Source organism: Lathyrus oleraceus, chromosome 5 (genome assembly GCF_024323335.1).
Source record: "Lathyrus oleraceus cultivar Zhongwan6 chromosome 5, CAAS_Psat_ZW6_1.0, whole genome shotgun sequence".
Lineage (NCBI taxonomy): Eukaryota > Viridiplantae > Streptophyta > Magnoliopsida > Fabales > Fabaceae > Lathyrus > Lathyrus oleraceus.
Window position 1 is genome coordinate 376423206 of NC_066583.1, and position 144179 is coordinate 376567384.

General features: G+C 36.0%; 8 protein-coding genes across 12 annotated transcripts; 4 read left to right on the plus strand and 4 right to left on the minus strand.

Annotated features, from left to right (window-relative positions):
• Positions 1-18315: 18315 nt before the first annotated feature.
• On the minus strand, positions 18316-41491 carry LOC127080809 (guanine nucleotide-binding protein alpha-2 subunit-like). Its single transcript, XM_051021102.1, has 6 exons — positions 41486-41491; positions 40608-40685; positions 40285-40544; positions 39884-39977; positions 39375-39447; positions 18316-18326 (listed from the first exon to the last, which is right to left on the minus strand). The coding sequence occupies exons 1-6, from the start codon at positions 41489-41491 to the stop codon at positions 18316-18318; spliced, it is 522 nt and encodes a 173-aa protein (XP_050877059.1).
• On the minus strand, positions 41485-42871 carry LOC127080810 (zinc finger BED domain-containing protein RICESLEEPER 2-like). Its single transcript, XM_051021104.1, has 2 exons — positions 41653-42871; positions 41485-41570 (listed from the first exon to the last, which is right to left on the minus strand). Exons 1-2 carry the CDS (start codon positions 42869-42871, stop codon positions 41497-41499), a joined length of 1293 nt encoding a protein of 430 aa, XP_050877061.1. The 3' UTR covers positions 41485-41496.
• Positions 42872-48421: 5550 nt separating this feature from the next.
• LOC127084883 (pentatricopeptide repeat-containing protein At3g62890) lies at positions 48422-52718 on the minus strand. Of its 3 annotated transcripts, none has more exons than XM_051025401.1 (5): positions 50081-52718; positions 49843-49908; positions 49339-49452; positions 49039-49257; positions 48422-48833 (listed from the first exon to the last, which is right to left on the minus strand). In XM_051025401.1, the coding sequence occupies exon 1, from the start codon at positions 52577-52579 to the stop codon at positions 50120-50122; it is 2460 nt and encodes an 819-aa protein (XP_050881358.1). In that variant the 5' UTR covers positions 52580-52718; the 3' UTR covers positions 48422-48833; positions 49039-49257; positions 49339-49452; positions 49843-49908; positions 50081-50119. The 3 variants fall into 3 exon arrangements, with proteins under 3 accessions (XP_050881358.1, XP_050881360.1, XP_050881357.1); XM_051025403.1 differs by having other exon boundaries at positions 48422-48665; positions 48785-48833; positions 49843-52717; XM_051025400.1 differs by having other exon boundaries at positions 49843-52717.
• Positions 52663-54524, plus strand: LOC127084887 (uncharacterized). 2 transcript variants are annotated; one of them, XM_051025407.1, is made up of 5 exons: positions 52663-52808; positions 53342-53456; positions 53762-53869; positions 53954-54018; positions 54110-54524. In XM_051025407.1, the coding sequence occupies exons 2-5, from the start codon at positions 53373-53375 to the stop codon at positions 54255-54257; spliced, it is 405 nt and encodes a 134-aa protein (XP_050881364.1). In that variant the 5' UTR covers positions 52663-52808; positions 53342-53372; the 3' UTR covers positions 54258-54524. The 2 variants fall into 2 exon arrangements, with proteins under 2 accessions (XP_050881364.1, XP_050881365.1); XM_051025408.1 differs by having other exon boundaries at positions 52685-52808; positions 53371-53456.
• A 1585-nt stretch (positions 54525-56109) lies between these two features.
• Positions 56110-57093, plus strand: LOC127084885 (small heat shock protein, chloroplastic). The gene is made up of 2 exons (XM_051025405.1): positions 56110-56384; positions 56474-57093. Exons 1-2 carry the CDS (start codon positions 56186-56188, stop codon positions 56962-56964), a joined length of 690 nt encoding a protein of 229 aa, XP_050881362.1. The 5' UTR covers positions 56110-56185; the 3' UTR covers positions 56965-57093.
• Positions 57094-66698: 9605 nt separating this feature from the next.
• LOC127084886 (small heat shock protein, chloroplastic) lies at positions 66699-68343 on the plus strand. The gene is made up of 2 exons (XM_051025406.1): positions 66699-66939; positions 67692-68343. Exons 1-2 carry the CDS (start codon positions 66744-66746, stop codon positions 68174-68176), a joined length of 681 nt encoding a protein of 226 aa, XP_050881363.1. The 5' UTR covers positions 66699-66743; the 3' UTR covers positions 68177-68343.
• Positions 68344-68365: 22 nt separating this feature from the next.
• Positions 68366-71459, minus strand: LOC127084884 (uncharacterized). Its single transcript, XM_051025404.1, has 9 exons — positions 71213-71459; positions 70957-70982; positions 70351-70435; positions 70030-70239; positions 69719-69841; positions 69584-69641; positions 69422-69495; positions 68873-68961; positions 68366-68783 (listed from the first exon to the last, which is right to left on the minus strand). The coding sequence occupies exons 1-9, from the start codon at positions 71303-71305 to the stop codon at positions 68714-68716; spliced, it is 828 nt and encodes a 275-aa protein (XP_050881361.1). The 5' UTR covers positions 71306-71459; the 3' UTR covers positions 68366-68713.
• An 18994-nt stretch (positions 71460-90453) lies between these two features.
• LOC127084888 (uncharacterized) lies at positions 90454-94836 on the plus strand. Of its 2 annotated transcripts, XM_051025410.1 has the most exons (15): positions 90454-90565; positions 90722-90834; positions 90931-90992; positions 91225-91428; positions 91652-91749; positions 91923-92116; positions 92230-92408; positions 92488-92832; positions 92911-92975; positions 93097-93145; positions 93257-93425; positions 93516-93600; positions 93696-93765; positions 94015-94155; positions 94364-94836. In XM_051025410.1, exons 2-15 carry the CDS (start codon positions 90729-90731, stop codon positions 94679-94681), a joined length of 2085 nt encoding a protein of 694 aa, XP_050881367.1. In that variant the 5' UTR covers positions 90454-90565; positions 90722-90728; the 3' UTR covers positions 94682-94836. The 2 variants fall into 2 exon arrangements, with proteins under 2 accessions (XP_050881367.1, XP_050881366.1); XM_051025409.1 differs by lacking the exon at positions 90454-90565 and having other exon boundaries at positions 90566-90834.
• Positions 94837-144179: the final 49343 nt, after the last annotated feature.

Genomic DNA, 144179 nt, shown 5'->3' on the forward strand with positions numbered 1-144179 from the left:
TATGGATTTCTTCCTAACAGGTGGTATCTATAGTCGTGGTTTGATTTGTGTAACGATGGGCACGAACATATCTAGGATGGTGAGTTTGAATGGATCCAACTATAATGTTTAGAAAGGGAAGATAGAGATTGCTTTTTGTTAAAGGCTTTCTGTAACACCCTAATCCCTGATACTTATATATTAAGCTTTACCAACAATATAAGGTGACACCAACGACAAATCCTCTGATAAAGCAAACATTTAGCAAACACGCAGCAGAAAATCAATGTCATATAATACATGTCATCACACACTCACTTTCACTTAGTGTATCATTGCGGTGGTATCAATTTATTTCAAATGATAAAACATTTCAACTTAGACTTTTAGTCTCAATTTTTAAATCATAATAAATTATTTTCAAAATAAAGAGTTATCATGTTCAACTTTTGAACAACTTCAGCATAAACCGAAAAAATAATTAAACTCCATCAAAACATAATAAGTAAACAAACGCCCTTGTCCCCGATGTTACAAGATCAGAGCAAGACTTCTAAAACAACTATAAAACTAAACGAAGTAACTCCAGGAGCTAACTTCCACTTACAACGGCAAACTCTACTCCTGAGTATCTATAAGATGTCCATGGTGGACAATATGAAAGTAATAAAGGTGAGAAACAACAAACCAATATAAACAGTATAAAGAATGTTAAGGTAGAGAATACATAACAACACACACATTAATTACACACCAATCAACAACATGTTCCCACACTCAAATCATGACAATATTTAAATATTCACATCCAATCAGCAACATCATGAACAATCAACTACATATGCAATCATGTATGCAAATGTACTCCACAACTGATTCATTATGCATGTGGTTCCATTGATGAACACTCAACTTCATCTCACTCCCGATCCCCACCATAGGACAAGAAAACACCAAATTGTTACCCTCACCATAGGTAATGCTTCACCTATTCCCACCTGAAACCGGATACTCTCTCCCAATCCATACCACCACACCAGAGCACACCAAAATTGGACCGAAGCATGTACAAAATGATGCATGACTCTCAAGAACATCCATTTTCACCAAAAGAATCATCATACATTTCTCACCTTTTATGCATAACATCATTCATCATACACAACAATTCATCAATTTTACGACATCAATAAACAACAACAAACATCAACAACTCAACAAGTGTAACTTCATAAGCATTTGTTCATGTCACTTCACTAAAACAACAACATATCATTGTATAAACATAAGGATTCGCTAACCGATCATACAAATCATCACAAACATCCCTACAGTATGTAAATCACTACAACTCAAACATTTCACCAAGCACTACCACGAGATATCTTTGCGCATTAGCTTTCTAACGCTTCAAACGGAGCGTCATTTGGACATACGGATCAAAAGATACGGTGAAAATCGTCGAACAACACAACAAAATCAAAATTTTCACTATATGGCATATGACAATCAAACTACCTCATAATGTTCAATTATATATTATGTTTATATTTAACACATATCTATTAATATTTTTTAATAGTTTCTCTTATAGTTTTTCTCTAAGTCTTTCCATTCGTATAGTGATTTGACTATCCTCTAGTGGATAAACTACAATGAAGTCACTGAAATCACTACAATGGATAAACTAGAGAAACGGCTCAGAATAAATACATTTTCTCCCTATGTCTCATAATCATTCTAACATAAAGCTCATCATTCCCTCATGTTACCTCTCTATTAGGCTTGTTCACAATTTGGTTTATAGAAGACAAGTGAACTACAAAAATAATTCAGGAAAACCGAACTGCAAGTGCTTCACCTGAACACTATCTTCCCTTGTCCCCAATGTGTGAAGGTCGTGTGTTTCGGTGCACCAATGTGTCAAAGTACAAACACTAGATGGCGTTAATTCTCCCTTTTCCATTGATTGTTTGGATTCACCACTAAAAAGAGCTTTTAATTTCATGTGGCCGGTTCTATTTAAGAAATTAAGTTCACTTTATCTAGGGATGGCAATTTGGCCCATCCCCAATGGGAATCCGCAAATTTACCTATAAAGGGTAGGATAAAAACCCTAAAAAATGGGTACGGGCATGAGCTCGGGCAATTATCCATAAAAATAAGCGGGTACGGGTGCGAGTATGGTCACCTTGGTACCCACCCTGCCACATACCCGCACACTATATATTTATGTATTTTTATTTATATTTATATATTTTAGTTTATAATATTATATAAAAATGTATGTCTATCAATTATAAAAACGTATATCAATGTCAAACCATTACGTATTTAATATAAGTGTTCGTTTATTTCAATAATAAATTGTTTGAAAACTTTTTAATATTTTTAAAAACTTAAAATTATATGATAATTTATAATTGATCTATTTATTTTTAATAGGAATGCGGGTCACGGGTATGGGTATGGGTACTTACATACCCATAGGGCGCGGGTACGGGTGCTAACTTTGACACCCAAGTGGGTATGGGCTCGGGCACAAAGATTTTTTCAAATCGCGGGTATGGGGATGAGTACTATAGTACCCTACCCATTGTCATCCCTAACTTTATCTTGTTTTAAAACCTAAGCAAAAGATAAAATGGGTAGCTTCTGAAAAGCATAACACTTATACGCTTCACTCCATTTTCCATTCATTATTATTACATGGCGACATCATCAAGCAACAATTGTCCCCTTAAGTGTCTATTAACCATCACATAGTGATTGCATTATTGCATGAGATGGTAAATTCATAAAGGTAAAACCTTAGATGTATAGAAAAAGAAAATTTAATGTCTGACATAAAAATGAAAAGGGTATTCAATATCCACTCAAATGAACAATAAAATTAGAATATATGAATCAACACATGTAATTGATATTTCTTCGTGAAGCTTCTTAAATTCCTTAACAAATAAAGAAGTTATTTATTAAGTGGTTCATGGCAATTTGTCATACAATTAAATCCACAATTTCACGAAGATCACATTCATGATCAAAGTTTCATACATTCATCAATGGTAGAAATTTATATATGTATAAACATGATGATCCAAATATATTTTTCAGTCATAAAATCACATATACAAACACAACCAATCATTAATTTCCAGATTCCTAACACAACAAAATTCATCGAAAACAGAATCATACAACCCCAATGAGATTAAGGACTTCTCATCTCTACCCCATCATGCAATACACCTAGATTAAATGTCCATTCTCCCATCTTACCTTAATTTTCCAACAAAAGTTTCCTAAAGCTCTTCAATGGAGTTCTTCTTTTGCTCTAGCCTTTGCCCCTTCCTCTTCTCACCAAATTATGAGTTTACGTAAAAAAAAACTCTTGAACTCTCTTACTAACCTTTTTATCATTAACCTAATCTCCCTCAATTAGAGACTTCCACCATTCCCCTCACTTATCCTCTTATTTACCACCATACCCCTATTGGCTCTAATTTTTATTTTAATAAAAATAATACTAATAATATTTTCTTTTTCTCCCTACTATTTCTACTCTTCTATTTTAATCCAACCAATTGAGTAAAATAGCTATAGCCTAATCATTAAAATTCTCATTATTCTAATTAAATAAATAAATAATTAAATTCTATTATTTAATTAAAATGCCTATATTCTAATAATTAATTAAAATTCTGGTAACTTCCAAGCAGTTAAGTCAAACTCTTACTTTCTCTATACCTTTATTCCAATTATGCTTACCCCTCACAATCACACAACAAATAATTTAAAAACACCAATTAATCAAATAAAATTCTAAATAATTCAATTAAATTAATTAATCGAATTTGGGGTGTTACAACTCTCCCCCACTTAGAAAAAATTTCGCCCTCGAAAATTACCTAAAGAAAACAGAGTTGGATACAACTCTCTCATCTGAATCTCAAGCTCCCAAGTTATGCTTCCACCAGTTGGTCCTCCCTACACTACCTTCACCAAGGAAATCTTCTTATCACACAACTCTTCGCTTCTCGATCCTCTATCTGCATGGGTGATGTCTCAATAATCAGGTTCTCTCTCAACTGTATATCGTCTACTTGGATTAAATGAGACGGATCTGGAATGAATCTCCTCAACTGAGACACATGAAACACACCATAAAGATTAGCAAGTAACGATGACAAGCCAATCCAATAGGCCACCTCTCATATCCTCTACAAGATCTGGTATGGACCACCAAAATGTGGCGCGAGCTTTCGAGACTTTAAAGCTCGACAGACACCAGTTATTGGAGTAACCCTAAAAAACACATTGTCTCCCTCTTGAAACTCAAGCGATTTTATCCTCTTATTATGGTAACTCTTCTGGAGACTCTATAAAGCTTTCATCTTCTCTTGGATCATCTTGATCTTCTCATAAGTTTGCTACATGATCTCTGGTCCAATCACCTCACTCTTTCCATATTCATACCAACACAGAGGTGTCCTACACCTCCTACCATACAACGCCTCAAACGGGGCCATCCCAATACTTGAATGGAAATTTGTATTATAAGTTAACTCAATCAGTGGCAAGTAATTATCCCAAACACCTCCCTATTTTAGCACACAAGCCCTTAACATATCCTTAAAGGATTGGATAGTCCTTTATGTTTTCCCATCAGTCTGCGGGTGATAAGCAGAACCCAACTTCAACTTAGTACCCAAAGCCTCTTGCAAGCTCTGCAAAAACCTTGACGTGAACCTCAGATCTATATTCTACACAATGCTCGACGAAATACCATACAGACTAACAATCTTCTTAATATACAACTCAACTAACTTCATCAAAGTATACTTGATCCTAATCAATGAGCCGATTTAGTTACCCATCAACAATCACCAAAATATAATCACATCCCTTCATTGTTTTCAACAAAGTTGTCATAAAATCCATGAAAATGCTATCCCACTTCCACTCCAGAATACTCAATGGTTGTATCATACCCAACAACCTATGATGTTCAACCTTCGACTTCTGACAAGTCAAATAAGCATAAACAAACTCAACTACTTCTCTCTTCATTCCTGGACACCAAAACAACTTCTTCAAGTATTTGTACATATTAGTGGTACCGAGATGAATACTCAACCCATTTTTGTGGCCTTCCTTAAGAATACTCTTCTTAAGCTCGGGTACATCTAGTACACAAACCCTATCTTTGAACCTCATCACGCCATTCTCATCAATTCTGAAGTCACCACCATTATCTTGATTGATTAACACAAGTAAGTAAACCAATCCCATATTGGTATTCTGACCCTCTCCGATCTCTTCAAGAATACCACTTATCAGTTTCAACATATTAAGCTTCACACTGTTGAAGTCTCTTCACATACCTAACTCGTGTCTTTGAATTGCTCGGTCAACTCTAACTCTCAAACCATTAACATTGACATATGCAAAGACTTCCTGCTCAATGCGTCAACTAATACATTAGTCTTACCTGGATGGTAACTCAATCCAAAATCATAATCTTTCAGAAACTCGTGCCATCGACACCGAACTAGTACCAGGTACTAAGTCTACATAAAACTCCATTTTGCACTCTGGCAGTAAATCACTAATGCCATCTGGAAACACCTTTGGGAAATCACTTACCACATGTAGCTCGCCCAACATAGCTTTACTCTCCACATCTGAAACATCTTAGAGAAGTAGAAGCTTTCCCCCCACTTATTTTAATCCCGCTTCTGCCAACAAGCGGTTAGAACAAAAAATAAGCACTGACAGTGTTTCACATACCTGTTGTGTACTAGGGAACAAACAATATTACAAAAACCTGGTCAGACGGACCGACCTGCTCTAATACAATTATGTAACACCCTAATCCCTGATACTTGTATATTAAGCTTTACACGACAATCTAAGGTGTCACTAACAAAAAATCCTCTAATAAAAAAAACATTTAACAAACACACGGTAGAAAAATCAATGGCATACAACACATGTCATTGCACACTCACCTTCACTTAGTGTATCATTGCGGTGATATCAATTTATTTCAAATGATAAAACATTTCAACTTATACCTTTAGTCTCAATTTTTAAATAATATTAAATTATTTTCAAAATAAAGAGTTATCATATTCAACTCTTGAACAACTTCAGCATAAACCGAATAAATAATTAAACTTTATTAAAACATAATAAGAAAACAAACATCCTCGTCCTTAATGTTACAAGATCAAAGTAAGACTTATAAAACAACTACGAAACTAAACGAAGTAACTGTAGGAGCTAACTTCCACTTACAACAACAAACTCTACTCTTGAGTATCTGCGAGATGTCCATGGTGGATAACATGAAAGTAAAGGGGGTGAGAAACAACAAACCAATATAAACAGTGTAAAGAATGTTAAGGTATATAATACACAACAAACACACATTTCATTACACACCAATCAACAACATGTTCTCACACCCAAATCATGACAACATTTAAATATTCACATCCAATCAGTAACATCATGAATAATTAACTACATATGCAATCATGTATGCAAATGTACTCGACAACTGACTCATTATGCATGCGGTACCATTGATGAACACTCAAGTTCATCTCGCTCCCGATCCCCATCATAGGACCAGAACACACAAAATCGTTACCATCACCATAGGTAACGCTTCACCTATTCTCACCTGAAACTGGCTACTCTCTCCCAATCCATTCCACTGGACCAGAGAACACCAAAACTGGACCGAAGTCCGTACGAAATGATGCATGACTCTCAACAACATGCATTTTCACCAAAAGAATCATGATACACTTCTCACCATTTATGCAAAACATCATTCATCATACGCAACAATTAACCAATGTTACGACATCAATAAAGAAAAACAAACAATTGCAACTCAACAAATGTAACTTCATAAGCATTTGTTCATGTCACTTCACTAAAACAACAACCTATCATCATATAAACATAAGGATTCGCTAACCGATCATACAAATCATCACAAACATACCTATAACAGGTAAATGACTACAACTCAAACATTTCACCAAGCATTACCACAAGGTAGCTTTGCGTGTTAGCTTTATAACACTTCAAATGACGCGTCATCTAGACATACGGATCAAAAGATAAGGCGAAAATCATTGGACAACACAACAAAAACAAAATCAGAATTTTTCACTATATGGAATATGACAATCAAACTACCTCATAATGTTCAATTATATATTATGTTTATATTCAACGCATTTCTATTAATATTTTTTAATAGTTTCTGTTATAGTTTTTATCTAAGTCTTTCTCTACGTATAGTGATTTGACTACCCTCTAGTGGATAAACTACAATAAAGTCACTGAAAACACTACAATGGATAGACTAGAGAAATGACTCGGAATAAATACATTCTCTCCATATGCCTCATAATCATTCTAACATAAAGCTCATCTTTCCCTCATGTTACCTCTCTATTATGCTTGTTCACAATTTGGTTTATAGAAGACAAGTGAATTACAAAAATAATTCAGGAAAACCGAACTGCAATCGCTTCACCTGAACACTATCTTCCCTTGCACCAAATGTGTGAAGGTCTTTTGGTTCGATGCACCAATGTGTCAAAGTACAAACACTAGATGATGTTAGTTCCCCATTTTCCATTGATTGTTTGGATTCACCAATAAAAAGAGCTTGTAATTTCATGTGGCCAAATCTATTTAAGAAATTAAATTCACTTAATCTCGTTTTAAAACCTAAGTAAAAGATAATTTGGTTAGCTTTTGAAAATCATAACACTTATATGCTTCACTCCACTTTCCATTCATTATTATTACATGGCTACATCAGCAAGCAACACTTGTCCCTTTAAGTGTCTACTAACCATCAAATAGTTATTGCATTATTGCATGAGATGGTAAATTCATAAAGGTAAAACCTTAGATGTATCGAAAAAGAAAATTTAATGTTTGGCATAAAAACAAAAAAGGGTATTCAATATCCACTTAAATGAACAATAAAACTAGGATATATGAATTAACGCATGTAAATGATATTTCTTCGTGAAGCTTCTTAAATTCCTTAACAAAGAAAGAAGCTCTAAATTGAGTGGTTCATGGAAATTTGTCATACAATTAAATCCATAATTTCACCAACATCACATTCATGATCAAAGCTTCATTCATCAATGGTAGAAATTTATATATGTATAAACATGATGATCCAAATATGTTTTTAACTCACAAAATCACATATACAAACACAACCAATCATCAATTTCCAGATTCCTAACACAACAACAATTCATCAAAAACAGAATCATACAACCTCAATGAGATTAAGGACTTCTTATCTCTACCCCATCATGCAATACACCTAAATTGAATGCTCTTTCTCCCCCCTTACCTTAATTTTCCAGCAAAAACTCTTCAATGGAGTTCTTCCTATGCCCTAATTTTTTCCTCTTCCTCTTCTCACCAAATTATGAGTTTACGTAAAAAAAAAAGAACTCTTGAACCCTCTTACTAACCTTTTTATCATTAACCTAATATTCCTCAATTAGAGACTTACACCATTCCCCTCACTTATTCTCTTATTTACCACCATGCCCCTCTTGACTCTAATTTTTATTTCAATAAAAATAATACTAATAACTTTCTCCTTTTCTCCCTACTATTTCTACCCTTCTATTTTAATCCAACCAATTAATTAAAATAGTTAAAGCCTAATAATTAAAATTATCATTATTTTAATTAAATAAATAAAATAACTAAATTATATTATTTAATTAAAATGCTTATATTCTAATAATTAATTAAAATTCTGATAACTTTCTAACAGTTAAACCAAACTCTTACTCTCTTTATACCTTTATTACAATGATGCTTACCCCCACAATCACCCAGCAAATAATTTAAAAATATCAATTAATCAAATAAAAATTTAAATAATTCAATTAAATTGATTAATCGAATTTGGGGTGTTACACTTTCTCTTGCCGGTTTTCTCTAGTGAAAAGCTTGTTGGGAAGAGTGATGAAGAATGAGCTTTGTTGCATAGACAAGTTTGTGGTTACATTTATCAATAGGTGGATGATAATATTTTGAATCATGTGAGCTCAATGACTCATGCTCGCTCTATATGGACTAAACTTGAGGAGTTATATGCAAGAAAGATGGGGAACAATAAGTTGTTATTATTTAAGTAATTAATGCCATTGAGGTATTGTGATGGTTTACCAATGATCGATACTTGAAAATTTTCCAAGGAATTCTAAATCAATTGTCAGAGATGAATCTTACTTTTGATTATGGAATTCAAGGTTTGCGGCTTCTTGGTACTTTGCCTAATTATTTGGAGACTTTTAGGACATCATTGGCTAACTCCGCTCCGAATGGTATCATCTCGACGGACTTGGCTAAAAGTAGTGTGTTGAATGAGGAGTTGAGGCGTAACTCACAAGGTTCTTTTTCATATTCTGAGGTATGGGTTACCGAATCGAGGGGAAGACATCAAAGTAGAGGTTCAAGTAATTGTGGGACATCACGTGGTAAATTATAAGGAGGCTCTAATAGATTCTCTAATATTGAATGGCATCATTGTAGGGGAATATGACACATAAAAAGATATAGTCGAAAGTTGAAAAGGGAAAACAAGAAGAAGAGCTGCAACAAATACACAAAGGAAGGTAACAATAAGGAATATGTTGCTACAGTTGATGATTTCTTTATTGTTTGTGATTGTTGTGTAGAGAATGTCAATCTATCATGTGATGAGATGGATTTGGTGGTTGATAGTGGTGCTTATACTCATGTAACCTCTAGACGTGATCTTTTTTCAACTTACGAGAACACTGACTTTGGGGTTGTTCATATGGGAAATAACGGGCAAGCTAATGTCATCAGAATATGAGATATTCGTGTTGAAACTAGCAATGGGACTTTTTAGTTCTCAAAGGCATGAAACACATTTCAGAACTTCGATATAATCTTTTATCCGTTGGACAGTTGGATAATGAAGGATATGATAATTCTTTTTTGGCCAATGAATGGAAGTTAAAGAAAGGCTCAATGGTGGTTGCTAAAGGAAAAAGGAATTCAAACTTGTATATCGTCCAACTTGGGGTTTCAAAGTGCTAATCAACACTTGTGACAATGATAACTCATCCAAATTATGGCACAAACGTTTGAGTCATATGAGTGAAAAAGGTTTGAACATTTTGGCAAAGAAGAATGTGTTTTATGTTGTTTCCGATGAAAAGTTGAGAACATGTTCACATTATATAGTGGGTAAGCAAATACGAGTTTCCTTTATGTCATCCGAACCAAAGAGGAAATCAGAAGTGTTGGATTTAGTATATTCCAATGTGTGTGATCCAATGAAGACACGGTTACTTGCTGATGCATATTACTTTGTGACATTCATTGATGATTATTCTTGAAAAACATGGGCTTATACCTTGAAGAAAAAATATCAAGTGTTAGATACCTTTAAGTCGTTTCAAGCATTGGTTGAAAGAGAAATAGGGAAAAAGCTCAAGTATATCCGAACCGATAACGAGGAAAAAGCTCAAGTATATGACATCTACACCTCATATTATTTTAAAATATTTCCCTTAGGTCTATTAAAATGTCATCGATGCCCGCTTCTAGTTTTTAGTGACAACCAAAAGTCGTAGGTATAAATGATATTTACCTACAGATTTTAGTAAGTCACTAAAATTTGCAATTTGTATATGTATGCTTAATGGAGATTAGTATATGTTATAAAGGGAATATCAACATCATTTTAACAAACCTCGAGGGAAGTGAATGTAGTTTTCCCTTAAATCATTGATCAATTTGAATTTATATTGAATTTTCAACTTGCCTTTTTTCTAACTATTTTGATCATAAATTAAAAGACAATTTATTTTCGAGTGAAACCAAAGTAATTGTATTCCTAACATCCATATCTATATTTTGCATGAAGAAGACACCAAAATCCAATTTTGCATTGAGCTCGTACATTCGATGAAAATGGATTGTGTGCAATATGAGTTTGAAACAATAATAACCATTCTATCAATCTCATTTAAGTACTTCAAGCATCCAATGACACAATAGTAGTAACCTGAATGTATGAGCCAGATGAAGCATTGTATGAAGATGTACTCTCCATATCTTTTTTTTAATGCATCCTATATGTTTCTTAGGCATCACACTAAAATTCTAAAAAACCTGCCAATTTTCAGAGATGCATCTCCGGACGCAACCAATGCACACTCAACATAGGCCATTCTGAGTGACGCCCTATATGTTGGGTTTTTTGTATTCCGGAGATGCATCTCTGGGATATTTCAAGAAAATATTCATAACTGATCAACTCAGTGGGAATTCCGGAGATGCATCTTCGGAAGTTTGGGCTAGATTTTGAAATATTTTGTCACATTTGCATGTCAGATATTTTCGGAGATGCATCTTCGAAATAATCTGATAAAAACACACAGCTGCATGAACACACAACCCTTGTTGTTTTTCTTTGGAAACCCTCACCAAAAACCCCTTCATTCTCAAATCACCTTTTCACTCAAAATCTCTAATCTCCTGGTTCATCATACCAAAGGGAGAAAAAGAAGTTAGAATTTCAGGTAAAGATCATTTATTTCAAGTTGCATTGCTCATATTAATCATGTTTTTTGTCTGAAAAAATGAGCATTTTTTCCGGAAATGTATCTCTGGAACATGTATGAACTATTTTGGAAATGCATTTCTGGTATTAGTACATGTTCATTTTTCAGCTCTGTTTTCAGCAGTAGCGCTAATTTACTATTTTGTGGTAATTGTTTTCATTAGATATTTGTGTCTCAGAATGTTCAAGTTGTTGTTGTAAAGGCGGTAGATATAGGCAACCAATTTAAAAATGAGCAAGAGTTTGAATCACATGATCAAATACTTCATCGGACTCGTATGGAGGCCTCCGTTAGACTATAGGCCAATATCTAAAAGGGGGTGAATAGATCACAAGTTAAAACTTGAACCAAAATTGGTTTTGAAAAAGTTTATAGCGTGGAACCAAGTTTCAAAGTTTTCCCAGATCAAATAATCGTCTAATCGAACCTACTATCGAAAAGCTTAGATATGCATAGAGGTGTCAATACAATGATAATAATCTACAATTCAATCAACAATAACTAATCACAACTAGTTGAATACAATACAATAGGAAAAGCCTATCTCCAATGAAAAATACACACACAAATTTTAGTCAAGCAATTTGTCAAACACTTAGTGTACGATCAACAATGTTTGGAATTTTATGTGGTGTTTGTTGTTCTAGAAATCTAATCATAACCAAATGGTTTGTGATCTCCACAACAACACAAATTTCAAAAATGAATTCAAAATTATGATCCAAAAATATTGATCAAACGATCAATGCAATCAACAATTTGCAATCAACAATATTGAAGATGATGAGAATGCTTTAGAATCTTTGATTCATGTAGGTTTTACTCACTCTAGAAAACTTACTAGTAAAAGATGCATGTATCATATATATATATATATATATATATATATATATATATATATATATATATATATATATATATATATATATATATATATATATATATATATATATATATATATATATATATATATATATATATATATATATATATATATATATATATATATATATATATATATATATATTATATATATATATATATATATATATATATATATATATATATATATATATATATATATATATATATATGGATTCAAGTGTGAAGCAAAAAGGAATGCAAAAGGAATCGAAAAGAATGCAAAAATTCAAGATTTTAGGTCTATAGGTCGACCTATCAATGCTATGTGTCGACCTAAGACAATCAACACATGGAAAGAGCCTACATGCTTCAATATTGAAGCATGTGTGTCGATCTATGCAATCTATGTGTCGACATATATTGAAGAAAATCTTCTATAGGTCGACCTAAAGTCGTATGTGTCGACCTATATAGTATTTTCCATGCAAAAACTCAATTTTTGATGCATAAAAGTCTTTTCTTGATGCATGAATCTTTTCTAAATTATTTCCAATCATGTTGACATGCTTCCTAATGCTAAAATGCATAATGCACACCTAAAACCAGTTGATACCGTCAAATGTACAAAAATGCTAAAGTTTCTCTTAGTTTTGACATACTTTTGACATCATTCAAAACATATCTAAATGGAAAGATGCATTCACAGCCTCCAAACAGAGATTCAGCGTGGCTATCGAAAGGTACAATAGTGGTTCAGGTAGAAGATGTGTTTTTGTGACAATGACGTACGAAAGAAGCGGAAAATATAGACCTCCACTCCGTAAATTTAAAAGAGACGATATCGGTTTAAGAAAATGCATGTGCCCCTTTAAGGTGCGTGGTTACATGTTAGCAAACAAAAACTGAAGATTTAATATCATATGTGGTTTGTATAACCATGATTTGTGTGATAAGTTAGCCTCCCATCCAATTGTGTGTCGGCTCATGCCGGAAGAGAAGGAATATGTTGTTGACAGGACATTGAATTTGGTTCAACAGAAAAATATACTTGTAACATTGAAGCGGAAAAGACTCGAAAATATACAAATATCAAACTGTCGCATCTCGGAAAATACGATTCCTCGCGATGGTCGCGGAAAAATGTTGTTCGAACAGAGTCGCCACCGAACTTTATTTATACCAATGAAAGGATAGGAAAATATCGATAAAACCTTTAGGAAATGGAATAATGATCGTCGCAACCATATTCGGGTTCAGGAGTGGATTACGAAGAGGAAGGTATTAGCACCCCTCACATCAGTTGTACTCAACGGGAACCTTTTAGTTCTAATTTGTGTTTCGAGTGTTAATTTATGTTTGTTTGTTATCTTTAGGTTATAAAATTATTGAAAATAGAAATTGATGGGAACCTCAGAAAGGGAAAAGGAGAGGTTTTTTATTAGTGTGCTCGCGAAGATACAACAATCTCCTGCCTACGTATCCTTATGACATAATAAGGAAATCAGAGCATTCGTAGTTCGGGGACTACGGTTGGTTGGTGTTTTTTATGAACAACTATGTAGATCGTGTTCTAAAGGCTAAACGCTGGCTTGTCTACTCTTGGCGGAGGCTTAAGCATTGGTTTGTTATGCACATTAGAAAGGATTAAGAACGTTTTTTCTGAAAGAGTTTTGGTCACGCTGAGGGTAACGAGTTGGTTAGATGTGTTTGATGTTTTTTGGTTGGATGACGATTACTCGGATAATCGAGTAAGACAACTCGTATCCTAATAGTCGGAAAAGGGAATAGAAGACTCTAAACCGCTTTCTGTTTCATCTGAGTAATTATGAAAAGGATTGGATAATAATTAAGGTATTTTGAATGGATGACGATTACTCGGATAGTCGAGTAAGATAACTCGTATCCCAATAATTGGGAAAGGGAATAGAAGACTCTAGACCACTTTCTGTTTCATCTGAGCTTTTTTAAGAAAATAAGGTTGTAAATGGCTGACGTATTTTTATAATAAACGACAAGTACTAGCATGACTGAGTAAAACAACTCATATCCAAGCATTTGAGGAGAGGAATCGAAGGCTCAAGACCATCTCCCTTTTGGTATAATTTGTTATGAAAGTGATTTGATTAAGTTTATTGTTTGCGGAGAAATGACAATTGTTCGACTGACCGAGTAAGAGAACTCGTATTCGTCCAATTGAGGAGTGAAGTTGAAAACTCAAAGTCAACTCCTTTTTCATTCAACTTATTGTGAAAATATTTTGTAGAGGAACGACAATTATTTGACTAAACAAGTAAGAGAACTTGTATTCAAATAGTCGAGGAGAAAAAATTGAAGACTCAAAGTTATCTCCCTTTTTGTTCCTTATTGTAAAAGGAACTTGATTCGATTGTGCTTAGGTGGATGGAAATGACGACTATTTGACTAACCGAGTAAAAGAACTCATATTCAAATTATCAAGGAGAGGAATTGAAAACTCAAAGCCATCCCCCTTTTCATTTTCAAATGAAATGGTGTTAACTGTGATTAGGCATCTTAATTTGATTTGAATAGAAAATACTCGACGTTGAATCGAGGCTTGGATGTGTGTTTGTGAATAAATTGGATTATTTTAGTGTATCAATTATCTACTCGATTAATTAATAACCGAATAGGTCTCATTGTAAGAAAGCCCAAGGGTAAGCTATGTGAGGTTGATGGCGATGCTTTAAAAGCGATCGACTTACAAATGGTGTTTGAAAATGGGCTCGACTTTGAATCGAGAGTTGTGTGATTTTTTAAATGGTTTAATCATGGTTTTGTATTAATGATGAAAAGGAGTGGAATCGAGTTTGTATTAATATAATTATTTACATGAGCGAGGGTATAGACATGTGCCACTTAATTATATGGCTAAACATGCTAAAATTGACTAAACAAAAATTAAATAATTCTATTTAAGAAATAAAATAAAATAAAAAAAAAGGTATAGCTTATGCACATCTACCTGTAGTGCCATCGACCTATATCAGGTTCATACAATGTACTTCTTTTGGAATTCCCAATTTTCTCTTAACGATTTAAAAAATCAACTAAAATACATCGTAAGAGGCATGTATCCATTATATATCCTATCCTATTTTGCCTACAAACCAATTGCATGAATGAATATTTGAGACAAAAGTAATAAAATATTATAAATTAATATGCCAGACAACATTATTATTCACATTAATTTATATGGAAAATGATAATGATGATGTTCAAATGGAGTGGTATATTTAAAGTAAAATCTCAATCTTTCAGGAATGACTCTATGTTTAAATTAAATTGGTCATACAATTCACGTGATATGTCAATAGCAGCTTAAATGCATATATACAAATCTATTGTCTGAGAATATACAATTGAAATTAAACTACATTGAATATAATATAGTGAAACAAAAATTTTAAATACAGTAGTAAATGTGTTAATCAAGTTCATTTGACTTTTCAATTTTTAAAGATCAACAAAAAAAATGCAGGAAACTTAACACAAGTAAATAAACACCAAAATCACCCTCTTCTTTCTATCCTCACCGATGTAAACAAACCAACATAACAAAGGCAGTAAAACGTGAGAATCAAAATCTAAACCAACTCCGACTCTCTTTTTGCTAGTTACTCTTTCTTCTTGTTTTCATAAAATGCAACGCAAACTCAGATTTGTAGAAAAAGAAACGAATCGAAGTTGAACTTCAAACTTTCTCAAAAAATGAAAACAAAAATCACAAATCAAAATGCCACAAGGGATGAGGATAGAAATATGAACCTTTGATTTGATGGCGGTGAGTGTAACTAGGTGATCTCTGGTAGATTTCATGATGATCGACGATAGGCGTTGTAGAAGTACGGTCACAACGAGCTTTCCGGCGGCGACGCGACGTTGCTATGAAGCGACTGTTTCGTCGATGATGATAATGGTTCAGCAGTGTCGTTGTTGTTGCGGCGGGTTTCTCATGGTGGCGTTTGCGAGTGAAGAAGAAGACAACTGGGTTTGTTGTCAGTGGTTAAAGGTGGCGAAGCAGAGTGAATGTCGTGTGGTGATGGTGAATGCCACAGTGAGTACGGCAAAGGGTTTCTGGAGGTTGGAGCGGCGTTACGATGACGTAAGGTCGCGGTGGCAGATGGTGGTTGTGTGGATCGCGGAATGTGAGGGGGAAGAAGGAGGTAGGCGTGAGATGTGAGTCACCGGTGGGTGGTTGTGACGAAAACGAAGGGGGAAGGCAACGACTTCCGGCGGTGGGTTTGCGGTGAGGTAGGAGAACGCGACGGGGTGAAGGGTTTGCCAGGGAGTGGCAGTGGAGTAAGGTTACGAAGTGTGGTGGATGGCTGGCATGTGAAAGGGATTACGATGAGATGTGTTGTGAAGATGATGGAGCAATGATTTTGGTGTGTGGAAGAAGAAAAAGATTTTGTGTAGAGAAAAAGAAATTATCTTTTTCCCAGAACTCGTTTTTCTCTTCGTTTCCTTTTTTCAAGAGAGCTCCTCTAAAGAGGTGATGTTGGGTGGCCTTTTTATGAGGTCAACCGAGAGAGTACCTTTGTTCTCTCTTTTTCATTTAAAAATAAATAAAAAATTCTAGTGACCGTTGGGAAAGGACCCTCCTAGGGCTGGACAACGGGCCGGGTTGGGCGGTTTCGGGCCCAAAAGCCTCACCCATCCCAACCCGCGGTTAAGCCATATAAGCCCATTTTCGCCCATTTTTGTAATCGGTTTGGACGGGTTGGGTTAGGACGGGTTGCAGGTTATGCAATCGGTTTAATCGGTTTTATTGGGTTGATATTATTTTGAGCCCAATAATACATTTTGATAATATTTTGAGCTACAAATTACTACAATTTAGATTCAAAATAAATTCAAAGTATTAAAAACTTCAATCCAAAATAACAACTGTTATGCTACTTCCACACAGACCTTAAAAAGAAATTAATAAATTACAACCACTGTATGTCTGTATCATATACAAAAACTCAAAATACATGAGAAACAAGAGAACTTTTGAAAGTATATCAAACAATTGACTGTCCATATTACATCTGCACATGGTTGGTTCATTCAGATGTCTCATTGAAAAAGTAAAAGAGGACGAAGCATCCATTGACACTTGACGAAAGAGTTCTTCAATAGCTCGAGGAATAATCCCTAACTGCTCATTTGTACCATCCTAAAATTAATCATATACAATCAGAAACCACAACATACATTGGATAACATTAATTAGCAGATGAAACCTTAAAAACAAATGTATGTAAATTATTAATAATGTATTACTTTCCTCGACTAGAACGGTTTAAGTTTTGTACCAGTGTTCAAAAGATTATGAAAAGCATAGATGAAATTTTGTGCAAGTGTTCAAAAGATTTTATGAACTTGAAAAAGTTAGAGAAAGTAAGCTAGGTACAAAGCTAACATAAGAATCTTCAAATTAACTACAAGCAAAAACACAGACTCACACACACAATTACATCTGTGAAACCTCATTTATTGGCTCTCAGTGACTATGCTTTCCATTCATAAGATTCAAACTTGAACCTTACTTAAAGACCAACATTGGATACAAAATATGACATATAATTAGTGAGTTTCAATCTGTAAATGTGCATCATAGATTATATCATCTCTGAAAATTTCAGCGCAACTAATTTGCGGTGATCATGAACTCGTAAAGGTCTTTCTCTATCCACCCATTCAACATCATTTACTTGATACAAATCAATAAATTGATTATATACTGTTGTATACCTGGCCTCTAGTATACCCAAAATCTGATTCACATACGTTAAGCGGAACCTGCACAAAGACGTAGAATGAAATGAAATGAACGATAATTCATTCTCCCATCAATGTCGAAGTTTACATATAGGGATGGTGTAACACCCCGATAAAATATGATAATTATTTAATTTAAGTTAATAGAATATTTATTAATTTAATTAAATAATTGGAATATTATTGGATTATTATTATTGGAATAATAAGTTGGAATATATATGTAAGGTCCCATTTGGTAAAAAGGGTTTTTTTTCACGTGAAAACCAGAGAAGCGACAGAAAGTGAGAAAAGGGCAAAGAGGAAGAGCAAGAGAACAAGGGTTGAAGAAGGGAAAAGCTTGAAACTAAAGGATTGCCGGATTAACTCAGGTAAGGGGGGTTTATCGTCGTTTAATGGGTATTATGGGTTAACATGTAATGGGTAGTAATAAGCCATTGATTTGACCCTAATTTGGATGATGAATGTTGCAAATTGTGATGACCAAATTACGTTAAAAACTGTGATTGAATCTATGTTTGGATGAGTTGTGATTTTCTGGACGTGTAGCTTTTTACGGAATCGAAATCGGAGGTCCGGAAGTCCTCCGACGGCGAAAAATGCGGGGGATTCTGCATTCTGTTCGTGTTAGCGCAGGAACAGCTTTCTGTCTTGCGTTAACCGGTTAACCCAGGGTGTTAACCGGTTAACACTGTTATGAATTATGAGAAATTGCTGTCTGTCTTGCGTTAACCGGTTAACCCAGGGCGTTAACCGGTTAGCACTGTTAAAAATTGCCAGAAAGCGTGTTCTGTGTTGCGTTAACCGGTTAACCCAGGGCGTTAACCGGTTAACACTGTTTGAAAAGTGAAAAATTGATATTTAAATAGTGTGTACGTTCTGGAATGGAATTGTGTGTACACATTTGATGATTGGCCTATATGGGTGAATGATATACTGATGTATGATATAGTAGGGATCATTTCCCGTTGTTTTGAGCAGTATAGGTATTAGTAGAGTGTGCTAATACTGTGATTTATTATTTGGAATGATATGAATATGATTCTGTGATACATATGCTGATGATGTGTGATGGTATGCATAATGCTGTGAATGTATCTGTTATGTATGCAATTGTGAATGGACTGTTTATGGCTTAGAGTGTGAGCATATGTCCATTGTGGATTGTTGTTGATGTTGCATGCTAGGTGATTTAGCGTGCATAGTATGGCCTTTATGGTGGTAGCTAATTCCCATGGTGAGGAATTAGTGAGTGAGTTATTGTGGATTGTTGTTGATGTTTGCATGCTAGGTGATTTAGCGTGCATAGCATAGCCCTTGGGGTGGTAGCTAATTCCCATGGTGAGGAATTAGTGAGTGAGTCACTAGGTCTCAAATGAGTGGGACTAGTGAGCTTGGTAGCCGTATCTGGGTTTGATCGGTGAGGTTGAACTATGTGTTCACGAATAGTCGGTACCGCATGCATGGAGTCTCATTGCATAATGTATGTATGGCGTATAATATGAATGGATGTATTCCAATATATACGTGTGTTTTGTGTGAGTATGAGTATGAGTTGATGTTGCCGTTGCTGAATGTGTGATATGATTAGGGTGATGAATGTGTTAATTTACTTAACATTACATGATATTTTATAATGCTTATTATATCGATTGAGGAACTCACCCTTACAACTATGTTTCAGGTAACGAGCAGTGATTGAGTAGAAGCTAGTGCTTGGAGTCTAGTGTAGTTCCTTAGTGAGTCATGCTCTGGTATATGTAACATCGGGACGGGATGTTTTACTTGTTTTCATTTTGGTTGTTGAGCAATTCTACATGTAATGTGTTACATGGTTTGCATATCCGCTGCGAATTGTGCAATATTTTATTTTGATTATTAAATGAGCATGACAAACTATTTTGGTGAATGGTGTGAAGTGTCAAGTGTGACACCCTTGATTGCATATCTACTCTGATTTATATTTTGTTGAATTAATTAATTTGGGGTATTTTAGAAGGGTGTTACATTAGTGGTATCAGAGCATAGTCGGTCGAGTCGAGTCGTAATTATTCTGTTTCCCTATACGTGATAGGTGTTGTGTAACCCTATCAGTACTTATTGTTTTAGCTTGTTGGGTTTTCAGAATAGAGATGGCTGGAAGAGGTAGAGATGATGCTGCGATTGCTGAGGCTCTGGGTATGCTAGCTGGAGTACTTGGAGGAAATCCGAATGTTGTGGGGCTGGGAGCTACTCGTCAACTGAGTGAGTTCCAGAAGAACAATCCTCCAATGTTCAAGGGAGCATACGATCCAGATGGTGCTCAGAAGTGGTTGAAGGAGATCGAGACGATCTTCCGAGTGACTGAGTGTGCCGATAACCAGAAGCTCAGGTTCGGTACGCATATGCTGTCAGAGGAAGCAGATGATTGGTGGGTTGCTGCCCGCACTGAGTTGGAAGCTGCTGGGGGTGCTGAGATCACTTGGGCGGTGTTCAGAGAGAGATTCCTGAGGAAGTACTTTCCGGAGGATGTCAGAGGAAAGAAAGAGATAGAGTTCTTAGAATTGAAGCAGGGCAACCGGTCTGTTACTGAGTATGCTGCTAAGTTCACAGAGCTGTCGAAGTATTACACTCCCTATGATGAGGCTACTGGGGAATTTTCAAAATATGTGAAGTTTGAGAACGGGTTACGTCCCGAGATCAAGCAGGCTATTGGGTATCAGCGGATCAGAGTGTTTTCTGACTTGGTTGTGTAACACCCCGATAAAAATAAGATAATTATTTAAAATAAGTTAATAATATATTTATTAATTTAATTAAATAATTGGATTATTATTATTTGGAATTATTATTATTATTGGAATAATATAAATTGGAATATAAGTTGGAATATATATAAGAGTTCCATTTGGTAAAGAAAGGTTTTTTCACGTAAAAATCAGAGAAGCGACAGAAAGTGAGAAAAGGGCAAAGAGGAAGAGCAAGAGAGCGAGGGTTGAAGAAGGGAAAAGCTTGAAGCTAAAGGATTTGCCGGATTAACTCAGGTAAGGGGGTTTATCGTCGTTTAATGGGTATTATGGGTTAACATGTAATGGGTAGTGATAAGCCATTGATTTGACCCTAATTGGGATGTTGAATGCTGAAAAATTGAGATGAATAAGTTATGTTAAAGTTGTAATTGAATCTGTAATTGGATGAGTCTTGATTTTCCAAAAGTGTAGCTTTTTACGGAATTGGAATCGGAGGTCCAGAAGTCCTCCAACGGCGGAAAATGCGGAGAATTCTGCATTCTGCTTCGTGTTAGCGCAGGAACAGCTTTCTGTCTTGCGTTAACCGGTTAACCCAGGGTGTTAACCGGTTAACACTGTTATGAATTGTGAAATATTGCTTTCTGTCTTGCGTTAACCGGTTAACCCAGGGTGTTAACCGGTTAACACTGTTATGAATTGTGAAATATTGCTGTCTGTCTTGCGTTAACCGGTTAACCCAGGGTGTTAACCGGTTAACACTGTTGTGAATTGCCAGGAAGCGTGTTCTGTGTTGCGTTAACTGGTTAACCCAGGGTGTTAACCGGTTAACACTGTGTGAAAAGTGAAAAATTTATATTTAAATGTGGTGTACATGTTTGATGTTTGGCCTATATTGGCGTGTGATATAATAGGGATCATTTCCCGTTGTTTTGAGTGGTAGGGGTATTAGTAGAGTGTGCTAATACTGTGATTGATTATGCGGCATGATATGATTATGTGATAAATATGTGGATGATGTATGATTGTATGCATAATGTTGTGGATGTATCTATTATGTATGCAATTGTGAATGGACTGTTTATGGCTTAGAGTGTGAGCATATGTCCATTGTGGATGATTGTTGATGTTGCATGACTAAGTGATTTAGCTTGCATATTGTGGCCTTTATGGTGGTAGCTAATCCCCATGGTGAGGAATTAGTGAGTGAGTTATTGTGGATTGTTGTTGATGTTTGCATGCTAGGTGATTAGCGTGCATATCATAGCCCTTGGGGTGGTAGCTAATTCCCATGGTGAGGAATTAGTGAATGAGTCACTAGGACTCAAATGAGTGGGACTAGTGAGCTTTGTAACACCCTTCTAAATACCCCAAAATATTTAATTAAAATAATAACATATCAATCAGAGTAATTATGCCCCGAAGGGTGTCACACAATCATTTCACAACAATTATCAAATATCCTGTCATGCTCATTTATTAAATCAAAATAAGACTCTTTTGCATAATTCGCAGCGGGTACAAAACATCGACATTCAAATCATGTACTACATTACATGTAAAGTTGAATCAACAACTAACTTAAAACATAGTCAAACATTCCCTCCCGATGTTACATCTACCAGAGCATGACCCACTAAGGACGACGCTAGACTCCATAGCACTAACTTCTACTCAACTCACTGCTCGTTACCTGAAAAATAGATGTAAGGGTGAGTTCCTCAATCAATATAATAAGCATTATAGAACAACATGTAATGCTAAGTAAATAACACATCAATTCACCCTAATCAGACTACGCACTCAGCAACGGCAATATCCGTTCAAACATCATATTCAACAGTAACATATAGCATATGTATAATCTCAACCATACTCAACATCAACAACACAACACATAACACACATATAATACTGGAATACATCCATTCATATTATATGCCCTACATTCATTATGAAATGAGACTCCACACATGCGGTACCGACTATTCTTGAACATACAGTTCAAGCTCACCGATCAAATCCAGATACGGCTACTAAGCTCACTAGTCCCACTCATTTGAGATCTAATGACTCACTCACTAATTCCTCACCGTGGGAATTAGCTACAGCCCCGAAGGCTAGACTATGCACACTAATCATCTAGCATGCAAACATCAACAACAAATCCACAATGATTCACTCACTAATTCCTCACCATGGGAATTAGCTACAGCCCCAAAGGCTATGCCATGCATAATATATACATTCACAACGATATGCATATCATCAGACATCCTCAATATTTTATCACATAAGCATATCAGATCATGACAAACAACAACCACAGTATTAGTACACTCTACTAATACCTATACTACTCAAAGCCACGGGAAATGATCCCTAATATGTCATACATCAGCTGAATTACAACACTCAGCCTAAACAACCAAAACTGCACAACAACAGCACAGAAAATACACAATTCTGCCCATACGCGTATTGCCTATGCCCATACGCGTATTGCCCACGCCCGACCATATCCATACGCGTAATGCCCACTCTCATACGCGTATTGCGCATTTCCTCGCCCAACCCATACGCGTATCACCTGTCTCATACGCGTATGCTACGCGTATCACTTCCCCATACGCGTACCACCAGAGACCATTTCACGTTCAAAATTTCATCTTCCTCATCCATACGCGTATTGCCTAGTGCCATACGCGTACCAGCCATCTCATACGCGTAATGCCTAGTGCCATACGCGTATGACCAGAGACCAGAACTCTCAGATCTGCCATGGCTTTCTCTGCTACGAGATCTACCCAATCCAACCTTCCACAGTCCAATTTCTACACAGAAATCATTCATATTTTCAACACAATTCGTATCTTATTCGATTACACAAAATTTGACACTTTTACATCTAATTCCTACGAATTCTTTCTCAATTATACCCCAATTTCGTTCATCCAAAGGGTTCACAATTCATCATGCATCAATCTAATCAGAGGTAAAACAATAGTTTCTTACTACCCAGTACATATCATCCCATAATACCCGTTAATCGATGATAAAACCCCCCTTACCTGAGTTAATCCAGCAATCTCTGAGCTCCAAGCTTTTCCTCTTCTCTTGCTCTGCCTTTTTGCCCTTTTTCCACTTTCAACCGCTTCTCTGTGTTTTCCTTTTCACGTGCAAACCCTTTTTACCAAAAAATGGGACTTTTTATTATTCCAACTTATTTTATTCCAATAAATAATTATCCCAATAATTATTATTCCAAAATAACAATAATAATAATTCAATTATCTAATTAAATTAATAAACATATTATTAACTTAATTTAAATAATTATTATATTATTATCGGGGTGTTACAACTCTCCCCCACTAAAAGAGTTTTCGTCCTCGAAAACATACCTCAAGCGAACAACTCTGGATAAGATTCCTTCATCTGACTCTCAAGTTCCCAAGTCACATTGTCACCTGCTGGTCCTTCCCAAGCTACCTTCACTAAGGCAATCTCTTTACCCCGCAACTGCTTCAACTCTCGATCTTCAATCCTCATAGGTGATGTTTCCACAGTCAGGTTATCTCTCACCTGTACATCATCTATTTGGACTACATGCGACGGATCATGAATGTACCTCCTCAACTGAGACACATGAAAAACCTCATGCAAATTCGCAAGCGACGGCGGTAAAGCGATACGATAGGCTACCTCCCCTATCCTCTCCAAAATCTGATAAGGACCAATAAATCGAGGAGTCAGCTTCTTTGACTTCAAGGCTCGACCAACACCAGTTATCGGAGTAACACGAAGAAACACATGATCTCCCTCTTGGAACTCAAGTGACTTTCTCCTCTTATCATGATAACTCTTCTGACGACTCTGAGCAATTCTCATCTTATCCTGAATCATCTTAATCTTTTCAGTAGTCTGTTGAACAATCTCTGGTCCAACCACAGCACTCTCACCGGACTCATACCAACATAAAGGTGTCTGACATCTCCTACCATACAAAGCTTCAAACGGTGCCATACCAATACTCGAATGAAAACTATTGTTGTAGGTAAACTCAACCAAAGGTAAATAACAATCCCAAGCACCTCCCTTTTCCAAAACACAAGCTCTCAAAAGATCCTCTAATGACTGAATCGTCCTCTCAGTCTGACCATCAGTCTGCGGATGATATGCAGAACTTAATCTCAACTTAGTTCCCAAAGCCTTCTGCAAACCTTCCCAAAACTTCGATGTAAATCTAGGATCTCTGTCCGAAACAATACTCGACGGGATACCATGTAGACTTACAATCTTCTCAATATACAATTCAGCTAACCTCTCCAACGGATAATCCATTCTGATCGGAATGAAATGAGCCGATTTTGTCAATCTATCCACAATCACCCAAATAGCCTCAAAATTCTTAACTGTTCTCGGTAAACCCGAAACAAAATCCATACTGATACTGTCCCACTTCCACTCTGGAATAGCCAACGGTTGCATTAGCCCAGACGGCTTCTGATGCTCAATCTTCGACTTCTGACAAGTCAAACAGGAATAAACAAAACTCGCAATTTCTCTTTTCATTCCCGGCCACCAAAACAACTTCTTCAAATCATGATACATCTTCGTAGCTCCAGGATGAATACTCAAACCACTACGATGTCCTTCTTCAAGAATACTCTTCTTAAGCTCGGCAACATCCGGAATACACACCCGATTACCAAATTTCAAAATACCATTCTCATCAACTCTGAATTCACCACCTTGACCTTGATTCACTAAAGTCAACTTATCAACCAAAAGCACATCAGATTTCTGACCCTCTCTGATCTCATCCAAAATACCACTTGTTAGTTTCAACATTCCCAATTTGACACTATTGTGAGTACTCTCACACACCAAACTCAAGTCTCTAAACTGTTCAATTAAATCCAGTTCTTTAACCATTAACATAGACATATGCAATGATTTCCGACTCAATGCGTCAGCCACTACATTTGCTTTACCCGGATGGTAATTCAAACCAAAATCATAATCCTTCAGAAATTCTAACCATCTCCTCTGTCTCATATTTAGCTCTTTCTGATCAAACAAATACTTCAAACTTTTATGATCACTGAAAACCTCAAATCTTGATCCGTACAAATAATGCCTCCACAACTTCAGAACAAACACCACAGCTGCCAACTCTAAATCGTGTGTCGGATAGTTCCTCTCATGAACCCTCAGCTGTCTCGAAGCATAAGCTATAACCTGCTTATTCTGCATCAACACACCACCCAAACCCAACAATGAAGCATCACAGTAAACCTCGAATAGTTCCGACGAACTCGGTAATATCAGGATAGGAGCAGTAGTCAACCTTCTCTTTAACTCTTGGAAACCTTCTTCACATTTCGAATCCCAAACAAACGCTTGCCCCTTTCTAGTCAACATCGTCAACGGTAACGCCAACTTAGAAAATCCCTCAATGAACTTCCTATAATAACCAGCCAAACCAAGAAAACTTCGAATCTCAGCAACAGACTTCGGAGCTTCCCACTTAGACACCGCTTCTATCTTAGAAGGATCAACAGCAACACCACCTCTTGAAATCACATGACCAAGAAAACTCACCTCTTCTAACCAAAATTCACATTTAGAGAGTTTAGCAAATAACTTCTTTTCTCGGAGAACTTCTAAAACCACTCTCAAATGCTCAACATGCTCTTCTTCAGATTTCGAATACACCAAAATGTCATCAATAAACACCACGACAAACTGATCTAGATACGGATGGAAAATCCTATTCATATACTCCATAAATACTCCAGGCGCATTAGTCACACCAAACGGCATTACAGAATACTCATAATGTCCATACCTTGTTCTGAAAGCAGTCTTCTGAATATCCTCAGTCTTCACACGTATCTGATGATACCCAGATCTCAAATCTATCTTGCTGAACACACTTGCACCAACCAACTGATCCATCAAATCATCAATCCTCGGTAACGGATACCGATTCTTGATCGTCACTTTATTCAGTTGCCTGTAGTCCACACACAATCTCATAGTACCTTCTTTCTTCTTAACCAACAACACTGGTGCACCCCACGGTGACACACTCGGACGAATAAATTTCTTATCCAACAAATCTTCCAACTGACTCTTCAATTCAGTTAACTCAACAGCAGACATACGGTACGGAGCCATCGATATCGGCCTAGTACCAGGTACCAAATCAATCGAGAACTCAACTTCACGCTCTGGTGGTAATTCATTCACTTCTTCCGGAAACACATCAGGAAAATCACACACCACAGCGAGATCGCCAATCACTAGTTTATCTTTAGCTTCCAAAGTCGCTAACAGCATAAACAGCTCTGCCCCATCAGCTACTTCCTCATTCACTTGCCTCGCTGATAGAAACAAACTCTTCCCTTCCTCAATCTCAGGAAAGATCACAGTCTTATCAAAACAATTGATATAAACTCGGTTAAACACCAACCAGTTCATACCCAGGATAACATCAATCTGCACTAGTGGAAGACACACAAGGTCTATCCCAAAGTCTCTACCAAAAATACTTAAAGGACAATTCAAACAAACCGAAGTAGTAGTCACTGAACCCTTCGCAGGAGTATCAATCACCATACTACCCAACATCTCAGATATCTCTAACTTAAGTTTCACAGCACAATCCAAAGATATAAAAGAATGAGTCGCACCTGTGTCAATAATAGCTACAAGAGGAAAGCCATTAATATAACACGTACCTCGGATCAAACGATCATCTGCAGAAGTCTCAGAACCCGATAAAGCAAAAACCTTACTCAACATCAAACATCATATTCAACAGTAACATATAGCATATGTATAATCTCAACCATACTCAACATCAACAACACAACACATAACACACATATAATACTGGAATACATCCATTCATATTATATGCCCTACATTCATTATGAAATGAGACTCCACACATGCGGTACCGACTATTCTTGAACATACAGTTCAAGCTCACCGATCAAATCCAGATACGGCTACTAAGCTCACTAGTCCCACTCATTTGAGATCTAATGACTCACTCACTAATTCCTCACCGTGGGAATTAGCTACAGCCCCGAAGGCTAGACTATGCACACTAATCATCTAGCATGCAAACATCAACAACAAATCCACAATGATTCACTCACTAATTCCTCACCATGGGAATTAGCTTTATCGGGTTCGGAGACTTCTGCAGATGATCGTTTGATCCGAGGTACGTGTTATATTAATGGCTTTCCTCTTGTAGCTATTATTGACACAGGTGCGACTCATTCCTTTATATCTTTGGATTGTGCTGTGAAACTTAAATTAGAGATATCTGAGATGCATGGGAGTATGGTGATTGATACTCCTGCGAAGGGTTCAGTGACTACTACTTCAGTTTGTTTAAATTGCCCATTGAGTATTTTTGGTAGAGACTTTGGGATGGACCTCGTGTGTCTTCCACTAGTGCATATTGATGTTATCTTGGGTATGAACTGGTTGGTGTTTAACCGAGTTTATATCAACTGTTTTGATAAGACTGTGATCTTTCCTGAGATTGAAGAAGGAAAGAGTTTGTTTCTATCAGCAAGGCAGGTGAATGAGGCAGTAGCAGATGGGGCAGAGTTGTTTATGCTGTTAGCGACTTTGGAGGCTAAAGATAAACTGGTGATTTGCGATCTAGCTGTGGTGTGTGATTTTTCTGATGTGTTTCCTGAAGAAGTGAATGAATTACCGCCAGATCGTGAAGTTGAGTTCTCGATTGATTTAGTGCCTGGTACTAGGCCGATGTCGATGGCTCCGTACTGTATGTCTGCTGTTGAGTTAACTGAATTGAAGAGTCAGCTGGAAGATCTGTTGGATAAGAAATTCATTCGTCCGAGTGTGTCACCGTGGGGTGCACCAGTGTTATTGGTTAAGAAGAAAGAAGGTACTATGAGGTTGTGTGTGGACTACAGGCAACTGAATAAAGTGACGATCAAGAATCGGTATCCTTTGCCGAGGATTGATGATTTGATGGATCAGTTGGTTGGTGCGAGTGTGTTCAGCAAAATAGATTTGAGATCAGGGTATCATCAGATACGTGTGAAAACTGAGGATATTCAAAAGACTGCTTTCAGAACAAGGTATGGACATTATGAGTATTCTGTAATGCCTTTTGGTGTGACTAATTCGCCTGGGGTATTTATGGAGTATATGAATAGGATTTTCCATCCGTACCTAGACAAGTTTGTTGTGGTGTTTATTGACGATATTTTGGTGTATTCGAAATCTGAAGAAGAGCATGTTGAACATTTGAGAGTGGTTTTAGGAGTTTTACGAGAAAATAAGTTATTTGCTAAACTGTCTAAGTGTGAATTTTGGTTAGAAGAGGTTAATTTTCTTGGTCATGTGATTTCAAGAGGTGGTATTGCTGTTGATCCTTCTAAGGTAGAAGCGGTATCTAAGTGGGAAGCTCCGAAGTCAGTTTCTGAGATAAGGAGTTTTCTTGGACTTGCTGGTTATTATAGGAAATTCATTGAGGGATTTTCTAAGTTGGCATTACCGTTGACGATGTTGACTAGAAAGGGGCAAGCGTTTGTTTGGGACTCAAAATGTGAAGAAGGTTTCCAAGAGTTAAAGAGAAGGTTAACTACTGCTCCTATTCTGATACTACCAAGTCCATCGGAACCATTTGAGGTTTACTGTGATGCTTCATTGTTGGGTTTGGGTGGTGTTTTGATGCAGAATAAGCAGGTTGTAGCTTATGCTTCGAGACAACTGAAGGTTCATGAGAGGAACTATCCGACACATGATTTAGAGTTGGCAGCTATGGTATTTGTTCTGAAGTTATGGAGGCATTACTTGTACGGGTCAAGATTTGAGGTTTTCAGTGACCATAAAAGTTTAAAGTATTTGTTTGATCAGAAAGAGCTGAATATGAGACAGAGGAGATGGTTAGAGTTTCTGAAGGATTATGACTTTGGTTTGAATTACCATCCGGGTAAAGCAAACGTAGTGGCTGATGCATTGAGTCGGAAATCATTGCATATGTCTATGTTAATGGTTAAGGAATTGGATTTAATTGAGCAGTTTAGAGACTTGAGTTTGGTGTGTGAGAGTACTCACAATAGTGTTAAATTGGGAATGTTAAAGTTAACGAGTGGTATTCTGGATGAGATTAGAGAGGGTCAGAAATCCGATATGCTTTTTGTTGATAAGTTGACTCTAGTGAATCAAGATCAAGGTGGTGAATTCAGAGTCGATGAGAATGGTGTTTTGAAATTTGGTAATCGGGTGTGTATTCCGGATGTTACCGAACTTAAGAAGAGTATTCTTGAGGAAGGACATCGTAGTGGCCTGAGTATTCATCCTGGGGCTACGAAGATGTATCATGATTTGAAAAAGTTATTTTGGTGGCCGGGAATGAAAAGAGAAATTACGAGTTTTGTTTATTCCTGTTTGACTTGTCAGAAGTCAAAGATTGAGCATCAGAAGCCGTCCGGGCTAATGCAACCGTTGGCTATTCCAGAGTGGAAGTGGGATAGTATCAGTATGGATTTTGTTTCTGGTTTACCGAGGACAATTAAGAATTTTGAAGTTATTTGGGTGATTGTTGACAGATTGACAAAATCGGCTCATTTCATTCCGATCAGAATGGATTATCCGTTAGAGAGATTAGCTGAGTTGTATATTGAGAAAATTGTAAGTTTGCATGGTATTCCGTCGAGTATTGTTTCGGACAGAGATCCTAGATTTACATCGAAGTTCTGGGAAGATTTGCAGAGGGCTTTGGGAACTAAGCTGAGATTGAGTTCTGCATATCATCCGCAGACTGATGGTCAGACTGAGAGGACGATTCAGTCACTGGAGGATCTTTTGAGGGCTTGTGTTTTGGAAAAGGGAGGTGCTTGGGATTGTTATTTACCTTTGATTGAGTTTACCTACAACAATAGTTTTCATTCGAGCATTGGTATGGCACCGTTTGAAGCTTTGTATGGTAGGAGATGTCGGACACCTTTATGTTGGTATGAGTCCGGTGAGAGTGCTGTGGTTGGACCGGAGATTGTTCAACAAACTACGGAAAAGATTAAGATGATTCAGGAGAAGATGAGGATTGCTCAGAGTCGTCAGAAGAGTTATCACGACAAGAGGAGGAAGTCACTTGAGTTTCAAGAGGGAGATCATGTGTTTCTTCGTGTTACTCCGATAACTGGGGTTGGTCGAGCTTTGAAGTCGAAGAAGTTGACACCTCGATTTATTGGTCCTTATCAGATTTTGGAGAGGATAGGGGAGGTAGCCTATCGTATCGCTTTACCGCCGTCACTTGCGAATTTGCATGAGGTTATTCATGTGTCTCAGTTGAGGAGGTACATTCCTGATCCGTCGCATGTGGTCCAAGTAGATGATGTACAGGTGAGAGATAACCTGACTGTTGAAACATCACCTATGAGGATCGAGGATCGAGAGTTGAAGCAGTTGCGGGGTAAAGAGATTGCCTTGGTAAAGGTGGCTTGGGGAGGACCAGCAGGTGGCAATGTGACTTGGGAACTTGAGAGTCAGATGAAGGAGTCTTATCCTGAGTTATTCACTTGAGGTATGTTTTCGAGGACGAAAACTCTTTTAGTGGGGGAGAGTTGTAACACCCCGATAAAAATAAGATAATTATTTAAAATAAGTTAATAATATATTTATTAATTTAATTAAATAATTGGATTATTATTATTTGGAATTATTATTATTATTGGAATAATATAAATTGGAATATAAGTTGGAATATATATAAGAGTTCCATTTGGTAAAGAAAGGTTTTTCACGTAAAAATCAGAGAAGCGACAGAAAGTGAGAAAAGGGCAAAGAGGAAGAGCAAGAGAGCGAGGGTTGAAGAAGGGAAAAGCTTGAAGCTAAAGGATTTGCCGGATTAACTCAGGTAAGGGGGGTTTATCGTCGTTTAATGGGTATTATGGGTTAACATGTAATGGGAAGTGATAAGCCATTGATTTGACCCTAATTGGGATGTTGAATGCTGAAAAATTGAGATGAATAAGTTATGTTAAAGCTGTAATTGAATCTGTAATTGGATGAGTCTTGATTTTCCGAAAGTGTAGCTTTTTACGGAATTGGAATCGGAGGTCCGGAAGTCCTCCAACGGCGGAAAATGCGGAGAATTCTGCATTCTGCTTCGTGTTAGCGCAGGAACAGCTTTCTGTCTTGCGTTAACCGGTTAACCCAGGGTGTTAACCGGTTAACACTGTTATGAATTGTGAAATATTGCTTTCTGTCTTGCGTTAACCGGTTAACCCAGGGTGTTAACCGGTTAACACTGTTATGAATTGTGAAATATTGCTGTCTGTCTTGCGTTAACCGGTTAACCCAGGGTGTTAACCGGTTAACACTGTTGTGAATTGCCAGGAAGCGTGTTCTGTGTTGCGTTAACCGGTTAACCCAGGGCGTTAACCGGTTAACACTGTGTGAAAAGTGAAAAATTTATATTTAAATGTGGTGTACATGTTTGATGTTTGGCCTATATTGGCGTGTGATATAATAGGGATCATTTCCCGTTGTTTTGAGTGGTAGGGGTATTAGTAGAGTGTGCTAATACTGTGATTGATTATGCGGCATGATATGATTATGTGATAAATATGTGGATGATGTATGATTGTATGCATAATGTTGTGGATGTATCTATTATGTATGCAATTGTGAATGGACTGTTTATGGCTTAGAGTGTGAGCATATGTCCATTGTGGATGATTGTTGATGTTGCATGACTAAGTGATTTAGCTTGCATATTGTGGCCTTTATGGTGGTAGCTAATCCCCATGGTGAGGAATTAGTGAGTGAGTTATTGTGGATTATTGTTGATGTTTGCATGCTAGGTGATTAGCGTGCATATCATAGCCCTTGGGGTGGTAGCTAATTCTCATGGTGAGGAATTAGTGAGTGAGTCACTAGGTCTCAAATGAGTGGGACTAGTGAGCTTGGTAGCCGTATCTGGATTTGATCGGTGAGGTTGAACTATATGTTCACGAATAGTCGGTACCGCATGCATGGAGTCTCATTGCATAATGTATGTATGGCGTATAATATGAATGGATGTATTCCAATACTATACGTGTGTTTTGTGTTTGTGTTGAATATGATTGTGATTATGAGTTGGTGTTGCCGTTACCGAATGTGTGATCTGATTGGGGTGATGAAATGTGTTAATTTACTTAGCATTACATGATATTTTATAATGCTTATTATATCGATTGAGGAACTCACCCTTACAACTATGTTTTCAGGTAACGAGCAGTGATTGAGTAGAAGCTAGTGATTGGAGTCTAGCGTAGTTCATTAGTGAGTCATGCTCTGGTAGATGTAACATCGGGACAGGATGTTTTATTTGTTTTCATTTGGTTGTTGAACAACTTTACATGTAATGTGTTACATGGCTTGTATGATTGATTTGATCTTTATCCGCTGCGTATTGTGCAATGTTTTATTTTGATAAATAAATGAGCATGACGAATTATTTTGATGAATGGTGTGAAGTGTCAGTGTGACACCCTTAACTGCATATATACTCTGATTTATGTTTGGTTGTTTTAATTAATTTGGGGTATTTTAGAAGGGTGTTACAGGTTGACTGTTGCAGGATTTTTGAACAAGATACCAAGTCCAGAGCGGAGAACTATCAGCAGAGGGTTGATAAAAAAGGCAAGAATCAGAATGATCGTGGGAAACCGTATGCAGCTGGCAAAGGTTTCCAGAGACAGAGTGGGATGAGGAGACCTAGTGGGGGAGACTCCAGTGCCCCTGCTAAGTGTTACAGATGTGGTCGGGCTGGACATCGTATCCATGAGTGTACCAGTACTGAGAAGAAGTGTTTCAAGTGTGGAAAAGGTGGTCACTTGGCTGCAGAGTGCCGGTTGAAGACTATGACTTGTTTCAACTGTGGAGAGGTGGGTCATATCAGTCCACAGTGTCCTAAGCCGAAGAAAGAGAACCAGTCGGGAGGCAAGGTCTTTGCTTTATCGGGTTCTGAGACTTCTGCAGATGATCGTTTGATCCGAGGTACGTGTTATATTAATGGCTTTCCTCTTGTAGCTATTATTGACACAGGTGCGACTCATTCCTTTATATCTTTGGATTGTGCTGTGAAACTTAAATTAGAGATATCTGAGATGCATGGGAGTATGGTGATTGATACTCCTGCGAAGGGTTCAGTGACTACTACTTCAGTTTGTTTAAATTGCCCATTGAGTATTTTTGGTAGAGACTTTGGGATGGACCTCGTGTGTCTTCCACTAGTGCAGATTGATGTTATCTTGGGTATGAACTGGTTGGTGTTTAACCGAGTTTATATCAACTGTTTTGATAAGACTGTGATCTTTCCTGAGATTGAAGAAGGAAAGAGTTTGTTTATATCAGCAAGGCAGGTGAATGAGGCAGTAGCAGATGGGGCAGAGTTGTTTATGCTGTTAGCGACTTTGGAGGCTAAAGATAAACTGGTAATTTGCGATCTAGCTGTGGTGTGCGATTTTCCTGATGTGTTTCCTGAAGAAGTGAATGAATTACCGCCAGATCGTGAAGTTGAGTTCTCGATTGATTTAGTGCCTGGTACTAGGCCGATGTCGATGGCTCCGTACCGTATGTCTGCTGTTGAGTTAACTGAATTGAAGAGTCAGCTGGAAGATCTGTTGGATAAGAAATTCATTCGTCCGAGTGTGTCACCGTGGGGTGCACCAGTGTTATTGGTTAAGAAGAAAGAAGGTACTATGAGGTTGTGTGTGGACTACAGGCAACTGAATAAAGTGACGATCAAGAATCGGTATCCTTTGCCGAGGATTGATGATTTGATGGATCAGTTGGTTGGTGCGAGTGTGTTCAGCAAGATAGATTTGAGATCGGGGTATCATCAGATACGTGTGAAAACTGAGGATATTCAGAAGACTGCTTGCAGAACAAGGTATGGACATTACGAGTATTCTGTAATGCCTTTTGGTGTGACTAATGCGCCTGGGGTATTTATGGAGTATATGAATAGGATTTTCCATCCGTACCTAGACAAGTTTGTTGTGGTGTTTATTGACGATATTTTGGTGTATTCGAAATCTGAAGAAGAGCATGCTGAACATTTGAGAGTGGTTTTAGAAGTTCTATGAGAAAAGAAGTTATTTGCTAAGCTGTCCAAGTGTGAATTTTGGTTAGAAGAGATTAGTTTTCTTGGTCATGTGATTTCAAGCGGTGTTGTTGTTGTTGATCCTTCTAAGATAGAAGCGGTATCTAAGTGGGAAGCTCCGAAGTCAGTTTCTGAGATAAGGAGTTTTCTTGGACTTGCAGGTTATTATAGGAAATTCATTGAGGGATTTTCTAAGTTGGCGTTACCGTTGACGATGTTGACTAGAAAGGGGCAAGCGTTTGTTTGGGACTCAAAATGTGAAGAAGGTTTCCAAGAGTTAAAGAGAAGGTTAACTACTGCTCCTATTCTGATATTACCAAGTCCATCGGAACCATTTGAGGTTTACTGTGATGCTTCATTGTTGGGTTTGGGTGGTGTTTTGATGCAGAATAAGCAGGTTGTAGCTTATGCTTCGAGACAACTGAAGGTTCATGAGAGGAACTATCCGACACACGATTTAGAGTTGGCAGCTGTGGTATTTGTTCTGAAGTTATGGAGGCATTACTTGTACGGGTCAAGGTTTGAGGTTTTCAGTGACCATAAAAGTTTAAAGTATTTGTTTGATCAGAAAGAGCTGAATATGAGACAGAGGAGATGGTTAGAGTTTCTGAAGGATTATGACTTTGGTTTGAATTATCATCCGGGTAAAGCAAACGTAGTGGCTGATGCATTGAGTCGGAAATCATTGCATATGTCTATGTTAATGGTTAAGGAATTGGATTTAATTGAGCAGTTTAGAGACTTGAGTTTGGTGTGTGAGAGTACTCACAATAGTGTTAAATTGGGAATGTTGAAGTTAACGAGTGGTATTCTGGATGAGATTAGAGAGGGTCAGAAATCCGATGTGCTTTTGGTTGATAAGTTGACTCTAGTGAATCAAGGTCAAGGTGGTGAATTCAGAGCTGATGAGAATGGTGTTTTGAAATTTGGTAATCGGGTGTGTATTCCGGATGTTACCGAACTTAAGAAGAGTATTCTTGAGGAAGGACATCGTAGTGGCCTGAGTATTCATCCTGGGGCTACAAAGATGTATCATGATTTGAAAAAGTTATTTTGGTGGTCGGGAATGAAAAGAGAAATTGCGAGTTTTGTTTATTCCTGTTTGACTTGTCAGAAGTCAAAGATTGAGCATCAGAAGCCGTCCGGGCTAATGCAACCGTTGGCTATTCCAGAGTGGAAGTGGGATACTATCAGTATGGATTTTGTTTCTGGTTTACCGAGGACAATTAAGAATTTTGAAGTTATTTGGGTGATTGTTGACAGATTGACAAAATCGGCTCATTTCATTCCGATCAGAATGGATTATCCGTTAGAGAGATTAGCTGAGTTGTATATTGAGAAAATTGTAAGTTTGCATGGTATTCCGTCGAGTATTGTTTCGGACAGAGATCCTAGATTTACATCGAAGTTCTGGGAAGGTTTGCAGAGGGCTTTGGGAACTAAGCTGAGATTGAGTTCTGCATATCATCCGCAGACTGATGGTCAGACTGAGAGGACGATTCAGTCACTGGAGGATCTTTTGAGGGCTTGTGTTTTGGAAAAGGGAGGTGCTTGGGATTGTTATTTACCTTTGATTGAGTTTACCTACAACAATAGTTTTCATTCGAGCATTGGTATGGCACCGTTTGAAGCTTTGTATGGTAGGAGATGTCGGACACCTTTATGTTGGTATGAGTCCGGTGAGAGTGCTGTGGTTGGACCGGAGATTGTTCAACAAACTACGGAAAAGATTAAGATGATTCAGGAGAAGATGAGGATTGCTCAGAGTCGTCAGAAGAGTTATCACGACAAGAGGAGGAAGTCACTTGAGTTTCAAGAGGGAGATCATGTGTTTCTTCGTGTTACTCCGATAACTGGGGTTGGTCGAGCTTTGAAGTCGAAGAAGTTGACACCTCGATTTATTGGTCCTTATCAGATTTTGGAGAGGATAGGGGAGGTAGCCTATCGTATCGCTTTACCGCCGTCACTTGCGAATTTGCATGAGGTTTTTCATGTGTCTCAGTTGAGGAGGTACATTCCTGATCCGTCGCATGTGGTCCAAGTAGATGATGTACAGGTGAGAGATAACTTGACTGTTGAAACATCACCTATGAGGATAGAGGATCGGGAGTTGAAGCAGTTGCGGGGTAAAGAGATTGTTTTGGTAAAGGTAGCTTGGGGAGGACCAGCAGGTGGCAATGTGACTTGGGAACTTGAGAGTCAGATGAAGGAGTCTTATCCAGAGTTATTCCTTTGAGGTATGTTTTCGAGGACGAAAACTCTTTTAGTGGGGGAGAGTTGTAACACCCCGATAAAATATGATAATTATTTAATTTAAGTTAATAGAATAATTATTAATTTAATTAAATAATTGGAATATTATTGGATTATTATTATTGGAATAATAAGTTGGAATATATATGTAAGGTCCCATTTGGTAAAAAGGGTTTTTTTTCACGTGAAAACCAGAGAAGCGACAGAAAGTGAGAAAAGGGCAAAGAGGAAGAGCAAGAGAACAAGGGTTGAAGAAGGGAAAAGCTTAAAACTAAAGGATTGCCGGATTAACTCAGGTAAGGGGGGTTTATCGTCGTTTAATGGGTATTATGGGTTAACATGTAATGGGTAGTAATAAGCCATTGATTTGACCCTAATTTGGATGATAAATGTTGCAAATTGTGATGACCAAATTACGTTAAAAACTGTGATTGAATCTTTGTTTGGATGAGTTGTGATTTTCTGGACGTGTAGCTTTTTACGGAATCGAAATCGGAGGTCCGGAAGTCCTCCGACGGCGAAAAATGCGGGGGATTCTGCATTCTGTTCGTGTTAGCGCAGGAACAGCTTTCTGTCTTGCGTTAACCGGTTAACCCAGGGTGTTAACCGGTTAACACTGTTATGAATTATGAGAAATTGCTGTCTGTCTTGCGTTAACCGGTTAACCCAGGGCGTTAACCGGTTAACACTGTTAAAAATTGTCAGAAAGCGTGTTCTGTGTTGCGTTAACCGGTTAACCCAGGGCGTTAACCGGTTAACACTGTTTGAAAAGTGAAAAATTGATATTTAAATAGTGTGTACGTTCTGGAATGGAATTGTGTGTACACATTTGATGATTGGCCTATATGGGTGAATGATATACTGATGTATGATATAGTAGGGATCATTTCCCGTTGTTTTGAGCAGTATAGGTATTAGTAGAGTGTGCTAATACTGTGATTTATTATTTGGAATGATATGAATATGATTCTGTGATACATATGCTGATGATGTGTGATGGTATGCATAATGCTGTGAATGTATCTGTTATGTATGCAATTGTGAATGGACTGTTTATGGCTTAGAGTGTGAGCATATGTCCATTGTGGATTGTTGTTGATGTTGCATGCTAGGTGATTTAGCGTGCATAGTATGGCCTTTATGGTGGTAGCTAATTCCCATGGTGAGGAATTAGTGAGTGAGTTATTGTGGATTGTTGTTGATGTTTGCATGCTAGGTGATTTAGCGTGCATAGCATAGCCCTTGGGGTGGTAGCTAATTCCCATGGTGAGGAATTAGTGAGTGAGTCACTAGGTCTCAAATGAGTGGGACTAGTGAGCTTGGTAGCCGTATCTGGGTTTGATCGGTGAGGTTGAACTATGTGTTCACGAATAGTCGGTACCGCATGCATGGAGTCTCATTGCATAATGTATGTATGGCGTATAATATGAATGGATGTATTCCAATATATACGTGTGTTTTGTGTGAGTATGAGTATGAGTTGATGTTGCCGTTGCTGAATGTGTGATATGATTAGGGTGATGAATGTGTTAATTTACTTAACATTACATGATATTTTATAATGCTTATTATATCGATTGAGGAACTCACCCTTACAACTATGTTTCAGGTAACGAGCAGTGATTGAGTAGAAGCTAGTGCTTGGAGTCTAGTGTAGTTCCTTAGTGAGTCATGCTCTGGTATATGTAACATCGGGACGGGATGTTTTACTTGTTTTCATTTTGGTTGTTGAGCAATTCTACATGTAATGTGTTACATGGTTTGCATATCCGCTGCGAATTGTGCAATATTTTATTTTGATTATTAAATGAGCATGACAAACTATTTTGGTGAATGGTGTGAAGTGTCAAGTGTGACACCCTTGATTGCATATCTACTCTGATTTATATTTTGTTGAATTAATTAATTTGGGGTATTTTAGAAGGGTGTTACAGATGGTTCTTACATTCAGGATCTTCTTCTCAAATATGTCAAACTTGTTTAAAAATAACATGAAGGACGTTTTCTGTCAAGAAAAGAAAGGAACAAATGTTAAATGCCAAAATAGTATAAAGCTTCCTATATAAGTGTCATATATATGTGTGAGGAAACTTGAAAAGAATTAGGCCCTGTTTGGATAAACAACTTACTTATAGCTTAAACATTTATTTTATTAGTGCTGATGTATCTACTCTATAACAAAAGATAAAATAAAGTCAAATTGTTTTCACATAAACTATAAGTTGCTTTTATAAGCTACCCTTGAGAAGTTATGGAAATATGTTGAAAATAGTTCATGGACATGACATAAGTTGCTTCCGTAAGCTCTCCCAAACAATCTCACGAAGTGTTTATATGAGTCAATAAGCTCAAATAAGTCAATCTAACCAAACCCTTAGTTGACAACAGAATTTACCAAATAAACGTAGATGTTAGAATTTAAGAAAAGCGTGAAAGGAAACCTCAAAACATGGTTGCTTCAGGATCCATTCAAAAAGCTCCTTAGTTTCCATCAGTCTGTTCTTGCTTTCATCCTCAAAAAGTGTTTGATCATACCTGGAAGGAAAATCAAAGTCAACACTTGCGCTTTTCAAATCTCACAAGTACAATGTTTTTGGCAACAACACTTGATAGATGAATTGTTGTCTACTAACATGCTTTAAAATCACAACTAACATCAAACATGGTTTTAGTCATTGGCAAGCATTTTATATATGGCAAAATAAAAACGAACAGAAAGTATTTAAAATATAACTTGGATATTTTTGTAGTACACACTATTTGAAAATAAAATTTCCCAAACAGACTTTATCATTGTCATTATTAACCACATTATGATGTAAAATCAAATGGCAGGCCATACTCGCTAATTGCAGCACAGAATATAACAGCTGTAACTCCTTCAAAAAGATGGATCCACTTTCTCCTCTCATTTCTCTGGCCACCAACATCAAAGAGTCTATATACTTCACCACTTCTTTTATTTTCTCCAACAGGGCTGCCAAATAATAAAAATACATTAATGAAGTTAACCATTCTGTATACCATATTGTGATTAATAAAATGCAAAGAGTAGCATACAAGATTGCACAATAACTCAGTAACGACATACAAGAACATAAACTACTCAACCATTATTAACAAACCATAGTAATGGATAAAGGAGGCTTTATAGTAGTGAAGTACCTTGCTCTCATCGGATATAACATACTTTGCAGAATTAAGATCGTTTTGAGCCAACTCCTTTGCCCCATCATGCAGTACCTATTTAAACACATCAAGCAAAAACTAAGGTTTACAGTTTTTCAACTAGTTCCATAATTATTACGCAACTCATGTAAATAATTTTAAGAATATGAACACGGAACACTGATCCGATCTATTTTCAGAAATAATTACAAATTTGTGAGCATAGAAAATATAACTGAATGCTCAAACTAGCTAAGACCAAAAAGAGGTTATTTGCTGGTTATAAAACACAATGTTCGATAACTGCTACATCAGTGATTAGTCATACAAAAAAGGTCATAACTGCATACAGGGCATCATAACAGATGTGTGCATTCATGCATTAGGAGTTCAACACATAAGATGCATCAGAAGACAGATGTGCATTCATGAATTAGGAGTTTAACACATAAGATGCAATAACTAAGATGTGCATCTGCCAGAGACAGTGTGCACATTATCAACTAAGTTGCTTGCAGAATGAACTCATAACAGAAACAACACCATCTGAGAAAACAAATGTGCAGCAACCAAAAGAGAATTAAGCACCCTTCAACAGCATTAAGAACAAAAAAAAATAGATTTGGCGTGAATGACTAAGCGAACCTGTAATGTGAATGGTTTTATTAAGTTCTGTTTCCTTAGCTTTCTGAACTGCAATTTCTTCCCTCATTTACGGGACAAAATATATATTATTTGACCATTGAGTAGTCACAAAATATAAGTCACATATGACTTCAAAAAACATAGTTGAACTGAAAAATTAAACAAGAAAAATATTAAGCTTTAAAAAGGAATAAAGTAATAAATAAATCAAATTAATAAAGTAAATATACCTCCATATTTTTCAAGCACAACCAGAAGGTTGTGGCTGAGATGGTAAAGATCCTCTTCTTGCTGTAGAAGAAATTTCTTCAAATTCTAAAATAATGAAATAAACATTTTTTTAGAAATATATAACAATTATGAAATAAAGATATAACATTTTTAAAAATAATTTTACCTGCTATAATATCTTCAGAAAGCTCAAAATCTTCCATGAGGTTCAAGTCTTTGAAATAGGTAAAAGACGACTTTAACCAATTCTGGGTGCAAATTAATGCCTCTGCCATTTCAGGTTTTAGGGAGCTCCTATAAGTTTCTAAGACTCTCCCTCCCGTACTAAAGGCACTTTCTGATGCAACCGTAGACACTGGTGTGGCAAAAATATCTTTAGCTATTGTAGATAAAATAGGATATTGTGTTGAATTGTGTTTCCACCACACAAGAAGGTCAAATTTAGGATCCCTTTTGACACACTTACTAGAGTAAAAACCCTCAAGCTCATTTTGTTGATCAATCGAGTCTTGTTCCTCTAAATGTTGCTCAAAAGCATCGGCTCTAGCCATTAGTGAAGGACGGCCAGCTGTTGTTTCATCATTGGAAACATTGTTTTCACCATTACCAAGAGGTTGTCTATTATGATTTTGGTCATAAGCTTGCTTATACCAATCATACAATTTTTGTAAGCTCTCTTTTATAGATTTGATCAACCCGGTAGCAAACACAGATCCGACTCCATACATATCCTTAAAAGTCCACTCAATATAACTCAACTTGTATCTTGGATCCAAAATGATTCCAAAATAAATCAACTTGTTCATCTTAGTAGCACACCCCCAATATCTATTATACTTTTCCATCATGTCCCCACCCACACTTGCAAAAACACCATTCAAGTTCATAGTAGCTTGCTTCAGCTCACAATAGATCGCAGACACTTGGTGAAAAGCACTATATAAACTCACACTTTGAGAGGTGGAAAAAACATTAGTTGCTTCATAGAATAACTTTAAAAAAGAGATGAAAGCTCTAACAATGTCCCAATCATCACTACTAGGAGGACTACCTTTTCCAAAGAACTCCCTATAGCTCGACTCTTCATACTCAAGCTTATCAAAAGCAGCTTGAAATTTCTCTGCAACCTCAAGCATCAAATATGTCGCGTTCCAACGAGTTGAAACATCGAGACATACTAGTTTTTTACAAGTTATTCCAGCAAATTCAATGCACTCTTTAAACTTGGCTGCCCTATGAGGTGAGGACTTGACAAATCTAACAGCATCCCTAACACTAGTAATAGACAAATGCTTATCTTTCAAACCCTCATTTACCACCAAATTCAATATGTGAGCAGCGCACCTCATATGAAAACATTTTCCATCCCCCATCATCCCATTCATAGTTGATATTTTTCTATGCAAATATGCTACAGCTACATCATTTGAAGTTGCATTATCAACAATTATGGTAGACACATTCCTAATTCCCTAATCCCTTAACACCTCTTCAATCTTCCTACCTACCGTATCACCCTTGTGGTTTGGAATAACTGTGAAGCTTATAATTCTCTTTTGATAGTTCCATTCGTTATCCACAAAGTGTGCCGTAAGGGTTAAGTAGTTTTGATTTTGGATAGAAGTCCAACAATCAGTAGTAAGTGCTACTCTATTGCAGTCAGACTTAAAGAAGGCTTTTAGTTTTTGTTTCTCATCCAAGTGTAGCTGAAAACAGTCTCTAGCTACTGTACGCCTAGATGGGAGAGTAAACTGGGACTGCATTACTTTAGAATAGTACTTAAAACCTTCCCCCTCAACTGCACTAAATGGTTGTTCATCTAGAACCACAAAAATTGACAAAGCTTTTCTACAAGCTTGCTTGTCAAATTTGGAGCTAACATGACCCAAACTAGATCCTTCTGCAGAGGGGTATGTCAGAATAGTTTGGGTGGGATAAATGGTTCTAGGCTTCTTTGCACATTTTAGAATGTGATGGTTCATGTTGGTGGTGCCATGAGTCCTAGGGTCACATAGGTATTTTTTGTGGCAGTGTTTACAAGCTGCAGTTGGTGTATCAACTAAGTCATCTGGTAATCTAATAAAGTGCTCCCAACAAGCAGATGATTGCCTAGAACCACTTGCACTAGCTTTCCTCTTCTTTGTAGGTTGGGTATTAACTAATTCTGCTCCAACAACTTCAGTTGTTGCTGTTGAACCAACTTCATTCATGACATATTCAGTAGGTATAGTTTGATTAGGCTGACCCATCACTGAAAAATGACGGAGCCATAATCAACATAATTGAAGGAAAAGCAGGTTGCAAAATTTAAAATAGAAATCAAGTAAAAATTGGCTATTTGAAAAAAGTCATTAACAGATAAAATAACATGAAAATAGATGATAGCTATTTGAGTTGAAAATGAAATGCACTGAATTTCTACAATGACTTAAGAATGTTTGGATAACTTACTTCAGCTTATTAACCAACATAATTTACTTTTAATTATAAGTTCAACAAGATAATTTGTAAAAACAATTTGAAAGGTCCTAAGAAAAGCACTTAAAGTATGAAAAAAAGCAATAAATGGTGCAAGCTCTTACTTGTTTTCTGCTTTAGACAAGTCATAATCAGAAACAACACCAACCTGCAGAGAATAAAGAACAATTCAGAATAATGCGTATAAAACTCCAAAAATCCAATCAAAACTGTTGAAGACTAAATCCAATCAAAATAATGCGTATAAAACTCCAAAAATCATCAACCACATGAAATTCATAGGTACGTCACGGTGCGTTTCCGAGCATCATCCGAAAAACCTCATACTCCACCGTATATAAAAACCTAGACTGGTTAAGGTGCTTTAAATTCGGTGTGCCATTAAAGTTTTGGAAAATTTCACCACTAAGCCGATTCTCCGACAAATCAAGATAAACTAAATGACACCAATTGTAGTAGTTTACCTAAGAAATGTGACCTTGAAATTGGTTTCTGCTAAGGTCCAAAACCTCCAACTTTAACACAAAAACATCTGTAACAGAACCCTGAAATAAATTTCCTGATATGTTAAGACTCACAATAGATTTCAACCCTGAAAAATCTGAGACATAAAGCGGAACGGTGATTGAATACTAAAGCGGAACGGTGATTGAATACATAAAAATTGAATCACCGTTCACCAGCTCATTTGAGTTAAGATATAATACTAAATCAGATTTGAGCATTGTGAAATACTAGCAATGAATGAATCCAGATCCTGAAAGAAATTGGAAATTTTAAGCGAAACGAAACAATAACAATATGAAGAGCGTGAGTAATTAATAATAGCTAGACACAGCACAAACGCGATTATGAAGAAAAGCGAGAAAAAAAAAAGCGATTCGAAAGCAAAATAGTGGTTGAATGAAGGAATCGAGTGTGTAACGGAAAACCTGAGAGTGGAAAAAGGAAAGAAAGAAAAGGAAAAGGAAAAGAAAACTTACAGTATCTGCAATGCAGTTGAGAGAGAAATGAAATGAATGAGCGAAATCGGTGCTTACTTTACTTTTTCTCTTCTTTCATACAATGGTGAATGGTGAAATAAAAACCTAGGCTGGTGAACGGTGATTGAATACATACCGGAACGGAATTAGCGGTGAGTGTGTTGGCGGAAAAGAGCGGCGAGCCACGAAGCGTTGGAAGATGAGCTGAGGTGTGGAAGCAGTGGAAACCGAAAGCGCGCGTGGATTGAAAATTGGACGGTGAGTGGTGAGAGTTGAAGGTGGTGGGTGGTGAATGATGGTGAGTGAGAGAACAAGTGAGTGGTGAGAGTTGAAGGTGGTGGGTGGTGAATGACGGTGAGTGAGAGAACATGTGAGTGAGAGAACAAAATGAGCTACTGGAAAACCCTAGGAGGGTATCTCAATTGGGCGGGTTTGGGTATCCGCGGTTCAGAATTTTAAACCCGACCCGCCCATATAAACCCAATTGAAACTGCTATATTTTAATCACTGACCCGGTAGACCGTTTGAACCCGCCCATTTCGGTTTTCTTTTTCGGTTACCCGCGGATTTGGCCGGGTGAACGGTTCTTGTCCACCCCTAGACCCTCCTTGGGCTGTAATAGATTGTTCTTCTATATCAAAAAATCTACTAGCTGTCATGTGGATATCTCCAAAGTAGGAGAATCCTATGTACCGCGTGTCATTCAAATATTGGCTCACTTATTATTATTATTATTATCTTTTATTTATATTTACTAATTAAATCCTAATTTTTGATTGGATAAATGAAACAAGTGTAGATTGCTAATAACGGCCACTGATTAATTCGAATCGACGGTTTTGATTGAATCATAGAAGCACACCAAGAAACACACACTATTTATATAAATCAAAATGCATATAATGCCCTTTTTTTAGATGACTTAATCGATTTAAAACAATTTTAATAAATTGAATCAAATAAAATTCACAACTTTTTAAATAATCATGATAAAATTAAAATAATAACATGGAAAATTCTATTTATTTAATCTGACTATTTTGACGAAAGAACAAAATTAAAACGACTAAAAATGAATAAAAGTCGGGCGAAAATTTGCTCGAAAAGTTAAATCGGATGCATAAAAATGATCAGGGCGAAATATACTTATTGAAAAAATACATCGTTTCTTTAAATTTTGAAATAAATTTTCACCAGTTAAAAGGCTCAGGCGGGTCAAAATGCAACTGAAACAGTCGCTGAAAAATATAACAGGCACACCAGTTTAAACTACATGAACCGTAGGTTAATAATACTGGCGTCTGCAATTTTAAATTTGAAACTTTTTACCCGCTGATTCTTGCACGTTCTTGAGAAATGATTCAATCGATTTGTCTATATTTTCAATAAATTTATTCTGACTGATATTTTAGTTATTATTCATGATGGAATGCATGTCATGCTGTGCATATGATGCAAATTAAAAATGAAATCGATTTTACAAAAATTTAAATATGCCCGGACAAAATTGGGGTATGACACAAACAAGTGTATAATATTCGGTATCAAACTAACAAGGAGCTTAGGAGGATATAAATGAAATGCAACAACTCTTGAAACTGTTAGATGACAATAATTACATGTCTAGGTATCGAACGTGCGAATGTGAAGTTGCTATTAGAGATATATTTTGGTTTCATCCTGGTTCCGTAAAGTTGTTCAACACGTTTCCTACGGTGCTCATACTTGATTCAATGGACAAGACCAACAAGTATAGACTTCTATTGTTGGAGATGGTTGGTGTTACCTTTATTGAGAAGACATATTCTGCCGGGTTTGCATTTCTAGAGAGCGAGAAAGAGGAGAATGTTACTTGGGACTTAGAGGTGTGTCAGGTGGATTTCAAAATCATGACATTTTGTTCAAGTTTATTTGAAACCGGTATGCTTTATACCACTTATATCATCGGAGTAGACGACTCATTCAACAACAAAAGTCGAGCTTTGGTCGGACCATTTTATGGGAAGGATGCAAGAGTTTCAAAAATTGAGCAACATTGAAAAAGAATCAAATGAACAAAAGTCAAATGGGGTACCCATAGATTTAGCTAGAGACAAATATTTTGATTCGTTTTAATTTCGTGTTTAACCAGACAAATAAATGTATGTAATTGTGTCTCAATATTAATGAAGATTAATTTATTCAATTTGTCATATTGCGTCTTAATATATTTTTGATCTTTTCCATAACAACATTTGTTCATTTGTAAAAAGAAGGTTATGTTTCAAAGGTTATGTTTTCAAACCTGTTCAGGAGAGGTTCCAGAGATGTATCTCCGGAACAAGATAATGGGTGTGGAACCAAAGATATATCTCTGAAATAAGCATGCCAGGTTTTGAATGATTGACAATTATCTAGAGCTTCTATAAATTAAGGTGCCATTGTTTCTTATTTCACACAAACTGAAAAATATCTCAAATGTCACAAATAAACATCAACTGGTATGTCACAAATGTCTCCTTCCCCAACGAAACTCTAAGGATAAACTTTAAGTTCACCGAGTGCACATCTCTTGTAGATATTAAAGACGAAATTTATTATCTATTACCTTACAAAGACAATCGAAGAATTGTGAAGCTCGAGCACCGTTCATTGTCGATTGAGAACGGTGAGAAGATTGAATTCAACAACTTTGAGCTCAAGACGAATGCGAAATGTAAGGATTATGTGGAATATATTTTTCCGTTTCTAAACAAAAGTTCATCTCGAGTTGAAAGCGATGATTCCAAGATCGGCAAAAAAAATTCTTAAGACGTTGAAGAGTCCACCTGGATATTGAAGTGTAATGTTGTATTTTATGTTAAAATCATTTATATAATGCTTATTTTATGTCATAAATGTTAATTTTATTTTGTCAAATTTCATATTTTGGAAATTTTGGTGTCTGTCTGCTTCTAGTTCTGGAGTGCAAACGTTCCGAAAATGTATATATGAAAATATACCAGAGATGCATCTCCGAAATTAAATAAACTCAACTTATATGGCGTCACTCAAAATGACGTACGTTGAGTGTGTATTGAGTGCGTCCAGAAATATATCTCTAAAAACTGAAAAGCATTTTCGTATTTTTACTAGGTGCATAAAAAAACATATAGGATGCATTAAGAAAACTCATTTTTCTTAGGTCTTCTAACTTTTAAGGTACATAACGTCTGAAATCAAGCCTGGTTGGTTTTGTTATTTTACTTTCATTAATATCCATTTCTCCATACAAACTATCCTTGGCCAACATTTTCCTGATCAGATCATATAAATATAGATTTACAAGTTGATACTAGTATAACACTTGGTTGGTTCATATATGTGAGCACACAAACATTATGTTGCTTTGGTTTTGTGAGTTACAATTGGACTACAAGCATTAGCCAATCCAGTCAAATCATTATGTTATGTTGTATGTACGATTCATAACTTGATTGTGAGCACACACGCGCCTTAGCAGTGAAGTTATCTTTTGAATGAGTTTAAAAAGTTAACAGTTATGTTGTTGTGACTCTACAAAATAGTTGCTTTGCCTTTCCAGTAACTGTACATGTTAAATATTCCTCCAAGATGCTTATATATGAAGAGAACAACATAGTTTTCCTCTACAACTATTAGATAGAAATACAAAAGATTAATGCATCTCTTGTAATTGATTTATTTATATATTGATTCTATTCACTTCAGAGTCCAGGATCTGAAAAGATTGCTATCAGCATCAGAAAAAATGGATTGGTACCTTGTGGAGTATATCATGCTAACTGCAGTATGGGTTAACACAAACTGAACAGACAAAAAAACAACAGCACACCTTACCAGATGTTTATGTTTTGCTGCAGCAGCAGGATAGCTCTGATTTTTTGACCTGGAATTAATTTCAATGTAACAAATGAACTCATTTTAGTGATTAGTGCTGCAACACAACAAACCGAGTAAAGAAAACTACCAAAATTTTCAGAAGGTTTAACAACTTCACATCTTAATGAACTATACAAATGCTAACTAGTTATTTGTTTATCAATGGAGGAAAACATAAAAATCGTATTGATTCTATTGAACAAGCATCATACCAAATTAAGTAAATTGGAGTGTCCGTTGTCGAAGTTGTCAAAATGCTGATCAGTATGTTTCTCTTCGTAGAAAGTTTTCTAACAGTATCCACACTGCCATTCCTTAGTATCTACATGAGATTTATGCTCTTCCTGATCTCTGTATATATCATTGTCAGGGTGAAGCCCACACCTTCTTGAGATGTTATATTTTTCATTCTCCACATATGACGTCAACAACTGCAGCAAAAAAAAAATATCAAGAGCATGCACATTTATCAGTTATGTAATATTTTATGCAAGTAGCATCAAGTGACTCACTCTTTTTATATTTGGATACGGTTGAGTACCACTGGAATGATCTTCCAAGCTATTCCACTTCCTTCTCTAGAGCAATGTATTTGATGATCCTCACCGCGCTCCTGATTTAGAATTCTGAACAGTAACATTAATTAGTAGCCATGCTATTTCCATGAAACAAAAAGCAAGAAAGGCACAAACATATAGACCAAGCAAAGGTAAAAGATATAGCACCGACACTTCAAATTGAATGCGTGTCTGGTGTGCGACACGTATAAGTGTCCAACACCAACACAGGTAGTTACATTCAATCACTTTTATTTTCTTAATTATTAGTGATTAGTGATAAGAATGACATTATTGTCTTGGAGATCCTATTATCAGTAATGGAGAAACAATAAGTAACTCTTGTATATATGACTCATTTTTCTCATTCTTTTTACTATGAATCAGGACACAGACAAAAACACCTTACACAATAAGTAGGTCTAAAATACTTGCAATCAGACATTAAAACTGACTCACCTTGCAGCATTTGGTATCTTGTGAAGTATATCATGATCTGCTGCCCTCATTCTATACCAACAGGAGCTTTTGGAGACAATTTGCGGCATAAGAATGAAAAATAATTTGATTCAACATCAATGACAATGACTAAATCTAACAAGATCGTCAATGTTACATGCTTCTATAATTGAGTCCAGAACATTATAAAGATTTTGATTTCAGAGTATTTTCCTTATGCATAGCAAGGGAAACATACCCATTCGCAATAATTGTTGATACAGTTTTGCAGCTTTCGCTACCAAAAGTCCAAGCAAGAACAAGAACCATGCTTAAAGTGATGAAAGCGATGACGATCCCTTACGACAATTTCACGCTCAAATGCTTTGGAGATTAGCTTTACTACAGTATGACAATCATTACATATGCGCAAATTCTTTATTATTCTGATTGGAGCAGGTGGGGGTATAGTGATTAGTCCAAAGGCAACAGCAAGCTTCTCACTATGGCTGAAAAGGGCAGTTTCCTTCTCCTCTTCATCTATGTCTAATGAAACCTCACTTGTGATTGGTGCATAGCCCTCAATCTTTAGCTTTGCAGCCACTACATCTAACATATGCTCAATATCATTTATCTGAGGATGTGTCTTATCTCCAGCTAAGAATTCATGAACAATTCCATTTGCTTCGATCACGCTACAACCAGGTATCTTCACCACCCCATGGTGTGCCATATTTCCCCTAATTTCAAGAACATCGCCCCAATTTCCTTTTGAAGCATATATATTTGACAATAACACATGGAAACCGTCGTGGTCAGGTTGAAGCTGGATGAGTTTCCTTCCTAACCTCTCTCCCATTTCATTGTTAAGGTGCTTTCTACAAGCCCCAAGCAAAGCACCCCAAGTAGCGACATCAGGTGTCATTGGCATACTCTCAATCAGTTCCTCTGCTTCTTTAAGCAAACCTGCACGTCCTAAAAGATCAACCACACATCCATAATGTTTAACATTTGGTTCTATCTTGTGTTCTTGGGTCATTGAACTAAAGTAGCGGCGCCCCTCATCCACTAGGCCCATGTGTCGACATGCCCCAAGAACTCCCATAAATGTTATCTCATTAGGAAGTGTCTTGGTTTTTTTCATATCTTCAAACATGTTAAGTGACTTTTCTACCAACCCATTCATTGCCAAACCAAGAATGAGAGCATTCCAGGTAGAAACACCCTTTTCCTCCATCGCATAGAAAACCTCTAACGCATTTTCAACACATCCGCATTTCATATACATATCCATAAGTGTCGTGCCCAGAATGACATTAACCTGAAATTTATTTTTACTTATATAAGCATGAATCCATTTGCCCAAGTCCAAAGCAGCCATATGGGTGCAGGCTGAGATGACACTCACTAAAGCAGTCTCATCCGGCCTAATTCCAAGAAGCTGCATTTCCTGAAACAAAGCCACAGCCTCTGTGAAACATCCATGTTGAGCATAACCCGATATCATAGCACTCCAAGACACAACATCCTTCTCAACCATGGAATCAAACAATGTCTTAGCATCCTCTATTAAACCGCACATCAAATACCCAGAAATCATAGAGTTCCAAGACACCAAATCCAACAAGACACCGCCACTGAAAAGTTTCTGAGCATCCAATATCTCCCCACAGCTTGAGTACAAATGTATCAATGCATTCTGAAAGCTAACATAATCTTGAATCCCTACTTTGGCCGCCAAACTATGCACCGACCTCCCCATCCAGACAACCGAGAGGCTTGTACAAGCAGAGATAGCACTAACCACAACCACCTCATCCACCATAACCCCACAAGCATTCATATTCGCAAACAAAACCAATGCCTCCTCACACATCCCATTCTGTTCATAACAAGAAATCATCGCACTCCAAGAAACCATATCCTTCCCTCCAATCCGATCAAAAAGCCTCCGCGCCTTCACAACACAACCCTTTCTCCCAAACAACACAATCATGGAGTTAGAAGCTATAGTATTCCTCTCCGGCATCCGGTCATACACAAATTCCGCCTCGCCAACATCACCCACATTAACATAACCAGCCAAAAGAGTATTCCAGGAAACCAAATCCAACACAAGACTTTCCTCAAACACCTGGCGCGCACTCACCATGTTCCCACAAACAGCATACAAATTAATCAACGTGTTCCTAACATAAACATCAAAATCCAAACCAAACTTAACAACATGGTCATGAATTTGCTTTCCTTCAGCCTCCGATACCCGGGAAGCACACGACCGGAGGAGAATCGGGTATGTGTAATGATCAGGCGGAGTGTTTTGAAAGAGAAAGAGCTTGTAAAAATTAATAGCTTGATGAGGTGAATTGTGAAGCTCTAAATGAGAACGCATGATAGTGTTCCAAATAAAGGTGTTGGGGTTGTGAAGGTGGTTGAATATTTTGAGGGAGAAATTGAAAGGAATGAAATTGGAGTGAGTAGAAAAGTTGATGAGCCTGCTTGCCGCATAGGTGTCTGTGATGAAGCCAGTGAGAATCATTTGTGACAGAATCTGCTTGAATTGGTTCACCCATTGACATCTTTGTAAGTTTGTCTCTAAAATTGAGAGGTTTATCGTTGGTGTTAACGTTGTTAGTCTTCTCACATGTTCAAACATCACAAACGCACACGGAGGCAGAAGGAAGACGCGCCGGAGCAATGAACGGCCACGGCGGAGCAGAGTGACACAGTAGGTAGAAGATGACGCAGGACACAACATAGGCTAGAGGGTCAATATAGTAATAATTTAATTGAGTGAGGATATTTTTGTAAATTAGCATTTTTTTCTTTCTTTCAAAGAATATATCAATTTCTTGATATCAATTCGCATAAGGTTGTAGACAATGGCCGAATTAAAATATGCAAATTCTATTTCTTTTATATAGGCGACACTGTCTTCGTCCAGCATTCTCTACTTTTTCAATCTCTAGTTCTTGTGAATCATCAAAGTAAGTTTAGTTAAAACTTAATGTAACTCATGCACATTTTTTTCTTATTTTGCACACTAGATGTTTGATCAAATGTCTCTCTCATATATAACTTTGCTAAGGTCATTTTGTGTTCATTTTCTATGAATTCTGACTTTTAAGTAACTTTTAGGCCAAAAGTTCTTTAAATTGTTTAATTGTACATTAATTTTTAAGTTTCTTTTTTGCAACGGATACTCTAAAATATATGCAGTAGTATCCTATCTGATATGTACAGATACGGTCTAATACATGGCAGAAAATGATCGTTTAATTAATGTTTAATTTTAACTTTTTATATATGTATCTTAAACGTATCGTATCCTAGATTTTTCAATGAGTGACATATCTCCGTATCGGATATGTATCATATATGATACTCATATCGTGTCCGTAATTCATTGGAGCTGAGGGATATTTATTCTCTGATTTCTTTGCCTAAAAGTTGTATAACATGATTTTGTTGAGCTAACTTGGGTTCGAATAATAAATCTCCTTCATGACCTCCTTATAAGTAAGCATAACGTGACTTGAATAAGGAAAGCTATGCTGGCAGCCATTCGAAGATTCAATACTGTGGCAGAACAATCGGCACGCCTAACCAAATTCTCTCTTCAACCCCCAAAATATGTGAGCTTCTTTTCCCTCTCTAATCCCCTTAATTTTTTCTTTTTGAAAATAAAATAAAACTTTTCATTTAATCTTATTGATTTAACTAAAACAACACCTGTTTAGGTTGCAATAGATAGAGAAGTAATTGGAAATATCAAATCAATATAAATTGTCGATTAAGGCGAGTGTTGGACACCAACATGTCTATAGAAACCTATATTTTGGTTGAAATCTTAATTTGTTTTAAGTTTGGTAACTAAAGCTGATGGAAATGTTATTTCATTTATTGTTTTTTGCTTACATCCTTCAGCATTATTGTTTAGGTAGAAGTAGAATTTGCCAATGGTAGTGTATTCAAGTTGTCTGCTGAATTTCTCAGAATAAATAGCCCAGCAGTTGATGGAAAAATCAGATCAATTGGAGGTGAAAAGGTAACTTCATTATTTCAAATTGATTCAAGATCAGTTGATTCATTTCTAATAATGCTTCCTTTATTGATGATCCTGTTAATCTAGGTGATATCTGGAAGACGTCACGTGGGAATTATGTCTGCGGAACCAGTAGGAAACTATGGGGTAAGGTACTACAATTTCCGACATTAGAAATCAAATTCTTTGCTTAAATCTAATAGCCTCGCAACTAAAACCTGATCGTTTAATTGGATGATCCAGGCTCAATTTTGATGACTTGCATAAAACGGGTATTTATTCTTGGGATTATTTCTATCATCTAGGAAGCAACAAGTTTACCCTTATGAGAAATTACATTAAAACACTGAAGAAATACGGGCTTAGTCGAGATCCACGAGGAAGAAAATGACGCAGACTTCTGTTTGACTACCCATATCTAGTTTCAGATGTGTTGGCAGTTGTCACTTAGCAAATTCACCCTTTGGTAACTTCAATCTATTGAAACTGAAACTTCTGATATTGTAGATTGTGTTGAATGGAATTAAAATGCCTGCACTTAGCAAGGAAAATACAATAGTGTGCTTTGCATATTTTTCTTGAGTTTCTTTCTTTGTTTAAAGATCTTGATTTCATTTTGGATCAGGTTTTATTTTAATTATACACTGAGTTTTTTTAACTATAGTTTTTCATGCTAATAGTCATATGACCCTTATAATTCTCGTTCTGTGTTTTAGCATCTGTCAGCACTTGTATTACCCCGTATGAATCAGTCTCTGTAATTAGATTCGGACCGGTTGTAGTAAGATTCAATCTTCAAATTTAAAATTCCTCAGAATCAGTCTCTGTAATCAGATTGGTTTTGTAATAAGATTCAGAACTTGTATTGCCCCGTATGAAACAGCAATGAACATGACTGAGATGGTCACAAAGGATTACATAAAACTTAAACCAAATTCTATGGCTTAGTTGGTACATATTACATCAATTAATGTTGACTCAAAATAGATTTTTCATATTTATAAAACAAAATATTGGCTACTAATGGATTGTACAGAATATGCAAAATCATTCTTCTGTTGAATCAAGATGTTGTGAAAGATCATAATACTAGTGAGAAGCTGTTTGAAATTGTGATAGTGATGATTTCTGATATTTTGAGTGCATGTTATATCTAGAGAGTGTTTGAATAGTGGAAATTAAGAGAGGGTGAATAATGTTAGAGAAGTTGTTTATCTTCTTGGTAAAACTAATAAGATTAGAGAAATGCTTGAAAAGAGAGCTTTTTTTAGTGGGACTAATGTTGAAGATTGGTGTTTGATGCATAAGGAAAACAGGTTCTGTTGTCCATCTAGACTATCTTTACTGGAGAAAGATGATTCCTACATAGCTCCTTCCAATTAAGGGATCTCTTATTAAATATTGACTAAAAGCTAGAGGTACTTGTAATGTTGTACAAAGATTGTTGAAAAAACTGTTTTTCTTGTTGTATGTATATAAGAAGTTATAGATGATACAAGTTAATGTGAGGCAAGATCTACAATTCTACACCAATATGTTAACCTGCAAGAAGAACTTGTGAGCAACTGAAAGATTAAAACAAAGCATTGTAAATTAGTAATTGTTGCCGGAACACCATTTTATAATGTGAATATCTTTTTTGGTCTTGTAAATGGTGGATTCATTTTGGTCTTCTTTATATTGTTCAATTAACTGTTTATAATATATTATATATCATTTAATTAGTGATTAAAAAATTTAAAATTTGATCTTTAAATTCGTGATTAGTTAGACGAAAATGACTAACATGATACATTTTGAAGAATTAAAGGACTAATATAAATTTTATTAAAGTTAAGGGAACAAAATGAACTAACACGAAATTAAAGAAGGATATTTATTAAGTATTTGTTGGTTACATATTTAGAAGAGAGAAAATTAATTTGTGGGTAAAATTTTTTATTTTTAATATTTTAGGTAAAAGTGATTTTTCCTCCATAGCTTTTGTCTTTACAATAGGGATTTGAGAACGAAAACTAAACGAAAACTAAACTGGCATTTACCAAAATAAAGTCAAAATGTTATTTACTAAAAAAGTTTTTTCTAATAGAAATGTGAATGTCTGAAGAGTAGTCTAGAACACTCCCATGTCGCATTCACGTGATGAAATGTATGGAGAAGTCTAGAACACTCCCAACTCACATTCACATGATGAAATTTTCTCAACCATCTTTGGTTCCAGAAATGTCCAATAAATCCTATAAATTCCAATGCAAACATAAACCTTTCAAACGCCATTAATATTCTTCGCTAGCATCATTGCAAAAAGGAAGAAAAAAAATGACGGCAACTCTACCAAATATGAGCTTCTATGCTCCCACTTCATCTTGCAGAATGAACAAAATTTCCAATGTCAAATTGACAGCATTGTCAAGAACAAGGAATAGAACTTTCTACAACAATGTAAAGGCTATGGCAACAGGAACAGGAGATGGAAAATTGTCACCAAAGATGAAGGTGTCGCAAGCTTCACCTAGAGGTAAAAAATATATATATTCAAGTCCTTTATGATTTTATCAAAAGTTTACTCCATTGACACTAACAGTGACAAATGACTTTTTTTGACAGTGTTGTTGAACCAGTTTCCAGTAGCTAGGACAGTGCAACAAATGATGGAAACAATGGATAGGATTGTAGAAGATCCATTGGTGTACAATGACGGTTCCCGATGGATAGTTGTGGAAAATGATGACCATGTTAAGAGAAAAAATCCTTGGCTAATAAAAGAAGGTCAAGATGATTACAAGGTTAGATTCAACATGCCTGGTATGAACAAGAATGATGTTAAGGTATGGATAGAAGAGAAAATGCTGGTTGTGAAAGGTGAAAAAGTAGCTACAGAGAAGATTAATGGAGGTCAAGCAAATGGCAATGGAGAATTAAGTGAAGAACATGACGATTGGCCTGCCAATAGCTATGGCAGGTATAATCATAGGATTTCTCTTCCGGAAAATATCGAGTTTGAGAAAATTAAGGCACAGGTTAGGGATGGTGTTCTTTACATAACAATCCCTAAAGCTAAAGCTAATGCAAAAGTAATTGGCATAGATGTACAATAGGTATAATCATAGGATTTCAATGTTTTTTGAAAATTATTATTGATGTCAATTTCTCAATACCGTGTATGTTACATGTTTTTCATAGCTTCTGTTGAATCATTAAATTGGAAAAACTCAGTTTTAACATAATTTTGTGGGGATCTTAAAGAACAAGAGAGATAGCAAAGGCTAAAAGTTGGCACAAGTTTTTGAAAGAGTCAGATTCAGTTTTTGTTGTTGAGGTTTTTGCTTCTAGCAACTTCGGTTCTGTATCTTAACAGGTTTCTTTGGCTCCCGCATCCGTCCGTAATTGAATTATATCTTTTTCGTTAATTTTGGGACGGAGGCGGTCGGGTGAAAGTGAATTTATTTATTACGTCTACAGGTGTTAGCATGTTGTTGACAATGCATATTGTTGACCTTACATGATCATTTGAATTATGTGTTGAATTTTAAATGAAATTTTTAAATGTATTTGGATATAATTCAATATTTTTGTGGACACAGAGATGTGTGTAATATGTATATGATTGTATCACTCATTTGAGAAGATAAGAAAACATCATATCTGATCCTTACGTGAGCCATCTGAAGTATAAAGAAATGATGTCAAATGGATGCATTTTGCGGTGATCTTGTATGTGCAGAAGAAAATGTCATCTGTCATTAGGGGTGTATGCGGGTTGACTTGGACTGGATTTGATCTAATCCGTTACTCAATCCGTTCAAATTTTAATGGGTTGGGTCTGTCGTTCAATCCGTAATTTCATTGTCAAAATCGACTCGAACCGATCTGTTCATTAATGGGTTGGGTTGGATTGGGTTCGTGGATTGTGTTTCAAATAAAAAATATATTTTTTTATGATTCTTTTTGTCAGTTTTAAAATAAATATAACATAATTCAATATAATCATACTCATTTATAACACTCAAATTCAATGAAACACACCATATAATATCTAATAAAATTCATCAGTACGACATAACACTTTATAATAGTATAAAATTCAACAAAACACGTTATTTCTATAAAATATATAAGTTAGGAATGATACAAAAGAAAATAAGAAACAACATTTAATTTTAGAATTACGTAAACTCATTGGTCTAGTAGTATTATTGATGGAGAATAATTTTTTTGAAAAAATTATGGTTATTAGTGAGATATTAATTATATATTTTTATTTAAAATAATAAATAAAATAATAATAAATTACTAAAGCCACATCAAAGGTTTGGGTCACTAGGTCCGCGGGTTGCAAACTTCAAACCTGATACCCGAATCAAAACTATACAGGTTGTTATGGATTGAATGGGGTATACCCGTAAACGAATGAGTTTGGGTGATTTACGGATTGAGTTGGTTTGAATTACTGGGTTCGTGGGTCGATCCGCACCCATGAACACCCCTATCTGCCACAAGACAGTCAATATGAATTCTGAATGACTTGACTGCATTATTTCTATTGTACGGAATAAATGCGATAACATGCTGCCAATCCTCATTGTAGGAAGACACAATTTCAAACCCATTTATGCGAGAAAAGTGTGAGATGAACTATCTTTGAAAATAGTAAAAATATAATATTAATAACAAATATAACAAATGAATTATGAAAATATTAATAATAGCAAATTACCGTAAGCAGTGTGCAACTCCTTGTTATCTGCTTTGTCATCTAAAGAAATTCTGGTCAATTTCGAATAGAGAGACAAAACATAAGGCCCTCTAATTGTACTGTGATTTGCAGTCAAGATGATGAAATACTAAGGTCAACTACATCGACATACATTGTACTTTTATCCACAAAAATGGACGTGTCAACAAAGAACAAGAGGTAATACCTCAATGCGCAAGTCTGATGGTACCCAACCTACATGTCATTGACTTCAGCGTTCACTGTAACACCCTAAACTCCAAACTCTTTATCTAACGAAATACACAGAATAATTTTTTCAAAAACGACGTTACACATTCTCAACACGCATCTTACTAAAAAAGATTATAATAAAACACTGAAACTCAAAACGTCAAAGTAAATTTAATTGTCTTAAGGAAATATAATTCAACTTTATCTAAATCAATAATCCAAAAATTTATAAACGTAATTAAAAATAGGTAACTCATCCCAGTGTTATATTATCAAAGCCTCACGCACAAATTACAATAAATTCTACGCAATTAGAAACATGTAACTCATCCCAATGTTACACTATCAGAGTGTCACACGCAAACTACAATAAATTCGAAAAGAAGAAAATAACGAAGAAGACCACTACGCCATCCTCCAACTCAATAGCAACTAAGGCTCCTCTACTTGAGCATCTGAATCACAAGGATAAAGAATAACACAGAAAAAACAGGGGAAGAGTACGTTCATAAATGTTAGTGGTGCATAAAATGACAACGGATAATACATTCAAACATCAAACATATGAATCATTCACAACAATCATCAATCATAAGTGTAAGTATATATGCAATCTAATTATCTCTTATACTTCAATGCATGTGGTACCAAATTTTGGATATTAGAGTTATGTTATTAATTAATCCACTCACTGATGGTTGCTCTATGAAACTGCTCCCTCTCTAAACCATTAGGCTCGTCACAAGTCCCGTATCTGAATCTGAGACTCGCCACTGAACCAAAGATCATAACCATTAGACTCGTCACAGTTCCTCTATCTGCACTTGAGACTTGTTCCTAGACTGAAGTTCGTCACCTATCTCCGACATATATGATGCATGAAATTCAACAAACAACATCAATGCAATAATCATCACAAATTCCTCTCTGAACCTACAACATTGCCAATATAAGGCCACCATAATAGTTCTTCTATGAACCACACGTCTCAACATAACTCAGCATAATATATACTTTTAACTCAACATAACATATAATTATATAATTACTCAACAATGCTCACCAACAGGGTAAAAATAGAATTAGACAACCATCGACATTCAATAAGGTCAACTCATAACTCAACAAATCTCACAAATAACTCTACCATTTTTCATTTAAAATTAAGAGTGACATGGCATACTCTAACTTTAATTCATTTACTCTCCAACTCAACTCTGAACATATCAGAAAACTCAACCCTAACTCTCAATATCTCACTCTAAACCTTTCAGACTCCACTTTAATTATATTAAACTCAACCCTCTTAATTCAAAACAATTCTAAAACATAACGAACTCAACTAAATGATTCACCAAACTCATCAAACTGTTGGCCAAGTCATGAATTACTCACAAACATTTGAATATAACCACTCAATTTACACATTTAAACATCCTTCTCATATCCTCATACACATATAACCTCTAACGCGTTACTATAAGGTAGTACTACTAGCCAACATCTCAACGCTTCTAACCACGCCTCAATCGGAGTCATGAAACTCAAGTTATGACGAAAAATAGGGGAACTAATAGATTGTCTAGAGGAACAAATCGATTGTTCTGAAAATTTTGTCTAACACTTTTCACTTAAAGCAGGGAACCAATTGATTGTAGCAAGGTACCAATCAACTATCACCTAGGATTTTCCCAAAAATCTCACTTCTAAACTCATCTTCTTCAACCTTTAACCATCCCAAATCGTATTTAATCACATTCTAACATGCCCAATCATTTCACACCATGAATTCAACATCATATATTAGTTACATGGCATTTAACACATCACACTACACAGATTAATCATATTAACATCAATTTATCACAAAATCATCATTATGTTCATCATCCCAAAAACATATAAACATGAACAACAAAACTCAGAATTTCACATATCAATTCACACGAAACTCAGTAATTAACACAATATAAAAATACTATTATAACCTGATGATATGGAGAGGTTTGCATAACCATCTCAAGGTCCAAAACCTCACCAATGTAGGAAAGAAAAAATAATAAGGAAGAGGGTTAGGATCCCTCTCTACCCTTTATGCATAATACACTCATAGATGAATAATTCCCCCTCTTTTACCTCAAATTTGCAGCAAAAACTTTGAATCTACAGTTATGGAAGCTCTGCTCCTGCTTTGCTAGGGTTTCCCAACTCTACTGACAACTTTTCATGTACCAACACTTTTTCTATATATTTTTCTATTTAAAACAAATTAAAAACCTAATTTTATTTTCATTAATTCCGTTCCTCCCCCCTCAACTTATGGTAATTCTCTTCTCCTCACACTAATAATATTAAAAATTATATTTCTCTTCTAAAGTCTAAAATTCCTCAATTTCTCTATTAGTTTTAATTATAAGAAACTCTAATAATTATACAAAAAATCCAATAATTCCCAAAAATACCAAATAAGTCAAATAAAGCATTCTATCATTCAAATAAAATAATATAAGACATTTTATTAACTCAATCAAAACAATTTAATTTAAAAATCGAGGCGTTACAACTCTCTCCCATTTAAAGAATTTTTGCTCTCGAACGTTACCTGAAAGAAACAACTTCAGACAAGACTCTCTCATCCGACTCTCTAGCTCTCACGTCACACTTCATCTAACAAATCCTCCCCACACTTCCTTAACCAAAGAAATATTTTTACCTATCAAGTATTTTGCTTCTCGATCCTCAATCTGCGAGGTTGATGCCTCAACAATCAAGTTCTCTCTCACTTGCACATCATCCAATTGGATCACATGGAACATATTAGGAATATACTTCCTAAGTTGAGACACATGAAAAACACTATGAAGATTCGAAAGAGACAATGGTAAGGCAACTTTGTAGGCCATTTTTCTTGCTCTCTCAATGATCTGATACTAACCAATAAAATGAGGCGTGAGCTTTTGAGACTTCAGCGCATGACCAACACCAGACACCAGAGTGACTCTTAAAAACACATGACCCCCTCTCGGAATTCAAGTGCCTTTCTTCGCTTATCATGATAACTCCCATGTCTGCTCTGTGATGCCTTCATCTTCTCCTGAATCATCTTAATCTTCTCAGTAGTCTACTAAACAATCCCAGGTCCAAGCAAAACACTTTTACTTGATTCATACCAATACAAAGGTGTTATACACCTGCTAGAATGGAAATTGTTGTTGTAACTAAATTCGATCAACGACAAGTAATTGTCCCAATTATCCACCTACTCTAAAATACAAGCTCTCAACGAATCTTCCAAGGATTGGATAATCCTTTCTGTCTAACTGTCTGCCTACAGATGGTAAGCAGAACTCAACCTCAACTTGGTTTCCAAGGCTTCTTGCAAACACTCCTAAAACCTTGACGTGGACCTCAGATCTCTATATGAAACAATACTCGAAGGAATACCATGCAACTTCATAATCTCGCTGATATAGATCTCTGCCAACTTCTGCAACATGATACTGATCTTTATTGGAACAAAATAAGCTGACTTAGTCTGTCTATCCACAACAACCCAAATCAAGTCACTTCCTTTCACGATCTTTTTCAAATCCACTACAAAATCCATAGAGATGATATCTCACTTCCACTCAGGAATACTCAAAGGTTGGATCAATCCATACGACTTATGCTTCTCGATCTTTGACTTCTAACAAGTCAAACAAGAAAACACAAACTCAAAAACTTCCTTCTTCATACCTGGCCACCAAAACATATTCTTAAGGTCTTGATACATCTTTATGGCTTCGAGATGAATACTCAAACTACTCCCGTAACTTTCTTAAAGAATTCTCTACTTAAGCTCTGGAAAATATGGCAGACAAACTCTACCCGAAATTTCAAAATCCCATTCTCATCTATTTTGAAGTCTACCTTTTACCTTGATTTATTTGCACCAATTGGTCAATTAATCCCAAGTCCAACTTCTTACATTCTTTGATCTCTTCGAGAACACTACTAGTTAACTTTAACATACCCAACTTCACACTTCCTGACATTATCTCACACACCAAGCTAAGATCTTTGAATTGCTCAATCAATTCCAATTCTCTAATCATAAGCACCTACATATGCAAGGAGTTCATACTCAATGCATTTGCTACCACATTAGCTTTACCAGGATGTTAACTCAACCCAAAATTATAGTCCTTCAGAAACTATAGCCACCTTTTCTGCCACATATTCAACTCTTTCTGATCAATCATATACTTCATACTTTTATGATCGTTGAAAACTTAAAACCTTGATACACATAAATAATTCCTCCAAAATTTAAGCATAAAAACTATTGCTGCCAACTCTAAATCATGGGTAGGATAAATCATCTCATGAGTCTTGAGTTGTCTAGAAGAATACACTACAACTTGACTGTTTTGCATAAGCACCGCCACCTAATCCCATCTTAGATGCACCATAATACACAACAAAATATCAATTCGCATATGGTAAGATCAGAACTGGCATCGACGTCAACCTCTTCTTAAGCTCTTGGAAACTTTCTTCACACTGAACACTCCACACATAAGCTTGCCCCTTACGAGTCAACCGAGTCAAAGGAAAAGCCAACTTCGAATTTTTTTCTATAAACCTTCTATAGTAACCAACCAAACTTTGAAAACTTCTGATCTCAATAACCGAATTAGGAGTCTCCCACTGTAACACTACATCTACCTTAGACAAACCAACTACTATTCCACCACTATAGATCACATGAACAAGGAAAATCACTTCTCGCAACCAGAAGTCACACTTGGACAACTTAACACATAATTTCTTCTCTTGCAAGGTCTACAACATAACTTGCAAATGTCATGCATATTCTTCGTCTGAATTGGAATACACCAAAATGTCGTATATGAACACCACCACAAACTGATCCAAGTAAGGATGAAAAATATTGTTCATGGTACTCTTGGTTCATTAGACACACCTAACAACATCCCTGAATACTCATAATGATTGCAACGAGTTCAAAATGCGGTCTTCGGAATATCTTATGACTTTACTTGAATTTGATGATAACTTGATTGCAGATCAATCTTGCTAAACACACGAGCTCCAACCAACAGATCCATAAGTCCATCAATCCTCAGAGTAGGATACTTATTCTTAATAGTAACCTTATTCAATTGTTGATAATCAACACACAACCTTATGCTACCATCTTTCTTCTTAACCAACAACACTGGCGCTCCCCACGACGACACACTAAGTCTGACAAACTTCTTGTCTAACAACTCTTCTAAATGTTTCTTCAGCTCACTCAACTCTTACGCAAACATTCTATGTGGCGTCATCCACACAGGTCTAGTACCAAATACTAAATCTATGGCGAACTCAACTTCACGCTCCGGCGGAAAAATAACTAATATCCTCAAAAAAACATCAGGGTACTAACACATAACAAGAAAATAAACAACCATTTCGTCTCTATCCACTATCAAGGAAGTGAACATCATGAACACCTTATCATCCTGCTTCAAGGAAAGAAAATCAACAACCATTTCTTCCTCCAACTCAACTCTGAACATATCACAAAATTCAACTCTAACTATGAATACCCCACTCTTTCCCATTGCCTTTGCTCTGGTTAAGGTGAAACCGCTGGTGGTTGGGGTTTCTGTCTTAGTCATCTCAGAACACATGTCGCTCCACAAGCCAATCTCTGTTTGATTTCAGACAGAAATGTTGCTATTGAGAGTGCTTACAATAACCATGATAACATATGGCATAATCCTCCTTCTACCCATGTCTATTGCATTAAACGTGTCGCATAAAACTTCATGCGTGCAATCAAAGACAAGAACATTCATAAGAAAGTGGTGGATTTAGGGTATGCTCTAACTCAACCGTCATTTCAACATTACCGTGACGAAATTAGATGGCCAAATGCAGATCCAGGAAGATGGGAGGATAACACACCCTTAGAGCAGTGGACAAGGGCATTTGACAGAGGATGTCGATGGGGCCACATGAAAACAAACCTTGTGGAATGCAGGAACGACATCTTCAAAGACATTAGAAATCTACCAATAACCGCATTGGTGAGAACAACCTATTTTAAGTTGGCATCGACCTTCTCAACCAGAGGCGAAAGATGGAGTGCAATGTTAATGTCAAATTAATTATTTAGTGAATGTTGTATGAAAGTGATAAAATAGGAGACTATCAAAGCTAACACACATGCAATTACAATCTTTGACCGTCATATACAAAATTTTAGTGTACAGGAAACAATGAACCATAATGAGGGAAGGTAAAATTTATCATATGTTGTCAGACTAAACAGAAGTTGGTGCGACTATGAAAAGTTTCATGCCTTCTGTATTCCTTGGTCCCATGTCATTGCGGCATGCACACATACTCACCAAGACGCTTACAGTCATATATCCAATGTTTACAAGACCATTACCGTCATGAATGTCTATAATGAAAGCTTCTTAGTGCTAGCAATGGAGGAATATTGACCTCCATATCAAGGGGATATAGTTTGACACAACGATGAGATACGAAGAAAGAAAAAAGGACGACCAAATAACACACATATTAGAATAGAAATGGATACGGTTGATAAAATGATAAGATTATGTAGTATATGTCGTCAACCCGGACACAATAAGAAAAAATGTCTCAATCTCGGAATAGCTTCTGCATCATAATTTAGTACCTCCTTTCAATTTTTGTAACATTTGATTTTGATATATTAATAACTATTTGTTACAACAATGTTAACAACAAACATCACTCCAACTTAACACACTTAAAACCGAACAGGTCTGAATAAACAACACAAACAACAGATATCAAAACTGATAAAAATACTTAACCATAACATTTAAAAACAACATTTCTAACTGATCACAACAATCAAACTGATATCATTTGTTCCAAACATCACTTCCCTAACATCCTTATCATTTTTAACTCGCACCCATAGTTCGAAATCGAGTCTCTCAATACTTCTAATTTTGTCGCATTCAGATATGTTTCCGTCTAACCAACGAACCAACTCCCTCTGTAGTTGCTCCAAACGACCGATGTTCCAAAAGAGCATATCCATCGGAGGCTTGTCTCTCGAATAAATCACTTTCCCATAACGGCGACGAAGAAGAATCATGTTTGAAATATAATGAAAAGAGATGTGAAAAAATGAATCACACAACATAAAAATTACACAATACACATAGGAGGCAGACCAACGTCAATTGGATTGGCAGCACATGATGCTGTAGCCAATTCAATTGGTGTCTCCTCTTTAAAATTAAGGGTAAACGCCAATTCATCTGACACCTATGTGTTAACGTTTTTTTTAAAGTAAGATATTTGAGAATTAATTTGAAAAATGAGTTATTTTGCGATTTTTCTTTAGAAAATGGGTTATTTGAGTAAAAATTTCAAATTAGACTATCAAACAAATATTATTATTTTAAAATTTTTAAATTAAAAAATATTTTTGCAAAATCAAATTGAACAAATCCTAATTTTTTTTCCAATGTCTATTTTGACAATAGGACGGACTTTATATCAATATTTATATTATAAGATTGAATTAATTAATATAGGAATGAATAAAATAATTTTGAATATATTCAGTTAATTTTAATTTGTTTTTGATTAAAAATAGTATTTTAGAAATTAAAACTAAATTGACATTTATCAAAATAATGTCAAAATGTTATTTACTAGAAAAGATTTTCTCAATGATGGGCCAATAAAGAAATGTATGGAGATGTGTAGAACACTCCCAAGTCACATTCACATGATGATATTTTCTCAGCCATCTTTGGCTCCAGAAATGTCCAATAAATCCTATAAATGTCAATGCAAACATAAACTTTTCAAAAACCATTAATATTCTTGCTAGCATCATTGCAAAAAGGAAGAAAAAAAATGACGGCAACTCTACCAAATATGAGCTTCTATGCTCCCACTTCATCTTGCAGAACGAACAAAATTTCCAATGTCAAATTGACAACATTGTCATTAAGGAATAGAACTTTCTACAACAATGTAAAGGCTATGGCAATAGGAACAGGAGATGAAATATTGTCACCAAAGATGAAGGTGTCACAAGCTTCACCTAGAGGTAATATATATATATATATATATATATATATATATATATATATATATATTATATATATATATATATATATATATATATATATATATATATATATAGATATAATAATATATATATATATATATATATATATATATATATATATATAGATATAATATATATATATATATATATATATATATATATATATATATATATATATATAATATATATATATATATATCTATATATATCTATATATATTATATATATAGATATATATATATATATATATATATATATATATATATATATATATATATATATCTATATATATTATATATAGTATATATATCTATATCTTATATATATCTATTATATATATAGATATATATCTATATATATAGATATAGTATATATATATATATATATATATATCTATATATATCTATATCTATATATATATATATATATATATATATATATATATATATATAATCTATATATATATATATATCTATATATATATATATTATATATATATATATATATATATATATATATATATATATATATATATCTATATATATATATATATATATATCTATATATATATATATATATAATATATATATATTATCTATATATATATATATATATATATATATATTATCTATCTATATATATATATATATATATATATATAAGTCCTTTATGATTTTATCAAAGGTTTACTCCATTGAAACTAACAGTGACAAATGACTTTATTTTTATAGTGTTGTTGAACCAGTTTCCAGTAGCTAGAACAGTGCAACAAATGGACACAGTGGATAGGATTGTGGAAGATCCATTGGTGTACAATGACGGTTCCCGTTGGATAGTTGTGGAAAATGACGAACAGAATAAGAGAAAATTCCCTTGGCTAATAAAAGAAGGACATAAAGATTACAAGATTAGATTCAACATGCCTGGTATGAACAAGAATGATGTTAAGGTATGGATTGAAGAGAAAATGTTGGTTGTGAAAGCAGAAAAGGTAGCTACAGAGCAACATGAAGGTCAAGCAAAGAGCGATGGAGAGTTAAGTGAAGAACATGAAGACTGGCCTACCAATAGCTATGGTAGGTATAATCATAGAATTTCTCTCCCGGAAAATATCGAGTTTGAGAAAATTAAGGCACAGGTTAAGGATGGTGTTCTTTACATAACAATCCCTAAAGCCAAAGCCAGTGCAAAAGTAATTGGCATAGATGTTCAGTAGTAACCTCTTTAGCACCAGGGTTCTATGTCAATGTATCAATTATTTTGTTTCTTTCAAATTATTGTCGGTTTTAACATGTATGTTTGGTGTCTCTATTTCATAGACAATAATTATAAGCTCATAATAAAGTTAAGTTCTATGAGACAAAGTGAGATTGTGCTCCTCTACCTAACTATGCAGACACTCAAATTACTTAAAGCAAATCACTGAAGGTGTGATGAAAACATACAGGTATATGAAAGTGTTCACAAATGATTTTCTAATCAAATTTAGGAAATACAATGTAAAGGTTACCGATATTTCATTTGTTAGTAATGTCATCTAAGCCTCCGTTTGGGTTTGGAATTGCAATTCGGCTTACAACTAGCAGAACAAATAGACGAGAATTTGAAGCTGGCGACCACTTTCTTCCTCCAACTGTAACTTCCAAATAGCATAAAGGAATTCAAATGCAGTACAGTTCGAGCTGAATCCATTAGTTATACCTTCACTTCCTGAAAAATCAGGTTAGGCGCTCTAGAGGGAAAGATCTACTGATTAAGATGGCTTCTTTTTTCGTCCAGCTTGTGAGATTCGTTTCAGCATTTGAGTTTCTCTTTTCAATCCTCTGAAATACAAAAGTTCAAAACTTTTTAGAACCATTGCAATGGTTATTACTAAAGTATGGTTATTACAAACAAGTTCTGAAACAAATACCTCCGATATAAATAAATGTATAGATAGTAAAATAACAGCAGCGTCACAAGAAAAACGGAGGCAGCAATGTAGAACCCGTTTTTCTTTTTCTGCACAATTCAAGAAACCAGTTAATCAATATTTTCCTTAATTTCATCATTTCATCGCTACAGCTCAGTAAGCAGTAGCAGACAAGTGCAAATGACTTCACATGAAAGAGCTCTAGAAATCAAGCATAGGTCAAACAAGATAACATGTAGAGTTAGAAAGATTATCACGAGAACTGATAAAAGCAAAGTGAAGGTTGTCTATCTATCACAAGAACTAATAAAAGCAAAGGGTTGTCTATCACAGATTGCATAATAAGAGCAGTCTGTTAAAACTCCTCAACACAACAATATTTGACATCATTTTATACTAACTGACGTATTGTTATAACTAATTACGGAACAATAGCAATTTTGTTCAAATTCCACTACGTCTATGGTGCGGTGCCACTATAGCAGCTATTTAAGAATGATAAGAAAATGATGGGAAAAACAATTTAGTTTTAGATTACAGTCAAATTACCCTGCGCCCTCTGGAGAAAGGCTTCCCACTTCCAGCGCAGCTGTGTGCATCACAGAATTGATGCAAGAAGAATTCTGTCAAATTGTTGGTATTAGAATGCAGTATCACAAACTTTCATAAGTATACAAATTTTGTGGAAGAATGAATAGAAAATAGCAATACCGTGAAGCCGGCTTGCCGCAGGGCCCGTGTTAACCGGAAAACAACTATCTGCTAAGGTCTATAAAAAAATGGGGAAATTAAAACATAAATTTGGGTTTAACACATATGAATAGACAAAAATAAACAAAGGCACACCTCACATAGATGTTTATTTCTTGCTGCAGCAGCAGGATTGCACTTTGATTTTTTTGACCCGGAATTGATGTCATGGTCACAGTGCAATGCTCCACATACATCTGCTAAGCACTGGCTTTCATTCTGGAATCAAAAAATAATCTCATTTAAGTTGTTAATGCTGCAATGCGACAAACCGAGTAGAGAAAAACTACCAAAAATTGTAACACCTTCCTAAATTATAACAAATGCTTTAAAACACCATTTACTTGTTCATCAATGGAAGAAAACATAAAAATTGTATTGATTCTATCAAACAAGAAGCGTCATACCAAATTAAGTAAATTGGAGTGTCTGTTGTCAAAATGCTGATCAAGATGTTTCTCTTCGTAAAAAGTTTTCTTACAGTATCCACACTGCCACTCATATATATCTATATGAGATTTATGATGTTCCTGATCTCTGTATATATCATTTTCAGGGTGAAGCCTGCACGTTCTTGAGATATTATATTTTTCTTTCTCCACAACTGGCGTCAAATACTGTGCAGCAAGAATCACATATCAAGAGAATGTACATTTATCAATTATGCAATATCGATGCAAATAGGTCATAGAGTAGCATTAGTCAAGTCACTCATTTGAGAGCCCTACCTCTTGAATGATCTTCCAAGCTATTCTACTTCTTTCTCTAGAGCAATGTATTCGATGAACATCACCATGCTCCTGATTCAGAATTCTGAACAGTGACATCATCTATTAGTCATACCAATTCCAGTACAAGAAGCAAGAAGGCACAAACATATAGACTAAGAAAAGGTAAAAGATATATCATCAAATACTTCAGATCCAAGGCATGCCATGTATCCCACACGACACTGACACGTGTAGCTATAGTCAATCTCTTTCATTTTCTTAGATTATTAGTCGTGTCAACGCGACGGTGATATGTCTGGTGTCCTTGTTAGTAGTAATTCATTGTAAACTATGATGCACCAGACACAATACTGACATTAATAATAATATAAGTACGTGTGTCGGTGTCGGACACAGACATGCGGCAGACACCGGACACGCCTCTGTTCAGAGGTGTCAGTACTACTGAGATTATTGTAAGAAGAATGAGAAAAATGAACAAAAGCATATACACATAGTTATTTGTTGTTTTCTCCATTACTGATAATAGGATCGCCAAATCAATAATTGATGAACTCTGAAATACATGCTAATAAGTTCAACCAGATATTAAAAGTGACTCACCTTGCAGTATCTGAATCTACATGACCCTGTAACAAAAAACAAAAAAGAGAATTGCACGATCATAATGTAATCAAGAAACAGTTCATTCAAACAAAGTGAACTTAGTTAGCTTAATAATACAAACTAAAACAATCTTAGCAATTCTCAATTCCCAATTCAAAAGTTGAAATTTCAAACCTAAATTTGCATCTTATTGTAATCAAAATTCATACAATTCAAACAGCACATGATTAAACTCAACTAACTATAAGATTACATTATGAGTGTGTGGGAGTGATGCGGTTAAAGAAACCCTTGTAAGAAGCAAGAACACGAAGAAACGGTGATACCGAAGGAAAATCTTATTCATTCCTCTTGTAGATTTTCTTGTTCGCTTTGAGAGAATCACGAAAGAAAGAAACTGAAGATGCTTGCTTGCTTGCAGAGACTCGGGTCGGTACCAGACACCACGACAGAGGAACCTACCAGAATTTGCCACGTGTCAAAGCTTTGGATTTCATTTGGCACACTATTTTTTCCCTTATAAATATAGCAATGGGCTCTTTTTGTGGATAAAATCTAGGGGTTTATTTTCTACTAGGAGTAATTTCTTTTTTGAAGAATACATAATTCTCACGAATTGCAATAATTTAAAATTCTAATTATATAAAATGGAATGCTAATAACAAATAGAGTGTAATGGATCGTTCAATAAAAAATCAATAACTTATTAAATAATTAAAATATTTTTAAAATTTAAATATGATTTGGCGGAATATAGGTAAGTTAATTGATTGATAATATAAAATAATTTTATATTATATTATTTTTTCTTTAAAAAGTTATTATTTTCTCTCTCAAAGTAATTATTCTTAAGAATATCAATGCATTCTTTATTATTTTTCTTCATTAATATATATTTATTTATTAAATTCCATTCAATTATTTTCTTAATTATAATTAATAAAGTTATTTTGACAAAAAAATATTAATAAAACCATTTTATAAATAATATTGATTTCTTTTATTGATATCACCATGTTTTTAATAATCATCCATGACTTAAATATAATTTCTTTTATGAGAAATAAAAAGCATTATTAAACTCTTAGATCTGTTTTGAAAATTGATTTTTAGAGTATTTTAAAAATGAAGGTTTTAGAAAGCTGTTTTTATATCTTAAAATGTGTTTTATATTAAAATAAATAAATAATACTAGCATAAAAAATATTAAACACATTTTAAAATATAGACGGAATTTTTAAAAATCAACTCTCAAACATGTCCTTATATTCAAAGTCCCCAAGATATTAGCAAGTGAGTTGTCACTTTAAACCTCATTTTCTTTAATCTTAAATTTATAATTTCAATTAAATTAATATTATAAAATTTGTTAATATTGAGCATTTTAAGTCGATTAACATAAATTTACTTATTACTTTTATTCAGTACCGAATTTCTTTAATTTAATTTTAGATTTAACTTAATTTTTTAATTGTATATTTCTTTACTTCCAACAAAACACAATACCCAAATAAAAAGAAGATAACTATTAATATCATAAATTAAATATTTGAGATATAAAGAGAGAAAGGTATCAACTTTATTGAAAAGTATGAGAGTTTTGTGATAATGGTGAAGTTGTTACTCTAAGAAACAGTGTTGTTGTTGCTCTAAAATGAAATAAAGGATCTAAGACCACCTCCACCACCGGTGGTTCCTGGCACCCATCTTTTCACTTTTTTTCGTTTCAAGTATACGCCGGTGTTGGTAGCAGCGTAATGTGAAGCAACGGTGACTTAATATAAAATTATTATTTTAATTAATATCAAATTTAATTTAAAACACTAAAATTATTATTTTAATTAATATAAAATTTAATATTAATAAAATATTAATATATAAAATAAAGTTGTGAGATCCAATCTGAGTTCTTCATTGCACAATTGGAGTGAAAAAGTAGTTGAGTTGCACCATTGGAGTGAAAAAGTAGTTGAGTTGCTTCAAATTGACGTGGCTTAATATGTTTCACAAACCCAAAAATGGGTTCACGGTTGGAGATGCTCTAAGATTAGGGTTCTTCAAGTGTATTTGATTAAAAATAATAATAATTTTAAAATAAATAAATAAATCATTTTAGATAAAATAATTCAACAACATTGCCACTTATGTAAAACTTTATGTTTTCCACAAAATTTAATATAAAAGATTAAATAGTTTTTAAAGGACTAATATGAGCGTTTATTAATTAAGTAACGAAAATGAAATATTGACTTAAATTAAATGATCAAAAGATTCACTAAATCTTATTTTTATTATTAATTAACTTATTAAAGGATTGATCAATCTTGTAATTAGATTTGTATTTGATTTCACATTTATTTTACGTGGATGTAATGAAAGCTGTCAAAACGGCCTACCCGATTCTAAACGGGTTGGCTTTGACGGATATAGAGCTTTTTAGTACATAGTCTTAATAACTATATTGTAATATGAGCTCAAATATTACTTAGGGGTGGCAATTGGATTCATTAAGAGAAAATTCATCCAATCCATCCATAAAAAAATTCATTCAATCCATTAACTACATAAAAATTAAGTTAATGGATTGATTCAATCCATCCATTTATAAGCATGGATTGGTCCAATCCATCCAACACATTTTAATGATCAAATGGATTTTTTTATCTAATTTAAAAAAAATATTTTTTTTTCAAATTTTTGAAAAATAAAAAATAAATATTTTTTTCGAAAAAAAAACAACTTTTTTTTGAAAAATAAAAATAAATTTATTTTTTCAAAAAAAAAATAATTTTTTTTTTGGAAATACAAAAAATAGATTTTTTCCAAAAATGTAAAAAAAATTTTTTTTGAAAAATACCAAATTTTGATTTTATTTTCGAAAAATTTATTTTTTTACGAATAGAAAAAAATTATTTTTTTGAAAATAAAAAAAAAAAGATTTTTAAATTATTTTTTTTGAAAATACAAAAATCTATTTTTTTTTTTAAAAAATAATTTTTCTCAAAAAAAAAACTGATATTGTTTTATCCCAAAAAAATATTTTTTTTTTTTGAAAAAAATAAATTTTTCAAAAAAATAAGTGATTTTTTTCAAAAAGAAAAAAGAATGGATAAATGGATATCCATCCACTAAAAGTATGATAATGGATGGATTTTATTCTTAATGGATGGATTGAATTGAATATTTTTAAAAACTTTTAGTGGATTGTTAATGGACTAATGGGTTGTTTTGATCCATCCATTAACAATTCAATCCATATCCATCCAATCCATCCATTTTGTCACCCCTAGCTCATGCAAGTTAGTCCTAATTGGTAGCGGGTTTTTTAGGGTTGGATTAAAAAAGCCATATAAAATACGGGCTCTAATTTTAGGGATTTCTTAATTCATCTTATATGTTTCTTATGCACCATGCGAAAATACGAAAATGCATCCCAGTTTTCGGAGATGTATATTCGAACACACCAAATACACACTCAACATAGTCCATTATGAGTGACATCATATAAGTTGGGTCTATTTAATTCCAGAGACGCATTTTCAGGATATTTCCGTAGATATATTTCCGAAACGTTTGTACACCAGTACCAGAAGCAGACATACAAAAAACATGTAATTTGACAAAATAAAATTAACATTCATAACATAAAATAAGCATTACAGATATGATTTTAACATAAAATACAACATTACACTTCAATATCCAGGTGGACGCTTCAACATCTTAAGAATATCTTCGACCGATCTTGAAATCGTCGCTTTCAACTCGAACATAATTTTTATTTTGAAATGGAAAAATGTATTCCACATAGCCCTTACATCTGCATCCATTTTGAGCTCAAAGTTGTTGAACTCAATCTTCCCTCCGTTGTCAATCGGCGGTGAACGGTACTCGAGCTTCACAATTTTTCGAATGTCTCCATAAGGTAGGAGATGATGAATTTCGTATTTAATATCTGCAAGAGATGTGTACTCGATGAACTTAAAGTTTCGCCCGAGAGTTCGGTTGGAGAATGAGACATTTGCGACATACCAGTTGATGTTTATTTGTGACATTTGAGACATTTTCAGTTTGTGTAAAATAAGAAACAATGACACCTTAATTTATAGAAACTGTAAATAATTGTGGAACATTTAAAATCTGGTATGCTGATCTCGAAGGTATATCTCTGGTTACACACCCTATTATTTTATTCCGGAGATGCATCTCCAGAACCTCTCCTGAATAGGTTTAAAAATGTTGTAATGGGAAAGATTAAAAATATATTAAAATATTAAAACATAATATGATAAATTGAATATATTACACTTCATTATATATTAAGACACAATTACAGACATTTATTTGTTCGGCTAAATAGGAAATTAAAATGAATCGAAACATTTGTCGCCGACTAAATCTATGGGTGGTACCCCCTCTGACTTTTGTGCATTTGATTCTCTTTCAATGTTGCTCAATTTCGTGTACTCTTGCATCCTTTCTATAATGAACCGTCCACTCCGGTGATGTCAGGGGTATACGAAAAAATATGGCACGCAAAGGTGACAAAACATTTCAAAATCCCGCCCAAACTTCGAAAGATGCATCTCCAGAATTTCCACTGAGTTGATCAATTATGAATATTTTCGTGAAATATCCCGAAGATGCATCTCCGGAATTAAGAAAACTCAACCTATAGGGCATCACTTATAATGGCCTACGATGAGTGTGCACTGGAGGGTATTTTAGAATTTTCGCATGGTGTCTAAGAAACATATATGTTGCATTAAGAAATTCCCTAATTTTAAAGCTCTAAGTCATGTGATTTTTGAGGTTTCTTCGTACCACACTCCAAATTTTACTTGGCACCCCCACACCCTTAATGCTTTTACCATAATACCCTTTGTGATATTTCTAACTGTTTAAAAAAATACATGTTTTCCGAATTTTTGAAAATTTATGAGTTTTTATCGAATTTTTGAAAATTTTCACGAGCTTTTACCTGATTTTGGGGGATCTATGAATTTTTATTGGGTTTTTAAAAAATTACAAGATTTGACCTACCGGATTTTTCAAATACACAATTGAAAACTTGGAAAATCCTATGAATTTTTCCAGATTTTTTAAATATACTACCAAAATTTTCAAAAAAATATTAGTTTTTACTAGATTTTTCAAAGAGTCTGTGAGTTTTTACCGTTTTTTCAAAAAATTATGAGTTTTTATCAGATTTTAAAAAGTATGAGTTTTTACCAGATTTTTCAAAAAGTCTATAAATTTTTATCGGATTTTTTAAAAATTATATGAATTTTTACCGGATTTTTTAAAATACACTACTGAATTTTTCAAAAAATAAATTTTTACCAAAACTTTCAAAATACACTACCCTATTTTTCAAAAATATGAGCTATTACCGTATTTTTTTAAATATACTAGTTTTTATCATTTTTTTTTGAAAAATATTGTATTGTATTTGATTTTTCGAAAAATCTAATGGTGTTAATTTCGTTTTCTTTTACCTATCAAAATAAACTATCGAACTTTTTAAAAAAATTACAAAACATATCGAAGTTTTCAAATTGCACTATTGAATTTTTTCATTCATTTTTTTAATTAAATTTTATCAAAGATATTTTTATCATTATAAAAATATATGGAGGTATCAGATCAATTGAGGAATCGAAAAAAAAAAACCTCATAAGTTTTTAAATTTGTCGAACTGACCCATATAATATAACCCATTTTGACTGCTGATATTTTAAAGTTTTGTAGGATTAATATTCATCGACCAACTATTTTATATCATTTCATTTATTATATTTGTTTATTAATAAATAAACTTAAATTTTAAATCAATTTAACTTTAAGGGTATGAATAGTTTCCTAGAACTACACTAGAAGAGAAAACCGAAGGAATTTTGTGTGTATTGAATTTGATATTCACATTTATTTATAAGGGTTAACTCAAGTTGAGCTTAAATAAACAATAACTTAACTAACTTAGTTAGTACAATTAATTTAACTAACACCTTCTGAAATTTTGGATTGTATATTATCTTTTCAATAGAATGTTTTTAGTATATTAAAGTTTAAATAAGTAGCTTTATGATTAATCAAGATACCTCAAAATATTTATAGAAATACTTTTCAAAAGAGTCTTTACATTCGTAGGTATATTAATCAATTACTTGATAATCTACCTTAACATTTTTTTCAATAAAGTTTAATGCGATGAATTAATTAAACATTTTTTCAATAAAATTTAATATGATAAATTAATTCCTCATTTCTATTTTACTTTATTCAATTTAGCATTCATGAAAGTAATATGGTATCAAAGAGACTATCATTCCCCTACATTTTATCGTTTTCTATTTGATACTTTAGCAATTTTTTAAAAATCATTTTAATCATTCTTTCTCCAACCTCAAAATTCATCAAGTTGTCGATAGCATATTCATCAATGGTCATCATTCTTCATTATTCCCTTGCTATACAATCTTGATCTTTTTAGTTTCAGAACCGAAGATTTAGAAAATATATTCAAGACATAATTTAAAAGATGCTTATTTACAAAAACAAAAGATTTAAAAAATATATTCAACACATCATTTAAAAGGTGTTTATTTTCAAAAACAAAAGATATGTTGAATTCAAAAATAAATTTAATTTTTTTTTCAAGAACTCTACAAATTTTGTAATTTATTTATTTATTTATTCTTGCATAATTGGCATTTTAGATACTATTAAAAAAAAGAATAAGTAAGTCAAGTTATTTCTTTTAGCCTAAATAAAACCTAGCTATTATCCATTCAGAAAATGCATATTTAAGAAAAAAAATCCTTTAGTCTAATTGACTCTATTCTATTAAAAATATAGTTAAGTAAACTTTTTTTCCCCCTAATTGACATTCTAGCTATTATTCATAAAGAAAATGAATATTTAGCAAAATTCTTTCTTCGTACGTTATTGTTATTTTGTTATAAGTTGGTGAGCTTAGTTTTGTACTACAAATTCATATTAAGTATTTTCTTATGAGTTTGTGGAGGACCAATAAAATATATAAGTTATTTGTTTAGTTAGTTAAAATTTGTTATAAGTTGATTAGTTTGTTAATACTTACAAACTTTGTATATTACTCGTCTTTTATCTTTTCAAGAATTAATTTCTTACTTCCATTTTATAATCTTCAATCCTTTTATTTATTTATTTATTTATTTTTCTTCTAAAAACATTAATTTTGACAAAACCGTTAGTAGAAAATAAATGAAATGAAGGTGTCGTATTTTAGTTTATTCTCTATCAAGTATTTTATTTCTTTTACCAAACAAATAAAAAAAAGTGCATATAACTTTCTATCCCCTTTGTTCCATTTGAAATTAATTTTTTTTTCGTATGTCTCTAAATCAAATTTAATATCGGCAAGACGTATACTCATAAAGGATTTAGCATTGGTTGATAACATAAATATGCTTTATTATGCAAAGTTCTTTGATTATATAAGATCATATTAAGGTTATCTTTTCCTTTTGTGAACTTACTTAAAATTTCATACAAATCTTCACTTTCGTTTCTTAAAGAATTATATGTTTAATGTTTATTATGTTTCATAGATTATATCTTAAGTTGATTTAATTCATCTATCATTCTTTCATTTTCATCTTCAAGAGATTTCCTGTGATTCCTATAAGACACAATGCCTTTTTCTAATTTATCATTTTTTCTCCAAATTTGTATACTTAAATCATATAATTGATTATAGAAAATAGTAGTTATCTCATCATAATCTTCACAGGTAATTTTAAAACAAATGTCTACCTTCTCATATGATTCTCTAGATGATGCTTATAATTAATCTAACTCTCGAGATGATGTTTTAGATGATCCTTCATATGATGCTTTATATGATTCTTCATATGAAGTTGCTTCATATGATATTTCAAAGAATTTCTCATATGACTCTTCATCTTATATTTTGAAGTATTTTAAAGGATTCTTTTGATAATGTTTCATATACCTTTGAATTTTCCTCTTTGATCTTTTTCTCATCTTGGAGTAATTTAATTAATTTTTTTAGTTTCTTGATGATTTATGACTTATTTGATCTACCTGTGAATTATCTACAACATTTGAATCTCCAAATTTTAGTACTAGACCATATTTCCAATAATAGTTCTTGAATATTCTATACTAATAAGAAATACAATTTTTGTAATCATTTCCAATTTTAAAACCTCATAACCATTTTTTAATATTATCTTCATTTTCATTTACTTGTATGGTGTGTTCATCCTTTCTCTTTTGATCTCAGTCATAACTTAATAGATATTTTCAAATGTGTCTCACACTTCTTTAGCAATGTTATAGTTAAAAACATTATTGTATTTCTAGTGCTTAACGCACTTGTCATAAAGTACTTTGCCTTAAAACTCTTTTGCATTTTTTCCTTTCTGCCATATTTCACAAATTTCACGATTTATTTACTACTCCATTATTAATAGAATGAGTAGGAACAAATGGATAAATCTAAATCAACAAAATCTAAAAAAAAATCATTCTTACTTTCTATATGGTAAACATTTCACCATCAAACGGTAAAAAATTTCTCATAAAAATCCTCTTGTTAAAAGAAGTATTTGAAGTCATCATATTATCTCTTGAGACAATTAGTCTTATAATAAGAATTAGGCTCTGATGCCACTTGTTGACCAAGTAACTCCAAACACAAGAGGGGGAAGGATGACGTGTGATATTCTAAATTCCCCCAAAAAATTGGTTTAGAAAAACTCTTTAATTAAAAATGATTTGAGATAGAAAATATAGATGAAGCAACACAATAATAAAGAGGATAAAAGACAGAGAAATAAGTAACAAAATTAAATAATAAAAAAATAAGAGCGATAAGGATATAAATATCACACTACATAATTATCCCGGTTCGGCTTAACCACTTGGCTACTCCAGTCCCCAAATGTTTTCCATTAAAATCAAACTTGAGTTTTTTCACAATATCAGTCTGAACCACAAAATAAATTGAGCTTTTGCACATGATCATCCAACAAACCTTGTAAACAACAATCAAAGCTTTTACACGGACTTAACTCAAAACGTAAACCATAATTTTCACATAGGTTCAACTCAATAACCTTCACCGGATCCTTTACACAACTCAGGCTTAATAACTTACACCCAAGCTTTTGACAAGTTTAGCTTGCAACCTTCAAGAATATTTCAAATAAATTACAAGAGAACTATGTCCTTGAATAAAACCATTCAACACAACACCAATACAACACAACTTTTAGGCGGAACTTTTTACTCTTTTGGAATTAAGACAACTTTAGTGAAAAGGAACGTTAAAGAAAAACGAGAGAAAAAATGATGGGAGAAGGCTTATATTCAGAAAATTGGTGTTTTTAAATAAGGAGAAACCTCCTATATATATGATTTTTTTTTGGCTCATAACTGAAATAATCGATGGGCCATTTTAATGAGTTAATCGATTAAAATAAATGATTAATCGATTAACCAAGCTAAATTAAGATTTATTTTCTATGTTACTTAATTGATTATCATCCTCTAAATCGATTATGAGTGATACACTTTGATTTAATCGATTATAAGGACATCTTAAAAGATTAGCCCATGTATTTTTACCTTCCTAGTTGACTAAATAAGCTTCTAATGAATTAAGCACTTGCCCAAATTAATTTTAAAAAGTTGTATCAAAAGAGAAGAGATCTGAAAACACTTTCTGTGTGTGTGTGTGTATTGCCACAATACCTTAAGACTTACTCTTGTTCCTTTACAGTACAATGATCGACACTAAGGCGTTGAATGTGCGACCATGCAAACTTTCACACTTTCACATTTTTGAGATCACATCTTTAAGATATTTGCTTGATTCAACAATGTATTACACTCATTTGACTGATGATGCTTGAGATATCTCTTATTTGTTCAGATGACATCATCAGGAGCCTTTATGATCAAAGTAATTTGTCTTTGTCATCAACACCTTTGACAATTATCATTAACACCTTAATAGTTATCGTTTACACCTTGAAAGTTGTCATCAATACCTTGACAATTGTCATTTGACAATGTTGCCTACTAGACCTGCATAACATATAGAACCACAAACTGAGAAACAATTGCATCGAGCCCTTGTTGACTCGAAGTCAATAAACTGTCACGAATGACCATTTTCTCATCAATATATTCCCCCTCCAAGATGGTCTTCTCGCCAACAATGGTATTCACCTCTTCGATTGCCTTCTCTAGTTACCTCTTTAGAGATTCTTGACTCCCCTGTAGTGAGCAAACCTCTTTTTCTTTATCATCTAAGGCCTTTTTAGATGCCACCAGGTCATCCTTGGCAGTCTTTTTCTTCTTACTTAACTTGTGCCTAGTCTTACGAGTTTCTTTCAACTCTGCCTCCAAAATCTCAATTTTTGACTGAGCATTTTCTTCCTCGGTCTAAAATTCTTCATCCTCTATAAGCATAAAACCAGTTAGAGTCAAAGCCTTGCCTAAATAAGGGAGACATTCTACAAATACTTGTTGATGGCCTAAAGGCGCCATCTCTATACAAGTCTTTCAAAGTGCATCTAAAATCCTTCCAAAAATCTCTTCTAGGGAAGTTAAGAAAGGGCTATCAAAGACTGCAACAAGTTTTTCTTTTTCATAACCACCAGTAGTTTTTATTTTCCTCCTTTTGGTAAGATGAGATAAATAAGTTGTTGCATTCATAACTAGTTACAATGGACTTTCTACATCACCAAACGTCAAATTCTCACCAAGAGATTTGGTTTTAGTAACTTTTGCTACATCTTGGGCCCGAGATTTCTTCCAAGCTTTGATTTGATCAGCGAAAGCCATAAGATATGTTAGAAGAAGATAATAAATTCATCAATAATTTAGCAAGGGAATATTAAACATAGAAAGTATAAGATCATCAACTAACACACACTCGTTAAGTTCTTAGCCTCTTCTCAATTTTTGGTCAAAACTAAGGGCCGAGTCTCATTTTGTAAGTCTTAGACTTATGATACTAAAAGGAAACCTGCTCAAAGCCACTAACATAATTATTAAGGGGAATAAGACTTTACATTTCCTTTCGATAAAAATCATAGATTTTAAAGGCAAAATTTATTTTTCCCAGACTAGGGGTCGCAAACAGGCATGATCATCCCGCAAAAGCACGCTAAAAATAGGGGAGAGTGCGACATACATAATTGAGGGTGCAGGCTTAACACTTTGGGCTTCCCCACAAAATAATGAAGGCGGGGAAGGGAAGGCCTGCCGAAAATATACATTTTAAGCCTAAAAATACACAAACTTATGTTATTGTATGTTCCCGTAAATGCTTGCAAAACTAAAGGGTGGGGCGGGGCGGACATATTATAGGATGCAGGTCTAAAACCTTGGCCCACCCCATAAGATAGTATGGTCAAAACGGGAATGCCCAGAAGGCTGGATCCATTTTTCCACCCCTAACCCCGACCATATATATCTTTGCTCCAACATCTGGGAAACTCATGATCACATGCAACATTTAAAGATCCCTTTCAACAACCGCATATATTGGAAGAGGATTCAATTATAACTAGATCGATCACCATATAAAGGAATTTGAAATTATTTAAAGATTCAGTAAACACATCAAATAATCTGAAAGATTATTTGAAATAAAATAAACAAAAAGGAGAAGAAGAATTTTTTCACCCAACTATAAAAATATGAACTTGGTCTAGATATAAACTTCCAGATTGGAAAGCTCACAAAAGTGCCTAGTAGTTAAGATGCAACTATGAAGGCTCCTAGACCAAATAAGGAAGAATATCTTGCTCGAAAAGGACAGAAGATAAAAAGAAAACCTTTCCCCGAAAATTGCATCAAACATGGGAAAGTTGGCTGAGGGAAATTTTGAGATATTATATTTGTGAAATAGGGCATAATAGTCTTCCAAGCACCAGAAGGAATCCATACTTCAGTAACAACAACATAGTTTTCTAATTTTGTCGAATTAGAGTAGACTAAAGGTGTTTCTAAGTAGATATCATTTAACTAGAGGAAAAAGGTGCGCACTTCCTCATTTATAATAGGATTGAATGAGTATTTAATAGCGTGAACCGCTGCACCTAGATGTACAAAAAAGAGAGTGATATGTAAAGGGAACAATCTCACACACTCACCACCCTCCCGGAAAACTACCATTACACTACAAAGGCAAAAGATAAGGAAATATAGAGAATAAGGGAAGAAATAAACTTACTAGTCAAAGGAGAATGAAGTAATGAATAATTTGAATATGGCTATGGAGGATGAAAAAAATTGCTTGGAGTGATCTCACAAAATAAAGGAATTACAACAAAAAGGAAAAACTAGAAGGCTTAGCCCTTTAAAGTGTTTATACTCATAAGAGGAGAAAAATAAAAGGGCAAAAACTCAAACATTGGAAGTACAAAGTAGTGGAAAATAGAATATCAACCAGTAGATATGGGACACATGGCCAAAAGCATTGCCATGGTCATGATAGCAAAGATAGTTCCTAGGAAAGTCATCATTAGGGATCTCTGTATAACCCATCATACTACTAACCCTAGACTGGCATATGACATATGGGTGAAAAGAAAGAGATCAAGAAGTCATATCAACTAGTGACAACAAGGCTTAAGAATACCTAAAATATAAAGGGAGAAAATATAGGTGAGATGGGGAAACTCTATTGTAATACTTGTATAACTATAATTATAAGAAACTACAAGCCTAGACTCGAATCCATTAGGTCGAGCTTGGGGGAAACTATTCCTACCTGGACTGAGTTAGGGGTGAAATCGGCCCATTTGACATATTTAAGTTAGGCTCGGCCCCATGAAAGAAAAACCATATAGGCCCAAGAGGTAGAGATATTGATGACAAGGATGATGTCGGATTAATGACATCATAAAATTTCCACCAAAGCATAAGGTTCTAGGACTAGGAATAAACATATGCCTGTCATAAAAAACACTCGATCTGAGCATAGGATGAAAGTAGAATCATTGGATCACATAACGAATAAAACCCCAATATCTAAAACTATGAACATGTTGATTAAAGTTAAAAGAGAAGAACTTACAGAAACCCTATTGAGACTCTTATAAAAGGAGCAACAAATACCAAACAAGGTACATGTTCTCAAAAAACTAAAATATTTCATTCTCTGTCTTTAACAATCACTAACTTGAGTATTGGCTTATTTTGTATGCACCACCCTGATGTTGGACATGAGACCTCCACACACAAGAGAGGGAGAGGGTTGAATTGCGAGTTTAAAATAATGATAGTTTAAAAACATTTTATTATCTTTTTCAGAGTTTAAGACCATTTTAAAAATAACAACGAAAATAATTAGTTAAAGGTAAGAGAATGACACTAGGAATTATAGAGGTTCGGTCCCCAAGCCAAACAACAACTTGAAGTGGTTAGTCCCCAATCTAAATTGATATTTTCTATGGACTTATCTCGAACCAAACTAGAGTTTTTGACAAGATATCATCCGAACCAAACTAAGGTTTTGAACAAGTTGACCACGAACCAAGTTGAAATTTTAAATCGTTCCGATTACGAGATGAATCAAGCAACTTCATACGCCACTCCCATGCCTCGTCGTTCTCCTCCATCCAAACTTGTTCATTTTGCTATTGTCGCCCTTTTATTCTCAGCTAAATCAAATGGATTACTAAATATTACCTTCAAAGACATACCATCAAGCCAAGGATCTTCAAAAACAGAGTAGAAAACCCATCGCATATTCTCCGATCAATGTTATTAAGAGACCACCCTTCATCAACAAACCCGACATATTCCCTTATGTTTTTTCAAATTCTTCCACCAAACAGAACCACAACCACAACCCCCAAAACATAATCACCCCCTTCCTCACCATACTGAGCACACAAAAACCTATACCAAATATTTCCCGTTTCATTTAGAATCCTCCAGCACCATTTACTAAGTAAGGCTAAGTTAAACTCCTTTAAGCTCCTAAACCTCAGACCTCCATTTTATTTTTTCAAACAAATAATACTCCATTCAATCCAGGAATTTTTTTATCACTTTCCCATTCCCTCCCTAGGAAAAAAGCATTAAAAATAGATTCAAGAGAATATATGATACTCGAGGGTGCCTTGAAGAAGGAAAGAAAGTAGACTGGAATGGAGGACAAGACAATCTAGAAATAACCAAACAACCCCCCATAGAGAGAAAGAGATTATTCCACCTCGAAAATCTTACTTTGATACAATCAATAAGAGGATACCACAAATAAAGCTTCCTAGAATCTCTACCAATAAGCATCCCCAAATACAAAAAAAGAAGTCGACCGTGTTTATAGTTTATTATCATCGCTGCTTCATGAAACTAAGATTCTGAGGCGTTGACCCCAAACAACATGATTTTATGAAAGTTAACTTAAAACCCTGATATAGCTTAAAAAAGAATCAACACCGCCTTCAAAACTCGAAAATTTTCCCAACTTTTAACCCCCACCAATTGCGTATCATCAAAAAATTGTAAATGAGAAACAATAACAACATTTTACGCCCCCACCCTATATCATGTATACATTCCTTTTTCCACTACATAACTCATCAAAACATGTAACCCTTCAGCTTCTGTAAGAAAGAGAAAAAGGGGAAAGCGGTCCACCTTGATGGAGACCTCTTTTCATCTTAAACTCCTCAGTTAGGCTCTCGTTCATAATTACAAAAGTTGTTATCGTAATAAGAAACTCTAATATCCAATTCCGCCACAGAGTCAGAAAGTTCATTTTACACATAACATCATCCAAAATTCTGCCAATTCACTGAATCATAGGCCTTTTGAAAATCAAACTTAAATAATAATAATTATTTTCCAAACTACGTGCATTGTCCACCATTTCATTAGCTATAAGAATGTTGTCCAGGATTTTCCTATCTTTAAAAAAAGATGACTGGGACTCAGAAATAACACTTCCAATCACGTGTCTTAGCTTATTAGTAAGAACCTTAGATAGAATTTTATATATACAATTAACCAAAGAAATAGGTCAAAAATTCGACAAACGATGATGACTCACAACTTTGGCAATCAAAGCAATAAAATACCTGTTAATGACTTTAGTCAACTTGCCGTTATAGTGAAAATCTGCAAAAAAAAAAGTACATTGACTCATCTTTTAAGACGTCCTAGAAGTTTTTGATAAAGCCAAGATTAAATACATTCGGTCCAGGAGTCTTAAAACTATTACAATCCCAAACCGTTTGCTTAATCTCAACCTCTTAAAAAGGTAGAGTCAAAACTGACCCTCCTCCATAGTGATTGATTTAAAAGAAATATCTTCTATCCCTGGCCGATCAACGAATATCGCCTAAAAATGATCATGAAAATGATAAAAAAACGGCACTCCTCATTCCATTGACACCCTTAACTTGTACACCGTTAATCGAAATTGAGATGATAACATTCGACCTTCTCCTCGAAGACATAATACCGTGAATGAATTTTGAATTTGCATCTCCCTCTTTTAGCCAAAGTAATATAGATATTTCCCACTGGATACTTGAATGTAATACGGATAAAGAAATAATTTTTGCCGATAAAAAGTGTAACTCTCCCAACTCCTCCTCCTCTAGATCATAATCTTTTCCTTTAACATCCAAGAAAGAAATACAGTCTTTTACCGTTTTGATTTTTCCTTCTAAATTTTAAGTATGCCTTTGATGCCATAATTTCAAACTTCCCTTAATCAGCTTCGATTTCTCTTTCAGCACAAAACCTCCTCAACCATCCATCTGAAAAGACAACCATTGTTCCTTCACAAACTCCTTATAACCTGGTAAATCTATCCAACATTTTAACATTACTGTTGGCTTAGGACCCCATTTCTCTTCGTCAATAGTCAAGAGAATTGGACAATGATCATAAATAGTGAGAGGAAGAGCCATTTGAATGTAATTCGGCAAAAAAGAAACCCAAAAATCAGATAATAAAAAATGATCCACACGACTCATAGAAAGACCATCCCCCAGATACCATGTGAATCTTCTCTCACACAAAGATAAATCAACCAAAAAAGTTTCTTCAATGATCTGATTGAAAGGAGAATAATCCATCACACAGTTAACAATTACCATACTTATTCTTTCATCAATTGATCGAATAACATTGAAATCTCCATTCACACACCAAGCGTTTCTCTCGTCATCATTAATTAGAACACCCAAGCGATTCCATAAAGATAACCGACCACCACTATCACAAGGAGCATAACCATTGACAATAAAAAACTCATGCCCAAACTTTCTAAAACACTCTTTTATAATCAAAAGATTCTCAAAACTCATTGAAATTTTCACCACCGCCTCGTTAATATCCCATAATGTCAATAATCACTAGAGGTCCTTACAGAGGGAAAAAAAGAATAACCCACTTCAGAGGACCCCCACATATACCTACATATAGCGTCGTCTATCACTTCCAATTTCATTTCCTAAATGCACACCACCAACAAACACTTCTCTCTAACCAACCTCTACACCTCCCTCCTCTTCTCCCAACCACCAAACTCTCTCACATTAAAAGAAACAAGCTTCATTATTACCACCCAACCCCCTCTCTGAAACCCCCAAAACACCCTATCTTAAAACACCATTTAAACCCCAATACCTCTCTCCCTTCCCCCTTATAACCCTCATATCCTTCCTCCTTCTTAATCCTATCACTTTTCCCTATTAATAAAGCACTGAACATATTTGAACAATCACCCTTGATTTTTAACCCTATAGATTTTCCAATCACACAAAAATAATCATCAACCTCCTGAGCTTTACCATGAATCGTCATCTAATTTTTCCAATCCTCATTAGAGTTTGAAGAATTAGTACCCATCGAAAAGAAACTCCCTCCCTTTTCATAGAATAACACCTCAACGAACTACTAGACAACTTTTTTCTTTTTTTCTACCTTTAAGGGATCAAATTAAATTAAATATATCTTTAGTTGATAACCTTGCCACTCTTTTTAGATCAAGAATAGACGATACAAATTTCCTATTACGAGATTTACGCATGCATCTTCCTCTCTCCTGCTTACTGTGACTAGTTCCAAGTTTATTACCCTCATAACATCCTTCCTTCGCCTTTTCTTTCTTTTTGATAAATCCATAACTCTAAGGACCATGTTGATCAGATGAAGTTTTTAACTTAAAACTTCCTGAGGATGCTCCTCATCGCCCATTCGCATTTCATTTGAACCCGCTGACCATTCAACTTGGAGTTGATTCATAAGATTATCAACCAAGGGCACATCTTCAAACTCGCAGTCCAATTCAGTACCATAAGACTCATTTTCCTCATCATACTCAACTAAATACATGTTGTCTGCTAAGCCAAACTCTAGATCCTCCAAAAATCTAAAAGGATATTTCTTCCCGTCAACCAAAAAATCCTCTACCTCATTTCCCCCCCACCAATTTTGTAGTGATCAAAATACGAGCATAATCCAACCTCCATTTATTAATAATTCATTCATCAATTTTCAACAATCTTCCTTTAACCGCAACAAGTTCCCCCAAAACCCTCACATTCCATGCATGTAACGATATAACATACAACGAACTCACATCCCTCTTTCATAAACTAAATAACCATCCTTCGACCAAGCACGACAATTATACACAATAGAATTTAAAAAATCAGCCGCTTTTATTATAAACTGACATCACTTCAGTCTTTCCCGTAAAATACAAAAATATTTTGTCTCCTCCCAGCGGTGCCACCATAAAATCATGAAACTCAACATCTGAGATAGATTGTTGAATAACCGGAAGGCTAACATCATTATGAATCCTAGCCACCATACCATTACATTCCCATTCAATATGTTCATGTACAACCTCGTAATTTCTATCAATCAAAACCACCTCTTTCTTCTCATCTTCGACCATCTCTACATTCTTACTATTCCATTTAGTACTAAGAAATGGATCCTCCCCCTTTCCTTTAACACCTTACTTACCACCCCCTCATCCGTCACCACTCTGAGTTTTTCCTTTTCCTCTTCCCTCATGCTTCCTCCTTCACCCTCTCCAACTCCTTCTTCCTACTAAACCCAACTCGGCCTCACTTCTCCCACTCTCCCTCGAATATTTTCTATCCTTATGTCTAAAATTTTTTCTCCCTCCCCCTTCCCCAAGTTTCTTGTATCAAACTTCTCAACCCTATCATAACTAGCCACATTCGCAAACAATCGATAATCTCCAAAATAAACGTTGTTTAAAGCTTTGCTCGATTTTTCCAGATCCCTCACCTTAGTAAATCGACTGAAACCAAACAATTTTACCCCTTGCATTTCTATTTCGAGAAACAAAAACATCGGATAACATTTCACATACTTCTGATTTCTTTTGTAATTCCACATACTAAAAATTATCAGAAAAATTAGAAAAATAGAAAGAAACCACTGACATGATGACTATTTATTTTATTTTATTGAATGATTCTATAAAACCAACTTATACCAAAATTGTAGATCCTTGAATTTTTTTTCTTTTATAATTTTATACAATATAAATTTTTATGTCACAAATCATCTTAGTTGATAATTGTTGAGGGATATTCGAATTTAATCCGTGATATCTTACTTATTAACTATAAAATATTATTTTATTAATTATTAAATAACTAAATAAAAACTTAATATTTTTTTTATTTTGTATATTAACTTTATTGTTTATTTTTCTTTCTTAACTTAAAAAAATTAATTCTTTAAATCTTCAAATCATCATATTAGATTAGTTTCTTTTGTCTAAACCAAAAAAACTAAAAAATCAGACATTATATTATCGTTAATTAAATGAAAAAATATTAATATAATACATTTTAAAGAAAATTCTTGTGTCAAAAAAAGAGTTAAGGATCAATATATATATATATATATATATATATATATATATATATATATATATATATATATATATATATATATATATATATATATATATATATATATATATATATATATATATATATATATATATATATATATATATATTACAGAATTAAAATAAACTTTGAAGTTGAAAATTTGAATATTAAACCATAAATAAACAAATAAATTTCTATCTCATACACAATATTTTATTTATAATACTTATCGCTTAAAAACAATTTCCATTTTAAATAACAATAAACTATTAATTGTTTTTATTTATTATATCCAAATATATCTAACTATTCCACAAATTACAATTAATAAAAATATTTTAGTCCTAACATACTATATTATTATAATTAATCCAGCTAATAATTTTCTTAAAAATCATAAACAATCTAAATATGATACTTTTTATGAAATAAAAGGAATATAAAAGTGTAAAAATTTAAAAAGTATTTATAATCAAAAATATCATTTGACTATGTAAGAAATATTTTCTTCAAACATTAAAATAAATCCATCCTTTAAATTATTGAAGAAAAACATACATTTTTTTTAATGTTTTCTTCTTCTTCCATTACTAGTAATTTACTACCATAATAGTACCAACTCCACAAGACTCAGCGTCACCATCTACTTAGTCTTCACCACCTTCAATTCTTGTGTACTTAGTCTTCTACTTGTTTTTTCATCTTTATCTATAACTTGGACTTGTTCTGTTTTTCTTTCATTCTATATATACATTCTCTTCATTCATGTTTCTTCTTCATTTTCTTCACCTATTCATAATATACTCTTAACGTGCGCACCCTCTGTGCAGGCTAATAATGGAGCCTCACGTTGCCAATTCGTTTGCCTCTAAAGCTAGAACTGTTTTCCATTCTGCTGCTGCTAAAGCTGAGCGCGTTCTCATGGATTTCAAATCCGATATCGGTTTGCTTCTTTTTTATTTTCATTTTTTATGTTGCTTTCTCGTGCTTCATTGTGTTGAAAATTGAAATGGAGTTTTGTTTTCAATAATTGGTGAAGAGTTTGATAAGCAATTGCGCGACGATTATGGAAGGCGAACGCGTCCGGGAGATGAGTCAAAGGTTTGTTTGATAAGGCATTTTCATCTGTTTTCTATCAATTTTGAGTAATTTTGTGTTTTGACAAAAAAGTATATAGTTTAGTTTAATTTTAGAATTTGCAATTGTACGTTTGAGTCCAAAGTATTTACAGAGTTCCTTGGCTTAATGAATAAGTTTTAGTCTGAAATACGTTGTGTCCTACGACGATAAGTTAAACTTCTTATTTATTTGTGAATGTGATGGAATTGTGCAGTTTCTCGACGAACTGAAGCAAATAAAGTGGAGACCTCGACATATAGGAACGAAGCAGGATTGGAAAGATAAAATTAACAACATACGGAAAGGGAGAAAAGAAATGGAAAATATCGATAAAGTTGGAGATGCAAGCATGGCGGATATTCCACTTCATGATGACAATTTGAGCATTCTTCATAAGAAGAATGATCTTGATGCCAAGGTAAGAAGATATGTTGTTTAACTCAAGGGTTTAATCCGATTTAGTAAATGCCAATGATGAAGATTTTTCAATTTCAACATACTATTAACACGGCATCTTACTGTCATTGTCATTACTCTCTTTCCAATAAATTGAACACAATATTGATATTGTTTCATTGATTTTCCGATTCAAGTATTCAAATTGATTACTTTAATGGCACTAAATGAAAACTTTAATCTAGGCTTCAGAAGGATTTCCCTCTGTTGAAGGATTAACTGCTGCGGCTGAAAGGCCTATTCCTCCATCATCTGTCCTAAAGCAATTGGCAATAGCTGTTAAGTAAGTTATGCTCACTTTTTTCCTACCAATTCCATGAACTTCTTAAAGATTCTTTGTTGTTGAACTCTTTCCATCGAAAGAAAGAGTGGCGTGATATGTTTAAGAGTCTTCTTTGTGTGTTCTTCAGAAAGTTTTTTAGCTTAACAATCTCAAAATTGTCTCTTTTTTACTAGGGCTGGAAGGAAAGCAAATTCAATGAAAGATTTTATAGCTTCATCAGGAGGATCTTTGCCTTCGATGGAAATAGCAGGCTTAAGTCTCTCTGCGGTGAAGGCGTTAGTGTTACGTGAGAAAGACGACAGACTTTCTTCTGAATTTTGTAGCCACGAGAAAGTTTTGTATTTGGTTAATTCGCTTTTTAATCCAGGTATAAGAATTTCGCACAGCTCGCTTCTGATATAATTAAACCAATGAACCATTTTATGCTTATACTTTTTGCGTGCGCTTGGTTCTGCGATGACTTTCTGCATCCCTTTGCAGATGGAGAGTTCCTTAGAAGGAAGATCAACTCCAATCCCGATGAAATTGACGTAACATCGTTTATAAGAGATATTCGCGGTGCTCCTCCTGAAAGCCTTGTTGTTAAGCTAGCTGAAGTAATCGGAAACTTCAAGACCCTTCGAGAAATGAAATTTTTTTGGTGCAGGGTTGTTGCTGAAGTATGTTTAGCTCAATATGAAAATTTCTAGTTAACAGCTGAAAAAATGTGTATTGATTTTTATTTTTTTACTTATGGAGATGAGAAAACTTTGGTATGAAGAAAAGCATTTACCTGGAGTCCCTCTTGATGGCATTCCAGATCTGAAGTCATGTCTTCTCTATCAACATATTCAAGTAATTAATTGTTGCATCTCTCGGAAAAGACGCCATATTATTGCCACCGAATCGCTGGACTCTATGATGATGAAAGCGAATTCGAATAGATTAGAATCAACAAACTTCTGTGATGGAACTTCTGCAAGCCGCTTGTTATATGCTCGATTAAGTACTGGTGAGCTTGTTCTTCGGCTTGGTGCTCATTGCCCGTATGGAAACATGACACTATTGGAAACTGGCGAGCCTGCTTACTCTCCTATCACCCAGGTCTGACTTACACAATCATTACTTGAACAAACTTGTTCCAAATTTGCAATAACTTACATTAGTGTCCATTTCGTGTAGGAAGTACCGTTGCTTACAGAAGATCTGATCAAAGAGACCGAGGAGTTTGTGCTGCGGACGGGGAGGTCTGTACACTAACTGAGATCCGTTTGACCTGATAGTTAATTCGCGTCGCGTATGCCAAAATATTAAACTGAGTTTTATCATTTTTCTCTTTTTGATAATTTTGTTTACCTTTATGGTCAGTGTTGGAGCTGGATGCTCTCAACTCCTGTCTGATATGCAGGCGTTCAAGGTCAGACTCACCCTTGGCAAAAACTTTTTTACTGATATTCTTAATTCTTTTAAGATGTTTCTACTTTAGTGATGTTCAATCTGAGTAAACTTGGTTATGATCATGTTGTAGGCTGCAAATCCGGGTTGTATTTTGGAAGATTTTGTGAGATGGTACTCTCCTCCTGATTGGACTGAAAATGAAGCAAAAACCGAGGATAGTTATTCTTCTGATGATAGTAGTAGTAGCAGCGAGTTATTGTCTACCAGAGGTCAATTAAGTCAACGTATGCGGAAAGAAGGTATGTTTATAGATTGTAGCAATGAGTCCTAACATGGTTTTTTAATATATAACCATAAAACTTCTCTGAATCACCGCGCGTGGATGGTAGGTAATTTGTGGCGCGAATTGTGGAAAACGTCTAAGCCAGTACCTGCTGTGAAACAAACACCTCTCTTTGAAGAAGATTTGGCAGTGTAAGTATATATAAGCAATTTTGTAATGTACTTGAATTCTGATTCTTCCCTTAAAAGGACGATCTCACTTCAATGGCGATTTACATTTTTCTTAGGGAGGGAATCCTTGATGCATTTGAAGACATTCAGCCAGTTGAGCTTTTTGGACAGCTTTTTGTTTCAATAGTAAGTTCACTCAAAAATGAAGACTAAACTTTAAATAATTAAACTTCTAGAACATGTATAATATATTCGTCGAATTATTAAACGTAAGATTATCATTATGATCCCGCAATTGTTTATAGTTTTGCAATTTCTTGAATTATTTGCCTAGATTTCAGTGGTAGCTTGTCATGAAATTATTAAACTTCTGATCTACATTGTGCAATTTTCATGCATTTCTAATCTTTAGTTTTTTTTGGTCTGATTATACAGCTTGGTTTAGGATTTACAATTGCTGAACCATTGCTGTGCCGTAACATTGTCTTCTCGAAGTTGTTCAATGACTGCAAAGAATATGTAGTTACTACTTGTGAAAGCGTTAGATTCAGTGAGAAAGTTGATGAACTTGTTCAGGTAAGTACTAGTTAAAGGGAAGTTTTGTTAAATAGCGGCTATTTAGCTATAGTTACAAAATTTGGACAAATCGCTATTGTTTTGCGATAGGCTATTCAGTGTATGTTTGTTTTCACGTCCACTGTCAAATAAAATGGCCGTTGATGACGCTTCAACTACCTGCTTCAGAAAATCGCGGTAAATAATTGATGATCATGTGGCAATGTAGGTATATGAAACAGTGGAGAGAATGTTGATGAATCCTGAGGAGGCACTGAAGATGATGAAGCATTCAGAAGAATCAACTGTGAATAACGGCAGTGAAACACAGGGCCGGTTCAAGAAGTTTATCTCTAGCGGCAAAGAGAAACTGTCGAGGTCTTTTCGGAAAGATCAGATCAATAATGAAGAAGAAGCAACTCCACAATCTTTTTCAAGTTTCTTTGACAGCAAGTCATCTTTATTCTCCAAAAAGCCTAACAAAGGTGGAAAATTATGGCCTGCACCGGCACCTCCCTCAATCGAAGACGATTGGATAGTAAATTAAACAAAGTTCAGCTTCTTCTCCTGCCAGATAATTGTAAATTACTTCATTCTTTATTACGGAATATGAATTAGCAAATAGCAAAAGGAATTGTATAATAATGATCTATCAAAATAATAAGTGTTCTTCATTGTAATACAAATGGTATATTGCTTTTACATCACTGTTGTATTTTCAATAGAACACTTGTGAGGGATTTTCTGGCAACAATGCCAAAACTTAAAATTGTCACAGCATAATTTGTAAGAATAACTTGTTTTACTCATACGATTAGAATGAGACCATTGCAAATGATTGAGATTCTATGTGGTGATAGTAGAAAATAGTTTTTGTTTGTTTGTTAGGAAAATAGTTTTTTCATTTGTTTGTTAGGACTTAGGATATGTTAAAAGTTTCCTTATGTTGCAATCAAATAAAATTTAGGCATGTTTACACTAAGGACTTAATTTCTATGTGCCAAACTAGTCTTTTATCTTTATTTTGTGTGGTTTGTTTTTATGAATAGGGTATATTAAGAGAAAGTAGGTAAATGCTCTAATGATTTATTCTTCGGCATGAGCTGATTTAAATAGAAAGATTACAACTTAATTATATTCTTAAATCAATAATAATAATAATAATAATAATAATAATAATAATAATAATAATAATAATAATAATAATAATAATAATAATAATAATAATAATAGTTATTCACTTTCTTAATTTATCAAAACAAAATGATTCTAAGGTTGGAACAAAAAGATTTTCAAGAAAGATGAGAAAATAAGAAGAGAGAAAAATAGATAGAAACTGAATTCTAAAAGAGAAATATTATTAAGTGAAGTTGCTACGATTTACATCATACAATGCGTTTATATAGGCAACTAAAACACATTCAAAACTATACAAATCGACCCAATGCCAAAACATACACAATGCAAAGTACAAAACTATCGACATACCAATATATGTTGTATTCGACTCAGTCGAATACAACTGACTCTTACACCTCGACTAACTACTTCAACATAGTCGAATGCTAGCTTTCGATAGAATATTGAATTACAACTTCTAACCACCCCCCCTAATTTATGCTCTCAAGACTTCTCATCCCGATGTTTCTCTTCAATTCGTCGAACCTGACTTTCTTCAAGGGTTTGGTGAGTATATCAGCTAGTTGCCATTCTGTCTTACAATGCTCAAGTTCAAGCTTTCCTTTGTTAACTTGATCCCTAAGAAAATGATACCTCATTTCTATGTGTTTACTTCGACCATAATACATTGGATGATTCACCAAGTCGATAGTTGGCTCGTTGTTAACAAACAACTTCATTTTCCCAGGTTCCATTATCTTGAGCTCTTCGAGCAACATCTCTATCCATGCTGCTTGACATGCTGAATATGATGCATCCAACTACTCCACTTCACAAGATGACAAATCCATAATGCTTTTCTTCCTTGAGCTTCATGAGATTGGAGTGCCTTCGATCATGAACATGTAGTATGCAATACTTTTTTTTCTTGTCTTGATATCCACTAAAATCTAAATCAGTGTAGCCATATACCTCTGCATATGTGTTGGTCTTCTTTTTCCTCGGCATCAACACACCATGACCAATCATACCTTTGATGTATGTCAATACTCTCTTGACTGCAATGAGATGACATTCTTCGGGTTTCTCCATGAATCAGCTCAATAATCCGACACTTTGATAGATATTTTGGCCTGATTTTGCAAAGACACCTCAAGGATCCAATGCTTTGTTTGTACAATGTCGCACTTACAAATTCATCATCTGTTTCCTTCCTCAACTTTGCTCTAGTTTCTAATGGTGTGGTAGATGCATTACAGTTTCTCATCTTGAATATCTTCAAGATATCTTGGGTATACTTCGTCTGGTACAAGAACACTCATTCACATGTGTCTTTGAACTCCATCCTTAAGAAATATGACAAGTTCCCTAGGTAAAAAATTTCAAACTCCTGCATCAACTCCAACTTGATTCGTCTTATCTCTGCTTCATTTGCACCTGTAATCAACAAGTCATCTACATACAAGCATAAGATGATTCGACTGACCTTATTTGCATCATTGGCATACACTTCATGTTCAGAGACACGCTTTGTGAAACCTACTTCGATCATGAAGTTATCTATTCTCTTATTCCAAGCTCTTGGGACTTGCTTCAAACCATATAGAGTCTTCCTTAATCTGTACACCTTCGACTCCTACCCTTTGATTTCGAATCATGGTGGTTGACTGGCATATACCTCTTATTCTAGAGGTCCATTCAGAAATGTTAATTTTACATCCAACTGATGTATCTTCCACCCTCTGTATGCTTTCGTCGACACAACAATTCTTATTGTCTCCAACCTTGCAACAAGTGCATAGACTTCGTTAAAATCAATACCAGGTTTTTGCATAAAACCTATCGCCACTAGTCTTGCCTTATGCTTGGAAATTTTATCGCTCAACATTCGTTTTAGCTTGTAAATCCACTTCACTTCAATTCTCTTCTTGATTGAGTCTTCGAAAAGCTCCCAGGTCTTATTCTTCTTGATTTCCCCGAGTTCTTCTTTCATGGATGCTAACCAATTCGAATCATTCATGGTACATCTCGACTGATCACAAGTTTATCATTATTTGGTGAATACAATTTGTATGCACTAACCGAATGATAACCTATGAGAACCATAGTCTGACTTCGATCATCTAGATTCTTTCTCAATTTTCTAGGTACACGCCTGAAGCATATTGATCCAAAGACTCTAAGACGATTAACATTCAACTTCACACTTGTTCAAGCCTTATAAGGAGTCCTCTCAACTATCTTCTTGGTGAACATATGTTTAGAATGTATACTGCTGTCAAAGTTGCTTCACCCCAAAATCTCTTTGGCATATCTTTAGCTTTCAACATGTTCCTAGTCATGTTCAATATACTTCGATTCTTTCTTTTAGATATGCCATTATGTTGAGGTGTATAGGTGTTACACTTACAATAGGGTATAATGACCTCATGCTCTTCCTCATTGAAAAATCTAGCAAATTCTTGAGAGGTGTATTAATCATCACCATCAGTTCTCAGTTTCTTCAATTTGCATCCACTTTGTTTCTCGACATGCAATTTGAACTTCTTGAATTGTATGAATACCTCACTATTCCTTTCTATAAGGTAAAAACACATATATCTATTGAATTCATCTATGAAATTTAGGAAATAATAGTTACCTCCATCCGACCTTACTTCAAAAGGTCCACACACTCCAGAGTGAATTAGCTCCAGCTTTTCCTTCGACCTCATGGTCAAGTCATGCTTGAATGCTTTCCTAGTATGCTTTCCTTTGCAACATTCCTCACATATCTGACTTGGTTCCTTCACTTGAGGTAATCTACACAATATTTTTTTGGTTGAGCATACATAAACTTCTTAAGTTTAGATGCCCATACTTGTGATGCCATATTCAGTTCTTATCTTCTTCTATAGTCGAAGCAAGACACTTGTGAATTCGAAAAGAAGGGGTTGGAAATGGGTTTTGATTAAACAAATGAAATGGGAAGGATTGGAGTTTGAAATGTATTCAGTTAGCTTCTATTCTAAGAATGATGGGTTGAAGAGAGGCTGTGCATGCAATATTTGGATTTCCACAAAAATGAAGAAGTTGGAATGGAGGTTTGGTGATATTGTTGTTTCTCGTGAGAGAAGAAGAATAAGGAAAGAGAAAGTTACTGAAAATTGGTTTTTCTATATCCCTTGGCTTATTTATAAATGTGGTCTTTCTATATCAATGTCATTAAACATGTCACGACCTCAACTTTCAACACTTTCCATTTTCACCTCAAGCCTCCTTCTGAGTTGGTTCTTCTTACATTCAATTAATTGCAATGATATGAACAAAAAGCACAAATAAAATCAAGAAATGCACGAGTGGATTCCATTTAGCCTAGCTTCAAACATGGAATGTTGAACTCTGTTTTGTCCAATGCCCAGAATTTGCAATTACAGGTCATTTTACATCTTGGGATCCTTGCACATGTGCAACTTGTTTATGATGCTAAAATGCATGCAAACGAGCATAAAACGACCAAGTTTCATCATCAAATCACACATTCCATGCTTCATCTCACACGAGCACCATTTGCCAAATGTCAACTGTAATTCACACGAACTCAGATCTGTTTGGCATGTTTGAGCTTCCCATTTTATTTCCTATAAATAGAGGATCATTTTACCTTGATTTGAAAGCTTAAATAGCCAGAAAAACACTGCCTCACTTGAACCTGATATTGCTCTAAAACCAGTTTGTGGTTTCTTCAATTCAAGTTCTTTCAACCTCAAATGTTTGCCCAGAAACCTTCATCAGTATCCTCTAAAGCTAACTGCATCATCACTTTTCCTTGAAACCTCTTGCATCGTGCTCCCCATTTCTATCATTGTTGACCTTCAAAGCTTCAACCAGAAAGGTAGCTACGAGTTAAATCTTTGATCAAACAGGTTACCACTCTCTTCAAATTATTCCATTAATCAAAAATCCTCTCTTACCATTAATTTATCTTTCATTTCAGCCCTTTAATTTTACTTTGAATACTTATGGTTCTTCGTGTTCTTGAGCAAAATTCTCCCTGCTCAAAGCCAATCAATGGCTATGATGCAGGGAGACATGAACGATGATGTGTTGCAAAGCTAAATCCATGCTTAGGTGTTGCTAAAAATATGAGTTCGTGATTTGCAGAAATCGAATCCAAGGTTGAATATGAAGTTGGTTATTGTAGCACCTCAAATTTCCCCCCCTAATTCATGCATTCATTTTAGGTCATTTAACATTTCATATTGCATTTCATCATGTCAATCAGAATTAGCTCCAAGAGTTTGTCTTCCAAGAAGCTTGTATTCATCTGGATATCAAAGTCAAAGTAGGGTTCCTCAAGGATTGAGATGCGTTATTTGGTTTGAAGGTCTTATGGATGTTATGTAGAGCTCTTGGGAGCTAGGGTTTCATTTTCATAGGTTTTCTCTAAAGGATCAAGCTTAATGGGCTCAGTACAGTTCAAAATTCAACTGTGAAGTCAAAAGTCAACTGTTGGTCAACTGAGGGTCAAATGGCTAGGGAATGACTTGAGATACTTCCAACATGTTCAAATGGGGTCTATTCATCATTCAAAACATTAATCTTGAAGGAACAAAGGTCCAATGCACAGGTTACCAAATTTGGAAAGATGTTCCTGAGCTGTCATGTTCGCTAGGCGAGCAGAATGGTTCGCCTAGCGAGCCCCAAGATAATCCACCAGAGTCACCTACGCCTAGAGGAATTTCCTGAACTTTCATGCTCGCTAGGCGAGCAATCCTTCGCTAGGCGAAGCCCACGCTCCCTCCTTCGCTCCAGCAAACCTTGATGATGTTGCTACTGGAATTGCTCGCTACCTGCTCGATGGACACTCGCCTAGCGAGTAAGTGCTAGCTATGTTTTTATCCAAGTCTGGGAGTGTTCGCTGGAACCTCGCTGAGTGCTCTCCTAGCGAACCCTTCGCTACCTCACTCGCCTAGCGAGCTTACTGATATACCAAAAATCATGGGCTTGAATTGCCTTCATTCTGAGCCCACCAAGCCACGAAAATCAGGATATAAATTCTAAAAATTCATTTGAGAAAAGACCTAGAACTAATTTGCAGCAGCCTCCATACACACTGAAAAGGAAAAACTCACTTTCACTCTGACTCACACACTTTTCACTTCCATCTCACAAAAACCCTAACATTGCTTTGCAAACCCAACCGGGCAATTCAATTACAATCGATCTCTCCAATCAAGTTTGCCCTATTTCCATTACTTTATGCTTTCAATTTGAAATTTCTGAAGTATGAAACATTATGGATGAATTTGGGAGAGTGGGTATCATTAGATTTGCATGTGGGTTTAGATGTGCATGAATGTGTAGAACAATGCCTTGAATGTTTAACCACTTAGTTTCTGAAATGGGTACCATAGGGTTTAAAGTTTTTCTGGAATTGGACTGTTATCAAGGAAGAACCCAAAACCCGCAGGCATTCGCTAGCACCTCGCTAAGCGAACCTGTAGCGAAGCCTCGCTAAGTCTTCGCTAAGCGAAGCAGTAGCGATCATGACAGTAGTTGGTTTTTTATTTGTTCTCTAATCTGTTTTGTGTTTGTTGTGACATGTTTTCTATTGCATCCGTGCTCTGTTCACCTGACGCTGTTGTTGTTATGTTTCTTTTGTTTGGTGCAACTCCGGATTGCATCCCATCTTGTTATTCTAACGTGTTTGTTGAGTTTTTGTGAGGGCTCACATGACTCCTGAAGAGATAGCTTGCTTGGTATTCCACTTTATTTGTGGGATACCATTTGGAGATTTATTTTGATTACTTTGCTGACTTGTTTTCTTTGATGGTGCTAGCTTGAGAGATCTCTGGGTTTCTTGTTTCTTTAGTTGTTGTTACCTCGGATCTTTATCCGTGTGGTAGATCTCCTGATCCCTTTTACATCTTTTCAGCATTTTACCGCTTTCTTAGCTGGAAGACCTCGATAGGAGGCAATGTTTTTGTGTGTTTACTTTTGTGCCCAAAGACCTCCGAGAGGAGGCACCAGTGCTAAAGACCTCCATGAAGAGGCAATTGACGGATAAAAGGGATTAGTAGTCAATCCCCCGTTATTCAGTGTGTCGTTCTTTATGCTCGCACTACGTGTCGATGCTTCAGAACAAAAGCCCAAGATCTTTTTTTCGGTCAGTTAGTGGAGAGGGTTCCATCTTTCAGAATCCCTACGCTTTGTCAGGAGCTCACCCTGTCCAGGGTTAAGAGCTATGAGGTCTTATCCTCATTACCCTTTTGATCTGCTCACCCTGACGTTCAATGTCAGTGGTTAAGAGCCCATTTGATTACCTTTCCATGGCTTGTTTGTCGAGGTTGATATGACCCCTCTTGACTAAAGCCCTACCTATGTATGTTTGAGCCCCCTTGTTGGTGTGTTTACTTTATGCGATATGTTTTTTTTGTGTGGTGTGATCGTCTCCCCATAGGATTGCTAGGCTTCGTATAGCCTCTCGTTTGCATGTCAATTAAGGTAGCACGGTTCCTTCGTCTAGGACTTCCTTTTTGCATGAGCATTCCTAAAACACAAACAAACTCATTGATTTTTCTTCTCCTAAGAACACGTTAACTCCTTCTACTACAGGCGAGTAAGTCTCCAAAGGTCGAGCATCCGGTAGATTGCGTAGTAACGTCGTTCATCTAAAAAACACAAAACCAACAAAAATAGGTTAGCCGAGCTACGATGCTCTGATTCTCAATCCTTCCTGAGATACGTATGCAGCAGGGTAGGGCCTGTGCGAGCAATAACTCTTTCTTTTCCCTACTTTGATTTTCTCTCTTTCGCATCACATATATGACTTTTTATACACACACTTTAGACATAAATAGCAAGCGTGGGTCTTGTGGAGTACCACAGACGTGAAGGAGTGCGATAACCTTCCCTTCACGTAACCGTCCCCCTTACTCAGTTTTCTTTGGTTCGAGACTTTGTTTTATCCGTTCCCTCTCGGTTATGCAGTACTACCTTTCCCTTCTCTTGGGATAAAAGTACATAGCTGGCGACTCTACTCTTTTTTCCTCGCCACTCTCTTTCGCGTTTGTACTTGGATTCGGGAAATCCGGGGAGCGACAATTATGCACGGGTGTTGGTGCCAAATTCAAATTCTGACCAATCACGGCTAGCCAACACATATTTTCAAATCTCTTGATGTCATACGGTGAACTGACTTTGTGTGTTTTTGCTTTGGAAAGAAAATGTCGCGGTTAGCAAGAGTCGCCACCGACTTTTCTTTTATCCAATAAGGAAAGGTGGAAAAGAACAGGAAAGACCTCAATTAGATTTTGGGTTCGGGAGGTACATTATACAAAGGGAAGGTGTTAGCACCCTTTGTATCCATGGTTATCCATGGGCTCTTAATTGCTTGATCACTTATGTTTGTCTGAAAAAGTGTGTGAGAGCTGTTTAGAAAATGTTTTGAAAAGAGAGTGTAACTTTGTAATGATTCTTGTACGAATGTATACAGAGTATTTATCTCGTTTAATTTTTGAAAGCTGTTTAGAAAAATATAACTTGACAATGATTCTAGTACGAATGTATGCCAAGTGGTGATTTTCTAGTAGAGGTTTTGAAAAGTGTGGGGTGTGAAAAGTAGTTTAAGCTGTGAGCAAGCAATTAAGGGTTATACCTACCCAAGGTCTTTATGGGCATTTCCTATCCTTATGAGGGTAAAACTGTCCTTACTATTGAGAAGTAAGTAGTTTTATCCTTTGGATGTAAAAGGGTCATCGTAGGGTCATCGATTGGTCATTGAAGGCAACATTTGTAAGGATACCTTAGCGTTCGAAGGGACAATCATCATTTAACCGTAGGCTACACTGAAGGGTCATCGAGGGACAAAATCATATATTCGAAGGCAACATCCGAGGGACTATGATTTATTTTATAGGGACATGATGATTTAATCGAAGGGTCTTTGCTAAGTGTATCCCCACATTCGCGGGACATGACCGTAATACCGTAATACCATAGGGTAACAAAGAGAGGTCCAAGATCACATATTCAAAGGCCATATTTTACAATCAATTAGGTAATTAGGATGAATCTCCACATCAAAATTAATACATTAAAATCAATTAAGTAATTTAGGGTGGATCTTCGCGATAAAATTAATACATTAAAATCAATTAATTAATTTAGGGATGAATCTCCACCAGGGTATCCCACAAATAAAGTGGAATACCTAGCAAGCTACCTTTTCCGGGAGTATGTGAACCCTTACAAAATTCAGCAAATGAGTCAGAATACCAAATCAGGGTGCAATCGAGAATTGCACCAAACAAAAGGAACACAGCGGTAGGACAGAATAGAACAGAATAGAAAAATCATAGAATAAAACAGATCCGATAAACATATAACATAACAGGAAAATCAGCGACTGTCACGTTCGCTCTTGCCTCGCCTAGCGAAGGCTTAGCGAACGCTCGCTACATGCTCGCTTAGCGAAGGGCTAGCGAGCGGCTGCGGGTTTTGGTTTTGATAACAGTACAATTTCAGCAAGCTGCACACCCTATGGCATTCGATTACAGAAATAACATGATCAAACATTCAGGATATTCAGGCATACTTAAACTCACATGCAAAATCTAATTACATATCCAAAAATTCAATCATGATGCATTATGTATTTAGAGATTACAGATTGGAAGCATAAAACAGTAGTGATGCGCAAACCTGTTTGCAATTGAATTGCAACGTTGAATTGGCAGATCACTTTTGGTATCGGATTGAGTTGGGCGGAGGTAACCTTTGTGCAGATGAATTGCCTTCAGGGTTTCCTTCAGGGTTGCTCTGAATTCTCTTGGTTGACCTCCAAGGTTTGATTGCTAGGGTTCCGATTCGTCTCCTTCTCCCCCCTTTTCTGACTGGAATGTTGGTATTTATAATGGTTTGTTGTGACCTAATGGGCTCAGCATGAAGCCCAGAATTTTCTGGTATTCGCATGCCTCGCTAGGCGAGTGGCGTAGCGAAGGGCTCGCTAGGCGAAGGAGTTGCTCGCCTAGCGAGCATGCCAGTTTGGGCCATTTCCTGGATTTAGTCATCTGTGTGTTGGGTCTTTGTTCTTTTTAAGGTCAACGCCTGGAAAAATAAGTTGGGGTGCCTTAAAAATGCCTTGTAATATTAACGGGAAAATTTTGGGGTATGACAGCTGCCCCTGTTCAATATTCTTGAACCGAGAGAGTTAGAATGGTATGGACGTCATTCGTGGTCTGGAGGTGGAAGATTATTGAACACTTAGAATGCCCCAAAAATTTGCACTTGTCAATTAGTCTTGACGGAGATGGGCTTAAAGATACCATCCAGGAGGTTTGATGAGGAGAGTTCCTGAGTGCATCGTACATCAGACGATTTCTAAAGACATGGGTGTCATACCGGGTCATACGCTAGACCGTATAGTGAGTTATCCATTAGGTTGTCGACTTCGCTGGGGAGTCAAAGTGTGTCACACGCTGCTGGGGATAAGGGATCAGAATGGATCATACGCTAGATCGTATCTGAATAGCAGAGTGAACCGTCCCTTAGGCTGCCTCTGGAGAGGTAAAGGTCAGAATGGATCGTACGCTAGATCGTATCTGAGTAGCCGAACGATGTCTATTAGGCGGGTGACTTCGCTGGGGACGAGAGATCAGAATGGATCGTACACTAGATCGTATCTGAGTTGTAGAATGAGCCGTCCATCAGGCTGTATCTGAGGATGAAAGAGCCATCCATCAGGCTGTATCTGAGGATGAAATAGGAGTCATACGCTAGACCACGTTTTAGAATGTATCGCACGCTAGGTAGTATCTAAGGAATAAAGATCAGAATGGATCGTCTGCTAGATCGTATCTGAGGAATAAAGATCAGAATGGATCGTCCGCTAGATCGTATCTGAGGGGATGAACATCCAAATGGGTTGTACGCTAGACCGTTTTGGAACAGTTGGAGGAACCATACGTTAGGCTGAATCAGAATGAACCGTACGTTAGGCTATGTCTGACAATATTTGTATACGTTGTATTTGCAATGAATGTCTGGGATGGGTTTAAAGATGCCACGCCATTATGAGGATATCAGAATGCTTGTCAGAATGAATGTTCATATGGATTATATCTGAGATGTACTTGAATCCTGAATGTAATTGATAAAGATGCTCGTCTGAATGGATCTTTATTTTGACTGTATCCGGAGGATAATTAACTTGAAAAATAAAGTTAGCTTCATGCCATGTCATGATGCATGAGATGTTTTATGCTTTTGACAATAAATGCGAACAATATATGCATGCGTATGCTGTGAAATGATGTAATGAATGAATTATGCGTCTGAAAAGCTCTTCCGGGGAAAATAAATCCCAATATTCTGGTCGGAGATACTTGTATTGATGACCCTTTCTTAGCTGGGGATACTCGATTTCTGTCTGACGGTGGAAACACTCAACAGAACCCGGTTGGGGATAGAAGAGATGATTAGTCTGTCTGGTGATGCCGACTTCTTCTGGGAAATAGCTGGTTTTTGTTGGGGAAAGGATTTGTAACCGGACTTGTTGGAAAGCATAGTTATACCTTCTCCTCGACCCTAAAGTCTTTTAGTAATTGCTATTGCTATTTTATGCATGTATTTTCGGTAAACATCAATCATATTCAAATGCATATATTTATTCGAATTAAATCAATGGACGTTTATGCAAACAAAACGGAGAAAGTAAAACAAAAGCATCTTTTTGGAAATAAAATTGTATTGATTTTGAAAGAGGGCCTATAAACAGGCAATTCGTGTACAAGGAGACAGGAATCCTAGTAAGAGGAAATCGTCAAGAAAACAAAGAGAAAGCTATGCAGAAAAAAGTCCTATTGATCTTAATTCCATTACTGTCATTATGTCTTCAAGCCTCTCATCTCCTGCGGTCGGATAAAAGTGATTAGCTTGTTCAGTCCTTGGAACTTGGGTAAAGCTGACTGAGAACGGGACATAGTCATACGCTTTAATCCCTAATTTTTTCCCGGACCGCCTTTTCAGGTTTTCAGTCCACCAGGATACCCTTTTTTGCCCAAGCCGCCTTTTCAGGTTTTCGACTTGCCGGGTGTACGTTTTTATATGCTTATCCCTAATTTTGCCCGAACCCTTTTGGTTCGCCGGGATGCCCTTACTTTTGCCTAGATACGTCGACCTAGCGGGTCTCTTTTATGCGTAGTATTTTTTAACTATCTCCGCGTTCACGGGATGCGGGAAATCTTCGCCATCCATCGTAGCAAGTATCATGGCTCCACCAGAGAATACCTTTTTAACTACAAATGGCCCTTCGTATGTGGGAGTCCATTTGCCTCTGGGATCACCTTGTGGTAGAATGATACGCTTGATCACCAAGTCGCCAATTTGATACACCTGTCTCTTGACCTTTTTGTTAAATGCCTGGGCCATGCGCTTTTGATATATCTGCCCATGACAAACAGCCGCAATTCTCTTTTCATCAATCAAATTTATCTGATCGAGTCGAGTCTGAATCCATTCATCCTCGTCTAAACCGGCCTCTTTCATGATTCTTAGAGAGGGAATCTGAACTTCCACTGGTAAGACGACTTCCATTCCGTAGACTAAGGAGAAAGGGGTTGCCCCTGTCGAAGTTCGTACTGAAGTGCGATAACCATGAAGAGCAAAGGGTAACATCTCATGCCAGTCTTTGTACGTTACTGTCATCTTTTGTATGATCTTCTTAATACTCTTGTTAGCAACTTCCACGGCGCCATTCATCTTTGGCCGGTACGGAGAAGAGTTATGGTGTTTTATTTTGAACTGCGCGCAGAGTTCAGTAATCATCTTGTTGTTCAAATTAGTGCCATTGTCAGTGATAATTCTTTCAGGGATGCCATACCGACAAATGAGACTATTCTTGATGAACCGTGCCACCACATTCTTGGTGACAGAAGCAAATGAGGCTGCCTCTACCCACTTTGTAAAGTAATCAATAGCAACAAGAATGAAACGATGTCCGTTAGAAGCAGTAGGTTTAATCTCTCCAATCATATCAATGCCCCACATTGCAAAGGGCCAAGGGGCTGTCAACACGTTTAACGGAGCAGGAGGCACATGTACTTTATCCGCATAGATCTGGCACTTGTGACAAGTTCTGGAGTGATGGTGGCAATCAGCTTCCATGGTAGACCAATAATACCCTGATCTCAGAATCTTCTTAGCCATCGTATGTCCACTAGAATGAGTCCCAAAAATACCGTCATGCATGTCTTCCATAATCTTTTCTGCTTCCTTTTTATCCACACAGCGAAGCAAAGTCGAATCATGGTTACGTTTGTATAATACTCCATTACTCAAAAAGAATTTAGCGGAGAACTTCCTCAGGAATTTTCTGTCATTGATGGATGCCCCTTCAGGGTATTCCTGAGTTTCTAAATATCTTTTCACTTCGTGGAACCAAGGTTTCTCTTCTACTTCATCAGCGTTAAGTTCATAACAATATGCTGGTTCGTCTAACCGTTCAATGGTGATCATGGGAGCCTCATTATCCCATCTGACTCTGAACATAGATGACATGGTAGCCAATGCGTCCGCCAACCGATTCTCTTCTCGTGGGATATGTTCGAATGTAATCCCTTCAAAGTATAAGATTAATGTCAACACCTGCTCTCGATAAGGGATGAGATTCGGATGTTTAGTGTCCCATTCTCCTTTGATCTGACTGATTACTAATGCTGAGTCTCCGTACACACTCAAAAACTTGACTCTTAGGTCTATAGCAGCTCTGAGTCCCAAAATACACGCTTCATACTCAGCCATATTGTTGGTACAATCGAAACATAGTCTAGCAGTGAAAGGCGTATGGCAACCCTTGGGGGAAATGATTACAACACCAACACCATTGCCCAATGCATTATAAAATCCATCAAAAACCATAGTCCATCGGGATCCCAGTTCGGGTCCTTCATCCGGTCCAGGTTCTTCATAATCAGTGACAAGCAAGACATCCTCATCTGGGAACTCAAAATTCATAGATTGGTAATCATCCACTGCTTGATGCGCCAAGTGATCAGCTAGCACGCTTCCTTTGATTGCTTTCTGGGTAGTATACTGGATATCATACTCTGTTAAAATCATCTGCCATCTTGCTATTCTTCCGGAGAGGGCAGGTTTCTCAAATATATATTTGATAGGATCCATCTTAGAAATCAATAAAGTGGTGTGGTTCAACATATACTGTCTTAGTCGGCGAGCAGCCCAGGCCAAAGCACAACAAGTTTTCTCGAGCAGTGAGTATCTTGTTTCACAGTCGGTAAACTTTTTGCTAAGGTAGTATATGGCATGCTCTTTTCGACCAGACTCGTCATGTTGCCCCAACACGCACCCCATTGAATTTTCTAACACGGTCAAATACATGATTAGAGGTCTTCCTTCAACTGGTGGCATCAGAATTGGAGGTTCTTGGAGATACTTCTTGATTTTGTCAAAAGCTTCTTGACATTCATCATTCCATATCATCTCTTGATTCTTTCTCAGTAATTTGAAGATGGGTTTGCAGGTAGCAGTCAAATGGGAGATAAATCGGGCAATGTAATTCAAACGTCCCAAGAAACCTCCGACTTCTTTATCTGTACGAGGAACTGACATTTCTTGAATAGCTCTCACCTTAGCCGAGTCAACCTCAATTCCTTTACCACTGACAATAAAGCCCAAGAGTTTCCCGAATCTTACTCCAAAGGTGCACTTGTTCGGGTTCAATCTCAACTTGTACCTCTTCAACCTCTCAAACAGTTTGTGTAAATGATTGAGATGTTCTTCTTCAGTATGAGATCTGGCTATCATGTCATCCACATATACCTCTATTTCGTGATGGATCATATCATGGAACAAAACCACCATAGCACGTTGGTAAGTTGCCCCTGCATTCTTTAGACCGAATGGCATTACTTTGTAACAGAAAGTGCCCCATTGCGTCACGAACGTAGTTTTCTCCATGTCCTCAGGCGCCATCTTAATCTGGTTATAACCTGAGAATCCATCCATGAATGAGAATACCTTGTGTTGAGCGGTGTTATCTACCAGAACATCAATGTGCGGGAGTGGAAAGTCGTCTTTAGGACTCGCTTTATTCAAATCTCTGTAATCTACACACATTCTCACCTTACCATCCTTCTTTGGCACTGGTACCACATTAGCAACCCATTGAGGATAAGAAGTAACAGCCAGAAAACCTGCATCAAATTGTTTCATAACCTCGGCTTTGATTTTCTCAGACATTTCAGGACGCATGCGACGGACCTTTTGCTTAACAGGACGACAATCTTCCTTCATTGGCAGACGATGCACTACTATATCAGTATCCAGTCCTGGCATGTCTTCATAAGACCAAGCAAAAATCTCTATATAGTCATGTAACATCTGAATCAATCTTCCTTTGACACTGTTTTCCAAGCCTGCTCCTATTTTGACTTCTTTCTTGTCCACTTCAGTGCCAAGGTTTACAATTTCGATTGACTCTTCATGCGGCTGTATAGTTCTTTCTTCTTGCAGTAACAGTCTGACCAGTTTTCCAGGTACTTCACAATCTTCCTCACTTCCATCATCAGCTTGGTAGATCGGATTTTCAAAGTCATAATGAACAGTAGTAGAACTATTATCAACAGGATCCAGAGTGGGTATGGATCTGCAATTTGTTACGTGAGTGTGTGTAAGAAAACATAGCTTGTTTGGAAGATGACAGGAAAGATAAAGAGCGCAATATTCGAATGCAAAAAGTCCATTGATTTATTGAATGTAAATATGCTTATGAAATGACAAACCCTTAACAAATTAGCTATTGTGTCCCGGGCATAGACACAATGCTTTAAGAAGTTCAATTGTAAACATTAAAAAAAAGTGCAACACTAAAATAGACAATAACAATTACTCCTGACTAAAAGAAATCGGGATAGTGTCTTCAGCCTTCCAATTATTGAGTCCGTCACCAATTGTTGGGAAAATCCAGCTATCCAGGTCACAATCGCTGTCAGCATCTTCTACAACATTAATCTGATTCTTGACTACCTTCTCAGAGTTAAATCCCAGGCCGAATCTATCAGACTTGTACGGTACATTGATCAGTTGACCCCAGCCAATACGATCACCATCTTCAACCACAGCTTGAGCATCTTTCAGAGAAATCATAGTAGGAGGAGCACGAATAACCTTGGGCGCACAGGAAGTTGGCTTAAGGACAGGATTAGTCGGAGGAACTACTTCAAATGACTGAGACGGAGTCTCAAAGAATTCACCATCCATCTCGACGTATCTGAAGGTATGCACACTACTGACGATATACTCTTCTTCCCCACACACAGTAATGATCTTACCCTCTATTGGATATCTCAGCTTTTGATGGAGAGACGACGCTACAGCACTAGCCCCATGAATCCAAGGGCGTCCCAGCAAGCAGGAATAGGCGGGACGAATGTTCATTACATGAAAGGTAGTGCTGAAGACTTGAGGTCCTATCTTGATAGGGAGAACCACTTCACCATGGACAACACTCTTCGCACCATCGTAAGCACGCACCACAATGTCACTAGGCTTCAGTTCAATGCTCTTGCAGTCAAGTTTATCGAGCACGACTTTCGGTAGCACATTCAAAGAAGAGCCGTTATCGATCAGCACATGAGACAAGGTGATCCCCTTACACTCAATGGAGATATGCAGAGCTTTATTGTGATTCTTCCCTGTTGGTGTCAGGTCAGCATTGGAAAAACCTAGGCCATTGTCAACAGTCAGGTTAGCAACATAGTTTTCGAACTGATCGACGGAGGTCTCCTGAGGTACATGAGCAGCCTTCAAGAATTTTATCAAGGCATTGGCATGAGATTCAGAAGATAACAACAAGGATAACATCGAGATCTTAGACGGGGTGTGCCCCAACTGTTCTACCACATCAAAATCACTCTTGCGGATGATTTTCAGCACTTCTTCCATTTCTTGTTTGGCAACATCTTCGGTAGTAACTTCGACCGGTGTCTCTGACTGAGAAGGGTTGATTGGTTCCTTTACTCGAGTTTCAAGGGTGGGAGGTGAGATTTCTGGAGAGTAAATCCTTCCACTTCGAGTAATTCTACTAGTCCCAACAATGTCAACGTCATCAGGATTAGCAGGGTTATCATTTTGCTTTACGCCATGGATGTAAACATCACCTCCATAATTCCACGGAATGGCTTTGCTTGAGGAATACGGTACTGGGCCAGGTGCGGTAATGATTAGGGGAGCTACCCTGGGCTCAGCAGTAATCTTCACAGGCACTCTAGTAGCGGTAATCTTCACCGGAACTTTGGATCTGGCAATCACAGATATTTCTTCAATAGGGTCTTCCACCTTAGGAAACTTTTCGAAGAGAATTGTATGATCGTCCATCAGCCGTTGAATACCATTTCTCAACTTCAAGCAATCATTGGGTCGAAGTATACAGAGATCGCAATTTTCAGCATAACCTGGAAATAAACCAGCTTGCAACAACTTCTTCTTGATGGTCAGGAGAGGGGATGCTAAGTCGGCTACATTAGAAATGTGAGAATTGTCATCCACAGCATCAACAGTCTTGTCATGGTTAGGCATGGGAGCAGTGATGACATTAGGAGTCTCTGGAGGATCAAATTCAATTTCTCCAGCCTCGATCATATCCTGAATCTTATTCTTCAACAACCAACAATCGTTTGTATCATGCCCGAGGCTATCGGAGTGATATGCACACCTGGCATTGGGATTATAACGAGGAGAAGTGGTGTTGGGATTCGTAGGAGGATCTCTGAGGGTAATCAAATTTGCTTTTAGCATACCCTGCAGTGCCTGTGCTAAAGTCATATTGATCTTGGTAAACTGCCTTCTTGGTCTGTCTTGTCTGTGCTGGAATTTTTGAGGTGGCGGTGCTGCAATCGTAACTGCTCCAATGGTATGGTCACGATTTTTCTTGTTACGACCCTTTTGACCGTACACGGCATTTGATTCGTTCCTCCCCTGGTAGGACCTTTTGGTGCTTGCAGAGGTAGTCGCCTGTATCTTTCCACTTCGAATGCCGCTCTCCACGCGTTCACCCGTCAATATAAGTTCAGTGAAACCCGATGAGGAACTTCCCAGTAGATGGCTGTAGAATGGGCCAGTCAGTGTACTCATGAACATGTCCACCAATTCTCGATCAGTCATAGGGGGTTTGACTCTGCCAGCCAAATCTCTCCATTTTTGAGCATACTCTTTGAAGCTTTCTTTAGATCCCATAGTCATATTCTGCAACTGTAGCCGAGTAGGTGCCAATTCAGAATTATACTGGTAGTGCTTGTAGAAAGCTGTCGCTAGATCAGTCCAGGTGCGGATGTTAGAGCTTTCGAGCTGATAATACCATTCCAACTGTGTGCCAGATAGACTCTCTTGGAAGAAATGGATCCATAGCTTCCTATCAGTGGTATACGGCTGAATCTTTCTCACATAAGCTCTCAGATGCATCTGAGGACAAGACGCACCATCGTACTTAGTGAAAGTGGGGATCTTGAATTTGCAAGGAATGACCACATCAGAGACCAGTCCCAAGCTTTCGAAATCCAGACCGGGCGCCTTCTGACCCTCCATAGCTAGCATACGTTCTTCCAGCAACTTGTACTTGCCCTCTCTTGGAGAGTACTGTTCATTCTCATAATCTTCATCGTCGTCCTCGGAGTTGAAGAGATCAACATCCTCCTCTCCTGAATCATTCTCTGTCTCCTCTTCTTGATCCTTCGGAGTTCTAATCTTGGCTCCTGCGGCCTGTCCTTTAAGCCTTCTTCCCGGGTTGATGTAACTCACAACTTTCTTGTCTTTCTTCTGCTCGAGCAAGAGAGCCTTCAGCTCCTCCTGTCCCTTGGATAAGCTCAGGATCATCTCCTGGAATTAAGCGTTTTGAGTCTGGAGATCTTTGACAGTTTGTTCGAGGGCCATGTTTCTGTTTAGAAGGAAGACCGTAAGAATATTGATCTTTCAGAATACCTGTTATGCAATGTTATGTTATGCTATGCAATGTATGAAATGTTTTCAAGGACTTTTGGAATTTAACTTTGCGTAAACCACCAAAAAGAGAGAAACTTTTATTGATAATTTCTTTAATCAAGGTTCATTACAAAAAGAATAATAAAAATACAATGAAAGCTCAAGTCTCCCAGGGGCGGCTTCTTTTTGGGCGAAGATATGCATTGAGTCTTCGTTCCTCATTAAGCTGGCTGGTAAGTTCTAACACTTTCTTCCTTTCTGCAACGTACTGAGTCTCAAAAGTATCCCTTTCCTCTCTCAACTGGATCCAGGATCTCTTCAGTTCTTCAACATTGGTAGGCATATCTGGATAAGGAATGATCTGAGGAGTACCTCCTTCAACTTCTGGTTTGACAATCTGAGGTCCGATTGCAAGATATGGCATGACAAGTTCACGAGCTCTGGCGCGTACCCATCTGAGATAAGGTTCCATAGGAATAGAGTTTTTCTGTCCTAAAGTACTTCTTTTCACCATGCCCCAAGCTCGTACAAACCTTTGGCGGAGACCTTGGGAATCGTTGTCATAGTCAAACACAATGCCTTGGATAATTATCTCATGTGGACCATCTCTTCGAGCATAACCAAACTGACGTAGGGCTAAAGCTGGGTTATAAGCAATACCTCCTCTTATCCCCAAGAGTGGTACATTAGAGAATTCTCCACAACGGTCGATGAGGATAACATCTTCTTTGAGATGAGGACACCAACGGATGTCTGAATGGGAGAGCGACATTATCCTTTGAGACCATTTCAAATTCTGCTCGTTCTTCAAGACTGATTGAGGAAGGTGCGAAATAAACCACCTGGACAATAAAGGTACGCAGCACATGAGGGTCCCTTGCCTTTTCATAGTACGGGTGTGGAGGGAATGCAAAATGTCTCCAAGCAAGGTAGGCACAGGGTTATGAGTGAGAAATATCTTAATAGCATTCATGTCTATGAATTGGTCTGGGTTAGGGAATAACGCCAAACCATAGATTAGTAATGCTAGGACATCTTCGAAAGCATGGACATCCATAACTTTCAAGAATTCTCGGGCCTTATTTATCAGAAATTTGGCAAGTAAACCCTTGACTCCACTTCTTGTTACCCAATTAGTTTCAATGTCGGATTTTGTCAAGTGTAAAGCCACGACAACTTCTTCAGACTTTGGAATCTTTTCTAAACCACTGAAAGGTATTTGGTCAAGGATAGGTATCCCAAGCAGCCTGGAGAATTCTTCTAATGTGGGTACCAACTGATAATCTGGGAAGGTGAAACAATGAAGTTTAGGGTCGAAGAACTGGAATAAAACTCTCATCATATCTTCCTTGAAACCGGTGGTGACCAAATTGAGGAGAGAACCATGTTTCTTGATGAACTGAGCATGATCGGGAAGTTTTGACACTAAATCCTTGAGTTGAGGAGAGATGGCTACAAAATTGATCCGGATGGTCTTCCTGGAAGCCATAACCTGTTTAATAGAGCAAAGCTAAATCCCTAAGTCCTTGAAATGGTTAGCACAATGTTATGATGTTATGATGTTATGATGTTATGTAAATAACAAGCACAAGCAAGTCACACAACAATCATTCCTAGGTTTTAAGGCTTGCATGAGTTCCATAGGTAAGTACCCTCCCCACTGAAGTTTGGTTGGTTCAACCTGTCCTAGAATAGTAACCGGGTTCTAAAAGGATCTCCAATCATTGACCTTCCTTTAAGTCCACTTCAGTGTAACACCAAGTGGTTGACCGAAGCTTCCCTAAAGTCCAATCTCACGGAGTGTAGTATCGAGTCTCAACCAACCCCAGTCGGAACCGAAGTCAGTTATCTCACTACTTTCTAATGGCTAGGATGAGTCAATTAGGGTTCTAAAGGTCTGGTTAATGCTTTAATGACACCACGCGAATGCCAAATTTTTCCTCAAGTAAACATGAGGAACATCAGGACATCCAAAGTGTCACATTAACTGTAGCCATCATTTTAACCATTCCAGTATACGCCGGATAGTCGCGATGATCTATTGCTACTTACCTAAGGTACACTAGATCCGGGTGTAGGATCTTTCACTCAAAAATACCCAAGCAATCCCTTAAAAGTAAAGAGACGATTCAAATAAGTGATCTTTTTATTTTTATTTTTATTTTTATTTTAAGATGACCTCTCTTCTATCCCCAGCAGAGTCGCCAGTTCTGTCATACGGTGAACTGACTTTGTGTGTTTTTGCTTTGGAAAGAAAATGTCGCGGTTAGCAAGAGTCGCCACCGACTTTTATTTTATCCAATAAGGAAGGGTGGAAAAGAACAGGAAAGACCTTAATTAGATTTTGGGTTCGGGAGGTACATTATACAAAGGGAAGGTGTTAGCACCCTTTGTATCCATGGTTATCCATGGGCTCTTAATTGCTTGATCACTTATGTTTGTCTGAAAAAGTGTGTGAGAGCTGTTTAGAAAATGTTATGAAAAGAGAGTGTAACTTTGTAATGATTCTTGTACGAATGTATACAGAGTATTTATCTCGTTTAATTTTTGAAAGCTGTTTAGAAAAATATAACTTGACAATGATTCTAGTACGAATGTATGGCAAGTGGTGATTTTCTAGTAGAGGTTTTGAAAAGTGTGGGGTGTGAAAAGTAGTTTAAGCTGTGAGCAAGCAATTAAGGGTTATACCTACCCAAGGTCTTTATGGGCATTTCCTATCCTTATGAGGGTAAAACTGTCCTTACTATTGAGAAGTAAGTAGTTTTATCCTTTGGATGTAAAAGGGTCATCGTAGGGTCATCGATTGGTCATTGAAGGCAACATTTGTAAGGATACCTTAGCGTTCGAAGGGACAATCATCATTTAACCGTAGGCTACACTGAAGGGTCATCGAGGGACAAAATCATATATTCGAAGGAAACATCCGAGGGACTATGATTTATTTTATAGGGACATGATGATTTAATCGAAGGGTCTTTGCTAAGTGTATCCCCACATTCGCGGGACATGACCGTAATACCGTAATACCGTAATACCATAGGGTAACAAAGAGAGGTCCAAGATCACATATTCAAAGGCCATATTTTACAATCAATTAGGTAATTAGGATGAATCTCCACATCAAAATTAATACATTAAAATCAATTAAGTAATTTAGGGTGGATCTTCGCGATAAAATTAATACATTAAAATCAATTAAGTAATTTAGGGATGAATCTCCACCAGGGTATCCCACAAATAAAGTGGAATACCTAGCAAGCTACCTTTTCCGGGAGTATGTGAACCCTTACAAAATTCAGCAAACGAGTCAGAATACCAAATCAGGGTGCAATCGAGAATTGCACCAAACAAAAGGAACACAGCGGTAGGACAGAATAGAACAGAATAGAAAAATCATAGAATAAAACAGATCCGATAAACATATAACAGAACAGGAAAATCAGCGACTGTCACGTTCGCTCCTGCCTCGCCTAGCGAAGGCTTAGCGAACGCTCGCTACATGCTCGCTTAGCGAAGGGCTAGCGAGCGGCTGCGGGTTTTGGTTTTGATAACAGTACAATTTCAGCAAGCTGCACACCCTATGGCATTCGATTACAGAAATAACATGATCAAACATTCAGGATATTCAGGCATACTTAAACTCACATGCAAAATCTAATTACATATCCAAAAATTCAATCATGATGCATTATGTATTTAGAGATTACAGATTGGAAGCATAAAACAGTAGTGATGCGCAAACCTGTTTGCAATTGAATTGCAACGTTGAATTGGCAGATCACTTTTGGTATCGGATTGAGTTGGGCGGAGGTAACCTTTGTGCAAATGAATTGCCTTCAGGGTTTCCTTCAGGGTTGCTCTGAATTCTCTTGGTTGACCTCCAAGGTTTGATTGCTAGGGTTCCGATTCGTCTCCTTCTCCCCCCTTTTCTGACTGGAATGTTGGTATTTATAATGGTTTGTTGTGACCTAATGGGCTCAGCATGAAGCCCAGAATTTTCTGGTATTTGCAAGCCTCGCTAGGCGAGTGGCGTAGCGAAGGGCTCGCTAGGCGAAGGAGTTGCTCGCCTAGCGAGCATGCCAGTTTGGTCCATTTCCTGGATTTAGTCATCTGTGTGCTGGGTCTTTATTCTTTTTAAGGTCAACGCCTGGAAAAATAAGTTGGGGTGCCTTAAAAATGCCTTGTAATATTAACGGGCAAATTTTGGGGTATGACACTTGACCATTGGCGCCCTTTTCTATTTTTATTTTATTTTCTTTTATTCCTTTAATTTACAAATTAATTTATCTCTCATTTTTAAACATTTTTTATCCAAATTGTTTACACAAAGTCTCTAAAAATATTTTGCATCAACACGTCATTTCCGAAAAGGTTTTAAATCGAAAATGATGCCTAAAGGCAAAAATTGAGTTTGACGAGGCGAGTTTGCTTTTATTCTGAAAAGAAAGTCATGATTTGAATCATACTAAAGTCTATGAATGGAGGTGAATACGATGAGCAACTGGATCATTCGTCCCGTATCCAAAGATATTCAAAATGAAGATAAGAATTCTCCACTCTCACCCCTTATCCATTACTTAAGGCTCATGGCGTACAATTCTAATCGTATTGTTAATTGTTGAGTTTATTCAACAAAATGGTTTTAGTCTTAAATGAGAAAGAAAGGAAAGGGGAAAAGAAACTCTAGAAGGTTGAAGCCTGATATTCAGTTTGCATTCCACATTTATGTAGAAAGTCTTGTCAATTATTCGATTTAAATTTCACTAAAGTCTATGAGTAGAGGTGAATATGATAAGCAACTGGGTCATTCATACCATACTCAAATATATTCAAAATGAGGATATAAATTCTCCACTCTCACCCCTTCTCTATTACTTAAGGCTCATGACGTGCAATTTGCATCATAACCGACGAATGTTGAAGTTGAATCTCCTTGTTGCTTCCTGTGATGAAGTGTTGCCTTGAAGAAAGAGACTTGACCATTATTTAATTGAAATTGTATTAAAGTCTATGAATATAGGCGAAAATGATGAGCAATTGGGTCATTCGTCCCGTACCCAAAGATACTCAGAATGAGGATATGAGTTCTCCACTTTTGCCCATTCTCTATTACTTAAGGCTCATGGCACACAACTTGAATCATGATTGAAAAGTGTTGATACACCTTTGTTGTGCTTGAATAATAGTCCACTCTGTCTGCAATGTTAAGGCCTTGTACTGACTTGAAGTCTTGATCACTTGATCTTGAATCTTGAGGTCTAGTACAACTTTAACACAAGGGATTTTCCATATCATGTGATCAAGGGTCTTTTGATCACTTGAACAGGTTTGAGGAATTGAGCATAGTGCAAAGGATTTGGTTGATCAAAGTAAACTTTAATCAACACAACCAATGGGGATGGAAATGATTAGTTGAATTATGTACACAATATTTAAAGGGTTAATCAGTCAATTTACACTAGATAATTCTTCACAAGCCTTAAACTAGGGGAACATGCATTTCTAAACCCTAGGGGTTAAATTCTGAGTCTAAGGGAACATGCCATGGTTAAAATGTAATCTAATCAAGACAATCAACACCAAAATTCTATCAAGAAATCAATGATTAAAAATATGAAATTAAACGTAACCATTCATGAACTAAATTAAATCCACTAATCAAAACCCTAATCAATTAGGATTAACATTCAATCATGGAAGAATTAATCACCTAAAACATGAGTGAATCAACTCAAATTACATCATGCAATCTACAATTATCATGCATTTAATCACCTAAACAAAATCAAAGCTATGATCAATCACATATTTTTTCAATTCATTTTCCAAAAATTAAATTAAAGATTAATCCTTCAATTAATTCTAAACTAAACACTTAATCATGTTGAAGTTCTAATAAAAACTATCAAATTAAATTCCAACAATTCACACCATTATTAAACAAATATCACCTTAAAAAAAGTAGAAAAAAATAAAGAAAACAAATAAAAACATGCCAAATAAAGCCTAAAGAAGGGGTTCAAAAGGCAAAATAAAGGTGCCAATCAACAAGGGTGCCTGGACCCAAACATAGGCCCATAGCCAATGTACATGCAGTCAAGGGGGTGCACAAGCAGAACCAAGGAACCATTAGCATAATTTGGCCAAAGCCCAAGCAACATGGCCCAACATGGTTTCATTCATGGCAAAAATGGAAAACGGATAAGGCAATGTTACGTGGCAATGAGTCAGCAGTGCAATGGTGTCAATCCCATGTCAATTGATGAATTCAAATGAAAGAAAAGCGCACGTGGTAAAAATATTAAGATAGAACTCAGATTCAACATACATATGAATGCATTCCTTCCTCTTTCTTCAACCTCAATCCTCCCTCCTCCGTTCCGGATGCTCTTTCGGTGTCGGAGCCACCTCTAATCAACAATCAAAGAACACCCCCTAAATATATTTGACGCACTGAGTCCAAATCCGCAAGTGGATCATCCTAATTTTATGAGAGGCTTAGCTCTACTTTGTTAAAGCTTCAAGGTGAAGCTTCAATGAGTATGTCAAAGGAGCTTTAAGTGAGGGATTGTGAGAGAATCGTGAGAGAGAATCAAGACTGAAAAAATACGACAGTGTGAAAAATGGTTCATGGATCTGTGAGATTAAAGAACTGATTGAATTTATAGTGAGGTGGAAACTCATATTTATGTTAGAAATCGAAATGTAAATGCAGATGAAATTCAGTTTTAGTTAGAAATTAAGAAGTTTGTTAGAGTCAAATACAATTGAAATTCAAGTGAAATGTAGATGTTTGTTGTAAATGCAAATGTTATTTAGGGAGAATGAAATGAAATTAGTTGTGAATGCAATCTGTGAAATCGAAATGTGAAACTTTGTTAATTGATTGAAATGGGTTCTGTTAGTTAGCGTGAGAAGAAATGTTAATTGAAATGAAATTCAAATGTTTTTAGTTAATGAAATTGAAATGAAATTGCAACTTCTTTAGTTATCTGAGTTGAGAAAATGAAATGAAATGAAATTCGGAATGAAATGAAATCTATTTTCAATTAGAGTGAGGTGAATGAAAACTAGTTGTGTTGAAAAGTTATGTTTTTGTTTTGAACAGTTAGAAGGTTTTGCAGGTGTAGGTTCTGTTTGGAATTGAATTAAATTGTGAAATGCAGGTTCTATTGGACTGAATTTTTGTATTTGTTATGAGTTACTGAATTGAATTATGCAAGTATTGGATCATTGACTGGTTTTGTTCTGTTTCAGTGGTGATGCAGGTTACTGAGTTGCAAGGCTACCATGGTGCAAGGCTTGAATCATGTTCGGAAATTTTCATGGAGCTGCTATCATGTGGAATTTGATGCAAGGCTGTGAAGTGGAATCAAGCTTGGAATTTGACTATGGATCATAGGTGATTGGATTATGCAAGTTGTCATTTGGAACTAACTTGTGCTAGGGACATGTTGTAATTTGAATCATGTTGATATTGTAACTGATCATGGTATTTTGTTTATGGTTGTAATTGAATTAGTGTATTTGTATTGGTGGTTGTAATGTTTGAATGAATAATATGAATTGGATGTGGTGTGTATGCAATTGGAATATGGTTTGTATTTTAATGGTTGATGCATGAAACCGAATGTTTGGCCATTTTGATTCATGTATGATGTGAATCCATTTGGTTGATGGTTGAATGTGGAAATTGGTCCAATGATATTGAAATACATTTAAGGGAATTTGAAAATGTAGATGTTGGAAATCAATGGTTGATGAATGAATGAGAGATAATTTGAAATGGAAAAATGAAGGTTATAATGAGAGTTCTGGTTTAAATTGATTAAAAAGGAAGAAAGACTTAAAAATGGCAAAAGTTAGGGTAGGTCCAAATGTTTGTATGACCGGGTTTTGGACATGTTCATGGACCTAGTTCCTTGGTCTAAAAGGTGATCAGACCTAGAAATGAACCAAGGCCCAAAGTCATGAAAAACTAAAGGAAACAAGGATTTGACAATGAAACAAGCTAGAATGGAAATAAACATGCCTTGGAGGGTCAAGAATGATGAGTTGACTGACTTTGTGCTTTTGCTTTGAAAAGCTATGTTGCGGATAGCAAGAGTCGTCACCGACTTTTCTTTTATCCAATAAGGAAAGGCGGAAAAGAACAGGAAAGACCTTGATTAGATTTTGAGTTCGGGAGGTACATTATACAAAGGGAAGGTGTTAGCATCCTTTGTATCCATGGTTATCCATGGGCTCTTAATTGCTTAACTCACTTATGTTTTCCTTCTTTGAGAAAGTGTTTGAGAAATGTGGTGTGTTTAGAAAATATTTTGAAAGGAGAGTTTAACTTTGTAATGATTCTTGTACGAATGTATACAAAGTGTTTATCTCGTTTGATTTTGAAAGATGTTTAGAAAGATATAACTCGGTGATGATTCTGGTGCGAATGTATACCAAGTGGTGATTTTCTAAAAGATGTTTTGAAAAGTGTGAGGTGTGAAAAGTATTTTAAGCTGTGAGCAAGCATTTAAGAGTTATACCTAACCAAGGTCTTTATAGGTATTTCCTATCCTTAGGAGGGTAAAACTGCCCTTACTATTGAGAAGCAAGTAGTCTTATCCTTTGGATGTAAAGGGACATCGTGGGGTCGTCGATTGGTCATTGAAGGCAACATTTGTAAGGATACCTTAGCATTCGAAGGGACGATCATCATTTAATCGTAGGCTACAACGAAGGGTCATCGAGGGACAAAATCATATATTCGAAGGCAACGTTCGAGGGACAAGGTCATATATTCGAAGGCAACGTTCGAGGGACTATGATTTATCTTGTAGGGACATTGACCTTTTGATCGAAGGGACTATGACTTATCTGTTTAGGGATGATGATGATTTAATCGAAAGGGTCTTTGCTAAGGGTATCCCCACATTCGCGGGACATGACCGTAATATCGGAAGGCAACAAAGAGAGGGTTACCCTAGAGATGCAAGTGTGGAAATGATTGGATTCAGATATATCATCTTGAATTAATTTATCTAAATTCGATTATTTATCTTTCCATGCAATCCTATTAGCATACATCTAGACAGTTATATTCACAGTATGGAAAAATTAAAGTGCGAAAAATAAGACTACGCTATTACATGGCTTCGGGATGGGGGTACATTATTTAAAAGGGGATATAAAATATCTAAATCTTAATTAACGAGTACAAAATTAAAAGGGCATACCAAATAATAAAACCTAATTAAACTAAAAAGGAAGAAATAAAAAAAATCCTAATTAAATCTATTACATAGAAAGTTCATGACTAATGAAATAAATAAACTAAATTTAAGAATGAATTAAGAATATTTTTAGTCTATAATAATAGAAACTTGTTTTTTAATGAATTTATGGAAAAACTTAGACTAAATTGATAGAAATTTTAAAAGAAAAGAGAAAAAAAAATAATTAGATTTTTATTATTCAAAATAGCCCATTTTAATTAATTAAGTGATATATGAAAATTTAATTAATAAACTAGATTAAATTATATCCTAGTTTAAATAACTAATATAATATATTAATTAGAATAGAAAAATAGTGGTGAATTAAGTACAGTGGAAAGGGAGTAAACATAGTAAAAACACTGAAAAGCTACCCAGGACCTCTACGTTGCAGTGAAGGAGGAGCTACCAACGAGCCATGTTGGTCCATTCGTTATTTATTCGCCTTCATTAAAATATATATTAATTCTACATGGATTTTTCCATTTTTGACACAACACCACCATGCATGTTACAGCTTTCTCTCTTACGGCAAACTACTTTATTTTTTCTCATGTTGTTTCTTTCATGTGAATACAACAAACCTGTAACTTCATCTTATATCAAACCACACACATAAAATAAGATCATATGTAGTCATCATGCAATAGTAAAAATAGCCATGCACAAATCAAGAAGCTTATATTATTTTACTCATGTATTAGTTCTCTTTACTGCAAGTGATAATGATAAAACAAACCTTACACATACATGTTAAAGACAACCAAGGGTTTATATTATCACCATTATATCATCATCATTATTATGTAATAACATCATGTGAAATAAACATAATCATGCTAGAAACAACACTCATATAATAATAATTAAATGGCAGATATAATTCTTTAATCATGCAAACAAAATTTCTCCAACATGCTATGACATATCAAGAACAGATGCATACCTGAATAAAGCAATATCAACATCCACCCAAACCATGAATACATCATCTCAATATATATATTAAACCAATATTATTCATGCATGAATTAAGGAGTATTGCAAGGTAATCATGCTGGATGCAAATTCCATAATGAACACTTACTGGGGATTTGATTCTTCTAGCTTGCTCACTGTATGTGTGTTGTTCTTATTCAGGCTATGAGTGCTTTATGGTTGCTTCTCTTTTCCCTGCCCGTGAATCTTCTTGCTTCTGCCTTGCCTTGTGTATCTTCTTCTGCTGTATCTTTCCTCTTTTTCCTCTTTACCTCTTCTCACTGCAGCCATATGAAGTATTTATAATGGTGTGGATTATGGTTTAACCTTGCTAAATATTTGGATCCCTTCCTATACTTTAGGGTTTAACCTTGCTAAATATTTGGATCCCTTCCTATACTTTAGGAGAGTTAGGGTTTAACCTTGCTAAATATTTGGATCCCTTCCTATACTTTAGGAGAGTTAGGGTTTAACTTTGCTAAATATTTATTAAATACAAATATTATTATAAATAATGAATAATTTAAATAAAAATTAATTTAAATTTTAGTTACATAATTGAGTTAAAATTTAAACCTATTTCTATTTTTACTTTTATCATTTAAAAAAAAATCAAAATTATTCTTACTTATATCAACCAAAATTATTTTATAATTTATGGGCTTAAAAGAATGTTACTCTTATAAATAAATTTTATTAAGTAAAAAACGTGAACTACTAAATAAATACTATTTATAAATAATGAATAAATGGAACATGAGTCACTAAATTATAAAAAATAGTTATTATAATTTAATGAGCTTTAACAAATAAAATTAATTTAAAATTTTAATTATACAATTAAAATTCAAATCTATTTTTATTTATCATTAAATTAAAACTGTTTTATTTATATATAAAATTTATTTATATCATACAGATAACCAAAATTATTATTATTTTTTATATTTGTATCACATAATAAATAAATTAAAATTTATAATTTATATGAGAATGTATGCTAATGAATGAATGCAAATGTGAAATGAATGCCATGCATGAATCAATTTATCATAAAAATTAACAGACAAATTTTGGGGTATGACAGCTGCCCCTGTTCAATATTCTTAAACCGAGAGAATTAGAATGGTATGTACGCCATTCGTGATCTGGAGGTGGAAGATTATTGAACACTTAGAATGCCCCCAAAATTTGCACTTGTTAATTAAAAGATAATCTTGATGGAGATGGGCTTAAAGATGCCATCCAGAAAGTTTGATGATGAGAGCTTCAGAGTGCGTCGTACATTGGACCATATCTGAAGACATGTGTGTCACACTGGGTCGTACACTAGACCGTATAATGAGTCATCCATTAGGTGATATTAGGGTGAGCTGAACCTGATGAGATAAGGATCAGAATGGGTCATACGCTAGACCGTATCTGAGTAGCAGAGTGAGCCGTCCGTTAGGCTGTATCTGGAGAAATAAAGATCAGAATGGATCGTATGCTAGATCGTATCTGAGTAGTAGAATGAGCCGTCCGTTAGGCTGTATCTGGCGATAAAAAGTAGTCGTACGCTAGACTACATTTCAGAATGTACCGTACGCTAGGTAGTATCTGATGAGAAGAGCCAGACTGGGTCATACACTAGACCGTATCTGAGTTGCAGAATGAGTCGTCCATTAGGCTGTATCTGAGGATAAAAGATCAGAATGGATCATACGCTAGATCGTATCTGAGTAGCAGAATGAGCCGTCCATTAGGCTGTATCTGATGATAAAAGGGGTAGTCATACGCTAGACTATATTTCAGAATATACCGTACGCTAGGTAGTATCTGAGGGGATGAATATCCACATGGGTCGTATGCTAGACCGTATTGGAACAGTTGAAGGAACCATACGTTAGGCTGAATCAGAATGAGCCGTACGTTAGGCTATATCTGATAATATTTGTATATGTTGTATTTGCAATAAATGTCTGGGATGGGCTTAAAGATGCCATCATTAGGAGGATATCAAAATACTTGTCAGAATGAATATTCATATGGATTATATCTGAAAGATGTATCTGAATCTTGAATGTAATCGATAAAGATATCCGTCTGAATGAATCTTTATTTTGACTGTATCAGGAATATATTTAACCTGGAAAAAAAAGAGTTAGCCTCATGCCATGTCATGATGCATGAGATGTTTTATGCTCTTGAAAATAAATGCAAACATTGCATGCATGTATATGCTGTGAAATGATGCATGAATGAATTATGCGTCTGAAATTTTTTGCCATGGGAAAATAAATCCCGATATTCTGGTTGGAGATATTTGTATTGATGACCCTTTCTTAGCTGGGGATATTTGATTTCTGTCTGATGGTAGAAATATTCAACAGAACCTGACTGGGGATAAAAGAGATGACCAGTTTGTCTAGTAGTGCCAATTTCTTCTGGGAATAACTGGTTTTGCTGGGGAATAGGATTTGCAACCGGATTTGTTAGAACGCATGGTTAAACCTTATCCTTGATCCTAAAGTCTTTTAGTAATTGCTATTTCTATTTTATGCATGTATTTTCGGTAAACATCAATCATATTCAAATTCATATATTAATTCGAATTAAATCAATGGACGTTTATGCAAACAAAACGGAGAAAGTAAAACAAAAGTATCTTTTTGGAAATAAAATTGTATTGATTTTGAAAGAGGGCCTATAAACAAGCAATTTTAATACAAGGAGACAGAAATCCTAGTAAGAGGAAATTATCAAGAAAGCAAAGAAAAAAAAACAGCTATGAAAAAAAGTCCTATTGATTTTAATTCTACTACTGCTATTATGTCTTCAAGCATCTCATCTCTTGCTGTCGGATAGAAGTGATTGGCTTGTTCAGTCTCTTTGACTTTGGTGAAGCTGACCGAGAACGGGACATAGTCATACGCTTTAATCCCTAATTTTTTCCTGGACCGTCTTTTCAGGTTTTCAGTCCACCAGGATACCCTTTTTTGCCAAAGCCGCCTTTTCAGGTTTTCGACTTGCCGGGTGTACTTTTTTGTATGTTTATCCCTAATTTTTGCCCGAACCCTTTTGGTTCGCCGGGATGCCCTTACTTTTGCCTAGATATGTCGACCTAGCGGGTCTCTTTTATGCGTAGTATTTTTTAACTATGTCCGCGTTCACAGGATGCGGGAAATCTTCGCCATCCATTGTAGCAAGCATCATGGCTCCACCAGAGAATACCTTCTTAACTACAAGGATCACCTTGTGGTAGAATGATACGCTTTATCACCACGTCACCAATTTGATACACCTGTCTCTTAACTTTTTTATTAAATGCCTGAGTCATGCGCTTCTGATATATCTGTCCATGACAAACAGCCGCAAGTCTCTTTTCATCAATCAAATTTATCTGATCGAGTCGAGTCTGAATCCATTCATCTTCATCTAAGCCTGCATCTTTCATAATTCTTAGAGAGGGAATCTGAACTTCCACTGGTAAAACGGCTTCCATTCCGTAGACTAAAGAGAAAGGAGTTTCCCCTGTCGAAGTGCGTACTGAAGTGCGATAACCATGAAGAGCAAATGGTAACATCTCATGCCAGTATTTGTATGTTACTGTCATCTTTTGTATAATCATCTTAATATTCGTATTAGCAGCTTCTACGGCGCCATTCATCTTTGGCCGGTACGGAGAAGAGTTATGGTGTTTTATTTTGAACTGCGTCCAGAGTTCGGTAATCATCTTGTTGTTCAAATTAGTACCATTATCAGTGATAACTCTTTCAGGGATGCCATACCGACAAATAAGACTATTCTTGATGAACCGTGCCACCACATTCTTGGTGACAGAAGCAAATGAGGCTGCCTCTACCCACTTCGTAAAGTAATCAATAGCAACAAGAATGAAATGATGTCCATTAGAAGCAGTAGGTTTAATCTCTCTAATCATATCAATGCCCCACATTGCAAAGGGCCAAGGGGCTGTCAACACGTTCAATGGAGCAGGAGGTACATGTACTTTGTCCGCATAGATCTGACACTTGTGACAAGTTCTGGAGTGATGGTGGCAATCAACTTCCATGGTAGACCAATAATACCCTGATCTCAGAATCTTCTTGGCCATCGTATGTCCACTAGAATGAGTCCTAAAAATACCGTCATGCATGTCTTCCATAATCTTTTCTGCTTCCTTTTTATCCATACAGCGAAGCAAAGTCGAATCATGATTACGTTTGTATAATACTCCATTACTCAAAAAGAGTTTAGCGGAGAACTTCCTCAGAAATTTTCTGTCATTGATGGATGCCCCTTCAGGGTATTCCTGAGTTTCTAAATATCTTTCCACTTCGTGGAACCAAGGTTTCTCTTCTACTTCATCAGCATTAAGTTCATAACAATATGCTGCTTCATCTAATCGTTCAATGGTGATCATGGGAGCTTCATTGTCCCATCTGACTCTGAACATAGATGACATGGTAGCCAATGCGTCTGCCAACTGATTCTCTTCTCGTGGAATATGTTCGAATGTAATCTCTTCAAAGTATGGGATTAATGTCAACACCCGCTCTCGATAAGGGATGAGATTCGGATGTTTAGTGTCCCATTCTCCTTTGATCTGACTGATTACTAAGGCTGAGTCTCCGTACACACTCAAAAACTTGATTCTCAGGTCTATAGCAGCTCTGAGTCCCAAAATACATGCTTCATACTCAGCCATATTATTGGTACAATCAAAATATAGTCTAGCAGTGAAAGGCCTAGGGCAACCCTTGGGAGAAAAAATTACAACACCAACACCATTGCCTAATGCATTAGAAGATCCATCAAAAACCATAGTCCATCGGGATCCCAGTTCGGGTCCTTCATCCGGTCCAGGTTCTTCATAATCAGTAACAAGCATAACATCCTCATCAGGGAACTCAAAATTCATAGATTGGTAATCATCAACTGCTTGATGAGCCAAATGATCAGCTAACACGCTTCCTTTGATTGCTTTCTGGGTAGTATACTGGATATCATACTCTGTTAAAATCATCTTCCATCTTGCTATTCTTTCGGAGAGAGCAGGTTTCTCAAATATATATTTGATAGGATCCATCTTAGAAATCAATAAAGTGGTATGATTCAACATATATTGTCTTAGTCGGCGAGCAGCCCAAGCCAAAGCACATCAAGTTTTCTCAAGCAGTGAGTATCTTGTTTCACAGTCGGTAAACTTTTTGCTAAGGTAGTGTATTGCATGCTCTTTTTGACTAGACTCGTCATGTTGCCCCAGCACACACCCCATTGAATTTTCTAACACGGTCAAATACATGATTAGAGGTCTTCCTTCAACTGGTGGCATCCGAATTGGAGGTTCTTGGAGATACTTCTTGATTTTGTCAAAAGCTTCTTGACATTCATCATTCCATATTATCTCTTGATTTTTCCTCAGTAATTTGAAGATGGGTTTGCAAGTAGCAATCAAATGGGAGATAAATCGGGCAATGTAATTCAAGCGTCCCAAGAAACCTCTGACTTCTTTATCTGTACAGGGAACTGGAATTTCTTGAATATCTCTCACCTTAGCCGGGTCAACCTCAATTCCTTTACCACTGACAATAAAGCCCAAGAGTTTACCGGATCTTACTCCAAAGGTGCATTTGTTCGGGTTCAATCTCAACTTGTATTTCTTCAACCTCTCAAACAGTTTGTATAAATGATCGAGATGTTCTTCTTCAGTATGCGATCTGGCTATCATGTCATCCACATATACCTCTATTTCATGATGGATCATATCATGGAACAAAACCACCATAACACGCTGGTATGTTTCCCCTGCATTCTTTAAACCGAATGACATTACTTTGTAACAGAAAGTGCCCCATTGCGTCACAAACGTAGTTTTCTCCATGTCTTCAGGTGCCATCTTAATCTGGTTATAACCTGAGAATCCATCCATGAATGAGAATACCTTGTGTTGAGCGGTGTTATCTACCAGAACATCAATGTGCGGAAGTGGAAAGTCATCTTTGGGACTTGCTTTATTCAAATCTCTGTAATCTACACACATTCGCACCTTACCATCCTTCTTTGGCACTGGTACCACATTAGCAACCCATTGAGGATAAGAAGTAACAGCTAGAAAACCTGCATTAAGTTGTTTCATAACCTCGGCTTTGATTTTCTCAGACATTTCAGGACGCATGCGACAAACCTTCTGCTTAACAGGATGACAATCTTCCTTCATCGGCAAACGATGTACTACTATATCAGTATCCAGTCCTGGCATGTCTTCATAAGACCAAGCAAAAATCTCTACATAGTCATGTAACATCTGAATCAATCTTTCTTTGACACTTTTTTCCAAGCTTGCTCCTATTTTGACTTCTTTCTTGTCTACTTCAGTACCCAGATTTACAATTTCAATTGATTCCTCATGCGGCTGTATAGTCTTTTCTTCTTGCAGTAACAGTCTGGCAAGCTCTCCAGGCACTTCGCAATCTTCCTCACTTCCATCCTCGGCTTGGTAGATCGAATTTTTAAAGCCATAATTAACAGTAGCAGAATTATTATCAACAGGATCCAGAGTGGATATGGATCTGCAATTTGTTACGTGAGTGTGTGTAAGAAAACATAGCTTATTTGAAAGATGACAGGAAAGATAAAGAGCGCAATATTTGAATGCAAAACATCCATTGATTTATTGAATGTGAATATGCTTATGAAAATGACAAAACCCTTAACAAATTAGCTATTGTGCCCCGGGCATAGACACAATGCTTTAAGAAGTTCAATTGTTCATAATAAAAATTACAAAATTTGAAACACTAAAATAAGCAATAACAATTACTCCTGACTAAAGGAAATCGGGATAGTGTCTTCAGCCTTCCAATTATTGCGTCCGTCACCAATTGTTGGGAAAATCCAGCTATCCAAGTCGCAATCGCTATCAGCATCTTCTACAACATTAATCTGATCTTTGACTATCTTTTCAGAGCTAAACCCCAGGCCAAATTTATCAGACTTGTACGGTACATCGATCAGTTGACCCCAGCCAGTACGACCACCATCTTCAACCACGACTCGAGCATCTTTCAGAGAAATCATAGCAGGAGGAGCACGAATAACCTTGGGCACACGGGAAGTTGGCTTAAGGACAGGACTGGTCGGAGGAACTACTTCAAATGACTGAGAAGGAGTCTCAAAGAATTCACCATCCATCTCGACGTATCTGAAGGTATGCACACTACTGACAATATACTCTTCTTCTCCATACACAGTGACAATCTTGCCCTATATTGGATACCTCAGCTTTTGATGGAGAGACGAAGCTACAACACTTGCCCCATGGATCCAAGGGCGTCCCAGCAAGCAGGAATAGGCAGGACGGATGTTCATTACATAACAGGTAGTGTTGAAGACTTGAGGTCCTATCTTGATAGGGAGAACCACTTCACCATGGACAACACTCTTCGCACCATCGTAAGCACGCACCACAACGTCACTAGGTTTCAGTTCAATGCTTTTACAATCAAGCTTATCGAGCACAACTTTCGGTAGCACATTCAAAGAAGAGCCATTGTTGATCAACACATGAGACAAGGTGATCCCGTTACACTCAATGGAGATATGCAAAGCTTTATTGTGATTCTTTCCTGCTGGTGTCAGGTCAGCATCAGAAAAGCCTATGCCCTTATCAACAGCCAAGTTAGCAACATAATTTTCTAACTGATCGACAGATGTCTCCTGAGGTACATGAGCGGTCTTCAAGAATTTTATCAACGCATTGGCATGAGATTCAGAAGATAACAACAAGGATAACATCGAAATTTTAGACGGAGTATGCCCCAGCTGTTCTACCACATCAAAATCACTCTTACGGATGATTTTCAGCATTTCTTCCATTTCCTGCTTGGCAACATCTTCGGTAGTAACTTCAACTGGTGTCTTTGACTGAGAAGGATTGATTACTGGTCCCTTTCCTCGAGTTTCAGGGGCGGGAGGTGAGATTTATGGAGAGAAGATCCTTCCACTTCGAGTAATTTTACTAGTCCCAACAATGTCAACGTCATTAGGATTAGCAGAATTATCATCTTGCTTTATGCCGTGGATGTAAACATCACCTCTATAATTCCACGGAATGGCTTTGCTTGAGGAATACGGTACTGGGCCAGGTGCAGTAATAATTAGGGGAGCTACCTTGGGCTCAGCAGTAATCTTCACAGGCACTCTAGTAGCGGTAATGTTCACTTCACTGGAACTTTGGACCTAGCAATCACAGATATTTCTTCAATAGGGGTTTCCACCTTAGGAATCTTTTCAAAGAGAATTGTAAGATCATCCATCAGCCGTTGAATACCATCCCTCAACTTCAAGCAATCATTGGGTCGGAGTATACAGAGATCGCAATTTTCAGCACAACCTGGAAATAAACCAGCTTGCAATAAATTCTTCTTGATGATCAGGAGAGGAGATGCTAAGTCAGCTACATTAGTAACGTGAGAATTGTCATCCACAACATTAACAGTCTTGTCATGATTAGGCATAGGAGCAGTGATGACATTAGGAGTCTCCGGAGGATCAAATTCAATTTCTCCAGCGTCGATCATATCCTGAATCTTATTCTTCAACAACCAACAATCGTTTGTATCATGCCCGGGGCTATCGGAGTGATATGCACACCTGGCATTGGGATTATAACGAGGAGAAGTAGTGTTGGGATTTGCAGGAGGATCTCTGAGGGTAATTAAATTTGCTTTTAGCATACCCTGCAGTGCTTGTGCTAAAGTCATATTGATCTTGGTAAACTGCCTTCTTGGTCTGTCTTGTCTGTGTTGGAAGTTTTGAGATGGCGGTGCTGCAATCGTAACTGCTCCAACAGTATGGTCACGATTTTTCTTGTTATGACCCCTTTGACCGTACACAGCATTTGATTCATTCTTCCCCTGATAGGACTTTTTGGTGCTTGCAGAGGTAGCCGCCTGTATCTTTCCACTTCGAATGCCGCTTTCAACATGTTCACCCGTCAATATAAGTTCAGTGAAACCCGATGAGGAACTTCCCAATAGATGGCTGTAGAATGGGCCAGTCAGTGTACCCATGAACATGTCCACTAATTCTTGATCAGTCATAGGGGGTTTGACTCTGCCAGCTAAGTCTCTCCATTTTTGAGCATATTCTTTGAAGCTTTCTTTAGAGCCCATAGTCATATTCTGCAGCTGTAGCCGAGTAGGCGCTAATTCAGAATTATACTGGTAGTGCTTGTAGAAAGCTGTCGCTAAATCAGTCCTGGTGCGGATGTTAGAGCTCTCGAGCTGATAATACCACTCTAACTGTGTGCCAGACAGACTCTCTTGGAAGAAATAGATCCATAGCTTCCTATCAGTGGTATACAGCTGGATCTTTCTCACATAAGCTCTCAGATGCATCTGAGGACAAGACGCACCATCATACTTAGTGAAAGCGGGGACCTTGAGTTTGCGAGGAATGACCACATCAGAGACCAGACCTAAGCTTTCGAAATCCAGACCGGGCGCCTTCTGACCCTCCATAGCTAGCATACGTTCTTCCAGCAACTTATACTTATCATCTTTCGGAGAGTACTGTTCATTTTCATAATTTTCATAGTCGTCCTCAGGATTGAAGGGATCAGCATTCTCATCTTCCGAATCATTTTCTGTCTCATCTTCTTTATCCTTCGGAATTCCAATCTTGACTCCTGGAGCCTGTCCTTTAAGCCTTCTTCTCGGGTTAATGTAACTCACAGATTTCTTGTCTTTCTTCTTCTCGAGCAATAGAGTCTTCAGTTCCTCCTGCCCCTTGGATAAGTTCAAGATCATCTCCTGGAATTGAGCATTCTGAGCCTGGAGATCCTTGACAGTTTGTTCGAGGTCCATTTTTCTGTTTGAGAGGAAGACTGTGAGAACATTGATCCTTTAGAGTACCTGTTATGCAATGTTATGTTATGCTATGCAATGTATGAAATGTTTTCAAGGACTTTTGGAATTTAACTTTGCGTAAACCACCAAAAAGGGGAACTTTTATTAATAATTTCTTTAATCAATGTTCATTACAAGAAAAATGAAAGCTCAAGTCTCCCAGGGACGACTTCTTTTTGGGCGGAGATATGCATTGAGACTTCGTTCCTCATTAAGCTGGCTGGTGAGCTCTAATACTTTCTTCCTTTCAGCACAAAACTGAGCTTCAAAAGTATCCCTTTCCTCTCTCAACTGGATCCAAGATTTCTTCAATTCTTCAACATTGGTAGGCATATCTGGATAAGGAATGATCTGAGGGGTACCTCCTTCAACTTTTGGTTCAACAATCAGAGGTCCGATTGCAAGATATGGCATGATAAGCTCACGAGCTCTGGCGTGTACCCATCTGAGATAAGGTTCCATAGGAATAAAGTTTTTTTGTCCTAAAGTACTTCTTTTCACCATGCCCCAAGCTCGTACAAAGCTTTGACGGAGACCTTGAGAATCGTTGTCATAGTCAAACACAGTGCCTTGGATAATTATTTCATGTGGACCATCTCTTCGAGCATAACCAAACTGACGTAGGGCTAAAGCAGGATTATAAGTAATACCTCCTCTTATCCCCAGGAGTGGTACGTTAGAGAATTCTCCACAACGGTCAATGATGATAACATTTTCTTTGGGTTGGGGACACCAATGGATGTCTGAATGGGAGAGCGACATTATCCTTTGAGACCATTTCAAATTTTGCTCATTCTTCAAGACTGATTGAGGAAGGTGCGAAATAAACCACCTAGATAATAAAGGTACGCAGCACATGAGAGTCCCTTGCCTTTTCATAGTACGAGTGTGAAGGGAATGCAAAATGTCTCCAAGCAAGGTGGGCACAGGGTTATGAATGAGAAATATCTTAACATCATTCATGTCTATGAATTGATCCGGATTAGGAAATAACACCAAACCATAGATTAGTAATGCTAGAACATCTTCGAAAGCGTGGACACTCATAGCTTTTAGGAATTCTCGGGCCTTATTTATCAGAAATTTGGCAAGTAAACCCTTAACTTCACTTCTTGTTACCCAATTAGTTTTAATGTCGGACTTTGTCATGTGTAAAGCCGCGACAACCTCTTCAGACCTCGAAATCTTTTCTAAACCATTGAAAGGTGTTTGATCAAGGATAGGTATCCCAAGCAACCTGGAAAATTCTTCTAATGTGGGTACCAACTGATAATCTAGGAAGGTGAAGCAATGATGTTTAGGATCGAAGAATTGGAATAGAACTCTCATCATATCTTCCTTGAAACCGGTGGTAACTAAATTGAGGAGATAACCATGTTTCTTGATGAACTGAGCATGATCGGGAAGTTCCAACACTAAATCCTTGAGTTGAGGAGAGGTCGCTACAAAATTGATCCGGATGGTCTTCCTGGAAGCCATAGCCCTACAAAACAGAGCAAAGTTAAATCCCCAAGTCCTCGAAATGGTTAGTACAATGCCATGATGTCATGATGTTATGATGTTATGATGTCAAGTAAGTAACAAGCACAAACAAGTCACACCACAATCATTCCTAGGTTTTAAGGCTTGCATGAGTTCCATAGGTAAGTACCCTCCCCACTGAAGTTTGGTTGGTTCAACCTGTCCTAGAATAGTAACCGGGTTCTAGAAGGATCTCAAATCATTGACCTTTCCTTAGGTCCACTTCAGTGCAACACCAAGCGGTTGACCAAAATTTCCCTAAAGTCCAATCTCAAAGAGTGTAGTATCGAGTATCAACCAACCCCAGTCGGAACCGAAGTCAGTTATCTCACTACTTTCTAATGGCTAGGATGAGTCAATTAGGGTTCTAAAGATCTGGTTAATGCTTTGATGACACCACGCAGACGCCAAATTTTTCCTCAAGTAAACATGAGGAACATCAGGACATCCAAAGTGTCACATTAATCGTAGCCATCATTTTAACCATTCCAGTATACGCCGGACAGTCGCGATGATCTCTTGCTACTTACCTAAGGTACACTAGATCCGGGTGTAGGATCTTTCACTCAAGCATAGAATACCCAAACAATCCCTTAAAAGTAAATCAGACAAAGAAACAATTCGAAAACATAAGTGATCTTATCTTTAAGGTAACCTCTCTTTTAAGAATCCCCAGCAGAGTTGCCAGTTCTGTGATACGGTGAACTGACTTTGTGCTTTTGCTTTGAAAAGCTATGTTGCGGATAGCAAGAGTCGTCACCGACTTTTCTTTTATCCAATAAGGAAAGGCGGAAAAGAACAGGAAAGACCTTGATTAGATTTTGAGTTCGGGAGGTACATTATACAAAGGGAAGGTGTTAGCACCCTTTGTATCCATGGTTATCCATGGGCTCTTAATTGCTTAACTCACTTATGTTTTCCTTCTTTGAGAAAGTGTTTGAGAAATGTGGTGTGTTTAGAAAATATTTTGAAAGGAGAGTTTAACTTTGTAATGATTCTTGTACGAATGTATACAAAGTGTTTATCTCGTTTGATTTTGAAAGATGTTTAGAAAGATATAACTCGGTGATGATTCTGGTGCGAATGTATACCAAGTGGTGATTTTCTAAAAGATGTTTTGAAAAGTGTGAGGTGTGAAAAGTATTTTAAGCTGTGAGCAAGCATTTAAGAGTTATACCTAACCAAGGTCTTTATAGGTATTTCCTATCCTTAGGAGGGTAAAACTGCCCTTACTATTGAGAAGCAAGTAGTCTTATCCTTTGGATGTAAAGGGACATCGTGGGGTCGTCGATTGGTCATTGAAGGCAACATTTGTAAGGATACCTTAGCATTCGAAGGGACGATCATCATTTAATCGTAGGCTACAACGAAGGGTCATCGAGGGACAAAATCATATATTCGAAGGCAACGTTCGAGGGACAAGGTCATATATTCGAAGGCAACGTTCGAGGGACTATGATTTATCTTGTAGGGACATTGACCTTTTGATCGAAGGGACTATGACTTATCTGTTTAGGGATGATGATGATTTAATCGAAAGGGTCTTTGCTAAGGGTATCCCCACATTCGCGGGACATGACCGTAATATCGGAAGGCAACAAAGAGAGGGTTACCCTAGAGATGCAAGTGTGGAAATGATTGGATTCAGATATATCATCTTGAATTAATTTATCTAAATTCGATTATTTATCTTTCCATGCAATCCTATTAGCATACATCTAGACAGTTATATTCACAGTATGGAAAAATTAAAGTGCGAAAAATAAGACTACGCTATTACATGGCTTCGGGATGGGGGTACATTATTTAAAAGGGGATATAAAATATCTAAATCTTAATTAACGAGTACAAAATTAAAAGGGCATACCAAATAATAAAACCTAATTAAACTAAAAAGGAAGAAATAAAAAAAATCCTAATTAAATCTATTACATAGAAAGTTCATGACTAATGAAATAAATAAACTAAATTTAAGAATGAATTAAGAATATTTTTAGTCTATAATAATAGAAACTTGTTTTTTAATGAATTTATGGAAAAACTTAGACTAAATTGATAGAAATTTTAAAAGAAAAGAGAAAAAAAAAATAATTAGATTTTTATTATTCAAAATAGCCCATTTTAATTAATTAAGTGATATATGAAAATTTAATTAATAAACTAGATTAAATTATATCCTAGTTTAAATAACTAATATAATATATTAATTAGAATAGAAAAATAGTGGTGAATTAAGTACAGTGGAAAGGGAGTAAACATAGTAAAAACACTGAAAAGCTACCCAGGACCTCTACGTTGCAGTGAAGGAGGAGCTACCAACGAGCCATGTTGGTCCATTCGTTATTTATTCGCCTTCATTAAAATATATATTAATTCTACATGGATTTTTCCATTTTTGACACAACACCACCATGCATGTTACAGCTTTCTCTCTTACGGCAAACTACTTTATTTTTTCTCATGTTGTTTCTTTCATGTGAATACAACAAACCTGTAACTTCATCTTATATCAAACCACACACATAAAATAAGATCATATGTAGTCATCATGCAATAGTAAAAATAGCCATGCACAAATCAAGAAGCTTATATTATTTTACTCATGTATTAGTTCTCTTTACTGCAAGTGATAATGATAAAACAAACCTTACACATACATGTTAAAGACAACCAAGGGTTTATATTATCACCATTATATCATCATCATTATTATGTAATAACATCATGTGAAATAAACATAATCATGCTAGAAACAACACTCATATAATAATAATTAAATGGCAGATATAATTCTTTAATCATGCAAACAAAATTTCTCCAACATGCTATGACATATCAAGAACAGATGCATACCTGAATAAAGCAATATCAACATCCACCCAAACCATGAATACATCATCTCAATATATATATTAAACCAATATTATTCATGAATGAATTAAGGAGTATTGCAAGGTAATCATGCTGGATGCAAATTCCATAATGAACACTTACTGGGGATTTGATTCTTCTAGCTTGCTCACTGTATGTGTGTTGTTCTTATTCAGGCTATGAGTGCTTTATGGTTGCTTCTCTTTTCCCTGCCCGTGAATCTTCTTGCTTCTGCCTTGCCTTGTGTATCTTCTTCTGCTGTATCTTTCCTCTTTTTCCTCTTTACCTCTTCTCACTGCAGCCATATGAAGTATTTATAATGGTGTGGATTAGGTTTAACCTTGCTAAATATTTGGATCCCTTCCTATACTTTAGGGTTTAACCTTGCTAAATATTTGGATCCCTTCCTATACTTTAGGAGAGTTAGGGTTTAACCTTGCTAAATATTTGGATCCCTTCCTATACTTTAGGAGAGTTAGGGTTTAACTTTGCTAAATATTTATTAAATACAATATTATTATAAATAATGAATAATTTAAATAAAAATTAATTTAAATTTTAGTTACATAATTGAGTTAAAATTTAAACCTATTTCTATTTTTACTTTTATCATTTAAAAAAAATCAAAATTATTCTTACTTATATCAACCAAAATTATTTTATAATTTATGGGCTTAAAAGAATGTTACTCTTATAAATAAATTTTATTAAGTAAAAAACGTGAACTACTAAATAAATACTATTTATAAATAATGAATAAATGGAACATGAGTCACTAAATTATAAAAAATAGTTATTATAATTTAATGAGCTTTAACAAATAAAATTAATTTAAATTTTAATTATACAATTAAAATTCAAATCTATTTTTATTTATCATTAAATTAAAACTGATTTATTTATATATAAAATTTATTTATATCATACAGATAACCAAAATTATTATTATTTTTTATATTTGTATCACATAATAAATAAATTAAAATTTATAATTTATATGAGAATGTATGCTAATGAATGAATGCAAATGTGAAATGAATGCCATGCATGAATCAATTTATCATAAAAATTAACAGACAAATTTTGGGGTATGACAGCTGCCCCTGTTCAATATTCTTAAACCGAGAGAATTAGAATGGTATGTACGCCATTCGTGATCTGGAGGTGGAAGATTATTGAACACTTAGAATGCCCCCAAAATTTGCACTTGTTAATTAAAAGATAATCTTGATGGAGATGGGCTTAAAGATGCCATCCAGAAAGTTTGATGATGAGAGCTTCAGAGTGCGTCGTACATTGGACCATATCTGAAGACATGTGTGTCACACTGGGTCGTACACTAGACCGTATAATGAGTCATCCATTAGGTGATATTAGGGTGAGCTGAACCTGATGAGATAAGGATCAGAATGGGTCATACGCTAGACCGTATCTGAGTAGCAGAGTGAGCCGTCCGTTAGGCTGTATCTGGAGAAATAAAGATCAGAATGGATCGTATGCTAGATCGTATCTGAGTAGTAGAATGAGCCGTCCGTTAGGCTGTATCTGGCGATAAAAAGTAGTCGTACGCTAGACTACATTTCAGAATGTACCGTACGCTAGGTAGTATCTGATGAGAAGAGCCAGACTGGGTCATACACTAGACCGTATCTGAGTTGCAGAATGAGTCGTCCATTAGGCTGTATCTGAGGATAAAAGATTAGAATGGATCATACGCTAGATCGTATCTGAGTAGCAGAATGAGCCGTCCATTAGGCTGTATCTGATGATAAAAGGGGTAGTCATACGCTAGACTATATTTCAGAATATACCGTACGCTAGGTAGTATCTGAGGGGATGAATATCCACATGGGTCGTATGCTAGACCGTATTGGAACAGTTGAAGGAACCATACGTTAGGCTGAATCAGAATGAGCCGTACGTTAGGCTATATCTGATAATATTTGTATATGTTGTATTTGCAATAAATGTCTGGGATGGGCTTAAAGATGCCATCATTAGGAGGATATCAAAATACTTGTCAGAATGAATATTCATATGGATTATATCTGAAAGATGTATCTGAATCTTGAATGTAATCGATAAAGATATCCGTCTGAATGAATCTTTATTTTGACTGTATCAGGAATATATTTAACTTGGAAAAAAAAGAGTTAGCCTCATGCCATGTCATGATGCATGAGATGTTTTATGCTCTTGAAAATAAATGCAAACTTTGCATGCATGTATATGCTGTGAAATGATGCATGAATGAATTATGCGTCTGAAATTTTTTGCCATGGGAAAATAAATCCCGATATTCTGGTTGGAGATATTTGTATTGATGACCCTTTCTTAGCTGGGGATATTTGATTTCTGTCTGATGGTAGAAATATTCAACAGAACCTGACTGGGGATAAAAGAGATGACCAGTCTGTCTAGTAGTGCCAATTTCTTCTGGGAATAACTGGTTTTGCTGGGGAATAGGATTTGCAACCGGATTTGTTAGAACGCATGGTTAAACCTTATCCTTGATCCTAAAGTCTTTTAGTAATTGCTATTTCTATTTTATGCATGTATTTTCGGTAAACATCAATCATATTCAAATTCATATATTAATTCGAATTAAATCAATGGACGTTTATGCAAACAAAACGGAGAAAGTAAAACAAAAGTATCTTTTTGGAAATAAAATTGTATTGATTTTGAAAGAGGGCCTATAAACAAGCAATTTTAATACAAGGAGACAGAAATCCTAGTAAGAGGAAATTGTCAAGAAAGCAAAGAAAAAAAAACAGCTATGAAAAAAAGTCCTATTGATTTTAATTCTACTACTGCTATTATGTCTTCAAGCATCTCATCTCTTGCTGTCGGATAGAAGTGATTGGCTTAATCAGTCTCTTTGACTTTGGTGAAGCTGACCGAGAACGGGACATAGTCATACGCTTTAATCCCTAATTTTTTCCTGGACCGTCTTTTCAGGTTTTCAGTCCACCAAGATACCCTTTTTTGCCAAAGCCGCCTTTTCAGGTTTTCGACTTGCCGGGTGTACTTTTTTGTATGTTTATCCCTAATTTTTGCCCGAACCCTTTTGGTTCGCCGGGATGCCCTTACTTTTGCCTAGATATGTCGACCTAGCGGGTCTCTTTTATGCATAGTATTTTTTAACTATGTCCGCGTTCACAGGATGCGGGAAATCTTCGCCATCCATTGTAGCAAGCATCATGGCTCCACCAGAGAATACCTTCTTAACTACAAGGATCACCTTGTGGTAGAATGATACGCTTTATCACCACGTCACCAATTGATACACCTGTCTCTTGACTTTTTTATTAAATGCCTGAGTCATGCGCTTCTGATATATCTGTCCATGACAAACAGCCGCAAGTCTCTTTTCATCAATCAAATTTATCTGATCGAGTCGAGTCTGAATCCATTCATCTTCATCTAAGCCTGCATCTTTCATAATTCTTAGAGAGGGAATCTGAACTTCCACTGGTAAAACGGCTTCTGTAACACCCCGATTAAAATAAGAGAATTATTTAATTGAGTTAATAGTATTTTATTAATTTAATTAAATAAAGTTGAATTATGGATTATTATTATTATTATTATTATTATAGATATTATTTATGTTAATAATAATTAAATAAATAATATAATTGGAATATGAAGAGTGGAAGGGTAAAAGTGGAATTGGGTAAAAGAGGCCAAAGGAGATAACTGAAGGTTTTCATTTTCACGTATTTTGCCTCAGAGTCAGAAAAGGGAGAAGCGCTGAAGAGAAAGAGAAGGAAGAGGAAAAGACCAAAGATTGCTCAGAGCTTCCTTCAATCCAAAGAGGTAAGGGGTCTGAACCTTATTAAGCGATAATATGCGAGCAATTACATGATATAGGATTGGGTTGTTGATAAATTTGGGGAATTTAGGGAGATTGGGAAAGTTGTGGTTTTTGAGAGAAATTGTCCGATCTGTGAGTATGGTGGCGTTATATACATTGTAATCGAAGTATGTTGTGTATGTATGATTGTAAATGTTGATATTGGGTTGTAGGCTTAGAAGCCGCGCGTCCACTGTTTCTGCGCTAAAATCTTGTTTATGCACATAACAGCCAAATGACGTTCGCCATTATGCCTTTGGCGCTCGCCATTTGGGCCTTTTTCCAGAATAAGAGCGTTTAACGCTAATGGCGTTCACCATTAGCCTAACGGCGTTCGCCATATCAGTTTGACAGACAGTTTTCAGAATAGGAGCGTTTAACGCTAATGGCGTTCACCATTAGCCTAACGGCGTTCGCCATATCAGTTTGACAGACAGTTTTTCCAGAATAGGAGCGTTTAACGCTAATGGCGTTCACCATTAGCCTAACGGCGTTCGCCATATCAGTTTGACGGACAGCTTTCGCGTTTTAAACTCCCAGATGTGATATCGTTGTAATGTTGTTGTTGTTTTGTTGAGTTGTATGTCATGCTATTAATGAAGATGATAACATGACTATATGATGTTGTTGTTGCTATGTTGATTATGATGCATGTTTGATGTGCATGCATTCATGAAAGGCCGATGCCTAGTGACGAACGGACTGAGTTCCAATGATGTTGTTGACTCCGGGCTTGTTGAGAGGCTTGGTTCCTTATGGGGAACTCGGATTCTATGGTGGTGAATCTGGGAGTAGTGATCCTGTAGTGGTCACAAAATGGGTATACCGAGTCGTGTTGAGTCATGCATGGGTGTGTGCATTGCAATTGATGTGTTGTTTGTTGATATTCATGAGTTTGTTGATTATAATGATGATTGTGATGATCCGTGTTGACATATGTGCAAATTATTCATATTATTTTGTCGTTATATTATTGTTTAATAATGTAATTCTCACCCCTTCTGCATGTGTTATGTTCATCTATGATGAGCAATGTGCAGATAATGAGGAGTAGCTTTTGTTGAGGTGAAGAATAAGTGTAGAGTTATTCTACAGAGTCGAGTCAATGCTCTGGTCATGTGACACCGGGGTTATGGGATTCAATAGAGATTATATTATTATTTAGTTGTGTATGAAGACTAAATTATTGATATTTTTGTTGAAACATTTTTATAAATCGTTAATTGTGTTGTTGTCCGCTGCGAAGTTTTATTAAAATAAATGAAATATTTTTATGTTGTAAAGTGATGAGTGTTAAGTTGAATGAAATGTAAACTCTTCTACATGTTGTACTCTGATAAATTCTTTAAATATGTCGTTTGGGGTAGAAGGGTGTTACAGCTTCCATTCCGTAGACTAAAGAGAAAGGAGTTTCCCCTGTCGAAGTGCGTACTGAAGTGCGATAACCATGAAGAGCAAATGGTAACATCTCATGCCAGTATTTGTATGTTACTGTCATCTTTTGTATAATCATCTTAATATTCGTATTAGCAGCTTCTACGGCGCCATTCATCTTTGCCGGTACGGAGAAGAGTTATGGTGTTTATTTTGAACTGCGTGCAGAGTTCGGTAATCATCTTGTTGTTCAAATTAGTACCATTATCAGTGATAACTCTTTCAGGGATGCCATACCGACAAATAAGACTATTCTTGATGAACCGTGCCACCACATTCTTGGTGACAGAAGCAAATGAGGCTGCCTCTACCCACTTCGTAAAGTAATCAATAGCAACAAGAATGAAATGATGTCCATTAGAAGCAGTAGGTTAATCTCTCTAATCATATCAATGCCCCACATTGCAAAGGGCCAAGGGGCTGTCAACACGTTCAATGGAGCAGGAGGTACATGTACTTTGTCCGCATAGATCTGACACTTGTGACAAGTTCTGGAGTGATGGTGGCAATCAACTTCCATGGTAGACCATAATACCCTGATCTCAGAATCTTCTTGGCCATCGTATGTCCACTAGAATGAGTCCTAAAAATACCGTCATGCATGTCTTCCATAATCTTTCTGCTTCCTTTTTATCCATACAGCGAAGCAAAGTCGAATCATGATTACGTTTGTATAATACTCCATTACTCAAAAGAGTTTAGCGGAGAACTTCCTCAGAAATTTTTCTGTCATTGATGGATGCCCCTTCAGGGTATTCCTGAGTTTCTAAATATCTTTCCACTTCGTGGAACCAAGGTTTCTCTTCTACTTCATCAGCATTAAGTTCATAACAATATGCTGCTTCATCTAATCGTTCAATGGTGATCATGGGAGCTTCATTGTCCCATCTGACTCTGACATAGATGACATGGTAGCCAATGCGTCTGCCAACTGATTCTCTTCTCGGGAATATGTTCGAATGTAATCTCTTCAAAGTATGGGATTAATGTCAACACCCGCTCTCGATAAGGGATGAGATTCGGATGTTTAGTGTCCCATTCTCCTTTGATCTGACTGATTACTAAGGCTGAGTCTCCGTACACACTCAAAAACTTGATTCTCAGGTCTATAGCAGCTCTGAGTCCCAAAATACA

What these genes read in the sequence shown, in the direction of transcription:
- LOC127084886 (XM_051025406.1), top strand. Translation starts at nt 66,744, where the DNA reads ATGACGGCAACTCTACCAAATATGAGCTTCTATGCTCCCACTTCATCT. An exon ending in GTCACAAGCTTCACCTAGAG is followed by an intron (nt 66,940 to 67,691) that starts GTAATATATATA and finishes TTATTTTTATAG; the next exon opens with TGTTGTTGAACCAGTTTCCA.
- LOC127084885 (XM_051025405.1), top strand. Translation starts at nt 56,186, where the DNA reads ATGACGGCAACTCTACCAAATATGAGCTTCTATGCTCCCACTTCATCT. An exon ending in GTCGCAAGCTTCACCTAGAG is followed by an intron (nt 56,385 to 56,473) that starts GTAAAAAATATA and finishes TTTTTTTGACAG; the next exon opens with TGTTGTTGAACCAGTTTCCA.
- LOC127084883 (XM_051025401.1), bottom strand. Translation starts at nt 52,579, where the DNA reads ATGTTGTGTCCTGCGTCATCTTCTACCTACTGTGTCACTCTGCTCCGC.
- LOC127080810 (XM_051021104.1), bottom strand. Translation starts at nt 42,871, where the DNA reads ATGAATGGGATGATGGGGGATGGAAAATGTTTTCATATGAGGTGCGCT. An exon ending in TTCTGAAGATATTATAGCAG is followed by an intron (nt 41,571 to 41,652) that starts GTAAAATTATTT and finishes TCATTATTTTAG; the next exon opens with AATTTGAAGAAATTTCTTCT.
- LOC127084884 (XM_051025404.1), bottom strand. Translation starts at nt 71,305, where the DNA reads ATGAATAAGATTTTCCTTCGGTATCACCGTTTCTTCGTGTTCTTGCTT. An exon ending in CACTCCCACACACTCATAAT is followed by an intron (nt 70,983 to 71,212) that starts GTAATCTTATAG and finishes TTTTTGTTACAG; the next exon opens with GGTCATGTAGATTCAGATAC. An exon ending in CTTGGAAGATCATTCAAGAG is followed by an intron (nt 70,240 to 70,350) that starts GTAGGGCTCTCA and finishes CTTGCTGCACAG; the next exon opens with TATTTGACGCCAGTTGTGGA.
- LOC127080809 (XM_051021102.1), bottom strand. An exon ending in TTATATCCGATGAGAGCAAG is followed by an intron (nt 40,545 to 40,607) that starts GTACTTCACTAC and finishes ATGGTTGAGTAG; the next exon opens with TTTATGTTCTTGTATGTCGT. An exon ending in TGAAGCAACCATGTTTTGAG is followed by an intron (nt 39,448 to 39,883) that starts GTTTCCTTTCAC and finishes TTTTCTTGACAG; the next exon opens with AAAACGTCCTTCATGTTATT.
- LOC127084887 (XM_051025407.1), top strand. Translation starts at nt 53,373, where the DNA reads ATGCTGGCAGCCATTCGAAGATTCAATACTGTGGCAGAACAATCGGCA. An exon ending in CTCTTCAACCCCCAAAATAT is followed by an intron (nt 53,457 to 53,761) that starts GTGAGCTTCTTT and finishes ATTATTGTTTAG; the next exon opens with GTAGAAGTAGAATTTGCCAA. An exon ending in GTAGGAAACTATGGGGTAAG is followed by an intron (nt 54,019 to 54,109) that starts GTACTACAATTT and finishes TGGATGATCCAG; the next exon opens with GCTCAATTTTGATGACTTGC.
- LOC127084888 (XM_051025410.1), top strand. Translation starts at nt 90,729, where the DNA reads ATGGAGCCTCACGTTGCCAATTCGTTTGCCTCTAAAGCTAGAACTGTT. An exon ending in TAATTCGCTTTTTAATCCAG is followed by an intron (nt 92,117 to 92,229) that starts GTATAAGAATTT and finishes ATCCCTTTGCAG; the next exon opens with ATGGAGAGTTCCTTAGAAGG. An exon ending in TTTGAAGAAGATTTGGCAGT is followed by an intron (nt 93,601 to 93,695) that starts GTAAGTATATAT and finishes CATTTTTCTTAG; the next exon opens with GGAGGGAATCCTTGATGCAT.